This window comes from Coregonus clupeaformis, chromosome 12 (assembly GCF_020615455.1).
Source record: "Coregonus clupeaformis isolate EN_2021a chromosome 12, ASM2061545v1, whole genome shotgun sequence".
NCBI lineage: Eukaryota > Metazoa > Chordata > Actinopteri > Salmoniformes > Salmonidae > Coregonus > Coregonus clupeaformis.
In genome coordinates this window covers 7,471,844-7,590,251 of record NC_059203.1, presented here as the reverse complement: position 1 = coordinate 7,590,251, position 118,408 = coordinate 7,471,844, and the positions used below count along the sequence as shown (strand labels likewise).

The 118,408-nt window shown below is 43.5% G+C and overlaps 1 protein-coding gene across 1 annotated transcript; it reads right to left on the bottom strand.

Moving 5' to 3' along the window:
* Positions 1-7,536: 7,536 nt before the first annotated feature.
* LOC123492030 (A disintegrin and metalloproteinase with thrombospondin motifs 9-like) lies at positions 7,537-92,827 on the bottom strand. The gene is made up of 40 exons (XM_045223681.1): positions 92,509-92,827; positions 91,819-92,210; positions 87,211-87,373; positions 84,710-85,020; positions 84,082-84,165; positions 83,844-83,968; positions 83,402-83,442; positions 83,104-83,209; positions 82,242-82,388; positions 81,693-81,834; positions 81,191-81,295; positions 79,591-79,736; positions 79,239-79,420; positions 78,817-78,953; positions 78,519-78,636; positions 78,267-78,362; positions 77,150-77,316; positions 76,903-77,032; positions 70,792-70,918; positions 70,325-70,535; positions 70,078-70,245; positions 69,365-69,529; positions 67,894-68,013; positions 61,090-61,197; positions 60,813-60,980; positions 57,033-57,308; positions 56,026-56,187; positions 55,699-55,875; positions 48,874-49,041; positions 43,349-43,525; positions 22,325-22,495; positions 21,995-22,189; positions 21,753-21,882; positions 21,064-21,158; positions 20,506-20,600; positions 20,246-20,379; positions 19,590-19,681; positions 11,349-11,453; positions 8,747-8,855; positions 7,537-8,581 (listed from the first exon to the last, which is right to left on the bottom strand). The coding sequence occupies exons 1-39, from the start codon at positions 92,606-92,608 to the stop codon at positions 8,766-8,768; spliced, it is 5,826 nt and encodes a 1,941-aa protein (XP_045079616.1). The 5' UTR covers positions 92,609-92,827; the 3' UTR covers positions 7,537-8,581; positions 8,747-8,765.
* Between the last annotated feature and the right edge of the window lie 25,581 nt (positions 92,828-118,408).

The window sequence follows — 118,408 nt, the reverse complement described above, 5'->3', positions numbered from 1 at the left end:
GGAGTGGACTGGTCCCGCGCTGTCAGCCTGGCTACTGATGGTGCGCCCTCAATGATCGGGAAAAAAAGCAGGCGTTGTGACAAAGTTCAGAGAGAAAGTGCAATCTGCAAATGGAGGACGTGATTTTTTGACTTTTCACTGTATTTTGCACCAGGAGGCTTTGTGTTGCAAGTCATTAAAGATGGATAACGTCATGAAGGTGGTCATCCAAACTGTTAATTTCATCCGATCCAGAAGCCTGAATCACCGTCAGTTTGACAGCCTTCTCAGAGAGAAAGACCACATATATGGCCTGCCATACCACACTGAGGTAAGATGGTTAAGCCGAGGTGCTGTGCTGAGGCGTTTCTTTGATTTACGAGAAGAAATTGAACAGTTCATGGAAGAAAAGGGCAAACCAGTGTTAGAATTTCATTCCGCAGAATGGATGCAGGACCTTGCATTTATGGTGGATGTTACAGAGCACCTGAATAACTTGAACAAACAGCTGCAAGGGCGCAACAAAGTTGTCACGCAGTATTATGACAGCATACGTTCTTTCAAGTTGAAGCTGTCATTGTGGGAGACGCAACTTGCCGGTGGTGATGCAGCTCACTTCCCCTGTCTGAAAAATGTGTGCGCGACCCAACATGTGGCAGACATGAAGCGGTTCAAAGATAAAATAACGGGACTGTTACGGGAGTTTGAGCAACGCTTTCAGATTTATGTTTATATGTTTTTATGTTGATGTGCTATTGTTTTTAATTGTTTTTATTGTATTTGTATATTTAACCTATTCTTGACTCTGTGGTTCTTGCACTTGTTTGGGGAACAGGATTTCATTATTTTTATCTACATTTCTGCCTGAGAAATGACACCCTGATATAGTTCTGTGATCTGTGATATACTTCTGTGAATCACTGAGGCATTGTGTGTTTGTGTGTTCTTTGTCCTCAGAACTTTCAAATAACTTGAGGTGTTTTATGATTAATAGTGATGTTGTGCTTTTGGACACTGTCCTCAGGCTCCAGCTTTATGTTTATATGTTTTTATGTTGATGTGCTATTGTTTTTAATTGATTTGATTTGATTTGTATATTTAACCTATTCTTGACTCTGTGGTTCTTGCACTTGTTTGGGGAACAGGATTTCATTATTTTTATCTACATTTCTGCCTGAGAAATGACACCCTGATATAGTTCTGTGATCTGTGAAAGAGTTCTGTTAATCACTGAGGCATTGTGTGTTTGTGTGTTCTTTTTCTTTAGAATTTTCAAATAAACTTGACGTGTTTTATGATTAATAGTGATGTTGTGCTTGTACTATTTTGGACTCACTGTCCTCAGGCTCCAGCTTTATGTTGTATGTTGATTGTATTAAAACAAAGGTAACAATCTGAAGTTGTTGTTTTTAAGTTATATATACCATGATTTTTCCGGTCCGGCCAACTTGGGAATAGATTTTCATCCATGTGGCCCCTGAGCTAAAATGAGTTTGACACCCCTGGCCTAAGGAGTGTCTGATAGTAGCCACCTTGACATGATAAAAAAAGACACATGGACAAGTATTACAAGAACACACCAAAGGAATCTCATATTTATTTTTCATACATAGACTTATTTCTAGTGCATGCCATAAATGTTTACCTCACATTTTCAGTGTTCAGAAATAGAATGCCCTTAGTGTGAAGGTCAGAGGTGTTGGGAAAGTACAGTAGAGACCCAGGACCTATAAGGACTGAGGTCACAACTTTAATCTGCGTGGGAAGGTCTGGGAATGTGTCTGAGAACAAACCATGGCTGGGTTTCTGTATAAGCACTTTGTGAAATCTGCTGATGTAAAAAGGGCTTTATAAATACATTTGATTGATTGATTGATTGGTATTTAGTGATTTAAGCACACACAGACACACAGGTACAGATAGAGACAAAGACACAGACAGACACGCACATGTGCTTGTGTGTGGGCATGCATGTGTGTCTATTGAGAGGCTGTGTTGTATTCCTACCCATCTGATTCCAAACAATGATATTAACTGCACTTCAAAATGTACAAACAAATATGGAATATGGAATAAAACCCAATGAAATTGATTTGAAATAGCCTCCAGAACAAGATGATGACCTGACACAGTGTAACCTACATAATACACACCACACATATTCCACAGTGACAGATTCTCCAACCACTCCCAGCATTAAATGTGCTCTGATAAATATGAGTATGCAGTCTGCACAGCTCCACAAGGTTAGCTGAAGAAGCAGCTACACTTGCTCTAATGCATAATTCAGAGGTTTCTTTCTCTGCACTGCTAAAGGGGGGCAATGCCAAAGCTTTGCAGATGGAACACTGCATACAAAGGTGATTTTAGCCCACAGAGGGGTAATCTGTCTCTGGCTGGTACCACTTAGAAGGCATGGCACAGGCCTTTGGTGGGTGATACTGGGTGCAGTGACGCTGAAAGAGCCCACAGGGCATGAGGCAATGGTCCAGGTGGGACACTGCAGATATTCTTACCCCAGGCTAAACACGTTACCTGGATAGCTCCCATAAAAACTAGATATATACACTCACTCAGCAGTCTGCTCCAGCTTGAGTATTGCCAGAGGGTGAGTGAGGAAGGGAAGAGAGGTCATGTATGAATTGTTGATAAGGTTAGATTGAGCTCAAGCCATAACATACAAGCACATCATATAACTACTTATGAAAACAGATAAAATGTGATAATGATCAAATAAAACAGTAGATAAATGTCCACTGAGAGATTCTAACTCATAAGCATATAAGAAAGTAATTACCGAAAGAAGTTAACCTATTAATAAAATAACTAATCTTACCTTGTAGGTTTTAGAGTAGTTGTTCGCTCTTCTTCTTTTGACAGCGATAAGTGGAATTGGAGTTGTGAATGATAGTGTGTGTTCCAAGCATCTGGGCTCTGCAGACATGTGTTTGTTGGGTTTAAAACAGAACACGCCTATGTGAGGGATCCATGGAGATGGTACAGTAACTAAATCAGGTGAGTTGGAGGGCACACACACACACACACATCAAGCAGACCACATTAGAGAAGCAACAAATTTACCACCATTTAAACCCCACTAGACAGTTCTACTGTCAAAGATGTCGTTCTAAGCGACCTTGAGGGTGTAGTTAATACATTACACAAAAGTGAACGCCATGCTTTTAAAACAATCAATATAATGCTCATAATAACCATTATATATATTTAGAGTTCAATGTGTCAAATCGGAGGGCCTGTTGTCTGGACCTCTGGCCGTCTCTATGGGGGTGCCACAGGGTTCAATTCTCGGGCTGACTCTATTCTCTGTGTATATCAATGATGTCGCTCTTGCTGCTGGTGACGCTCGGATCCACCTCTATGCGGACGACACCATTTTGTATACATCTGGCCCTTCATTGGACACTGTGTTAACAAACCTCCAAACGAGCTTCAATGCCATACAACACTCCTTCCGTAGTCTCCAACTGCTCTTAAACGCTAGTAAAACTAAATGCATGCTCTTCAACCGAACGCTGCATGCACCCGCCCACCCGACTAGAATCACTACTCTCGGCGGGTCTGACCTAGAGTATGTGGACAACTACAAATACCTAGGTGTCTGGTTAGACTGTAAACTCTCCTTCCAGACTCACATTAAGCATCTCCAATCAAAAGTTAGATCTAGAATCGGCTTCCTATTTCGCAACAAAGCCTCCTTCACTCATGCTGCCAAACATGCCCTCGTAAAACTGACTATCCTACCGATCCTTGACTTCGGCGATGTCATTTACAAAATAGCCTCCAACACTCTACTCAGCAAATCGGATGTAGTCTATCACAGTGCCATCCGTTTTGTCACCAAAGCCCCATACACTACCCACCATTGTGACCTGTACGCTCTTGTTGGCTGGCCCTCACTACATATTTGTCGCCAAACCCACTGGCTCCAGGTCATCTATAAATCACTGCTAGGCAAATCCCTGTCTTATCTTAGCTCACTGGTCACCATAGCAACACCCACCCGTAGTCTGCGCTCCAGCAGCTATATCTCACTGATCATCCCCAAAGCCAACACCCCCTTTGGCCGCCATTCCTTCCAGTTCTCTGCTGCCAATGACTGGAACGAACTGCAAAAATCTCTGAAGCTGGAGTCTCTTATCTCCCTCACTAACTTTAAGCGTCAGTTGTCAGAGCAGCTTACAGATCACTGCACCTGTACACAGCCATTCTGAAATTAGCCCAACCAACTACCTCATCCCCATATTGTTATTTATTTTGCTAATTTGCACCCCAGTATCTCTAATTGCACATCATCTTTTGCATATCTATCATTCCAGTGTTAATACGAAATTGTAACTATTTTGCACTATGGCCTATTTATTGCCTTACCTCCATAACGTACTACATTTGCACACACTGTATATATATTTTCTGTTGTATTTTTGACTTATGTTTTGTTTACCCCATATGTAACTCTGTGTTGTTGTTTTTATCGCACTGCTTTGCTTTATCTTGGCCAGGTCGCAGTTGTAAATGAGAACTTGTTCTCAACTGGCTTACCTGGTTAAATAAAGGTGAAATAAATAAATAAATAATAAATATGTAAAGATCTGTTTTTCTGGCATCTGATTAGTGCTGAACCAATGACCATGACATATTACAGAGGACCTACCTCTTACATTGGAAAACATTAGATTTAGTGGGCTGTATAATTTAACCTGAGATCTGGGGGAATTTCCATACATCTGGTCGATGTTGGCAGCCACAGTATATTTGATGTTATCTCTGTGATGAGGGATACTCTGCCAAACACCAGTGGTTTTATAAAGATAAAATCCTAACATGGTAAGTGAACTGTCCTTGTATGTTAGATCCCCAACATACCTACTGTAGGGGTACAACACAAACTGTCTAGACACTAATGGTTTCATTCTGTTATAATTTTTCTGAGGGGCAAGACCAACCTTATTACATTGAGGGTATACAGTGCAATATCTACTGTACTTACCAATAATAATTTCCTTGTGAGCATCAAAATATGTCATGTCATTTCCAGGAACAGCACTTTTGAAACATAAGGTATTCTGGCATGGCACTGTCAGATCCTTCGGCTTGGTAGAATGAAAACACTCTCCCTCTTTCTTTCTCTTTGTCTCTCTCGCTCCTCACTTATGCTATTGTAGAAACATTCTTGAGTTTAATAGTGCCCCCTGGATCTGTTGACAACTAACAGTCATTGCTAAAATAATTCCGCTAGCTCCCTACAATACACCTGAGAGTTGGCACAAAAATGTAATATAGATTAAAGGGCTTGTACAAACTAGCTGGAGCCTCAGCACTCTACTTATTTTAATGCATATTCATGGAGCCCCACAGTCATAACATTGGCTTTGTATTCCCATGACAGGAAGTCAAAAGTACAGGATGGACTAGACCATGGTCACAGTACTGCACATTTTAGAGAAACCTATCAACCAGTAATTACACCTGGAGGACCAGGTGAGTGTTGAGACCCTCATAGACAAACCAAAGACAGGAAGTGAAACAATAAAGAGTGTGGGGGGGAGGGGGTTAGATCCACAAAAACATCTGCACAGCGTAAATCAGTCCTTTATGGTATGGTGGGAAAGTGCAATAATGATAAAGTGACAGTAATGAAAGCAATGAGAGCTTTATGGCAGAGGCATGTCCTCTCATAGTTGGAACATAACAGGCATCATAGTGTGTTACATCAAGGTCAGGTTTGCGTATGAAAATGATGTATTAGCATAAGATGTGCTCATATGCATGGATGAGCTGTGTCAGTGACTTTATTTCCTCTGATCCTTCCCTTATCTCATCTCATTCATTAATCAGACATTTCATATCGTATAACTAATTATTTAACATATTATGCAGGTATGACATATACATATTAACATTTGCTGGGAGAAATGGCTTGCCTGGAGCATATAAAGAGGTATGATTTATTTAGGTCACAATTGCATTATAATTCATAATCATTTATGATTCAAACGTACAATAAGTACTTGCATATTACACAAAGCATGTATGATTTCTTATTATAATACTTGTTAAGATAATTTAAAAATAGAAAAAAATGAAAAAAATACATAGACTTATCAAAAGGTCAACAATGAGGGAAATGTAGAATAAGATATATAAATTGGTACATAAATATACTGCATATAATAATGTTCAAATAATCCCTTTATTTTAACACCTGAGAATACATATACAATCTCGATCATCAGATATTCACAATCAGACTAAAGCTTCAATCCCTTCTCACTGGAGGATTTGGACAATAAAATATTTAACATTAACATTGAACATTTTAATTTAATTTAATCTAAACTAATATGATTCAAAAAATAATTTCAGAATGGCTATCGGCTATAATGGAGGTGGAATTCCCTTTGAGCTGAAGGTTGGCTGGAACCATGACAAAGTAAGAGTTGCACCGTCATGAAAATATCCTGCTGATATTCTCAAGGCATCATTTATAAAAAGGCAAATGTAGCAAATATAGCTTTGTCCTCTGAATCTATCTAAGGTACCAATGTCCATCCACCCCACAAACCCTGTCAAACAAATAAATACACACGAGAATGTCCTCACGTGTACAGTAAGGTGATATACTTCCTCATAGCATCACCGCCACTTACATTATTCATTATGGGATAAGTATCTTATCATGACAAAAGAATCATACAGATTATTATTGTTTTTCTTATTTTTTGTCATTCATTTTCTATAAAAGTCAAATGAAGGGTTGCATACAGTATATACGGTAAAGAAAACACACATTCAAACAGAAAGTACCCTGATTTTGTCAAAACACTTACATCATACGCAAAAAAATGATGGACTGACTGTTGAAAGGCAATAAGATAAAGGCTGAGAAAAAAGCTAAGTTGTTTGAGTGGAGGTACAGTACAGTAAGCAGTTCTTAGAGGCAGAATTTGGACACCTAGACCTTTAAGGCATCAACCAATCTCTATGGAGCAGTGGTGTTGTTGTAGGCCTGAGGTAAACTCTGCTTGATTCATGTAGTTATAGCCATGGGAATACGGCCTCTCTCTAAAAACTAAGGAATAACAGCTATTCCCTGTCACAACACCTGAGAGATCCAGAACAAACAAAGCAAAAGGTGAGTCTTTCTAATGCTTTGAAGCACATCTCTCTGGATCTATTAGCCTGCGGGCCTCTCCTCCCTCTCCTCCTCTAGCTGTGTCTCTGCTCTGGTCTGGCCTTAAAGCCCCCAGGGGGCACTCCACTGTCTATTCCCCTGACACATTCCCTCTGGGTGGGTGACACCTTGGATTTCCACTGAAAAGTAGGAAACGTTAAGGTTCTGCATTACTACTTTCATGTCATTCACTCTTTTCTCTCTCAGCAAAAATATTCTACAATTAAGTATGCAATGGCCCCACCAAGGCACTCTCTCTCTCTCTCTCTCTCTCTCTCTCTCTCTCTCTCTCTCTCTCTCTCTCTCTCTCTCTCTCTCTCTCTCTCTCTCTCTCTCTCTCTCTCTCTCTCTCTCTCTCTCTCTCTCTCTCTCTCTCTCTCTCTCTCTCTCTCTGTCTGTCTCTGTCTCTCTAACCTTTCAATTTTCCTGCTACTGAATTCTTGAACACCTGCTACTGAATTCTTGAACACCTGCTACTGAATTCTTGAACACCTGCTACTGAATTCTTTAAAGCACTCGCTGTCATTCCTCTCTGCATATGGCCCATCTCTGTGGTAGTAACACCTGGCTGGGTCTGCCTCTGCAGCAGCTGCCTGTGTTAGCCTCTGCACCAGCTCTCCCCCTGGCTGTCCCAGATCGACCTGTACAGTGCGCTGCGCTACAGTTCACTACACCGCCTCTGTACCAGAGCCGTGCATGCTGTCTCTCCCATCTGCCTTAGAGAGCAAAAGCACCTGACTAATGTACCAGCCCACTGCTGGTGACTGTGTGTGCTGCTTTTAGACCAGGTAATTAGACCAGCCTAAACAGCCTTCACACTAAGACCCAGGTAGGAACATACAATTGCACTTACTACACTGGTCGATAAACACTCAGGTACTGAACAAACTTGGATAGTGACACCACACAGCATAAGAAAAACAGGGCTGAAGGATGCAGAGACTGTAACACAGCTAAGAGTGTAAAAGAGGAGGTACATACAGTGTGTACATCCGTACACACAAACGTGAAGCAAAACTGACAGTCTCCTTCTGCCTCATTAGACATAGAAGAGCCAGGCTGTAACACTGCCACAATATGAGAGAAACAACAATGCAAGAAACCCAAGCAACTACTGAATATGATACATATTTCTAAGGCACATTTTTATGTTCTAGTTAATGCAATGTGAATAGATGTCCATGGTGTTTGTTGCAGAGAAAGAAAACACAATCCTTAAATTATCTTACAATACAAAAATAAATGTTGAGTATATAGTATAATAAATAAGTCATTTACCATGTTATGTACAGTACTTACACCTGTTCTATTGACATATTTACACATAGGAGGGAATAGAGGTCATTTGGAGGATGGAATCCCGATTACTGTAGCACCACTAAGAGGTTGGACATATTGGCTTGAAGAGATCTGTGAAGAGAGAAAGGGATGCCAAAACCACATACTTTACTATACTATACAAACAGAATACAGGTGACATGTTTAGGAGGAGGAGGAGAATGGTGGTACATATAATAATAGACTGAAGCTATAAAACAGGATCTATTTCTAAAGAATAGTTAGTATTATACACACCTGGTTAAACACTGTAGATTTAGGCCACTGTGATGAGCAGGTAGGAGCCGGAGGACGGAGTGCATTTCCCACAGTAACCCCCACACATTCCTGTTACTCTGCTGCCATCCTGTGGACAAACAAGGAACAATATTTACTCTGCTGTAATACCGTTGTTTTTTTTTGTCTGTTTTTTTGCTTTGGTGCAATTTTCACAAGTATGTGGTACATTTTCACAACTCTTAGTACAAAACTCAAAACAGATAATCAAAAAGGCAGTTGTTTCAAAACTTTAAGCACATTTTATATTGGCTAAGTATAACACAAAATCATAGAGTCACTTTTTCTCCAAATGTAATCAGTGTTTCATCTAGAAATACGTTTCACATTGCAATACATATTCATATAATGTAATTGCCTTTCACAATGCAATGCTCACATTACTTTTGATATGATTCTCTTCTCTTTTATTAAAATACATTTTACTATTACTTAATCCAACGTCTCTTAATTGATGATCACCTAAACATTTGGTAAACCTATAGATTTTACATGTAAACTGGTTTGTCTACTACAGATTTTGAGAACTACACACTTCACACTGCTTTACTAAAATTGCAATGGCCAATACAGTACTGAAATACCGTAATATATGCCATTTACGTAGAAGACGCTTTTATCCAAAGTCACAACAGTCCACACATTAGGGTATGTGACCCCAGTGGGAATCGAACCCACAACTCTGGTGTTGCTAGAGCCATGCTCTTATGAACTGAGCCACGTACAGGACCACTACAATACACAGTGACTGTGTGTGCTGCTTTTAGACCAGGTAATTAGACCAGCCTAAACAGCCTTCACACTAAGACCCAGGTAGGCACTTACAATGAATATATTTACTGCGATTTCGATGAGAACCTATGGCCAAATGCTCAAGACAGGCTTGATGCAAACTAGTGCCTGCTAAACGTTATGTTTCTTTAATTTATTTCATTAGATTATATTGTGTAAGAAGTCTTCAATTATCACACCTTTGATCACACATGGCATAGACATTATGGAAATGTGATGTTCAGTCAATTTTTATTGGTAGTGCAAGTGTATTTCCTAATGTGAAAACAGTGAAATGTACTGTAATTTACAGCACTGTAGCATACTACATTCAAAGGGCAATTTTGAACCATGTATCTTACATTTTTTGTTATTGGATTTTAACTGGCTGTTAAAATAACTAAATTGAGAAGATATCATTATGTTGTGTTCTGGTGATTAAACCAATGTACTCATTATATTTCACAGTGAACTTGTATTTGGGATCAATTGTTGTGTGGTGAAAGATGTCTACAAACAAAATGAATGCACAATGAAAGGTTTTGAATGTAAGACTGGCTGCGTTACAAGTGTTACCAGTTTGGAGTTTTGTACTAAGAGTTTAGAAAATTCAACACATACTTGTGAAAATAGTACCAAAGCGATAAAACTATAACCAGGATACCACATGGTTTAGTAACAGTAACACAAATCACAATGTATCCACTCATATATCATGAACACTCTTTGAACTTTTGTTGAAGGTGGTTTTAGGGTCTGGTCTTTTTTTTTTTAGGTTCTCTGTGACTACATTGTAAAGGTATTACACACAAATGTAAAATGGGGCCTCTTAATGAATTACATAGAAATGCACAGTAATCAAATAGCATTAGCATAAGCACAGATGTGGAACACTCTCAGCTTAGAAACACACAGGGTAAAACATTGCCCCAGAAATCTATCCCACAGAATGAAAGGAGCGGCATTTCCTCTGAAGTTTGGCAACTCTCATCTTGAGTGCCCTCCACCGCACTTGACTTAAAACAACCAGTGTTCAGTTAACCTTGAGTCCAAAGCTTCACTGGCTTTGAGACAGATTCAACCTTTTTCTCCCTGCCAAAAAGGGTCTTCAGCCTGATCTCCATTACAAAACCAGGAGGGCCCACTTCACTGTGAAGCTGTCCAATAAGGCTGCTCTCTCACCAGGCACGTAACAGCACATTTCCATCCATGATTTACCCCAGTGTTTTACCCAAAAGGCTCAGACTTTTCTGTTTCCATCTACGCAGGCCAGCCCCCTTGTCTCATTGGGCCATTGTTCCAGCAGACCTGCTCTCACTTGGGGCCAAAGACAGGCCACAGGTACTTTTCATTTTTCATTTAATTAACAGTGGCTAACTGTGAACCTTAACACCTTCTCACCAAGCAACTGTTTTGATTAGCAGAGGTTGTTGATGCTGCTCTTCACAAGTCCTCAATGTCAGAACTAGCTATGGTAAATTGTCCCGAGGCTGAATCTAGTTGATGATCCCTGCACTAGTGTAACACTGGTGTTACAGTCGAAAAGCAGCATTAAGGCACCAGGGGAGTCTGAGATACAGAGCCCATTTGGACAAATGCCCAGAGCAGAGGCCCCTCTGAAGCCAAGAGGAACGGTGGGAGGGAGGGAAGGATGGAGAGAGGTAGGGTGGAAGGGAGAGAAGAAAGGAGGAAAGTGGAGAATGATGTTGTCTGAAACCAGGAATGTGAATATAAGACGCTAATCTAAATCACTCTGTCCATGTGGCTATGTGAATGTGCATCATATTGTTACCTGGGATTTGTGTATATCAGCAACTGCATAGTTTCCTTGGGAGATCCACTTGGTTTCCTCAGCTAGCTGGAAGCCTGTCCCTGAGAGGTTGATGCTGAATCGACCCTGAGGAAACAGAGAAGTAGGGAGGAGGGAGGGAAGAAGAGAAAGAGAAAATGAGAGAGAGAGAGGGGGAGAGATATCAGCACCTCCCACCACGCCAACAGCAGAGAGCAGTAGAGAGGAGTTCACTAACATGCAGCAGCTGCATTTACGTTTCATCAAAGCCCAGCTGATATAAGCCTGACAAAACCCAGCGACAAATACCAGACTCTTTACGGTACAAACAGCTATAAACAGAGGGGGGTAGATCATTTAGCCAGAGGTAAGCATCTAGAGTTGAGTGTCTCTTGAAACTCACGTATGGAAGCATAAATATATGTCAAGTTCACAGAGCATGGTGTAGTGTATCGCTAATCTAAATGCGTGGATAAGTGGTGTGTTGTGTTGATCGAAATGAAAACCATATTCAGTAACTCTTGGTGTACAGTGGAATGTCTCTTTACTAACTTATCAAAAACAACATGTTTTGGCAAATAGCTTTTATTGGGGTCTTTTTGGGTAATTGGAAACACATCTCCTGAAAAGTGTGGGGAAAGCGGGTGAAAGGGTGTCTTTGAAGGAAGTAGGGCTGCAGTCTGTGACACTCTGGAGACACATTATTCAGTGCCTTCAGAAAGTATTCATATCCCTTGATTTACTACATATTTTGTTGTGTTACAGCCTGAATTCAAAATTGATTAAATATATATTTTTTCTCAATCATCTACACACAATAGCCCATAATGACAAAATGAATTTGCAAATCTATTGAAAATGCAATAGAGAAATATTTCACTTAAATAAGTATTCACACCCCTGAGTCAATACATGCTAGAATCACCTTTGGCAGGGATTACAGCTGTGAGTCTTTCTGGGTAAATCTTGGATTATACAATATTTGCACATTATTCTTAAAAAAATTATTCAAGCTATTAAGTTGGTTGTTGATCATTGCTAGACAACCATATTCAAGTCTTGCTATAGATTTTCAAGCCAATTTAAGTCAAAACCTTAACTAGACCACTCAGCAACATTCAATGTCATCTTGGTAAGCAACTCCAGTGTATATTTGGCCTTGTGCTTTACGTTATTGTCCTGCTGAAAGGTGAATTAGTCTCCCAGTGATTTTGCCTGTGCTTAGCTGTATGCCATTTATTTTTATCCCAAAAAACTCCCTAGTCCTTGCCGATGACAAGCATACCCATAACATGATGCAGCCACCACCATGCTCTAAAATATGAAGACCGGTACTCTGGTGATGTGTTGTGTTGGATTTACACCAAACATAAAACTTTGTATTCAGGACATAAACTTAATTTCTTTGCCACATATTTTGCCGTTTTACTTTAGTGCCTTATTGCAAACAGGAGGCATGTTTTGGAATATTTATAATTCTGTACAGGCTTCCTTCTTTTCACTCTGTCATTTACAGTGGGGAAAAAAAGTATTTAGTCAGCAACCAATTGTGCAAGTTCTCCCACTTAAAAAGATGAGAGAGGCCTGTAATTTTCATCATAGGTACACGTCAACTATGACAGACAAAATGAGAAAAAAAATCCAGAAAATCACATTGTAGGATTTTTTATGATTTTATTTGCAAATTATGGTGGAAAAAAATAACACTTTGTTATATACCCTTTGTTGGCAATGACACAGGTCAAACGTTTTCTGTAAGTCTTCACAAGGTTTTCACACACTGTTGCTGGCATTTTGGCCCATTCTTCCATGCAGATCTCCTCTAGAGCAGTGATGTTTTGGGGCTGTCGCTGGGCAACACGGACTTTCAACTCCCTCCAAAGATTTTCTATGGGGTTGAGATCTGGAGACTGGCTAGGCCACTCCAGGACCTTGAAATGCTTCTTACGAAGCCACTCCTTCGTTGCCTGGCGGTGTGTTTGGGATCATTGTCATGCTGAAAGACCCAGCCACGTTTCATCTTCAATGCCCTTGCTGATGGAAGGAGGTTTTCACTCAAAATCTCACGATACATGGCCCCATTCATTCTTTCCTTTACACGGATCAGTCGTCCTGGTCCCTTTGCAGAAAAACAGCCCCAAAGCATGATGTTTCCACCCCCCATGCTTCACAGTAGGTATGGTGTTCTTTGGATGCAACTCAGCATTCTTTGTCCTCCAAACACGACGAGTTGAGTTTTTACCAAAAAGTTCTATTTTGGTTTCATCTGACCATATGACATTCTCCCAATCCTCTTCTGGATCATCCAAATGCACTCTAGCAAACTTCAGACGGGCCTGGACATGTACTGGCTTAAGCAGGGGGACACGTCTGGCACTGCAGGATTTGAGTCCCTGGCGGCGTAGTATGTTACTGATGGTAGGCTTTGTTACTTTGGTCCCAGCTCTCTGCAGGTCATTCACTAGGTCCCCCGTGTGGTTCTGGGATTTTTGCTCACCATTCTTGTGATCATTTTGACCCCACGGGGTGAGATCTTGCGTGGAGCCCCAGATCGAGGGAGATTATCAGTGGTCTTGTATGTCTTCCATTTCCTAATAATTGCTCCCACAGTTGATTTCTTCAAACCAAGCTGCTTACCTATTGCAGATTCAGTCTTCCCAGCCTGGTGCAGGTCTACAATTTTGTTTCTGGTGTCCTTTGACAGCTCTTTGGTCTTGGCCATAGTGGAGTTTGGAGTGTGACTGTTTGAGGTTGTGGACAGGTGTCTTTTATACTGATAACAAGTTCAAACAGGTGCCATTAATACAGGTAACGAGTGGCGGACAGAGGAGCCTCTTAAAGAAGAAGTTACAGGTCTGTGAGAGCCAGAAATCTTGCTTGTTTGCAGGTGACCAAATACTTATTTTCCACCATAATTTGCAAATAAATTCATTAAAAATCCTACAATGTGATTTTCTGGATTTTTGTTTCTCAATTTGTCTGTCATAGTTGACGTGTACCTATGATGAAAATTACAGGCCTCTCTCATCTTTTTAAGTGGGAGAACTTGCACAATTGGTGGCTGACTAAATATTTATTTTCCCCACTGTAGGTTAGTATTGTGGAGTAACTACAATGTTGATCCATCCTCAGTGTTCTCCTATCACAGTCATTCAACTCTGTAACTGTTTTAAAGTCACCATTGGTCTCACAGTGAAATCCCTGAGCTGTTTCCTTCCTGTCCGGCAACTGAGTTAGGAAGGTGGCCTGTATCTTTGTAGTGACAGGGTGTATTGATACACCATTCAAAGTGTAATGAATAACTTCACCATGCTCAAAGGGATATTCAATGTTTTTATTTTTTACCCATCTACCAATAGGTGCCTTTGCGAATCATTGGAAAACCTCCCTGGTCTTTGTGGTTAAATCTGTGTTTGAAATCCACTGCTCGACTGAGGGACCTTACAGATAATTGTATGTGTGGGGGTACCGAGATTAGGTAGTCATTCAAAAATCATGTTAAACACTATTATTGCACACAGAGCGAGTGCATGGAACTTGTGACTTGTTAAGACATTTTTTAAACCTGAACTTATTTAGGCTTGCCATAACAAAGGGGTTGAATACTTATTGACTCAAGACATTTCAGCTTATCATTTTTTATTAATTAACAAAAATGTCTCAAAACATAATTCAACTTTGACATTATGGGGTATTGCGTGTATGCCAGTGACACAAAATCTCAATTGAATCCATTTTAAATTCAGGCTGCAACACAACAAAATGTGGAAAAAGTCAAGGGGTGTGAATACTTTCTGAAGGCACTGTATTTGCTGCACATTGGGAGCTGGATGGGACTGTGGGAAAGGTGACATACACACACAGTAGAACCCCTTCTTCATACACTGTCTGGAGCTTGTGCTTGCATACACACGTGTACACATATACACATAAACGCATGGTAAGCACACACATCCACAGACACCCTCCACAGTCTTGTACCGGTGCACTCCCTCACACCACAGGATGTTGGTGGCACCTTAATTGGGGGTGACAGGCTCGTGGTAATGGCTGGAGCAGAATAAGTGGAATGGTATCAAATACATCAAACAAATCAAATCAAATCAAATCAAATCAAATCAAATTTTATTGGTCACATGCGCCGAATACAACAAGTGCAGACATTACAGTGAAATGCTTACTTACAGCCCTTAACCAACAGTGCGTTTATTTTAAACAAAAAAAGTAAGAATAAAACAACAACACAAAAAAAAAAAAAAAAGTGTTGAGAAAAACAAAGAGCAGAAGTAAAATAAAGTGACAGTAGGGAGGCTATATATACAGGGGGGTAACGGTGCAGAGTCAATGTGCGGGGGCACCGGCTAGTTGAGGTAGTTGAGGTAATATGTACATGTGGGTAGAGTTAAAGTGACTATGCATAAATACTTAACAGAGTAGCAGCAGCGTAAAAGGATGGGGTGGGGGGCAGTGCAAATAGTCCGGGTAGCCATGATTAGCTGTTCAGGAGTCTTATGGCTTGTGGGTAGAAGCTGTTGAGAAGTCTTTTGGACCTAGACTTGGCACTCCGGTACCGCTTGCCGTGCGGTAGCAGAGAGAACAGTCTATGACTAGGGTGGCTGGAGTCTTTGACAATTTTGAGGGCCTTCCTCTGACACCGCCTGGTATAGAGGTCTTGGATGGCAGGGAGCTTTGCCCCAGTGATGTACTGGGCCGTACGCACTACCCTCTGTAGTGCCTTGCGGTCAGAGGCCAAGCAGTTGCCATACCAGGCGGTGATGCAACCAGTCAGGATGCTCTCGATGGTGCAGCTGTAGAATTTTTTTGAGGATCTGAGGACCCATGCCAAATCTTTTTAGTCTCCTGAGGGGGAATAGGCTTTGTCGTGCCCTCTTCACGACTGTCTTGGTGTGCTTGGACCATGATAGTTCGTTGGTGATGTGGACACCAAGGAACTTGAAGCTCTCAACCTGTTCCACTACAGCCCCGTCGATGAGAATGGGGGCGTGCTCAGTCCTCTTTTTTTCCTGTAGTCCACAATCATCTCCTTTGTCTTGGTCACGTTGAGGGAGAGGTTGTTGTCCTGGCACCACACGGCCAGATCTCTGACCTCCTCCCTATAGGCTGTCTCATCGTTGTCGGTGATCAGGCCTACCACTGTTGTGTCGTCGGCAAACTTAATGATGGTGTTGGAGTCGTGCCTGGCCATGCAGTCATGGGTGAACAGAGAGTACAGGAGGGGACTGAGCACGCACCCCTGAGGGGCCCCCGTGTTGAGGATCAGTGTGGCAGATGTGTTGTTACCTACCCTTACCACCTGGGGGCGGCCCGTCAGGAAGTCCAGGATCCAGTTGCAGAGGGAGGTGTTTAGTCCCAGGATCCTTAGCTTAGTGATGAGCTTAGAGGGCACTATGGTGTTGAATGCTGAGCTGTAGTCAATGAATAGCATTCTCACGTAGGTGTTCCTCTTGTCCAGGTGGGAAAGGGCAGTGTGGAGTGCGATAGAGATTGCATCATCTGTGGATCTGTTGGGGCGGTATGCAAATTGGAGTGGGTCTAGGGTTTCTGGGATTATGCTGTTGATGTGAGCCATGACCAGTCTTTCAAAGCACTTCATGGCTACAGACGTCAGTGCCACGGGTCGGTAGTCATTTAGGCAGGTTATCTTAGAGTTCTTGGGCACGGGGACTATGGTGGTCTGCTTGAAACATGTTGGTATTACAGACTCGGTCAGGGACATGTTGAAAATGTCAGTGAAGACACTTGCCAGTTGGTCAGCACATGCTCGGAGTACACGCCCTGGTAATCCGTCTGGCCCAGCGGCCTTGTGAATGTTGACTTGCTTAAAAGTCTTACTCACATCGGCTACGGAGAGCGTGATCACATAGTCGTCCGGAACAGCTGGTGCTCTCATGCATGCTTCAGTGTTGCTTGCCTCGAAGCGAGCATAGAAGTGGTTTAGCTTCGTCTGGTAGGCTTGTGTCACTGGGCAGCTCGCGGCTGTGCTTCCCTTTGTAGTCTGTAATAGTTTTCAAGCCCTGCCACATCCGACGAGCGTCAGAGCCAGTGTAGTATGATTCAATCTTAGACCTGTATTGACTCTTTGCCTGTTTGATGGTTCGTCGGAGGTCATAGCGGGATTTCTTATAAGCTTCCGGGTTAGAGTCCCGTTCCTTGAAAGCGGCAGCTCTACCCTTTAGCTCAGTGCGGATGTTGCCTGTAATCCATGGCTTCTGGTTGGGGTATGTACGTACGGTCACTGTGGGGACGACATCATCGATGCACTTATTGATGAAGCCAGTGACTGATGTGGTGTACTCCTCAATGCTGTCTGAAGAATCCCGGAACATGTTCCAGTCTGTGCTAGCAAAACAGTCCTGTAGCTTGGCATCTGCGTCATCTGACCACTTTTTTATTAACCGAATCACTGGTGCTTCCTGCTTCAGTTTTTGCTTATAAGCAGGAATCAGGAGGATAGAGTTATGGTCAGATTTGCCAAATGGAGGGCGAGGGAGAGCTTTGTATGCGTCTCTGTGTGTGGAGTAAAGGTGGTCTAGAGTTTTTTTCCCTCTGGTTGCACATTTGACATGCTGGTAGAAATTAGGTAGAACGGATTTAAGTTTCCCTGCATTAAAGTCCCCGGCCACTAGGAGCGCTGCATCTGGATGAGCGTTTTCCTGTTGATTAATGGCCTTGTACAACTCATTCAGTGCAATCTTAATGCCAGCATTGGTTTGTGGTGGTAAATAGACAGCTATGAAAAATATAGCTGAAAACTCTCTTGGTAAATAGTGTGGTCTACAGCTTATCATAAGATACTCTACCTCAGGCGAGCAAAACCTCGAGACTTCCTTAGTATTTGATTTTGTACACCAGCTGTTGTTTACAAATATACAGAGACCGCCACCCTTTGTCTTACCGGAGCCAGCCGTTCTGTCCTGCCGATGTAGCGTGTAGCCTGCTAGCTGAATGGTATCATTGTTGTCGTTCAGCCACGACTCCGTGAAACATAAGATATTACAGTTTTTAATGTCCCGTTGGTAGGATAACCGTAATCTTAAATCGTCAATTTTATTCTCAAAAGATTGAACGTTGGCTAATAGTATTGATGGGAGAGGCAGTTTACTCGCTCGCCGTCGGATCCTTACAAGGCACCCCGACCTACGTCCCACGATATCTCCGTCTCTTCCTCAGGCGAATGACGGGGATCTGGGCCTTGCCGGGTGTCTGTAGAATATCCTTCGCGTCCGACTCGTTGAAGAAAAAGTCTTCGTCCAATGCGAGGTGAGTAATCGCTGTCCTGATATCCAGAAGCTCTTTTTGGTTATAAGAGACGATGGCATAAACATTATGTACAAAATAAATTACAAATAACGCGGAAAAACACACATAATAGTACAATTGGTTAGAGGGCTGTAAAACGGCAGCCATCTTCTCCGGCGCTGTTTATGTACACATGGTTTCCATGTGTTTGATGCCATTCCATTTGCTCCTGTGCCTCACACACTCCCCTGTCTCTGGTATGAGGGCAGACCCCAGATGAGGCAGACATTGCACAACACCAGAAAGACATGGGGCTAATACAGTCTCACATACAGCATCTGTGGTGAGGGGAGAGAGTGTAGAGGGACAGCACATGGTGTGTGTGTTTGCCAGCTGTAGACAGGGGGTATTGTGTGTGTTTGCCAGGGCTTGGTGTGTTTGCTTGTTTGAGTTTGTGTTTGAGTTTGTGTTTGTGTTTGTGTTTGTGTTTGTCTTTGTCTTTGTCTTTGTCTTTGTGTGTGTGTGTTTGTGTGTGTGTGTGTGTGTGTGTGTCAGTCGTCTCCTCTCACAGACTAACAGGATCTGATCTGCAGAAACTGGCACAGGCAGGGAGTGTGTCCAAATCTCCTCTCAGACAGACGGGCTTCTCTGTTCTCAGGCCATGTGTGTCTGCTCTGCTCGGTCCCCACTCACAGAACACACCGCTGCTCTCTTTGTTCACAATATCACCACACTCAGAATCTCACTAACCTCTTGAGCATTAGGTTCTGCTGGAACTAAGCACACATTGAACTCAACAGCACAATTAGATGGTCAGACACACTATCAAAGACACAGCTGGTAAACAAGATGAACCAAGACTAGTTAAGTCCATACAAGTCCTTAGTCCTAACCTCAGAACTCACACCTTAGTGAAGACTTGAGTCAAACCTTTTATTCTCCACTAGTTCTCTCCCAGTGGCTCCCTGGCCATGCAGTTCTTACCTGTGGACACCGGGAAGCGCTGTAGCAGTCTCCAGCAGTGGCAAAGGGAACTCTGTGGCCCTCGCGTGTGAAAGCAAACTGCCAGTCTATGGCTGAATGACAAGAGTGAGAAATAATGGCAGAGCACATTAGTAAACATGACAGAGGCTTGTTGAAAACTGAATCTGGAACATAGCTCGGTCTGTTTGACTGGTCAGCATCACTACGACAGCTCACATAACAGCAAAATAACAGCCTGCATCTTCCAAAATGAGTACACTTTCACATAACCTGAATCCAGTCTTGCTTTTAGGGGTCAGCATAATGGCAATATCAGTATAATTCCATCTACTTAGTGCAATTTAAACTAATCCCCTCAGGCCCTTTATTTGTGTGCTCCTAAAAGACATCTTGATCCCATTAACCCCACTATGCTTGGACTTACTGAAATGTCTCTGTGAGGATGGAGAGGAGTGGGGAGGAGGCTCTGACTTCACAGCATGTTGGGGGAGTCAAGCATGGTACTCTGACACTAGCTGGTTAGCGTTGACATTCAGGTTAGTGTAATGAACTCTGATGTAGTGTGTGTGTGTGTGTTGCAACAATTGACTGTAATTGGTAGGGTAGTCTATGTGGCCTTGCTGAATGTGTTCTGCAACTGGTTCTGGCCCACTCACTGATGATGTGCATCTTGCTGAGGTCCAGTCGTACTCTGGTGAAGGTGGAGAGGCCAGCAGCAGTGTAGTCTCTCCTACACTCACAGTCCTCTCTCCTGGTCCCGTTAGCAGGGCACTGTGTGGGGTCTATCAGTCTGGAGAGAAAAAGAGCAAACACACTGTCACAACCAAGTTCATATAAAATGTGTCCTCCACACTTTTGACAGTGCCCATTACATGATGATAAATGAAGTAATCCACAGCCCCATAGGTTGCTTTACCTGAAGCCAAAGACTTCAGAGTAGTTCTCTCCCTCTCCGGTCGTCAAGGTGATGTACTCCCGCGGCCTGTCAGTCTGCATTCCTGCACAGTAGACCTGAGGAGGAAGAGGAGGTGGAGAAGGAGGATGAGGGGGAGGATTTTGGAGAGGATGGGGAGAGGGAGGAAGGGGTGAGGAACCAGCCCAGAGATTAAAATCAAAACCTCTTCAGGACGACACACGCTATTTCTAAACTTGACCTGGGTTGGCCTGGTTCTCAAATGGACAGCCAGATAGCCAGACAGCCAGCCAACCAGACAGACAGACAGACAGAGTCTAAAGAACTTCCCTTCAGTTTCAGTCATTTTCTAATGTATTACATCTGTCAGTGAGACTACACCAGACTGTGAAACCAAGTATGATCACCGGCCAACAGGGTTTTTGTTGACTGACATTGGCATAGATACCCTCTCTATTCATTTACCATTTCCATTTTCAAAATAAGTCAGTAATCACTATATAAAATGTTATAAAATGGTGCACCATGCACTTAATAAGAAAGATGATACCATAGTCTTACTTTGAGTGCTTTTCCTTGTATGTTGAGAAACTGTTCACCATCAGGCTGGACGCCAGACAGACTCTGGACATCACTGCAGCTAGTGGGCAGATGGCCTAAGAGAGAGAACAAAGGACATATTTAGGAGAGATATAGCTATGTTACAGAGGTGTACCACACACATACTGTATCACAAGAGTTACAGAGGTGTATCACACATATACTGTATCACAGGAGTTACAGAGGTGTATCACACATATACTGTATCACAGGAGTTACAGAGGTGTATCACACATATACTGTATCACAGGAGTTACAGAGGTGTATCACACATATACTGTATCACAGGAGTTACAGAGGTGTATCACACATATACTGTATCACAGGAGTTACAGAGGTGTATCACACATATACTGTATCACAGGAGTTACAGAGGTGTATCACACATATACTGTATCACAGGAGTTACAGAGGTGTATCACACATATACTGTATCACAGGAGTTACAGAGGTGTATCACACATATACTGTATCACAGGAGTTACAGAGGTGTATCACACATATACTGTATCACAGGAGTTACAGAGGTGTATCACACATATACTGTATCACAGGAGTTACAGAGGTGTATCACACATATACTGTATCACAGGAGTTAGGTGAAGAAGAGGCTGTGGACGCTGAGGCTACTGTTCTGTATGTCTACTCACAGGCAGGGCTGCTGCAGACTTTGCTGGCTTCTGGTTTAGTGTCTGAGGGACAACTGTCACTGCCTTGTCCCTCAGTAGACACACACTGCACTGTCCTCTCCATCACTCCATCTCCACAGCTTACTGAACACTGAGGGGGAGAGAAGAGCAGGAGTAAGGGAGCCTGCCAGGATGAAAAAAGCACTACAATTTGAAAAACATACTGTAACACTGATAATACATAGAGACTGGAAACCACTCACAGGTCCCCAGACTCCAACTCGCCACTCCTGTGTTGGAGGACAGGGGCCTTGGCTACACGGCATGTAGCTCTCAGGGGGGGTCCCAGGGCAGTTGGATAAAGACTGATGCCCATACTCATAGTTATCATTCCCAGCATGCACCTCACTGCAGGAGACCAGGCGTCTGTTGTATCCCTGTCCACAGCTGGCCGAACACTGCCACGGGAGAGAGAAAATGCGATAAGATAACAACACTGCAATCAAGCACGATCAGATAGGACAGTAATGTTAGATAACATTATTAAAGTGACATGATTGCATTTTGAAACAGGCCCATTCAATGGCTCTCACCTCTGTCCAGTCCCCTGTGATCCATATGAACTCACAGACGTGGGTATTACAGCGCTCAGAATCATCTGGCCTTCTCTGATCCACACAGAACATCTCATGGACCTCCTCCCCTGTCTGGTCCATACACAGCAGTGCTCGACGCCGGTGGCCCGACCCACACGACTTACTACACTGGAATGGAAGCGGGAACATCACAAACAATGAGAAAAGCAATGTTAATGTTGTCGAAAACAATCCCAAGATCCTTCCCATAGCCCTTATCTGAGTCTTCAGATTTGAAAAGACTGAAGGGGTGGGGTTAGGGTTTGTTTTCAGCACCAGCAAAAGGTTGGTTCCAAATGTCAAGGCAATTTATGTACAGATTTATTTTATGTTTGATTTAAGACCCCTCCCTACATTGAATATGGATGTCAAAACAGGAGATAAGAGGTGGACATTTTTACTGAGCCTGACCACTAATGGTAATACTACAACACTAGGATTTGCACCATTTCACTGTAAGACTTCTTACAGTATGAGAACTTGTTGATCTGACACAGTCTTAGACAAATATGCTGGATGAAGAGTGAGAATTGACAAAATAACATGATGGCAGTGTGCTATGGACATAACAGCAGTGTGTTGTGATGTGTTTATAGTCCTGACTGACTGAAGCTGAGTGAAGTCTCAGGTCGTCACCCTGGTTCTCTACATCCAGATGTATGTAGTAACTCAAGTGTTGTGACGCTGTGGGACTGTGTTATGGTGGTAATCCAAGCTACAAGCTTTTTTTGGAAGGGCTTAGAGAGGCCTTGCCTTGCGTCAGAAACACTTCAGCTCTTATGAATGCACTCCAGCTGGTCTTCATCTACCGTATGCGTCCAACGCTGTCAAACAACTAAAATACCTGGAATTGTTGTTGGGAGCTGAGAAGCCATGGTGTGCCTTAGTGGAATGTAGCCTGCCATAGCACGCTGTTGAGTTTGGGCTAATATAAAACCATTCTACATATGTTATTATAACATTATAACTTTAACAGCTCCAAGTAACCTATACCTACAATGAACTATATTGGACAGTAACATAGCCTAGCTCATAGAATGATATATTATATCTCCTATTTATTAGAATGAGTGGCATAGCCTATGTTATTACAATATATTTTGAGCAAAATAAAGAACAGTTTTCCACTAAACCCTTTCCTCAAGCTCTCAGGTTAACCGGCAAAGGAGGAAGGCCATATCGGCTGGTCCAGAAACTAGGTCTTACCCATAGCCCACTTAAGCACTAGGCCTAAAAAGGACAGGATATGGCGGAAATTAAAATGCGTCTAGCTCTCAGAGCACATGTTTGAGCTATTGCTTGCTGTAGGCCCCCTACCTGTCAAATTATTTGAGGTCTGCATGAAGCGTATTGAGGTATAGCAGCGGCTAAACAGACTAGAAAGGCACAAGGAGTTCCCGCATCTGGAACTTTAGGTGAGGCAACTTGAACTAGTCTCGAAAACCTGACCCTAGGCAACAGTGACTGCTTAGGGTCGAGTTTTCGAGACTAAACTTGACCCGCCAAACGTCCCACAGCAGCATGAGGTGAACTGCCATAACTACCTCCAGCTGTTTGCAGCATGAGGGGGTGCCGAGGCGGTATTTTCTAAGCAGAGCTCTCTCGACTAATTAGGCTACACTCTCCTCTAAGTGCAGTGATTTCATGCTGTTTGTTGACCTAGATTTAAGGCTTCCTGAACAAAAATACTACTTTGTTTAATGCACCCTTTAAAACCAAAAAGTCTGAAAACCCCCAACCAACATAGTCTGAGAACAGTGTTTGATAGCCTGCTGATCATGGGCCTATCTTACACAAATAAAATTAGTTGATGAGATCAGATTGGGTTGAGGTACTATGTTCAATAAAAATTTTCTTGAGAAGTTGAATCACAGTACGCCTCTGAAGCTCGTATCCAGTATGTTTTCAGATCTATAGGCCTACCGTATTTGTAAAGGAGGTGAATCCTGCAGGGGAAATATGAGAGAAAGATTTTTATCACAGGCACTGCTCTCACACATATGGAATTACTTTTGTGCCTTTAATATCAAACAAAACTTTTGAATTTGTGAACAAAATTCTTATTATTGCAAACAAAAATTATGATATTGAAAGCAAAACATTAACACAAAAATTTTGAGAGTAAAATTAATAATATTGCAAGGAAATAATTTTGAAAGGCAAGAACAAATGAATTGTCAATGAATGCAAAAAAACATTTTCAGTGAAACACTTTCAATGATAACCTGATTGCGATGAAACGCTTCCCTCTTTGCCTGCAATTTTTTTAAATCTTTGGTTACGTTACCTTGACATTTGCTTTCCCTGCCTTTTTTTGCATTTGAAAAGTTTTGGCACATTAATTCCATGTAGCTGGGGTTTAGAGGGAGGCATAGATGATGAGTATCTGTTGGTCAACCTGTTTTGGAGTGAGAGTTCATCCTCATTTTATTTATCCCAGCTAACGTTAGCAGCTTAAAACAATGGCCAGTACAGCTATGTTAGATAGCTAGCTAGCTAGCTGGCAATGATGAGAGACAACAGTGTTTTCTGCTAACTAGCCAGCTAGTGTATGAAAAAGCTTGATTGTTTTTTATTTATTTCCATTTTGGATAAAAAGGGCTCAGTGGCTACTAGCTAGTCACTGGGACTGACTAGCCTAGCTAGCTAGCGTTACCTTTACATCAATGAGGACATCGGGAAACACCCTTAGGTGTCTTTTGTGTTTCACAATTTCACATTTAGAAAATGTATTGAAACAATTCGCAAGCTAGCTAACTAGCATGGTTATATAATTTCTATCACAGCCAGCAAGCAAGATATGATGCACTGAAGTTACTCTAGTGGCATATGGCTATTCAAGAACAAGAGCACTACTAGGGGACTCCAGTGCTGTATGGCCATGGGTTTTCGAGAGCCAGGCTACTATCTGAAAGCTTTTACAGTGTGCATGTACTATAGACAATTTTGTTTAGCATTTGTTAATTTTTTTGTGGCCTGGCTTTCATACTGTCTCTCCTGTCTGCTTGCCTGACTGCCTGTCTGTCTGTTTAGGAGTTCCAGATGTGGCTGGAAGAAAGTGGTGGCGGACAACAGTGGAGGGCATCTTCACTCAGTAGTGAGCACATGTAGGAGCTAATCCTCATGGAGTTCATCTATACCAGCTGATAGTAGGTATCCTATATTAAGTAGGCCTACTACTACTTGGATTGATAGGAGGTAGAGGTTGCAAGCATAGAGGTAGACAGTATTTTACTCTATGGTTGCAAGTCATTACAAGTAATTACTTGGCACTGATTCTCCTCATAGGCAGTACCAATTTGGTTTGACCTAAAAGTAATGTTACTGTGTGAGTTGCATCCCGATTCTTCACCCTTCTCCCAAAGTGTGCACTTGCACACTTTCTTGCATGGATTTAGCAATGCTGGAAAATCCCTCCTGCCAATGCTTGAACACCTATCCTATGCTATTAAATCCATGACGAGGAGTGTGCAAGTGCACACTTCAAGAGAAATGTGGAGAAGTGTGCACTTTAAATAAAAAAATAAAAATCAAGCTGTTTTATACACTAGCTGGCTAGTTAGCAGAAAACACGTTTGTTTCCTCAAGGTCTCAGGTTAACTGGCAAAGGAGGAAGGCCATATTGGTGGGTCCAGAAATGAGGCCCTACCCATAGCCCACTTAGGCACTAGGCCTAAAAAGGACAGGATATGGCGGATATTAACATGCGTCTACACTTACGTCATTTAGCAGACGCTCTTATCCAGAGCGACTTACAGTTAGTGAGCACATACGTTTTTTATACTGGCGCCCCGTGGGAACCAAACCCACAACCCTGGCATTGCAAACGCCATACTCTACCAACTGAGCTACATCCCTGCCGGCTATTCCCTCCCCTACCCAGGACAACTGTGCGCCACCCCATGGGTCTCCCGGTCGGCTACAACAAAGCCTGGATTCGAACCAGGATCTCTAGTAGCACAGCTAGCACTGCAATGCAGTGCCTTAGACCACTGCGCCACTTGGGAGATGTCAACTGTCAGAGCACATATTTGAGCTTTTGCTTGCTGTAGGCCCCCTACCTATCAAATTTAGATCTGCAGGAAGCATACTGAGGTATATATATATATATAGATCTGCATGAGTGGCGCAGTGGTCTAAGGCACTGCATTGCATTTGTTCAAGCAAAAGCTCAAATATGTGCTCTGACAGTTGACATCTCCCAAGTGGCGCAGTGCTAGCTGTGCCACTAGAGATTCTGGTTCGAATCCAGGCATTGATGTTGCTGGCCGCGACCGGGAGACCCATGGGGTGGCGCACAGTTGTCCTGGGTAGGGGAGGGAATAGCTGGCAGGGTTGTAGCTCAGTTGGTAGAGCATGGCGTTTGCAATGCCAGGGTTGTGGGTTTGTTTCCCACGGGGCGCCAGTATAAATAAAATGTATGCACTCACTAACTGTAAGTCGCTCTGGATAAGAGCGTCTGCTAAATGACTAAAATGTAAAATGCATGAAGCATACTGAGATATATATTTATTTAACCAGGTAAGCCAGTTGAGAACAAGTTCTCATTTACAACTGCGACCTGGCCAAGGTAAAGCAAAGCAGTGCGTAAAAACAACAACAACACAGAATTACAAATGGAATAAACAAAACGTACAGTCAATAACACAATAGAAAATCTATATACAGTGTGTTCAAATGTAGTAAGTTATGGAGGTAAGGCAATAAATAGGCCATAGTGCAAAATAATTACAATTATAATTTAGTATTACCACTGGAGTGATAGATGTGCAAAAGATGATGTGCAAATAGAGATACTGGGGTGCAAATTAGCAACATAATTAACAATGTAAATAACAATATGGGGATGCGGTAGTTGGGTGGGCTAATTACAGATGGGCTGTGTACAGGTGCAGTGATCGGTAAGCTGCTCTGACAACTGATGCTTAAAGATAGTGAGGGAGATAAGTGTCTCCAGCTTCAGAGATTTTTGCAGTTCGTTCCAGTCATTTGCAGCAGAGAACTAGAAGGAATGGCGACCAAAGGAGGTGTTGGCTTTGGGGATGACCAGTGAGATATACCTGCTGGAACGCATACTACGGGTGGGTGTTGCTATGGTGACCAATGAGCTAAGATAAGGCGGGGATTTACCTAGAAGTGATTTATAGATGACCTGGAGCCAGTGGGTTTGGCGACGAATATGTAGTGAGGGCCAGCCAACGAGAGCGTACAGGTCACAATGGTGGGTAGTATATGGGGCTTTGGTGACAAAACGGATGGCACTGTGATCCAATTTGCTGAGTAGAGTGTTGGAAGCTATTTTGTAAATGACATCGCCGAAGTCAAGGATCGGTAGGATAGTCAGTTTTACGAGGGCATGTTTAGCAGCATGAGTGAAGGAGGCTTTGTTGCGAAATAGGAAGCCGATTCTAGATCTAACTTTTGATTGGAGATGCTTAATGTGAGTCTGGGAGGAGAGTTTACCGTCTAACCAGACACCTAGGTATTTGTAGTTGTCCACATATTCTAAGTCAGACCCGCCAAGAGTAGTGATTCTAGTCGGGCAGGCGGGTGCATGCAGCGTTCGATTGAAGAGCATGCATTTAGTTTTACTAGCGTTTAAGAGCAGTTGGAGGCCACGGAAGGAGTGTTGTATGGCATTGAAGCTCGTTTGGAGGTTTGTTAACACAGTGTCCAATGAAGGGCCGGATGTATACAAAATGGTGTCGTCTGCGTAGAGGTGGATCTGAGAGTCACCAGCAGCAAGAGCGACATCATTGATATACACAGATAATAGAGTCGGCCTGAGAATTGAACCCTGTGGCACCCCCATAGAGACTGCCAGAGGTCCAGACAACAGGCCCTCCGATTTGACACATTGAACTCTATCTGAGAAGTAGTTGGTGAACCAGGCGAGGCAGTCATTTGAGAAACCAAGGCTATTTAGTCTGACAATAAGAATGCAGTGATTGACAGAGTCAAAAGCCTTGGCCAGGTCAATGAAGACGGCTGCACAGTACTGTCTTTTATCGATCGCGGTTATTATGACGTTATCGTTTAGGACCTTGAGCGTGACTGAGGTATACCCATGACCAGCTCGGAAACCAGATTGCATAGCGGAGAAGGTACAGTGGGATTCGAAATGGTCGGTGATCTTTTTGTTAACTTGGCTTTCAAATACTTTCGAAAGGCAGGGCAGGATGGATATAGGTCTGTAACAGTTTGGATCTAGAGTGTCACCCCCTTTGAAGAGGGTGAATTTGGGTGAAGAAGAAGTGTGTGTGGGGGGCATGGGCAAGTTGCAGCAGGGTGCAGAGCTGGTGGCCGGGGTAGGGGTAGACAGGTGGAAAGCATGGCCAGCTGTAGCAAAATGCTTGTTGAAATTGTATCATAGATTTATCGGTAGTGACAGTGTTTCCTAGCCTCAGTGCAGTGGGCAGCTGGGAGGAGGTGCTCTTATTCTCCATGGACTTTACAGTGTCCCAAAACTTTTTAGAGTTAGTGCTACAGGATGCACATTTTTCTTTGAAAAAGTTAGCCTTTGCTTTCCTAACTGATTGCGTATATTGGTTCCTGACTTCCCTGAAAAGTTGCATATCGCGGGGGTTGTTCGATGCTAATGGTCCTCTGTAGCTCAGCTGGTAGAGCACGGCTCTTGTAACGCCAAGATAGTGGGTTCGATCCCCGGGACCACCCATACACAAAAATGTATGCACGCATGACTGTAAGTCGCTTTGGATAAAAGCGTCTGCTAAATGGCATATTATTATATTATTATTATTTTATTATAATGCAGTACGCCACAGGATGTTTTTGTGCTGGTCAAGGGCAGTCAAGTCTGGGGTGAACCAGGGGCTATATCTATTCTTAGTTCTGAATTTTTTGAATGGGGCATGCTGATTTAAGATGGAGAGGAAAGCACTTTTAAAGAACAACCAGACATCCTCTACTGATGGAATGAGGTCAATATCCATCCAGGATACCCGGGCCAGGTCAATTAGAAAGGCCTGCTCGCTGAAGTGTATTAGGGAGCGTTTGACAGTGATGAGGGGTGGTCGTTTGACTGCGGACCCATTACGGACGCAGGCAATGAGGCAGTGATCGCTGAGATCCTGGTTGAAGACAGCAGAGGTGTATTTAGAGGGTAAATTAGTCAGGATGATATCTATGAGGGTGCCCATGTTAACGGATTTAGGGTTGTACCTGGTAGGTTCCTTTATAATTTGTGTGAGATTGAGGGCATCTAGTTTAGATTGTATAGCAGTGGCTAAACAGACTAGAAAGGCACGAGGAGTTCCCACATCTGGAACTAGCTGGCTAGGTAGCAGAAAACACTGTTGCCTCTCAGCATTGCCAGCTGGGTCATTCCTACAATACCATTTGGACCTCAAAACATTTGGGGAAAAAAAGTATATACTGTATATATATATTTTTTGTAGTATTCTTTCAGGAAAATATGGTGCCCAAAAACACAGGATGCACTCCACATCCTGTCCCAGCCTGACTTTGGCACACCAGGCCACATTACTATTCACACCGGCACAACAACCTGTGAGAGGAGCAGGAGAGATAGGCAGCCTGGTCAACAGAGTAGCAGAGAGGGCCTCTGAGTGGTTCCCCATCTCCCAAATCACCATCTCCACTCTGCTGCCCCGCAAAGACTTTCATCCCATACCATTCAGAAAGTCAATGCTGACATCACCAGAGGGTGTGGCCTACTCCCGAACGTGCACGTTGCTCACCACCCAAGAATCACCCCAGAGCATCTCCACGACCACTCCCATCTGAGGAAGCAGACAGTAGGGATGTTTGAAAAGTCTCTAAAGGACGTGGCACTTGGAAGAGAAACACCCCATGCCGCACTGGACAGAGGACCACCCAGAGACCCCTACCAGACCACTGCACCACCAAGGAGCCCCAGGCCCCCTCAACGCCCCACCAGACCCAGCGCACCCCACAGGCCCCAGCCACCTCCAGAACATCACCACTTCCATCGGCTTAGCCAGACTGGACCGGGCCCAGCCTACTACCCCGCACCAGACCACCACCTCTACCAGACCAGAGAGGAAGCCCCCCGGCCCAGACCTGGCTCCCCTCCACTTCACAGGGCAGCAGGACCAGCGCAGCTACGCGGAGGTCCTCAGAGGACAGGAAAACCCTGTAGGATTGAGTGAGATTAAACAGCTCCTCCAATACATCTGCACTAAACTGCACTAAACACGCACACACACACGCACACACGCACACACACACACACGCACAAACACACACACACACCTATTGTACTAAAAGTTGCTGTTATCCTGTTTATCTCACTCTTAGTAGTTAGTAGTTACTGTTTTTGACTGTGCTGTTCTTTCTTTTTGCAACATGAAATCACTATCAGTTACCATGTGGAACATTCAGGGCCTAAACTCATCAACCTTTGGACTGAAGAGTTTAGCACTGGAGTTTTAAAAAAATCTTAAAGATGATGACGTCATCATTATGCAGGAGACATGGTGTAAGGCAGACATTGTCACTCACTGTCCCACACAGGCTACAGAGAGGTAATTGTGCCGTCACAGAAACACAGCTCTGTCAATAGAGGCAGAGACTCTGGAGGATTGATCATTTGGTACAAATCCGAACTACAAAACTAATTGATCCCCTCAAAATTGGTAAATATTACATTTGGTTAAAACTGAAAAAAGAACTTGTACTGACAGAAAAATATGTGTTCCTTTGCGCAATATATATCCCCCCCTCAGAATCCCCATATTACTCAGAGGAGACATTCCCCAGCTTTGAGGAAGAGACGTGCCATTTCCAGGCCCAGGGAAATGTGCTCATCTGAGGGAACACAAATGCGCGCACAGGAACACTACCTGATCTAACGACCACACGAGGGGACAACTTTATTACAGGCCATACTGTTTCTAACTGTCTTAATCTCCCCCATAGAAACAACAGGGACAGCACAATCAACAAAAACAGAAGGGATCTGTTGCAGCTCTGTCGAAGCCTGGGTTTGTACTTTGTCAATGGTAGGTTATGGGGGGACTCTTTGGGGAGATTCACCTATGCTCACCTCTTGGCCACAGCACAGTAGACTATATGATTACAGACATTGACCCTTTCTCTCTCAGCACATTCACCGTCAAGCCACTAACACCTCTGTCTGATCACAGCCAAATGATGTTGTTCCTCAAAAGAACAGACATGGAAACAACCACACATTCACAGCCCAGTAAGCTGTACAATATCAGAAATTCATACAGATGTGCCCAAAACAGCACAGAAGAATACCAGAAAGCAACCAGTAACCAAAATATCCAAACACTCTTAGATACCTTTCTGGATACCACATTCACTCACAGTAAAGAAGGCATGAATCTAGCAATAAAGAACATAAACTATATATTCAGGAAAACGGCAAAAGAAGCACAACTGAAATTGATGAAAAACTAAACTAAAAAGACCAACTAGTTTGATGCAGATTACAAAATTATAAGGATAAAACTTAGAACACTATCAAACCAAAAGCACAGAGACCCAAATAATGGTGAATTAAGTCTTCATTACTGTGAGACTTTAAAACTCTATAAACGTACACTCAGAACCAAAAAAGCAGTGTACAACAGCAAGCAGCTGACACTAATTGAGGAGTCCATAAACACAAACAACTTCTGGCAAAATTGGAAAAAACTAAAAGATTCTAAACAAGAGGAATTAGCGATACAAAATGATGACATATGGACAACCCATTTTAAAATACTCTAGAACACCGTTCAAATTGACACAAATGCAGAACAATGACAAATTCATGAGAAGTTGAATGGATTAGAAAAAGCTATAAAGGACAATCCAAATCCATTGGACTCCCCAATTACTGACCAGGAGCTCTATAAGAAACTTCAGGCCCTCAAATTTAAAAAAGCATGCGGACCTGATGGCATCCTAAATAAGATACTCAAATTCACTAGTGCAAAATGTCAATTGGCTATATTAAAACTGTTTAATTTGATCCTGAGTGTAGGCTATTTCCCTGACATCTGTAATCAAGGACTCATAACCCCAATCTTTAAGAACGGAGACAAATTTGACCCTAACAATTACAGAGGCATTTGTGTGAACAGTAACCTGGGGAAGGTTTTCTGTAGTATTATAAATGTAAGAGTTCTAAATTTCCTTCATAAGCACAATGTCTTGAGTAAAAGCCAAATTGGATTTATACCAAAACATCGCACAACCGATCATATTTACACCCTACACACCCTGATAGATAAACATGTCCACCAAAATAATACCAAAATGTATGCTTGCTTTATCGACATCCAAAAAGCATTTGATTCTATTTGGCATACAGGACTGTTCTACAAAGTTATTGAAAGTGGTATAGGGGTAAAACATATTACATAATTAAATCAATGTATACTGGCAATACGTGCAGCATCAAAATTGGCAAGAAAATAACAGAATTCTTTAACCATGGGCGGGGCCTTCGCCAGGGTTGCAATCTGAGCCCTGCACTCTTCAATATTTACATCAACGAATTGTCCACTATTCTAGAAAAATCCCCAGCCCCTGGTGTTAGTCTCCACAATTCAGAGGTTAAATGCCTTCTCTTCGCAGATGACATATGCCTGCTGTCACCCACAGCACATGGCCTACAGCAGAGCCTGGACCTGCTAGAGCAGTACTGCCAGACCTGGGCCCTGGCAGTAAACTCCAAAAATACTAAAATAATGATTTTCCAGAGAAGATCCAGATCTCAGGGAATTAGACCAAAGTTCTCAATTGGTACAAAATACACTGCTCAAAAAAATAAAGGGAACACTAAAATAACACATCCTAGATCTGAATGAATGAAATAATCTTATTAAATACTTTTTTCTTTACATAGTTGAATGTGCTGACAACAAAATCACACAAAAATTATCAATGGAAATCAAATGTATCAACCCATGGAGGTCTGGATTTGGAGTCACCCTCAAAATTAAAGTGGAAAACCACACTACAGGCTGATCCAACTTTGATGTAATGTCCTTAAAACAAGTCAAAATGAGGCTCAGTAGTGTGTGTGGCCTCCACATGCCTGTATGACCTCCCTACAACGCCTGGGCATGCTCCTGATGAGGTGGCGGATGGTCTCCTGAGGGATCTCCTCCCAGACCTGGACTAAAGCATCCGCCAACTCCTGGACAGTCTGTGGTGCAACGTGGCGTTGGTGGATGGAGCGAGACATGATGTCCCAGATGTGCTCAGTTGGATTCAGGTCTGGGGAACGGGCGGGCCAGTCCATAGCATCAATGCCTTCCTCTTGCAGGAACTGCTGACACATTCCAGCCACATGAGGTCTAGCATTGTCTTGCATTAGGAGGAACCCAGGGCCAACCGCACCAGCATATGGTCTCACAAGGGGTCTGAGGATCTCATCTCGGTACCTAATGGCAGTCAGGCTACCTCTGGCAAGCACATGGAGGGCTGTGCGGCCCCCCAAAGAAATGCCACCCCACACCATGACTGACCCACCGCCAAACCGGTCATGCTGGAGGATGTTGCAGGCAGCAGAACGTTCTCCACGGCGTCTCCAGACTCTGTCACGTCTGTCACATGTGTTCAGTGTGAACCTGCTTTCATCTGTGAAGAGCACAGGGCGCCAGTGGCGAATTTGCCAATCTTGGTGTTCTCTGACAAATGCCAAACGTTCTGCACGGTGTTGGGCTGTAAGCACAACCCCCACCTGTGGACGTCGGGCCCTCATACCACCCTCATGGAGTCTGTTTCTGACCGTTTGAGCAGACACATGCACATTTGTGGCCTCCTGGAGGTCATTTTGTAGGGCTCTGGCAAAGGCGGAGGTAGCAGTCCTGACACAGCAAACCTTCTTGCCACAGCTCGCATTGATGTGCCATCCTGGATGAGCTGCACTACCTGAGCCACTTGTGTGGGTTGTAGACTTTGTCTCACGCTACCACTAGAGTGAAAGCACCGCCAGCATTCAAAAGTGACCAAAACATCAGCCAGGAAGCATAGGAACTGAGAAGTGGTCTGTGGTCACCACCTGCAAAACCAGTCCTTTATTGGGGGTGTCTTGCTAATTGCCTATAATTTCCACCTGTTGTCTATTCCATTTGCACAACAGCATGTGAAATTTATTGTCAATCAGTGTTGCTTCCTAAGTGGACAGTTTGATTTCACAGAAGTGTGATTGACTTGGAGTTACATTGTGTTGTTTAAGTGTTCCCTTTATTTTTTTGAGCAGTGTATATAGAATACTGCACACACTACAATTACTTAGGTTTAAAAATAACCTAAACTGGACACCTTAATGATGCAGTGAGAGAAAGCATGCAGGGCATTCTACGCCATTAAAAAACAAATTCAAATTGAAATACCTATTAAAATGTGTCTAAAACGAATTGAATGTGTCATTGAACCAATTGCACTTTATGGCAGCGAGGTGTGGGGTCCACTTGCACAACAAGAGTTCACCAAATGGGACAAACAACGCATTGAAACCCTACATGTCCATAGGAAAACTACAAACAATGCATGCAGGGCAGAACTAGACCAATATCCACTAATAATAAACACTCAAAAAATAGCAATTAAGTTTGGAAACATCTAAAATACAGTGACCCCCTCTCATATCATTACCAAGCCCTGCAATGCCAAGAGCTGAGCAAAGAAAAGAGTTCCCTCATCCAGCTGGTCCTGGGGCTGAGTTCACAAACCTGTTCTACTAACACACTGAAGCCTCAGGACCAGAACATCCAATCAATCAGAATAAACCAAATTACAACACAGTCAAAACAAAACTACATTGCTTATTGGGAAACACAAAGTACAAATGCAGTGCTATCTGGCCATAAATTGACAGTACACCGTGGCTAACTATTTGACCATGGTTACTGATCAAAATCTTTAAAAAACCTTGACAAAGTACAGGCTCAGTGAGCACAGCCTTGAAATTGAGAAGGGTAGACACAGGAAAACCTGTCTCCCTGTAGAGGAAAGGCTGTGCAACACAGCAGAACCTGAGACAGAGCTGCATTTCCTGAAAAAATGTCAAAAATATAAAACAATTAGAGAGTGTCATTTCCCCAAATTTGAAACAGTTTTTCAAGATTTCAAAGACCTCTCTGGTGAGAATAGGCTACCCGTCCTGTTGGGAGAGGACGCAGAGAGCTGTGGGTTGGCAGCGCACTACATTGCTGCTTGCCATAAGATGAGGGACAGTGTCTGACAGACCAACCAACCTGCACATGTCCTCTATACTGTTATTGTTCAATGGTTATTTTGACCCTTGGTTACTGTTACTGTTGTCCCATTGACAATATTGATGATTATTATTTTAATTATGTTAATAGTGTAAATATCCAAAGTAAGCTTTGGCAATATGTACATTGTTACGTCATGCCAATAAAGCAAATTGAATTGAATTGAATTGATAGATATCTTAAGAAGAAGATATGTGGAAGGATAAAATAGTACAAATAAATTAATAAAAATAATGTTTTTAATGAAAATATGTAAATCATTATTTTAATATGTTGGTAACCCATTTTATAAAAGTGATAATGCCCTCAAATCTGGTGTTTGTTGGATATATTGCCACAGTTTGTCGGCCCTCGACTTCGTCTCGGGTCTAACAACACCCATGCCAATATATCCAACAAACACCGGCTTCTCGGGCATTATCACTTAATTAACTTTGCACCATAGTTTTCCCACCAAATAAATTATGACACTTCCTGAATGTGGTGTCATTCTAGGAAGGGGTTGTTTTCTTAAATGTAGAATTACAACAAAATAACAGGGTGGAAAGTGATATCAGGGACACACAGAAAATCTTAAATAAAATACAGTGGGGAAAAAAAGTATTTAGTCAGCCACCAATTGTGCAAGTTCTCCCACTTAAAAAGATGAGAGAGGCCTGTAATTTTCATCATAGGTACACGTCAACTATGACAGACAAAATGAGGAGAAGAAAATCCAGAAAATCACATAGTAGGATTTTTAATGAATTTATTTGCAAATTATGGTGGAAAATAAGTATTTGGTCAATAACAAAAGTTTCTCAATACTTTGTTATATACAGTGGGGAAAACAAGTATTTAGTCAGCCACCAATTGTGCAAGTTCTTCCACTTAAAAAGATGAGAGAGGCCTGTAATTTTCATCATATGTACACGTCAAATATGACAGACAAATTGAGGAAAAAAAATCCAGAAAATCACATTGTAGGATTTTTAATGAATTTATTTGCAAATTATGGTGGAAAATAAGTATTTGGTCACCTACAAACAAGCAAGATTTCTGGCTCTCACAGACCTGTAACTTATTCTTTAAGAGGCTCCTCTGTCCTCCACTCGTTACCTGTATTAATGGCACCTGTTTGAACTTGTTATCAGTATAAAAGACACCTGTCCACAACCTCAAACAGTCACACTCCAAACTCCACTATGGCCAAGACCAAAGAGCTGTCAAAGGACACCAGAAACAAAATTGTAGACCTGCACCAGGCTGGTAAGACTGAATCTGCAATAGGTAAGCAGCTTGGTTTGAAGAAATCAACTTTGGGAGCAATTATTAGGAAATGGAAGACATACAAGACCACTGATAATCTCCCTCGATCTGGGGCTCCATGCAAGATCTCACCCCGTGGGGTCAAAATGATCACAAGAACGGTGAGCAAAAATCCCAGAACCACACGGGGGGACCTAGTGAATGACCTGCAGAGAGCTGGGACCAAAGTAACAAAGCCTACCATCAGTAACACACTACGCCGCCAGGGACTCAAATCCTGCAGTGCCAGACGTGTCCCCCTGCTTAAGCCAGTACATGTCCAGGCCCGTCTGAAGTTTGCTAGAGTGCATTTGGATGATCCAGAAGAGGATTGGGAGAATGTCATATGGTCAGATGAAACCAAAATATAACTTTTGGTAAAAACTCAACTCGTCGTGTTTGGAGGACAAAGAATGCTGAGTTGCATCCAAATAACACCATACCTACTGTGAAGCATGGGGGTGGAAACATCATGCTTTGGGGCTGTTTTTCTGCAAAGGGACCAGGACGACTGATCCGTGTAAAGGAAAGAATGAATGGAGCCATGTATCGTGAGATTTTGAGGGAAAACCTCCTTCCATCAGCAAGGGCATTGAAGATGAAACGTGGCTGGGTCTTTCAGCATGACAATGATCCCAAACACACCGCCCGGGCAACGAAGGAGTGGCTTCGTAAGAAGCATTTCAAGGTCCTGGAGTGGCCTAGCCAGTCTCCAGATCTCCAGACCCATAGAAAATCTTTGGAGGGAGTTGAAAGTCTGTGTTGCCCAGCGACAGCCCCAAAACATCACTGCTCTAGAGGAGATCTGCATGGAGGAATGGGCCAAAATACCAGCAACAGTGTGTGAAAACCTTGTGAAGACTTACAGAAAACGTTTGACCTGTGTCATTGCCAACAAAGGGTATATAACAAAGTATTGAGAAACTTTTGTTATTGACCAAATACTTATTTTCCACCATAATTTGCAAATAAATTCATTAAAAATCCTACAATGTGATTTTCTGGATTTTTTTCCCTCATTTTGTCTGTCATAGTTGACGTGTACCTATGATGAAAATTACAGGCCTCTCTCATCTTTTTAAGTGGGAGAACTTGCACTATTGGTGGCTGACTAAATACTTTTTTTCCCCACTGTACCCTTTGTTGGCAATGACACAGGTCAAACGTTTTCTGTAAGTCTTCACAAGGTTTTCACACACTGTTGCTGGTATTTTGGCCCATTCCTCCATGCATATCTCCTCTAGAGCAGTGATGTTTTGGGGCTGTCGCTGGGCAACACGGACTTTCAACTCCCTCCAAAGATTTTCTATGGGGTTGAGATCTGGAGACTGGCTAGGCCACTCCAGGACCTTGAAATGCTTCTTACGAAGCCACTCCTTCGTTGCCTGGCGGTGTGTTTGGGATCATTGTCATGCTGAAAGACCCAGCCACGTTTCATCTTCAATGCCCTTGCAGATGGAAGGAGGTTTTCACTCAAAATCTCACGATACATGGCCCCATTCATTCTTTCCTTTACACGGATCAGTCGTCCTGGTCCCTTTGCAGAAAAACAGCCCCAAAGCATGATGTTTCCACCCCCATGCTTCACAGTAGGTATGGCGTTCTTTGGATGCAACCTATCATTCTTTGTCCTCCAAACACGACGAGTTGAGTTTTTACCAAAAAGTTATATTTTGGTTTCATCTGACCATATGACATTCTCCCAATCCTCTTCTGGATCATCCAAATGCACTCTAGCAAACTTCAGACGGGCCTGGACATGTACTGGCTTAAGCAGGGCGACACGTCTGCACTGCAGGATTTGAGTCCCTGGCGGCGTAGTGTGTTACTGATGGTAGGCTTTGTTACTTTGGTCCCAGCTCTCTGCAGGTCATTCACTAGGTCCCCCCGTGTGGTTCTGGGATTTTTGCTCACTGTTCTTGTGATCATTTTGACCCCACGGGGTGAGATCTTGCGTGGAGCCCCAGATCGAGGGAGATTATCAGTGGTCTTGTATGTCTTCCATTTCCTAATAATTGCTCCCACAGTTGATTTCTTCAAACCAAGCTGCTTACCTATTGCAGATTCAGTCTTCCCAGCCTGGTGCAGGTCTACAATTTTGTTTCTGGTGTCCTTTGACAGCTCTTTGGTCTTGGCCATTGTGGAGTTTGGAGTGTGACTGTTTGAGGTTGTGGACAGGTGTCTTTTATACTGATAACAAGTTCAAACAGGTGCCATTAATACAGGTAACGAGTGGAGGACAGAGGAGCCTCTTAAAGAAGAAGTTACAGGTCTGTGAGAGCCAGAAATCTAGCTTGTTTGTAGGTGACCAAATACTTATTTTCCACCATAATTTGCAAATAAATTCATTAGAAATCCTACAATGTGATTTTCTGGAGAAAAAAAATCTCAATTTGTCTGTCATAGTTGACGTGTACCTATGATGAAAATTACAGGCCTCTCTAATCTTTTTAAGTGGGAGAACTTGCACAATTGGTGGCTGACTAAATACTTTTTTTCCCCACTGTAATAATAAATACAATAATCATGAAAAAAAGTTATTGATGAAAGAGACTTTAACTAGGACTATAAAATAATGATGAAAGATTTTCAAGATGTTATTATTTTATGGCTTATATTTCTTGTGGATGTTGATAAATAACACCTGGGGACATGGCAAAAACGCCTACATCCACTATTATATTTAAAGCCTTTTGGAATCCACATTTTACACTAAATAAGAACTGATATTTCCTGGGCTTTTTCAAGCTGCTAAGGTTAACTGGGATTTTAAAAAATACCTTATGTACATAAGTATTCAGACCCTTTGCTATGAGACTCGAAATTGAGCTCAGGTGCATCCTGTTTCCATTGGTCATCATTGAGAAGTTTCTACAACTTGATTGGAGTCCACCTGTGGTAAATTCAATTGATCGGATATGATTTGGAAAGGCACACACCTGTCTATATAAGTCACACAGTTGACAGTGCATGTCAGAGCAAAAACCAAGCCATGAGGTCGAAGGAATTGTCCGTACAGCTCAGAGACAGGATTGTGTAGAGGCACAGATCTGGGGAAGGGTACCAAAACAATTCTACAGCATTGAAGGTCCCGACCTTTTTTTCTCCCCAATTTCGTGGTATCCAATTGGTAGTTACAGTCCTGTCCCATCGCTGCAACTCCCATACGGACACGGGAGAGGCGAAGGTCGAGAGCCGTGCGTCCTCCGAAACACAACACAACCGAGCCGTACTGCTTCTTGACATAATGCTCGCTTAACCCGGAAGCCAGCTGCACGGCCTCCATCATTCTTAAATGGAAGAAGTTTGGAACCACCAAGACTCTTCCTAGTGCTGGCTGTATAGCCAAACTGAGCAATCGGGGGAGAAGGGCCTTGGTCAGGGAGGTGACCAAGAACCCGATGGTCACTCTGACAGAGCTCCAGAGTTCCTCTGTGGAGATGGAAGAACCTTCCAGAAGGACAACCATCTCTGCAGCACTCCACCAATCAGGCCTTTATGGTAGAGTGGCCAGACGGAAGCCACTCCTCATTAAAAGGCACATGACAGCCCACTTGGAGTATGCCAAAGGGCACCTAAAGGATTCTCAGACCATGAAAAACAATATTCTCTGGTCTGATGAAACCAAGATTGAACTCTTTTGCCTGAATGCCAAGCGTCATGCCTGGAGGAAACCTGGCACCATGCCTACGGTGAAGCATGGTGGTGGCAGCATCATGCTGTGGGGATGTTTTTGAGCGGCAGGGACTGGGAGACTAGTCAGGATCGAGGGAAAGATGAACGGAGCAAAGTACAGAGCGATCCTTGATGAAAACCTGCTCCAGAGCACTCAGGACCTCAGACTGGGGCCAAGGTTCACCGTCCAACAGGACAATGACCCTAAGCACACAGCCAAGACAACGCAGGAGTGGCTTCGAGACAAGTCTCTGAATGTCCTTGAGTGGTCCAGCCAGAGGCCGGACTCGAACCCGATCATACATCTCTGGAGAGTCCTGAAAGTAGCTGTGCAGCGACGCTCCCTATCCTACCTGACAGAGCTTGAGAGGATCTGCAGAGAACAATGGGAGAAACTCCCCAAATACAGGTGTGCCAAGCTTGTAGTGTCATACCCAAGAAGACTTGGGGCTGTAATCGCTGCCAAAGGCGCGTCAACAAAATACTGAGTAAAGGGTCTGAATATGTTATATTTCAGTTTATTATTATTTTAAATAAATTTGCAAATAAATCTAAAAACCTTTTTTTGCTTTGTGATTTTGGGTATTGTGTGTAGATGGGGGGGGGGGGGACAATTTAATCCATTTTAAAATAAGGCTGTAACGTAACAAAATGTGGAAAATATCAAGGGGTCTGAATACTTTCTTAATTCACTGTAGCATGCTTCTGTCTATAATGTAAGCTGCTCAGTATGTGTTGATAGTCCATTCTACTGCACCATTTTTGAAAGATATAATGTTAGCCATTGAGAACTACAAAAGTTTTGCTACATTTCCCAACAACATTGATTCCCTGAATTTAGCAGGCGCCATTGACAGATCAGTTGGAAAAAGTGATGGGCTACTTTCTACACACACCATGGTCAGTGTGAACCGGAGTGACTTGACACAACGCTGGCCAAACAAGATGTAGCTACAAACAAAACTGAGTTAAATGCTTCCAGTCTGCCATGAAGCATTCATCCATGTATACATGTAAGAGGCTAGCTACATTTTCAGATATTATACACTGAACTAAAATATAAACGCAACATGTCAAGTGTTGGTCCCATGTTTCAGGAGCTAAAATAAAGATCCCAGAAACATTCCATCAGCACAAAAAGCTTATTTCTCTCAAATGTTGTGCACAAAATTGTTTATATCCCTGTTAGTGAGCATTTCTCCTTAGCCAAGATATTCCATCCACCTGACATGTGTGGTATATCAAGAAGCTGAATAAACAGCATGATCATTACACTGGTGCACCTTGTGCTGGGGACAATAAAAGTATACTTTAAAATGTGCAGTTATGTCACACAACACAATTGCTGAGGAGTATTTCTGTCTGTAATAAAGCCCTTTTGTGGAGAAAAGCTCATTCTGATTGGCTGGGCCTGGCTCCCCAGTGGGTGGGCCTGGCTGCCAACTCACCCATGGCTGCACCCCTGCCTAGTGATTAGGGCAAAATGAATGTATTTCAATTGACTGATTTCCTTATATGAACTGCAACTCAGTAAAACCTTTCAAATTGATGCATGTTGCATTTATATTTTTTCAGTATAAGTATTCTAATTTTGTCAGAAAGTCGTTTTCATTGCAAGTTAAAGCGTACTGTTCGAAAGCTAGCGAACGTTAGCTTGCTGGGTCGCTTGTTAACATTGCGTGTATGATCTGTGTAGTAATATTATTTGAATCAGAAAGCTAGCTAACATTGAACCTAGTTGGTTAGCTCTTTATCTACCTGCAGATTCATACTACAGTTATGACAATGTTTGCATTGGTAGTCGTATGAGTTGGGATTATACCGGTTCATTGTTTAGCTAGCTAGCTAGCTACAATGTCTAAACAAAAGACTCCATGACCAACCAAGTTAGCCAGGTGTGTCTGGGGGTGATTATAGCCATCTATTGTATTTCATGAACATGTGTTCATGTCTAGACAATAGTGACCCATTCACTTAGCTAGGGGGGTTATAACATTTATTTCACATGACCCATCAATTTAGACAAGTGTATTGGGTAAGCATCATCTAATAATTATAAAATATTCATAAAATATTTATATCTGGACACTTTTTGTTTTTGATATTGCTACTTTTCAAGTAACCATTTCACTGTACCATTTAAACCATTTCGTTATCCAGTGCATGTGACAAATAAACTGATTTAATTTGATATAGTGTGTGTTTACCAGAGATGGTAATGTGAAGAAGAACATGACCTGCACCAAAGTTAGATTAGGATATAGGCCAAGAATGAGATAAAGTGTATTTTTATCTGGAGTTTTTCCTTATTGTAGGCTACTACTTTTACCACTTTTAGTCTTGAAATCTTTATTGTAGGCTACTACTTTTACCACTTTTTTTTCAAAATTATTTCCTTGCAATATTATTTATTTTGCTGTCAATACTTTTGGTTAATGTTTTGTTTTCAATATCATATTTTTTTTTTGCAATACTAAGAATGTTGTTCTCCAATTCAAAAGGTTTTCTTGATATTTAAGGCACAAAAGTAATTCGATACACACGCGCCTTTGCGCGCTCTGGAGCTCCCTCAGCCCCCTCCGGACAGCGAATGTCTCTGGGATGAGCGTGAGGTCCCACTCTGTCTGTCAGCTGCGCTACACCTCGCTTGAAACAGCAGTGCGCGAAATACCCACGCGCCAACTGAATGGACACGCCGACGCGCACGCTGTTTGTTTATTTATTTCGGAGAACACGCGAATGGTGTTATCCCGAGAGGCGTCAAGGTTGCACTTACCGATTGCCACTCTCCCTTGCTCCACCGGTACCGAGAGGGGCAGTCAGTGACCCGGCAGGTCTGGCTGGAAGCCGGACGGGAGGATGGGGGGCATTCAGTCTCCTCCGGGTTGCGCCGGTTTCCAACCTCACAGAAAACTTCCCGCTCTTGTATTCCATTGCCACATGACGCTGAGCACTGAAACAGAACAGGACAGAAGGTAAGATGCATTACAAACGTTTCTCTACACGTCTGATATTTGCTTGATTGTGATGTCATTCCTCTACACCTATTTTTTTTCCATCATTACCAAGTTATTTGAGTACAAATTAACTGTAAAAATGAAATCAATGTGTGATATTTTTTTATATATGAACTATTATTTTTCGGAATTTGAATAGACTATAAAAAGCACAGGAAGCAGAATTTCAATGAATCATGTATTATTGAATTCAATGCAATTCAAACAAAAATGAAGTAGCCTAGATATTTTTGAAAAAATTAGATGCACTGTTATTTTTATCTCTGCAATTGATAACCTCATTTACATTTCAGTCATTTAGCAGACGCTCTTATCCAGAGCGACTTACAGTTAGTGAGTGCATACATTTTTCATACTGGCCCCCCTTGGGAGTCGAACCCACAACCCTGGCGTTGCAAGCGCCATGCTCTACCAACTGAGCTACAGGAGGCCTAATGATTGGCTCAAACTCATTAAGAAGGAAAGAAATTCCACAAATTAACTTTTAAGAAGGCACACCTGTTAACCTCAAAGGATCATGAATGGCAATACAAGTGTAACATCTCTCTCTTTAGTTTGAATTATATCTTCTAATCACCTGTTCCAGTGGAACAACTAGTCTAGCCAACTACTTCCTACATTAAAATTGTGCACTTGTTGAAACCAAATATGCAAATTCGGTACTCTTGAACATACAGGTGTAGGATCTTAATTTGATCACCCTGCAATGCAGGATTTCTTTTATTTGCTGTGTATGTAAAAGGTTTAAAAAGTATTCTGAAGTTTGTAATTTCCACTTTGAAATTTCAGACTTGTTTTTCCCTTATGAAAAATGTATCAACCCCTACAAAAATCTCCTTTAATTATAATCCACATAATAATTCATATTTCCTGTTGCTGCAGGATTCTTGTCCTGCTCTAGCAAACTGGCTCATATTAAGATGCTACATCTGTAGCGTTTCATTATTAATTTCTATGTTCATTACCCTCATTTTAGACCTGTGTGGAATTCTATTTAATTTAATTCAGGAACCACTTGCAGGGACGGTGGCTACGCTACACCCACCTGCCTTACTTTCCACAGCAAATATTTCAGTCACACACGCTGGTTTAACTTACCGGGGGTTAAACCTCAGTTAGCTAGCATAAGTCTTTAGGTCTTCAATAAGGTTATGTCCCTGCACGAGACTACACTAACAAGCAAACCACTTCGGTTACATGTGCCTGTGAAACTAATGTTTTGAAAGATACAAGTAGAAATGTAGTTAAATGGCATAAATGGTTTGTCATTTTGTTTGTTGACTCACACCAGACCCCTCTGTGGTTTGTATGTAATACAACTTGACTTAGAATTAAATGCTGGCTTCAGGTTGAAGGACACAGCTTATTATTAAGCCTTTGACTGCTATATCACTACAATTTTAATTCAATATCATTCAATACAATTTGCCTCAATATCAACAGCAATACTTCTAAGTAGAGCTAACACGTCATATTCATTGCATAACATGATATTGTATTATTCCAAAAAGTATGGGTCTAGAGCTTTCATTCAAAAGATCTAACCACAGGATTTTGTGTACAAGAAACATTTAAGCTTGAATCAAGGTTGTGTTTGCAGTCTTAAAAAGTGGGGCATTCTGTCAAACAGAGTGTAACTACAGTGAAAATCCTCAAGACGGATGGGGTTCTTTACAGACGTGTGTTCCGGCTCCTCCATGTTAAGAAAGAGCAGATTTCAACCCTCTGTGAAGAGCTCGAGAGAGAGGGAGAGAGGAGAGGGAGTGGGGGAGGGGGGTTCTCTCCACTAGACAGTCAAGCTTGAACCCCTGCCTTGAGGACATTGCATATTTTGAATGTTTAATGTTTTGCTGATTTGACACAGTTTATCTTAAGAAATGCAAGAAATGTAAAAAATGTAATCAATTTCATCTACAGCTGCACAAAACAGAAATACATCTGGAGGGAAATCTCAACATGTAAGTAGAAAGAATGATATTGGTTGGTGGGTACACTCAGAAAAAAAGGCGCTATCTAGAACCAAAAAGGGTTATTCGGCTGTCCCCATAGGATAACCCTTTAAAGAACCCCTTTTAGTTCCAGGTAGAACCCTTTTGGTTCCAGGTAAAACCTTTTAGGTGTCATGTTGAACCCTTTCTACAGAGGGTTCTACATGGAACCCAAAATAGTTGTACCTGGAACCAAAAAGGGTTCTACCTGAAACCAAAACGTGTTCTCCTATGGGGACAGCCGCAGAACCCTTTTGGAACCCTTTTTTAAAAGTGTGTAATGTTCACTACTACCTTGCTTTCCTCACACTTGTGCATGTACAGCAGGCCTATCTAGGTCTTTTAAAAATACTGTATTAGAAACATAAAATGACATTAATAAGGCAAATCTAATAATGTTTATATGTTTAATGTGTATGCTTATTGTCTTCAAAGAGAAAGAGCCACTTTCAATACTGTTAATCCTGATAGTGTTTGTACTTACATTTTAATTGGTTTTGTGAACCAACATTAATGGCTAACTGTGCATTTTCCTAAGGGAGCATTTACGTGCTAAAGGCACATGAAGACCATTATTACACATGCCTTAATAGATTATAAAGTGTCTTAATTGATTATAAAGTGTCTTAATTGATTATAAAGTGCATTTATTGGTGTGTTTTTGAGTGAGTATTTGTGTGTTTGAGTTTGTCTATCTGTTAATGTGTATATTATTGTGTGTGTATGTGTATACATGTTATTACCACCCACTCGACTGTGTATGCTCTTAAAGGTTAGAGGACTGTGTGTGTGTTTGGATCAGTAAACACATCCAGATGTCCATGCCCTCCTGAGGCTCACAGAGCGAGAGGTGAGAAATCACCGTGTTAAATTAGCACATGTTAACCATTAAAAGCCCCAAGAATCCCATCTCTTTATGCTACCGATCCTCTCCATATTTCAACAATTTGTATTAATTTAATTCTCAAAACAAGAAAAACAAAATGTGATGACTGAAAAAGCTGTCATCAGATTTATTTTCTATTAGGTTCACCTGCTTGAAGGAGGAACATTTCCAGTCTGAAATGCCATAATTTTGATAAGATTAGGAGTATTTAAAGGTAGACTCAGCTGAATGACATTGCCACGAGCAGAACCGGAGATATTGAGATGAGCAAGATGCAAGACTTCACTCTCACACAGTCACACACAGTCTGGACAAGTGCACGGGTTCGCTTCACGCTGTTCACGGCGTGGTAGCCAGGGCACCAAAACAGGGGAGAAGTTTAGCCTCGCGCTTCAACGCTCTTAGTTGTTGCGGAAATTGACCCACAAAAGTGTTTACTTTCTGCATCTACATCATATAACTGAGTCTACCTTTAAGACTATATTTCGAATGACTAATGATTTCTTGAATATCATATTTCATAGTCACGTTCAAAATAAAGCTTATTGTTTGTGAAGGTACTACTCACTATGGCTTAAAGGAAAATACCACTCAAAAACAGTCAAAATACAGAAAGTGTCACAGTATGATGCATTTTGTATGCCACTTTCTGTATTTTGAAAGTTCTATATCTTGAAAACTTGATTGCTTACATGCAAAACATTTTGGGACTATCAACAGTGGACTAAGATAGTGTTTGAGTGGTATTTTCCTTTAACAAGTGGGTACATGCGTGAATGCAGGTTGTCAGGTGTTAAAAAGTGGAGTGTTTTATTTCTTTATCTGCCAATTTTGGATGTCATTTTTTGTGTGCATTTTTTACATTTTGTAAAATGGTCCATGGCTACCATAGAGTGTCTGTTAAATGATTATGGTACAGTACATTCAGTGAAATCAGCTGTTACCTGGTTATATTAATACGATTGTTAGGGAGCTGTATGCACTAGAGCGGTCTGAGACAGCCAACAAGTCCTCTGAGGTATTGAGGGCAGATGTGTGTCTCTTCTGGGCCCCTGATCAGTGGAGGGAGAGGAAGAGAAAGAGACAGAGAGGAATAGAGGGGGAAAGAGCACCAGGCTCTCCAGCTGGTGAGGTGCATTTTGGGAATGTGTCTGGCCTGCTGTGGTAAGTGGATTGTCTCGCTGGCCAACCTGGACTCAGGGGTAGACATAACATACTAAACTAAAATCCGGGACACTCAAATTAGTATGATATGTTATGTTTGGTATAGTATGTATTATTTAGTGGATGTCCATCATCCATTTGAAATGATATGTTACGAATTACAATTCGCATGATATGTTACGAATTGCAATTCGTACAATATGTTTTACGAATTTGAAATACGTATGATATGTTACGAATTCCAATTTGTTATGACTAACATTAGCTAGGTGGCTAGGTGGTTAACACTAACGTATTTTTCTTTGTGTTGAACCCCAGTAAGACTAGCTGTCGCCATTGGCATCTGCTAATGGAGATCCTTATAAAATAAATAAAAGCTAGGTGGCTAATGTTAGCTAGGCTAGGGGTTAGTGTTAGGGTTAGGAGTTAGGTTAGCTAACATGCTAAGTAGTTAGCAAAGTTGTAAGTAGTTGCAAAGTTGTTAATTAACTGAAATGCTAAAGTTGTCCGTGATGAGATTTGAACATGCAACCTTAGGGTTGCTAGACATTCGTGCTATACGTCGACCCAACCACCCCGTCCAACCACACTCCTTTTGTTTTTGCATTAAGTAACCTTCTGTCTTATGTACCCATACCAAACGTAACATCCAGGTCGCAGTTGTAAATGAGAACTTGTTCTCAACTGGCCTACCTGGTTAAATAAAGGTAAAATAAATAAAAATAAAAACATATCATACTAATTTGAGCGTCATGGATTTTTGTTTACTATGTTACTTCTAGTCTATGAGACCAGACTGCTCTGGCTGGGTAGAGGGAGAGGAGCCTCTGACACATGTTTCCAATTGGGGAGGGATAGGATAAGAGGGCGGGCGGGAGGGAGGCAGGGAGCGTGGCGTGGGGAGCTTCATGTTGGCTAAAGTCAACCTCAGCCAGGCCCAGATGAAAGTGGAGGTATGGATATCCCTCCCTCCCACTGCCCCTGATAGTAGCCCATTATGGGATCCTCTCAAACTGCCAGAGGGATGAACCACAACCCAGAAGGCAGACCACAGTTTGATGTGCCACAGAACACGTATTACTGAATAGTCATGCATGGTAGAAAAAATGCCAACTCAGACAGCTACCTCACAGTGCACCAGTGAATCAGCAAGTTAATGAGCATTAAAAGGAAAAGAATGAGTGCTGAACTGGGAGCGTGATTGGTGGTAGTAGCATGTAGTGTTTATTTCAGGTTTAAAGAGTACCTCTCCCCAGCTCCCTGTCTTCCATTTGGGGCAGCGGCGCCCCCGGCAGCTCCTCTCCTTGCTGGGCTGGGTCAGGTGTTTACAGTTGTCCTCTGGAACAGGTCGACCGGACCGGGTCACACAGCTCGCCTTACGGTTCTTCCATCCTTTACCACAGGCGGCAGAGCACTGCAAGAGGAGGTCAAATTTGAGAAATAGTTAATAGATAGGGGGTGTACAGAGATCAAATACCAGAACAATGTCAAATACTGGATGACTTCAATGAGTATAGTATAGAACCCTTTTATCATTCACTTGAATAGTTTTTCAATCTACTTCTTCTTGAGAACAAGATCACATGTACAGGGCTTCAGAGTACACAACAGGTTAGTGACATTTTCATTAGCAAATACGGTATGTAACATGAGTTGGGACATAACATCATGTGAATTGGTTTGAGACAAAATAAACATGGATTTGGACATACATTTAGCACTTTGACATCCCATAACTTGAGATATTAATGCACTGCCATTTACACACAAAGCAGTCTCTACAGTACAGCATTTCTAGATTTTAGTGAATGCAAGCTGAGCGTACAGAAATGTGCAACGGAAGCGGAGGCCCCTCAGTTAAACGGATTAAGTCCACAGAAGGTAGAGTTATGAGAGCCAAGCAGCACACAGTCACCAGCCACATTCACATCCAGGTTCATTGAGCTGGCCCAGGTCTAACTCTGTCTGACAGGCAGGCACCCCACACACCAGCACCCCCCAGCACAGTCAGGCGCTCCAGGCCTGTGAGTTCAGTGGGGCTGTTGGGTTGGGGTTGGGTAATCAAAGCGTCTCAGAGTGTGAGGACAGATAGGATGCGACAGGCCCTGGGTTGAACGAGTGCGTAGCCCAGCATGACGCACTGCGCTGCCCAGCGAGGGATCGCGCCGGACAGGAACCCACAACGACCTTTCACCTCATTTAGGAGAGGGAGGGCGGGGCTAAATGTCACCAGAGCCCAGAGGACAACGAATGGCTCAATAAGGAGGAAGTTACTCCCACCCCGGAAATGACTGTAGAGAGGTGAGCGCCTTGTGAATGGATTTGCTTATTATACATTATAGGCATTTCATGTTATATTAACAAATAAAAACAAAAGTACAAAATGAAAAGGAATGACAAATATGATGTTACTAAAATCATTTAATTTAAGGGATTGATAATGTACAGTGAGGAATCACAAATTATTTTAGATGTATAACCACATAGACACCAATTTCACACAATAAACTTGATTGAAAATTACACCTTCCATCGAATGTTAGTTTGTTCCATGATCAAATAAAAAATGAAGCCAAAACACCAACAATGTGTGATTACTTGCTGTATTTTTTGCTCTAATGAATTTCAATACACATAAGGGATAACATTTAAATGTGAGTACTGTACTGTATGTGTCTTTTTGTGAGGAGCCCCATTACATTTAGGTGATTTGACTTAGTCGCCCAGATGTTCCCCACATGCATACATCTGGGCGAGGCTGTTATTGGGCCAAGCCGTGTGAGAGTCTGACACCAGTTACAGTTGCCCCTCCTTTATAATAACCACTTGAGGCCAGATATCAGTCTGCATGAGAACTTGAGGCTGTGTTTACACAGGCAACACAATTCTAATATTTTGCCCAATTATTGGCAAAACAGCTGATCTGATTGGTCAAAAGACCAATTAATGGAAAAAAGATCAGAATTGGTCTGCCTGTGTAAACACAGCCTCAGAGCATGCAGGACACTTCTACTTTTAAGGTGCTGTTATTGTCCATCCATGGTGTTTTAGTTACCATAAGAAATGTGCTACTATTGATTCACCCATTGGCCTATGAGCAGACGTTCCAGTGGTGTTTGGAATTTGGAGTGAGGTAGACACGGAGAGTACACACACAGGCTATGATCATGGTCATGGAGGGCCATTTAGGATAAATAACATTTTACAAAGGTTTAAATCATTGAATAAAAGGCATTTACAATGAGGGGCAGGCAGCCAGACTGCTGCTTTTTAAATGTCAGACCATTCCTCAAAGTTTTATATACTCTTTAAATGAGCTTTCCAGCCATAGTTCTCTGCTCCAATAACTTTCTATTACCTTGGGAATCATTAAAACACTGGGGAAGTAAATCACCTTCCAATTCTCTATATCCACAAATTCTGTGGGTATCCACTAGACATCTTTATTATATGTAGTTAGTTCATGTGTGTGTTCCATGCTGAAATTAACCCTTCAACCTACCAAGTGTCAACCATTTCATAAACTACACTATATTTTAGCATACTCTGAGTGAAATTGATATTTTTATGTCAATGTGTAAACTGGAATCATCACAAAACTACCTGTTATCTATAACACTATTTCCAACTATCACACTACTTTCAACTATCATGCATTCAGACACAATTTTATTGTATCATTCAAATCAGATGCTTTTATTTACAGTGCCAAATAAAACAGTGCCTCTGACAGACCACTACTTGTGCCTAAAATACACCACATTCCGATGCCTGCATTCCGTCCTGGAATTCTAAAGAACCGAGGCAACTGGGCCTTTCGGGCCCCCACAGACAACAGGGCTTTCCCAGCTTTTTTTCCTGGGATCACAGCCCTTTCCCAGAAGTCCATCCATGCTGATTAGATGTACAAGGAAGGGGCCCCTCCCAGATCAAACGTGACCCTTGACCCCCAATGCACTCCTGCATTGTCTTTCTGACAGGCTTTCATTTGAGTCACTGTCACTGGCCCCCCACCATCGGAACAATGTCATCAACCCGCCAGAGGAAAGGGGCAAGGGGGGGACTGAGGGGGCGACGTAGTTGAAGAGAACGTGTCGTCAGGCACACAAAAAAACCATGTCAGCCATTAGGAGTGAATGAGCACAGTAAATGGAGGTCCTTCTAGCCAGTGTCACAGAGAATAAAGATTGATCTTAGTACGAATGGCTTTGAACTCTGGCAGAGACAGAAAAATCATAATTGCTCAAAGAGATCACTGTGGCCCTGACCTCATAAGACAACAGAGATATTGCTCAGTGATTTGTACATTTTCATTTACTGAAAACGGCCCTTTCAAAAAAACAGTTAGAGAGCTCGAGTAATGCTCTCTGCAGAGATAATTTGCAGAGAATTTCCTATCTAATCCATAGGTGATTTGGTTAATTATATAGACCATTTCCACTTCCATGTTCCTACTGTAATTAGTGTAAAGCCAAAACCGTTAATCTAAAGGTAATCTTCTTAATTGAAGCACAGACATGTTGATGAGATTTTTAACAGGACTACAAGGTTGCCTGTGGTATTATAAGTGAATGTGTTCACTTCACCGTTAGTGGTTCTTCATGGCAATTACCTCATTTAATGAAACTCTTTTTTAGAAAACAGTGTTCCAGAGTGTAGATTTATCAGTTTTTCCCCTAAGCACTAGTCCTCCTGTAACTAAGGTAAGCTCAAGAGTGCAGATGTTTTGTTTCTCTTCTCTCATATGACCTACATTTTTCACTTTTGATATCCATACAATACAGTATTCCTGCACACTAAATAAACTAGCTAGAGGATTGACTAGAAAGGAAATCAGTATAAATTGATGTTTTGGAATTTAATTTGAGCATACGCACTTGTTCGTGATGGTTCGTGAATCGTGAACATGATCTTTTACGGTAAATAATATACATGAAAGAAACAGTGCCTTTTAATAGTACCTCTACTTCACTTTAATAGTTACCTTTCTGTGAGCGAACATAAATATTGACATGACATTATAATGAAGTAGAAATAAATACAGATAATTACATAAATATGCACAAATGTCCTTGAAACCCAGACTAATACTGCCATATGGAATGAGAGGCATAGAGTACTTTATTTCAAGAGCCTGTTCATATCATCAAACACATTGTAAATGCATCACGCTGTACTGCTAAAATATGCACCCTAAACTCCAACAAGGAGCCAAGCTGTGATTTGTGGCTCTAGATAAAAATAATATAACTGTGTTTTATTCTACACATCAAATGATCGACAATTCCACAGTGCAATGAGACTTAATGCATGTGGAGTTGTTTCAAGTAGGGTAAAAGTTACACACTCTTATTGGATTCGTCATAATCAACCCAACCTTATGCTACCTTGTCATTACTCATATGGAGATTATTAGAAATGATCGTTTTTCTTTAGTGAACAAGGTGTGGTGAGAAATACACTCACTGCCTGCTTGAGAGCTGTGTTAACAGGCCCTTAAAATAAGGTGTGATGTCTGCAACTTATGCACACACATTAATTACCAGGAGGTTACAGTTAGCCTTAGGAATGACTGGGTGGGCTCCAGGCAGAGGTTGCGCCTAACCACAGGTCCAAGATCAGCTTTCACTACCCCGATTCCACTCGTAACTATTAAGAGGTAGAACAAAACACAGACCCTGGATCTGTGGTTAGGGCCAACATCCTTGGATGGGCTTAACATCATGATGAATTTGAATGAGAATGCAGCCCTCCAGCAGAAGACCAAGGTGGGTGGGGGGGTGGTGTTAATAGAGAATGAGGTAGACACATACGACTGGCTCAGAGGATGAGCTCCAGGTATATAGAACACTATAAACTCTCCCTGTGGTCGCAGGTACTGACTGTGTGTTCACAATGCTAGGACAAGGGGCATTCTCTTTCAGCTACAACAGAAACAGGTTTGGTGGTGAATAAATGGAACACACTTCAAAAATTATCTTTACCTTTAAAAAAAATTATAACACATTTTCACCTAACATAACTACATTTTTTTGGACATAATCAATAATCAACATCATGAAAAGAAAAAAATAGGCAAAAAATGGAATATGAAAAACTACTCAAAACACCAGGTGTTTACATACGTACATATCTCTACATCACAATAGACAGTTTGTGACCTTAAGTTTTTATTATTTAATTTTTTATGTTTATATCTAATTTCTCCCTTATTTAGCAAAAGCACCATTGTAAGTATCATAAGTTAATGGCTAGTTGAGTTGTGTTTGTTCCAAGTGAGGTATGGTTGAGCATAGCATATTTTCACATGTGTATTGAGCACTGGTGAACACACCAAAATAAACTATTTACAAAGCGAGTATATAGACATATCTAACAAGACATAAATACACTCATATCAAGCACCTTTTGAGCGGTGGGCCTTTAAACCTACTGGTTTGGCTGGGTGCTTATGTCTGTGCTAGTAAAAAGGAGGGAATCTGGGTCAGGACTTCAAGCTGTGGTAAAATGACTATTACCTCGAAGAATCACATAATTTATCAAATAACACAGCTATCACTTTATTCTACAGTCCTATTTCAGATGGTGTTTACCTGTTCTTTATTGAGAAACCCTATTGTTTCTTTTAAAGAATTTAGCATAATTGGTAACTACCCGGCACGTACATGACTAAAAAGTAATTATTAGTTCATTACCATGTAATTACCATTTTACAACGTCATTTCTGAGTAAATACTAGTGGACTGTAAAATAAGGCAGAAACATAAGATAATTTGTAACTTCTCTATAATTAATCAAGGGCAATCTGCTATTGCAGACGCTCTTATCCAGAGTGAATTACAGGAGCAATTAGGGTTAAGTGCCTTGCTCAAGGGCACATCGACAGATTTTTCACCTAGTCGGCTCAGGGATTAGACCAAGCGACCTTTCGGTTACTGGCACAACGCTCTTAACCACTAAGCTACCTGCTGCCCCCGGATGTATTGCTACATCCATTTTTGGACTATTAAATATGTAAGCTTGTTTTACTCCTTTGTTGGTAAACAATGTAATTGTAAACAAAACACTGTATTAAAACATGGTTAAAACATGGATGGTCAATCGATGCATCCATAGATATGTCTATGAATTTGACAGTGGTTACATTTCTCCAGCCCCATCCCTCAGCTGTTTACTGAAACAGTGGTGAGGTGTGGCTTTGTTATTGTTTGAACTGCAGATTGCCCCATTAAGACCAATTGAATTCTTACAGTTATGATGGTCAATATAGCTTTAGCATCAGAATGATATATATATATTTCTAGAGTACCCAAACATTATTTATAGTCCCAATGTGGTTGGTGCATTCACTTGGACTCTTTCCAGGTCATTTTCTTTGCCACGTGTAAAAAAAACTATGAATAGCACCAACACTCGAGTATACTGTATGTCCATTCTTTGGGTGTTAAAAAAAACAAAAACAAGGCATCTTAAATTCCTGATATACAGAAACATTCATCAATATTTGCATATGAACAATGATTGACTGTGTGCGAATACAAAGAGGTATGACAGAAACTTTGGAGGTTAATGCTACTGTATATACAAAGGAAACCAAGAAGAAAATCTCTTAAGTAATAAATTATCTTTTAAAACAATATCTTACAAACTAGCTTTGATTCTGAAATACCAACTGATCCTGAATTTTGAACACTGACTAAGACTGACAACAGAGAAAGTGTTCTTATGGTCACAGCTGTCAATGAAGCATTTCATATGTTGTACTTTTTGGTGTGTTGTGTGTATTGTGTGTTTATCTTTTCTCTTAAGTGCAACATAAATCAATTCCCAACTGTCTCTAGAAGGATGACCAGTCTCAGGCACCAAGGGAAAGGGTAAAGGTGAGGTGGAGGTGAAAAGTTTCCAGCATGTACGCTCTACAGAACCATCCTGCTCCCTCAAGTTTAATTATTTGTTTGTTTGGCTTTGTCATGCTACACAGTTTAGTGGTGAAACTCTGTGTGTGGTGAAATGAGAGGACTGTTAAAAAAAGAGGGGGAAGAAAACAAAAGGCATATATTTACGAGCGTACCGAGCTCCATGGGTCTGTGCTCCAGTGGGGGTTAGACGGGCACGACTGAGTATTGCACTGCTCACGGTCGGGCGGTTTGTCAAGAATCTCACAGCTCAGATCGTTAAAGCGCTCTCCGTTGGGCCTCTGACACGCCACCAGCCGCGTCTTTATTCCTCCCCCACACGGCTTGGTGCACTGCAGGACAGAGCAGAGGAAAGAAGGAGTGTGTAGACAAAGTCAGGACAGTTGATTCCCGCCAATGTTTATGCAACGTACAGTATGTCATCAAAGTGCAACTAAACCCTGCAGTGTATCAGTGCTGTAGGGCGGCTTGTGTTCTCTCACCTCTCCCCAGTTCCCATAGACCCACTGTGGACAGGGTCCGGACTCACAGGAGCGCTGCTCGATGGGTTCGGAGCGCTCCTCACAGTTGCTGACAGCATAACCATTCTCATCCTGGCACACCACCACGCGCCTCTGGAAGCCGCCTGCACATGTGCTCGAGCACTGACGTCACAGGGAGGAGAACACCATTTGAGACAGATGGTTCACACACTCTCACATGTACAGGTATGTATGCACTAACTCAGAGACACGCAAGTAGACATTCAAACACTAATACATGTACCATGCACACAATGACAAAATCATGCAAATGTTCAAACTCATCCATGCAAATGTATAGTGCTCATCTATGCACACAAGAATCATTTACCAAGAAACACACTGTCACATACTGTAGACTTTTGCATATACACACACCAGCTACAATGAAACAAGTGCACACACAAACACCAACACACAATTTAAAAATACAAACGATAACAAACCAACATATGGCACCCATTGACAGACAAGTATACAAAAGCACACATACATCACTCTGGCAAGGGCCAGATTGACCTCAGAGACTATGTGCTTTAGGAAACTGGATGGATAATTTACTGCTATATTAAAACACATACTCAGGAAAAGGAAGGAAGAGATCCCGAAAATAGCCCTTGCTATTTCCCATGATCCTATAAATAACAACAGCTATTTGGGGACACAGATTGTTGTGCAACTAACTGTAATAACCCAGTTTTGAATAACAGCTGTACAATAGGCTACTAACTGCCAAAACCATCAGCAAAAACAAATTGACTTCTTGGGTCACGATACATGACGTTGTTACATCACAGACAGACAGCCTCATAAATGTCAACATCAACACAAGACTGAGATAGTGCTCAGCTGTGCTGCCTTCCAATTTATACGATTGAAATGGAAGACGATATAGGTTGTATGCATTCATTTAATGTTAAGGAACCTAGGACTGCAAGATGCTTGTAAATGGTGTATAAGAAACTCACCGCTCCCCAGGGTCCCGTTCTCCATTGGTGGGCCTGGGCTCGCCCTCCACTGCGCCCGTCGGCAGCTGTGGGCAGGTTGTTGCGGGGGCCGCCGCTGGGTGAGGGGAGGGGCCGAGGGTCACTGGAGCGGGCAGCAGGGCACTGGGACATGGCACACTCCTGCTCTGTGGCCGGACGGTCATCAGCGTCACACTCCACTACGTCCACTATCTGATCACTGAAGTTCACACACACCACCTGGCGTGTGGTCTTCCCCTGCCCGCAGGATACAGAGCACTGCGCACACACGCACACACAGGCACACACACAGAGTAAGAAACACAGCATACAAACACAAACAAAACTTGCTGTAGCAGCTTAGGTCAGTGTCTTGTCTCTTTAAACATGGCTGACCCAAACATATCTTCCTTAAGGAAAATGAAACAGAGTAGAGCTTCTGCCAAAGACTCATGCTGCTCCAATTAGGTCTGGCCAAGTGGAGTAAACTGGACTGTATCTGTGTTGCATAAGACCTGGCATTATGCAACAACTGTCCACTCTACAGTACTGTACTGTGCTACTGAGCCAGGGATTACACTGGCCAAGGGTTTACTGACTAGGACTCAACAATGCTGCCTATTTCAAATAGGTGTGGATATTGCACAAGCATCTCCCAATCCGAAAAATAGTGTAGTTACTGTACTTTAACAGGCCCTGTATAGGCCTATGCACAAGCTAAAACTACAACACTGAGGCTGCTTTTACAGTTGGATCTCATAATAACAGTCATTAAACTTAAAGAACTAACTGGGACATCCGCCATACTCTAGCTATCACTCCATCAGGGTTCATTTCCGGTTCCATTCCATATCAAGAGTGTGCAAAGTGAACGTTTAGAGTCAGATCGGTCTCTCTCTGTGGTTCTGTTTGCTGTGGCCTTGGGCTGAGCTGCTTCCTGCCTGCCTGGAGCCCACTGAGTTGCTCTGGAATAAATAAGCAGTCAGAGAGACCCTCCCTCCCACAGCCTGTATCTAGCTATCTGTGTGTGTGTGTGTGTCTATGTGTGTGTGAATGTTTGTATGTGTGCATGCGTGCGTGTGTGTGTGTGTGTTTGTGCGTGCATGTGTCTACAGTATGTGTGTGTGCGTGTGCGTGTGTGTGTGCGCGTGTGCATGGTGGCCATAACTGCAGCATGGTGGGAGTATGACTAGTGGTCTCTGTCTGATGAGAAACATCTGTAAACAAGGATCCTAGCCCCTCTCTCCAGCCCCTTGTTCCTCACGCCTCCCTCCATCCCCTTGCCAACCCTCCAAACACACCAAAGCCTGTTTCATCTCCTCCTCCCCTTGGAACAGAGAAACACACAATCACACAAAGTGATTATGAACAGTAGTCTGAAAGGTTCAAACCCCAGCTAAACAAACATTTACATTTACATTTACATCATTTTAGCAGACGCTCTTATCCAGAGCGACTTACAGTTAGTGCACACATATTTTTTTTATTTTTTATTTTATTTTATTTTTATACTGGCCCCCCGTGGGAATCGAACCCACAACCCTGGCGTTGCAAACGCCATGCTCTAACAACTGAGCTACCTCCCTGCCGGCCATTCCCTCCCCTACCCTAGACAACGCTGGGCCAATTGTGCGCCACCCCATTGGTCTCCCGGTTGCGGCCGGCTACGACAGAGCCTGGATTCGAACCAGGATCTCTAGTGGCACAGCTAGCACTGAGATGCAGTGCCTTAGACCACTGCCTTAGACCAAACCTCAGATATTATAATCCACTGAGCTGGCTAGAGATTTCATTGTGAAATACAACTTAATGAACAGTGCCGACAGAGCGTATAATGGTAGTCAGATTTCCCTTTAGAAGAACTGTTCACAATGGAATTGTTAACAAACGTTAAAGGCCCAGTGCAGTCAAAAACTTGATTTTCCTGTGTTTTATATATATTTCTACACTATGAGGTTGGAATGATTAGTTAACAGACCAATAAGAACGAGAGTTCCAAACCTCTCTGCCAATAACAGCTAGTTTTCAGTTTTCCCCTCCCCACTTACACTACATTACCAAAAGTATGTGGACACGTGCTTGTCGAACATCTCATTCCAAAATCAAGGGCATTATTATGAAGGTGTTCGATGGGGTTGAGGTCAGGGATCTGTGCAGGCCAGTCAAGTTCTTCCACACCGATATCGACAAACCATTTATGTATGGACCTTGCTTTGGGCATGGGGGCATTGTCATGCTGAAACAGGAAAGGTCCTTACATAAAAGACATAAAGTTGGAAGAATGTCATTGTGTGCTGTAGCGTTAAGATTTCCCTTCACCAGAACTAAGGGGCCTAGCCGGAACCATGAAAAACAGCCCCAGATCATTATTCCTTCTCCACCAAACTTTATAGTTGGTAGGTAGTGTTCTCCTGGCATCCGCCAAACCCAGATTCGTCCGTCAGACTGCCAGATGGTGAAGTGTGATTCATCACTCCAGAGAACACGTTTCCACTGCTCCACAGTCCAATGGCGGCAAGCTTTACACCACTCCAGCCGATGCTTGGCATTGCGCATGGTGATCTTAGGCTTGTGTGCGGCTGCTCGGCCATGGAAACCCATTTCATGAAGCTCCCGACAAACAGTTATTGTGCTGACATTGCTTCCAGAGACAGTTTGGAACTCGGTAGTGAGTGTTGCAACCGAGGACAGATGATTTTTACGCAGTACGTGCTTCAGCACTCGGCGGTCCCATTCTGTGAGCTTGTGTGGCCTATCACTTTGCGGCTGAGCCGTTGTTGCTCCTAGACGTTTCCACTTCACAATAACAGCACTTACAGTTGACCGGGGCAGCTCTAGCATGGCTGAAATTTGACTAACTGACTTGTTGGAAAAGATTGCATGGCCGTGTGCTCGAATGAGTGAAATATCCAAATCCACTAATTTGAAGGGGTGTCCAAATACTTTTGTATATATAGTGTAGACCACTCCCAGACAGTCCTAGCAGAATTCTTGCTTGAGAAATTGCTCTTTGCTAAGAAGCAATTCTTGTTTCTTTTTGACCATTTTAATCACAGTAAGGTACCGTAATTTTCGGACTATAAGCCGCGCCTTTTTTCCCATTTTTCGACCCTGCGGCTTATATAACGGTGCGGCTAATCTATGGATTTTTACAGCTAACGGCCACTAGAAGACCTCCTAAATCTATGGATTTGACAGGTTACAGTCCACCAACTTTAACTCTATGGGCTCTATGACCGGTCTGCGCCCCCCACCTTTAAGCGGCGGGCTCCAGCAGGAAAAGCTGGAGGCTGGAAAAGAGTGAGACAGGTAGCGCGCAAAAGTAAAAGTGGAACCGAGAGTGGTACGAGAGACAGAACGAGAGACAGAACGAGAGCAAGACAGACAGACATTACGAGAGCGAGACAGTTTGTCTCTTTCCCGACAATCCCCTCTGTGCACGAACCCTTACATATGGTAATTAAACATTAAAACACCTGCGGCTTATAGTCCAGTGCGGCTTATATATGTACACATCATTCAATATCATTCAATTTAGCTGCTGCGGCTTATACTCCGGTGCGCCTTATAGTGCGGAAAATACGGTACTTAATTGTTACCCAGATATTGATATTGATATAAAAACAGCTGCATTGGAACTTTAAAGACATTAGCAATGTATATAATGGATATATGGATATAATATCCTTAACCACAAGACCCTGTAGTAATGTCAAATATTTTAAGTGTAAATGGTAAATGCATTAAACATTGGTGGTTGATTGAACAAAAGTAGTTACTTACAGATGTCCATTCCAGGACCTTCCACTGTCCGCAGGCCACTACAGAGCACACCTCCCTGGCTGGGGGCTTGGCCAGGTGGGAGCAGGCAGAATCCTCCGCAACCCCACCCTGGTTGTCACGGCAACTGACATAGCGCATCCGGGTCCCTTTGCCGCAGGTGGCGCTACACTGTGGTGGAGATGGAGGCAATCAGTACAGTTACAGTACAATACAGTACAGCACACACAGTATGTAATTGCTGCATTGAGTGGTGGAGTAAGTAACCGATAGAACCAACCTGTGTCCAGGAGCCGAACCTCCACTGGGTTTTGTGTGGGAGGTGGGAGGGCACTTTGGTCCCCGGGGGAACCGGGTGGCTGACGGGACACTGGGCAAGTTCACAGTCCTACAGACACAAACATACACATCCATTAAACCAATTACAGTGACAGAAACACAGCATACAATACTGTCATCTACTTACTGTACATCTCTGACAGAAGTGTACCCATCATCAGACTCATCAGACTAAAAGTAACAGTGTTACTCTGACGGATCCCAGAAATACACAGCGTTAAGCCCCTCCACATAAGGCCAACCATCTGAATAACCTGATGCCTGTCATAACGGGACACAGTGGAGAGGTATCCCAGTCTCCAATGCCAACACTGGCGTGTTACTGGGCTCCTCCTTCTTCCGCCGTGCTCTCCTCCCCAGAGCCCTCTCATGACCTTTGACCCCCTAGTTCTGGGTTGAGCAGAGAGGTGAACAGAGAGGGGTCTAACTCAGGTATAGCTGTGTTATAGAGGGCTCCACGTTCCACACTCATCCTCTGAGTGGAAACAAAGCGGACACTGGCAGCCAGGCAGGCTGGAGAACACAGCCTCCACAGCGTTACACTAACACAGTAAAATACATTGTAAAACATGGTGGTGGTGGTGGTGGTGGTGGGAATAATAAGAGAAAGAATGAAGGAGGCAACCAAGACCTGTCTTTGACTCTGTGGGTGTGTGTTGATGTATGTGGGTCTTTATATAAATAAAAGGGGCCAATGTGTGACATCAGGGTCAACATTTCTAAATGGTTTAATATACATTTAAATATGATTTTCTTGCAGCTTCACATGTGTAGTTACAGGAATAAAAGTCTAGATAGGCACAATGAGACCATAACTCCACCTAGAAACAACAAAACATCTACATGTCATTCAAAATGTCACAAGAAACATGGACACCTCATGTTTCTTTGTCATGCCTAGTTGCCAGGTCTTTTTGTGCATTGGTCAAATTCTCTATCATTTAAAGCCATGCTAAACATTACTGAAGATTGAAAAAGATAAACAACAGCATTTATATATGTTTTAATAGTTGATATAATAATATAATATAATGAAATAATAATAATACAATGGGTTCTGTCAACAAAATCATTGACAATAATAATAACCAATAATGAAATCATTATAATCAGTAAACTCTTCAAGCATTGTGTGTGTGAGTCTGTGTCTGAAAACTAGCAGTCAAATTCTTTCTTCCTCTGTCCTTGTTTCCTCCACTCCTTGCCTCTCCTTGAAAGTGCATTGCAGCCTGAGGGGAGGAACCTTAACTCCTCTCCCCCAATGTGCTTTGAGAGGGAGGTGAGGAATGGGGGAAAGGGGAGAATCGCAATTACATTTCCTTGAGTTAAGGTTCCTTCCCTCAGACTGGAATGCACTTTCAAGGAGAGGCAAGAAGTGGAGGAAACAGGTCCTCAACTGGCAGCTTCATTAAATAGTACCTGCAAAACACTAGTCTCAACGTCAACGGCTCTTTCGTAGCCGGCCACGACCGGGAGACCCATGGGGCGGCGCACAATTGGCCCAGCGTCGTCCAGGGTAGGGGAGGGAATGGCCGGCAGGGATGTAGCTCAGTTGGTAGAGCATGGCGTTTGCAACGCCTGGGTTGTGGGTTCGATTCTCACGGGGGGCCAGTATGAAAAAAATATATATTAAAAAATAATGTATGCACTCACTAACTGTAAGTTGCTCTGGATAAGAGCGTCTGCTAAATGATGTAAATTTAAAATGTAAAAGGCGACTCCGGGATGCTGACCTAGGCAGAGTTGCAAAGAAAAAGCCATATCTCAGACTGGCCAATAAAAATAAAAGATTAAGATGGGCAAAAGAACACAGACACAGGACTTTTTCTTTGCAACTCTGCCTAGGTCAGCATCCTGGAGTTGCCTCTTCACTGTTGACGTTGAGACTGGTGTTTTGCGGGTACTATTTAATGAAGCTGCCAGTTGAGGACCTGTGAGGTGTCTGTTTCTCAAACTAGACATTCTAATGTATTTGTCCTCTTGCTCAGTTGTGCACCGGTGCCTCCCACTCCTCTTTCTATTCTGATTAGAGCCAGTTTGCACTGTTCTGTGAAGGGAGTAGTACACAGCGTTGTACAAGATCTTCAGTTTCTTGGCAATTTCTCGCATGGAATAGCCTTCATTTCTCAGAACAAGAATAGACTGACAAGTTTCAGAAGAAAGTTATTTGTTTCTGGCCATTTTGAGCATGTAATCGAACCCACAATTGCTGATGCTCCAGATACTCAACTAGTCTCAAGAAGGCCAGTTTTATTGCTTCTTTAATCAGCACAACAGTTTTCAGCAGTTCTAACATAATTGCAAAAGGGTTTTCTAATGATCAATTAGCCTTTTAAAATGATAAACTTGGATTAGCAAACACAACGTGCCATTGGAACACAGGACTGATAGTTGCTGATAATGGGCCTCTGTACGCCTATGTAGATATTCCATAAAAAATCAGCCGTTTCCAGCTACAATAGCCATTTACAACATTAACAATGTCTACACTGTATTTCTGATCAATTTGATGTTATTTTAATGGACAAAAAAAATTGCTTTTCTTTCGAAAACGGTAGTGTATATATTACTAACATGTTGTAGCTTTTGGGGGAGAAATGTTTTTCCTTCACAAAAGTAGTGCACTGGGACTTTACTAGTCCTGTATTAGCAGACAGATCTAGCTGTCTGTAGCGCAGGCAATTATTATTTTATTTCTTACATAATTTTTTTTCACAAAAGTAGTGCACTGGGCCTTTACTAGTCCTTTATTAGCGGACCAATATAGCCTTCTGTAGCACGGGCAAAACAGTTAGAAGGGTGAAGTCCTACTTTGAAAGGACAGGAAGTATTGGCTGTGCACTTAACCAATGACAGGCATTCCATACTTAACCCCATCCACATGCGAACATCGAAATATCAAATACTTTTTGGGGTTTCATATGCAAAACTGAAAAACAAGCCGTTTTTTATTTCCCGATTGCGTCATTTTAACTCGGAAAACAAACGATCAAATAGTGGCGTGTATTCATGGCTGCCAAGGGAAGCCAGGCTTCCCCAAAAAATTTACCAAGAAAAAAAGAAACAAAATAATTTCATCTCTGTGTTTCCAAAATGTACTTCAATTTGCAAGAGGCTGAATGTATCTCACCGGAGAAAGCATCCAAGTGAACAAAACAGTGCCCCTCTGTCACAGTACGTGTAACCCATCTATCTAAGGTAAGCCAGTGAGCATTTGGCCTCCCTTGAAATGTTGTTAAAATAAATAATAGCCAATCAGCGTTGCGCTAAACTGAATGAGTTCAGCTGTGAATGGCCCTGGCACACCAAAGAAAAAATGTCAAGGGAAGCCAGTTTGGATTTGGTTTCACACCAATCATATCATAAGCCAAACGTCATTGAATTGTTGCATCTCATTGTGTTATTGTCCTCCGGTGGCTAGCTAGCTTGCTAAAATCGTCCCGTTCCTAAATTAGCCATGGATGGAGATAGGGCTTTGGACTTAATACTTTTTAATACATTTTACTTAATTATCTGTACTGGCCAATGATTATAACAGTGATTGTGATCCAACCATAAATTAATACATTGTGCGCATGGCCTAAGAGGATAGAAGTTCAACATGTAGCTAGATGTAGTAGGCTAATGTTAACTAGCTGGCCTGGCGCAAGTTAGGCTAGTGAGCAAGCATTTTAGCCAGGTAGCCTAGGACAACAAAAACTTAAAGCGTGTACTGTATGACAGACTCATAGACATTTTGGGTAACTTGAAAGAGGAGGATGGCATTGGCGTTTGTCTACAAGAGTGAGTTAACATGTTTTTTCTACTTGCAAGCATGCACGCACGCACGCACACAAACACACACACACACAGAAATCAGTACCATGTAAAGCCACATAATATTTAGCTTGCGTTTATTGGACTAAATCGTTTTTGGTATCTTTTAGTTGTCACTGTATTAAACTAAGCATAGGAGATTAGATAATGTTGAAATGTTAAAGATGAAATGGTGCTGGATTAGTGGAGGCAGCGCCTGTTTTCTTTGCGACTTGTGGTAACTCTCCGAGGTTCTAAATCAATAGTTGTTTAGTGGTCCGAAAATGTCGGGAACATTAACTTGCTTGACCATGCTGTATGCAATATGCTTTGTAGACTCCACCGGACAGATGTTGCTCTCCGGTTTTGTGATGAAACAAAGGTGTGGTTGAATTTATTCAGCCACTGCCTTCTTATTGTTTCGGCCTTAGGCCTTTATATCACGGTGTCAAGGCATGTGTTTATAGAGCAAACAACGCAACTATCACAAAACATAGGTTGTAATATGGCTTTTATTTGGTTGGGCTTGGGTTCACCGGTGATTTTACACACACACTGCTACTGCGATCAAAAAGTACACGGACCGTACGTAATCTTACCTCAGGAATCTTGACATAATGTTGTCCACGACATAGGCTAATTAACTTGACCGCCACAACAATACAGACACCAAAATGTTCTGTCAATTCTCCAGATCAACATTAATTGTTCAATCACATGCTGTATCACACCAGCTTTTAATCACTTCACAATCCTTTCCTGAATCAGCTGATGTTGCACGATAATTTCCCCACTTAACTAAACAGCTAAACATCAAATGCTCATCAAACAACTATAATTATTGAAGAACCCCGTTAATGACAGTATCGATTTTTGTTTTATTAATCTTGTTAAAGTTGCTCTTTCTGTTAGAAGCATTCGATTTTGCAATCCATTCATTATTTTAGATATGTGTGCCTATGAAAACTGTTTTCACACCATAACATAGGGAAATACGAAATGTTACGAGGTTACAGTGCACTTCCGAGATCTCCATACAAAAAATAGCCTATTTCCAGAAATGTTACAGGATCAATTTCGATGTGTAATTCAATTGTTAAATTCTTAGTATATGATATAATGACAAACAGCAGTATCATAAATGTAAGGAAAGAATGGTAATATTTTATGTCACGAGATTTTTGCCAAATCTGTGAAGAGTTTAAACAAAGGTTTTCATTCGACTTGTGAATTATATTGAATGTATCTATGTTCCCCCTTTATATCTTAATGTATTCACATTAAAAAGAGGCAAATTATTATTAATGACTTTGCAACAGCTCCAAACAGTTGTCCACGACAAGAAATGCTCACTGGTACCCTAGTTTATAGAAAGACCCATGTTGTGTTCCCGTCTGTGGGTAGGTGTGTAGGAGGCAAGTGTTCAGTCATCGTTGTGTATTTTTTGGTTTTCTCTCCTCCTACTCACTGGTCAACTGAGGTAGAGACAGGCGTCCTGAAACATAAGCTCCATTCTGTCTTCTTTCCCCCTTTTCCAGCCCCGGAGTGGTTTAGGGTGGGCGGCCTCAGAGCCGACTTCACGGATGACTGGCTGGAATCACAGGGAGATGAAGTGACTGGTTCAGGGTCACTGGGCCTGATGGCTGAGTCGGGAATTAAGGCCTGGACCAGGGGGGCCTCCCTGTGACCGGAGTCTCAGCCTGTGTTTATGGCTCACCCCTCCACACCCAACCCCTCCACACCCCACTCAACCACGACCCGCTCGCCATGCCCCGGAAAAACGGTCCATCCTGCCTTCCCACTATTAGCATGAAGAAGAAAGAAGCAAGCCCTAATAAACTAAACTGATGCATGGAGAGGTTCATAAAAGTAGAGGCTAGTGAAATGTGGGCAAATTAGTCCAGAACTGTTTGTGTTCACTGTCTATGTCTTGGTCATGACACTTCAACAGAGCAGGAATTGTCTTACTGAAGAGGTTTTAAAGATAGGTTCACATAAAGTGGGGAGAACCAGCCTATGAAACTCCAATACAAGACTGTTAACAGACAGACATTAAGGTGGGAAACTAGACTATTACACTATACTACAATACTTTTTTTTACATACAAATGATACCCATAGCAGACTGTAGGTGTGACTTACATAACCAAGGTGAGGACATTTTCCACAAATAATCCAGGAATGTTTTGCCCCGTCACCAGCCCTGCCCCGTGGCCTACTGTTACCGCAAAATCTTTCTGTTTCTGGGGTTAGAGCCAGCTCCCCCTCGATCACCCACCCCCAGACCCCCTCCTGCTCCTTGACAGGAGCTGTTGTGCGCACCTGCCATGGACAGGCCCTCTTTCCTGCTCCCTCATGCTTGGTAAGGGGACGGACTGCTGGAGGGAGACAATCCCAGCTATGTGTCTCCGTCTGGGGGTAAGAGCGGCCCAGCACAGCCCCCCTCCAACCCCCCTCTAGACAAGAAGGCCTTATTGAGTCCAGGTTGTAATGGACTGGGTGTGGGACTTCCTTCCTACCTCACAGTGTGCCATTGACTGTACCTGTGTCTCAGCCTGCACGGGGAACCCCCCTTTCCTCACTATAGTATTAAACAACATTCTACAACTTGAGGGGATAGGGCAAGTCACATGGTCAGCTCACAACCAAGCATTCAAGTGTCAGGAGCAGGTTAGGGTCTTGTGTGTCCTACTGAGTCTGACAGTCAAGCCCTGGGTGGCCTAATATTGAGAAAATTGCATGTAGGCCTCCCTAGAAGTTATATTCTCACAAATATCACTTGAAAACTGAGTAGTATCCAAGGGCAGTATATAAAAGCATTTTCACAAAATGTGAAGGCATCCACTACATTGCTTTCACTTATCCCATGTCAATTGTCCAGATCAGTGCAGAGGAGATGAGGGGAAGTTATAGAGATGTTGAGATGGGTCTTAGTGGACTGTGTCCTTACCTGAGTGTCAGTGGGCCGCGTGGCAGCGTTACATTCAGTGTCGTCCATGACGGACCCGTATGACCCCACAACGCACTTCACCGCTCGCATCTGGTAGCCGGGTCCACACGAGGTAGTGCACTGAGTTCACCAAAGAGAGAGTAAGAGAAAAGAGAGATATAAAGAAAGAGAGTGATGGAGAGAAAGATAGAGAGAAAGAGAGGGAGAGAGAGATAGTCAGAGAGGGACAAAAACAAGCCAACATAGCAAATCTTCCCAAAAATGAGTAACTAAAAGGAAAAGAAGGGCTCTCCCTGACTAGCATGGTCAGACTAGTGCCAGCAGATAACAGCCTTGAGGATCATAATGCATGAGTAATTAATCTACTTTCTACTTCTTTTTTTCCACTGTAGCCAAGTCAGTGGGTACACACCACACTCTCTTCTACCTCACTGACTCCAATGAAACGAGGTCAAACTTGTGTGACAGCAACTTCAGCTAAGATTCCACGCGCTTCATTAAACGGCTTCAAATATACATTTAGCATGATTGCGTATTCCATGGTATAGGAACACCATCTCTGTCACACGTTTAGGCTTATAGGCAGTTTGCACACACAAGCTGTGTTAAGATGAAGTGCCCAGTTTTGATTTGCAAAACGTTGCGATCCCTTTTAAAGTCTATAGCCTAAGAATTGCTACAGAGAAGGTTTTTTTTCCGTTCTGAGAGATATAAACTGGTGATGCATTAGCAAGCATAAGCATAGGGGAGTATGTCTACACAGATTGTGTACAGATTGTGTATGCTTATTTTGGCATGGTCAGCAATGTGCCTAAACAGCAGAGTAAATGGGGGATAGACTAAATGAGTGGCTTAGCTTATCTTTCTCCTGTCATTGTTCTACATCTGGAGCAGTGGAGGCTGCTGAGGGGAGGACGGCTCATAATAATGGCTGGAACGGAGCGAATGGAATGGCATCAAATACATGGAAACCATGTGTTTGATGTACTGTATTTGATACCATTCCACTGATTCTGCTCCAGCCATTACCACAAGCCTGTCCTCCCCATTTAAGGTGCCACCAACCTCCTGTGATCTAGAGAAAGTTCATATGAGATAATTTTTTTAAATCACATTAGCCTCTGTATAGCCTCATGGACAGAGTTCCACATAGCTAAAACTCTGAAGCAAAATGGGTTTATTATGATAGATTGTTTAAATAGCTGCTTCATTGGGTCATATTCTAATATTAGAAACCTTTGGACACAGTTGGAATGACACATAATATGTTCACATAATCGTTAGCTGTTACAAGACACAACACTATTGTCTTTGAGGAACAGGGGGTGACTGTAAGCCACAGATGTCACCTGGAACATAGTGTGTGCCACTTGGCAAACAGATCATAATATTACCTGTCACAAAGCCATGTCACCACTCTCATAAACATGTCACTGTACTGTATGTCAACTTTCCAACAGGCGTGACTCACCTGTCCCCAAGGTCCGACCTGCCACGAAGCACAATCCTGCTGCTGACACGTCTGGACTGACTCAGGCTTGGACATAGAGTCACAGAAGCGGTCGTCCAGTCGGTCCTCCGCAAACTGGCACCATGTCTGCCGATGCTTGTACCCTTTCCCACACGTCACCAGGCACTGCAACAACAGTCAACGGGCACAATGAGAAACAGGGGCACATAGATTGACATGTACAGTAGGCTAGCTATGTGTGTACAGTATGTGTTTGTTTGTGTAGGCGCACTCAAAGCCTTTTGAGCTGCTTGGACAGAATGTGTAAACTATACAATAAAGCTAGTTATTACCCCACAAACACTGGTACAGTTATGCACCGTACATGACAAGACATACCAAGGACACTTATTATCAACATTAGGATTTCCTTTGACCCACTTCACTGGCGCTCAGTCATTTTTACATTTTTAATACTTCCTCTTTATATCAGGAGTAGAATTCCTTAGTCAAAAAAATTTAAGATTATTCCCATAATTCTGTCCTGCAAATGTTATTTTTACACTACGTCAGCTGTCAGGTGTAGAATCAGAACCCTGATTTGGCTGCAAACTGGTCGTAGTGTAAAAAGGCCATCTGGGTTCAAAATTCTAACATTTCAAAATTCCTCAATTAACTTCAAATGATAAGTAACATTCCCAAAGCGTAGTCCAAACATTCTCCATATAACTGACCTCAGACCAGTCTCCGGTCTTCCACATGGGACATAGGAACTCATTGCAGTTCTGGACGGTGGTCAGCTTGTCTCTCTGACTGCACTTGCTCTCATCACTTCCCGCCTCAGAAGACTTTCCACACACAGCCGCACGACGCCGGGACCCTCCGCCACAGCTTTTGGAACACTGCAACACCCGCACACACATATTAAGCCTTTTCCTTCTCTTTTTCTAAACCCCCCAAAACCATGACAGGCGGTCTCACCTCTGACCAAGATGAGTACTCCCATCCGCCTGGGTTGCAGTCTCCTTGGCAACTCTCCTTGTCTTCAGGTTTGCGTTGACTGCTGCAGTAACGCTCGTCCACCTTCTGGGTCTTTCCATCGGCACGGCTGAGTTTGGCGCAGTAGATCTCCAGCGTACGATATCCCACTCCACATGGGACTGTACACTCGCTCTTCCTCGCCACATGCCACCTACACAGACAGGAAAGGTCAAAGGTGAAAGACGCTGACAGGATAAAACTGAACTTTGTATCAAACAAATTAAAATAAAATAAAATAAAATAACATTTTATTTGTCACATGCGCCGAATACAACAGGTGTAGACCTTACCGTGAAATGCTTACTTACAAGCCCTTAACCAATAATTCAGCATACATATCAGAGATATAAAGAAAAAAAATCTGCGATACGGACAGGTAAAGCGATTGAGAGTGGTTTAGGTAGTACCTGATTTCACACTCTGCGTTGCAGGGTTCTGTGACCATGGCTGGTCTGGCGACCCCATGGCACCTCTGGTCTGAGACCACCACACGGTCTGACTCTCTACTACACAGGATCTTCCTCTTACGCTCTCCTGATGGGGTGGGAGAGAGGGTTTAGTTCCTTGGTCATGGTCCTGCTGCTTTTAGTTCCTCCAAGTCACTGGCATTGAATTGATAAATTGATTAGCTAGAAAGTTCATGCAAGCTTGTATTCCTTGGGAGTCTAAATCAGCAGGAGTGTGTGCCTCCAGGAGTCGCGTTTGATGTCCCCATTGTTTAAATCATAGCAAAATCAGTTTTTTTCAAAAAGCGTTCTAAGAAACATCACTCTTCCATCTATACCTTCTGTTCTCAATTTTTATAACCAAGCATTATAAGCTGTAAATCAGTAAAACTGGCAGTAAATCCCCATAGATAAATAGAAATGTATTAGTGAAGAAAGACACTACAGGCTCTATTGTCAGCCAGGTGTCAAACGTTAGGTTCCGCAAATTTACCTGTCTAACATCAGCTTACTTGCCCTGAGGTGGGAAGGGTGGGAATATTTGAGGTGTGTCCTTAAAACTAGCGCAAAAGTGACCATTTCATTCAGCGCAAATAGGGAGATTTAAGACTCACCAAAAGCAGGTCTTAGCGGTAACACGGTTGATTATGTCATGGATTTTGACAGCGGAAGCCAGCCTATCCAGCCGTGACGCACAGTGCCCATATGCTCATGGAACAAGAGATATGTGCTTTTTGTGCCTGTGAACCTTGTATTTAGAAACATGAAAAAACAATGTTTTTTCCATTTTGTTTAATTTAATTAGAAACCAAGCATAGCCTTGGGTCTGTTTATTTCTTCTCCTGCCATATCCATTCGCCAAGTAACCAAGACTATCATTAAAGGGTTTGGCTCATGAGACAGCTTTTTAATAAATCTTTATCACCAAAGTGTTATTAAAAGATCAAGTTGGGAGCAGTAAAACAGTAAGCGGACATCCCCTTTTAATCTATGTATTGTAGGCAACTTTATTTTAGCCAGCTCTTAGAATGAGAGATGATGCCAGTGACCCTCGTATTTAGAAACATTTAAGTTATTTTCCTGTAACAATTGCTTGTTTTTCGTTTCATTAGATTAAAAACCAAGTCCTCAGTAGGCTACCCTTACACTACTATAATGAAAGGTGGTTCAGCAGCAATAAGTCAGGTATCTTTCTTATCCTGGCCATGCATAAGCCAAGTAGCCCATCCATAAAAGGTTTCTAAATGGTCTACTAGCGAGGCTTTTGCCGTTTTGCTTTTGCATTATTTACAATTAACATAGTCCTACCTGCATATTCCATTTCGCTGATATCATCCCCATTTCCAGAGTGCCTGTTGTCCGGTTACCAAAAACACAGTCCTCCTTTCTTATTCAAATTATTCAGTCCTATAATGCCATATCAATGATGGATAGGCCTATATTTTGCTTATTGCAAATGTGCCTCACACATAGCCTACAAACATTTTAAAGGGAGCGTAGTATTCTTTATTTCAGGAGAAGAGCGATGCGTAAAGACATGCATGTATGGGTCGTTCCACGAAATGAGTGCCTTTTGAGTCCCTTTCATATTTTCAGTAGAAATTGTGCACCAATATTGTATTTTCAAAGCCTGTTATATTAAATAAATTGCCCTTTAATATACACCACATGGAAAATTTAATAAATCTAACGTGCCACAATTCAGCATTTTGACATGTCCCTCTGTGCACCCTCTGTGACTTAACCCCAACATTTCTCAAAGTTTTCACAATCATTGTAAAGCCTTAGTTATTATGTTGCTTTGACGAAGTCATTTCTGGTGATTGTTATTTATTTATTTAATGTGATTAGTGATCCATAAAAATAAACTGTCCCTCATTTTGAGGTCAACCCTGTTATGTGAACTGAACTCTCATTTTAATATGGTGAAACTATTCCTTTTTAAATATTTTTTTCTAAATAAACATTATAGTCAAACCCTAGTGTAAAAGCAGGTGAGCTGGTTCTAATCTTTTATGCAATTTTCTGGTGTTTTGTGGTGGAAAATTGAGTATATTATGTCAACCCTGTTACCCATAGATAGACAGACTAGAAATGTTTTAACAATTTTAATAGTTTTTGTCAAGCTTTAATTTAATCGCCCCCCTCTCTGTTGCACAGCGGTATTTATGGCTGATTTAAGATTAAATCATCAACCCTGTTATGGACAACCCTGTTACTTTACTTGGCACTTAATAGGCACTTACTATCATCATTTTGTTTATTTAACCTCTTGAGATGGCAAAACATGTTTTTTATTAAGATGAACAGGTGCTCCTTATGACAGAACGTTAAAATTAGGTTAATAAATCACCAAGTTACTCTACTCAAAAGGCACCCAATTGGTGGAACGACCTGTATAGGTGAAGCAAGTACAACAATGTTGACTGCCAAAACTCCAAACATATTTAGTAAAAATGTGATGTATTTTGCTGTTGCTATTATTCGTTACTGTAGCCTATGCTATTTAATAAACGGACTAGGAGGAGAATATTCTGTGCCCCCCAGCCGAATTGGAGTTGATGGCAAAGCAAAAAACGTCAATAAATCAAATCAAATGTTATTTGTCACATGCGCCGAATACAAGCCCTTAACCAACAATGCAGTTTTAAGAAAAATAAGTGTTAAGTTAAAAAAAACATAAGTAAAAATAAAAAAGGAAGAAAAATATAACAAATCTTTGTAGAGCAGCAGTAAAATAACAGTAGTGAGGCTATATACAGGGGGTACCGGTACAGAGTCAATGTGCGGGGGCACAGGTTAGTCGAGGTAATATGTACATGTAGGTAGAGGTAAAGTGAATATGCATAGATAATAATCAGAGAGCAGCAGCAGCGTAAAAAGATGCAAATAGTCCGGGTAGCCATTTGATTAGCTGTTCAGGAGTCTTATGGCTGGGTGTAGAAGCTGTTAAGAAGCCTTTTGGACCTAGACTTGGCGCTCCGATACCGCTTGCCGTGCGGTAGCAGAGAGAACAGTCTATGACTAGGGTGGCTGGAGTCTTTGGCAATTTTTTGTGCCTTCCTCTGACACCGCCTTGTATAGAGGTCCTGGATGGCAGGAAGCTTGGCCCCAGTGATGTACTGGGCCGTACGCACTACCCTCTGTAGTACCTTGCGGTCGGAGGCCGAGCAGTTGCCATACCAGGCGGTGATGCAACCAGTCAGGATGCTCTCGATAGTGCAGCTGTATAACTTTTTGAGGATCTGATGACCCATGCCAAATCCTTTCAGTCTCCTGAGGGGGAGTAGGCTTTGTCGTGCCCTCTTCACGACTGTCTTGGTGTGTCTGGACCATGATAGCTGGTGGGTGATGTGGACACCAAGGAACTTGAAGCTCTCATCCTGCTCCACTACAGCCCCGTTGATGAGAATGGGGGTGTGCTCGGTCCTCCTTTTCCTGTAGTCCACAATCATCTCCTTTGTCTTGATCACGTTGAGGGAGAGGTTGTTATCCTGGCCCCACACGGCCAGGTCTCTGACCTCCTCCCTATAGGCTGTCATTGTTGTCAGTGATCAGTCCTACCACTGTTCTGTCGTTGGCAAACTTAATGATGGTGTTGGAGTCGTGCTTGGCCATGCAGTCATGGGTGAACAGGGAGTACAGGAGGGGACTGACCACGCACCCCTGATGGGCCCCGGTGTTGAGGACCAGCGTGGCAGATGTGTTGTTACCTACCCTTACCACCTGGGGGCGGCCCGTCAGGAAGTCCAGGATCCAGGTGCAGAGGGAGATGTTTAGTCCCAGGGTCCTTAGCTTAGTGATGAGCTTTGAGGGCAGTATGGTGATGAACACTGAGCTGAAGTCAATCAATAGCATTCTCACGTAGGTGTTCCTTTTGTCCAGGTGTGAAAGGGCAGTTTGGAGTGCAATAGAGATTGCATCATCTGTGGATCTGTTGGGGCGGTATGCAAATTGGAGTGGGTTCAGGGTTTCTGGGATAATGGTGTTGATGTGAGCTATGACCAGCCTTTCAAAGCACTTTGTGGCTACAGACGTGAGAGCTACGGGTCGGTAGTCATTTAGGCAGGTTACCTTAGTGTTCTTGGGCACAGGGACTATGGTGGTCTGCTTGAAACATGTTGGTATTACAGACTCAGTCAGGGACAGGTTGAAAATGTCAGTGAAGAAACTTGCCAGTTGTCAGCGCATGCTCGGAATACACGTCCTGGTAATCCGTCTGATTGTTGACCTGTTTAAAGGTCTTACTCACATCGGCTATGGAGAGCATGATCACACAGTCATCCGGAACAACTGATGCTCTCATGCATGTTTCAGTGTTGCTTGCCTCGAAGCGAGCATAGAAGTAATTTAGCTCGTCTGGTAGGCTCGTCACTGGGCAGCTCGCGGCTGTGCTTCCCTTTGTAGTCCATGCTTCCCTGTATTAAAGTCCCTGGCCACTAGCAGCGCCGCCTCTGTATGAGCATTTTCTTGTTTGCTTATGGCCTTATACAGCTCGTTGAGTGTGGTCTTAGTGCCAGCATCGGTTTGTGGTGGTAAAAGGAGCGCGCGTTGTGCCTCACCAGAATCAAGGAGAAAGAGGTGACTACCTTCGATTTTCGGAGCAGGGCACCAATCAAGGGCGTGAATGAAAAGAAGGTAGAGAGTACGTCTGTGTTACTGTTTTTTGATGGGGAGTCGCTCCCTATACATGTCAAGATGGCATATGTGAGTTACACTGTGAGGGCATTTGTCCCCAGGTTACTGCAGTGTTCCAACTGCAAAGCGTTTGGACATGTGTCAAGTGTTTCCAGAGAGTATGACTTGAGTGATTGTTTTGCTGTGGAAGATGATGACGTTGCATGTCGCAATTGTGGTGGGAAGCATGAGTTCCCTGAATGTCCTGTAAAGTTGAAGGAGGCAGAGATCGCTAGGATAAGAGCTGTTCAGCGTGTCTCCTATGCAGAGGCAGAGACACCGAAGTTCAGTGCTGTGGGTTCCGTTCGCAAGGTGCAGGATCCAGATATCCTTGTCGTGAAGAAAGTCAATTTTTTGTAATTTATTGCTATGGTGATAAACTGCACTGCAGGAGTGGATAAGAACTCAAGAAAGATCGATATCATCTTATCTGCAGCTGAACGCTTCTTGGGAATGAAGGATGAAACAGGTGAGGAGCTGCATGGCGTACTGAATGGAGCAGCAGTTCTGTCCCCTCAGGTCACCAGATCTGAGTAGGGCTCTGAGTGTATTTTGAAGGACTGAGGGGTTTTTGTTTGGGATTTCCTCCCTTTTTTATTTCCCACATCCAGTAGTGGGCGGCAATACAACGTTTCAGGTGTAGTCTGCCCTAAAACACTACCGAAGAGGAATAATTTTCAAGAGCGCATAGGCTGGAGTGACATGTTGTCCCAGACTCTGCTAAACTCAGCTATGTGAGGAATTATTGACGCTATGTCAAAGTTAAAGGTGCTCTGTCTTGTTTGAAAGTGGTCCTTTGTAGCTCAGTTGGTAAAGCATGGCGCTTGTTATGCCAGAGTAGTGGGTTTGATTTCAAGGAACACCCATACGTAAAATGTAAGTTGCTTTGGATAAAAGCGTCTGCTAAATGGCATATATTATTATTACTCTGTCTTAGAAGGCAAATGTAGATTCAGTATATTGGCCCTTTAGATTATCTGTTTATTATTTTGACTCTATAAGTCTTTAAGTCAGTGTCCATCAACATCCTGTCAATATTAATAGATCCAATTTTGCACCTGAATTCCATCTGACTCCTGATGCTTCACACCGCACTGACAGCACTGTATGATCCACTGTTCTCCACTATTTCATGAGAAATTCTTAGTACATCATAGAAAACCCTTGGTTGCAGGAGCCTTGGCGACTATAGAGGACTTAATAGTGGTCAGATACAGCCACCTACAGCCTCACCTCCTCTCTCCCTCAACCTTTCACCTTCCTCCACACCTCCTTACCCACACCCCATCACCTTTCACACACTCCTCCACCACCTCAACTCTCCACCAACATCCCCTCATCTTCTCTTTATCCCCCTAACCCATACACCCCTTACGTTCCCTTCCCATCCCTCACCTTGGCAGGGCCTGCTGCAGTCCTGCCAGGGCCCATAGGCGTCCCAGACGAACTGCTGGGGTTTATCCTCGATGGGGATGTTATAGGAGTACCGGACGTCTGGGTTGTACAAGTTACCTACAGAAAGCACCTGAGGAGTGAGAGGAGGGCAGAGGAACAGAACAATCAGTACAGTTCCACTGTTCCATTTGTATCATAACCAAATTAACTGTGTCACCTTCTCAACGGTCAGGTAAGAAGTTGTTACCTGGACAATAATCTCTTCCTCGATGCGGTCAGTGCAGTTGATTCTCTCGATGACGTGGTCGGATCCGCTGTACTCGATGACAGCATTGCCCACTTTGATTTCCCTTTTAAACATGCTGACCACAAACTCGCCATTGAGCAGGAAGTCACCACGACTGTTTGAAACAGCTGCAGAAAAGAGAGAGGAGGTGACACTTACATGGATAAATAAGATGGCAAAAGATTTTGAAAGTACAGTACGGGACAGGGTGAAAAACCACAAGTGTCTTTAATGAGTTCCCTAAACTCCTTTTTCCTTCTCTTGAGGAAATCGAGCAGAGTGTTTGCATGGGCATACTGTAGAGTTGGTTTGAAAAGAGAGTCGGTCAACTGTAAACAAACTTTCACTTAACACAGTGATAAAAACATAGAGCAGCATAACAGCTGATGTTTTCATTTACAGTAAGGCCTGCAACAGAGAGCAGATAAACCTAATTGGGGTAAAATAATCCTACATTCCTACTGGAGGAATCTCAGTCCTCCTGTTCTGTTCATCAGTCAGTCTGCTGCACACATTCACACTAATGCGATTATGGAGCTAATTTCCTGAGTTACTTTCCTCGCCATTTCACACATCACAGTAATGTGGCCACAGAGACCAGCCCACTTCCCACAAGCCCCCTTACCCCCTGTTCCCTCCCTGTTCCCTTTAGGCCCCAGCACACCCGCAGAGAGTCACGCACGCACGCACACGCACATGCACACGCAAACAAAGAAACACCAAGAAACACAAGCATAGTAGCTTTTACGAGCAGCACAGAGAGAATGAAATTACACCCAGAGGGCTATGTGAGTTCTGGGTAATTAACGCGTTAGCATGTGTGCCCCAAACTCTCCAACATGCCAGGTTCAACGGGCCCTCCAAAGCTCTCAGCTGAGGACAGGCAGAACACTACAGTAGCACCACCAACCAGACATAACATATCTGCTCAAGAAGAGAATACTGTTGACACCTCTGAATGTTAGACATACTGAACTTTGACATGACAGACAGTGACAAATCAAATGCTCCAGCTAATGTTAAAATTCCACAGCCAACAAGACCCTAAAAGTGTTTTGATAGTGAGTTTGAGTCTTACCAAGGTAGTTATCGTCCTCTGGTTTCCCTGAGTAGCTGTGTTGACGCACATCAATATTTGTAGCACCACTGGGTATTCTCACCACTTCGTTGTATCCTGCAGCACAACAAGCAGAGGAGAACTCAACGTCTCTGAGTGGACATGACTAGGTCAGTGTTCAGTATATAATGGGATAGTGAAAAGGTTTCAATGACACTTTTTAGTCATTGTGATGACACACAGTTTGAACACCATGACTGGCACTGGGCTCACCATAGCGCACTATGTTGAAGGTGCCTGCCACGGTCTTGCACGAGGAGTTATCACCGCCACACACACCACACTTATCTCTCCTCGCCTTGGAATTCAACACATGGTCACATCCCGCTTGCTGCACAGGGATGAGAAGGAGAAAGGAGAGGAGGATAATGAGGAGAAGGAAGTGGAGGAGAAGAAAGTGTGTGTGGGGGGGGGGGGGGAAGTCAGATGATGAGAGGGAGGGATAAATATCAGTTAGTACTACAGCATGAGTGTCAGGCTGAGGTCGTTAAAGGCTGTGTGTCAGTCTCACCCTGCACAGGCCCTGCACACAGATGTCGTTGGTGTCAGGGCCACATGGCGTGCCGTCGATGACCCGGTCCCTGAGCTGGTAGTAGGCCGTGCTGCCAGCCACCCTGCAGAACAGCTTACAGCGATCCTTCATCTGAACTACAGGACAGAAGAGGAAGGGGGAATGGTGAAAACAGTCCACTGACCACATTAAAGGGGCTAATGAAAATTCAGCTATTTGGATGTTCCAACAAGTTCACATGACTCCTCATGCTATATCACATTGATTCACAGAGCACTCAGAATGCTTTTTGCACTTCTACAGAAAATCTTAGTTAGCTTACAATGGCACTCTTTCTAAAGGCCCAACAGTCCAGTCTATTTTTCTCTGTGTTAGTAAGATGCAAAACCAAGAAGGCTTAAAGAGAGAGGAGATTTTCTTACTTCCGCTGTACTTGGGTACCCAGCGCACGTTAGGAGGTAGACCGTTGATGTTGAAGTGCCGGCCATCGAAGGCAGCACACTGCTCCTCTCTGAAGTCTTTCTTCTGCTTGGAGCAGGGCTCTGAGTTACACGAGCGGAACTTCATCCTGCGCCCCACACAGTACTTCCCCCCGTTCTTGGGCCTGGAGGAAGGTGGTAGATAGACACATCGTCAAATCTGCTGTGACTGTACTTTAGGATTGCTATGGAAAGAATTCATTTAAGGAGGCTTGATGGTATGGTACGTTGACCACGGCAGCTCGTAGGGAGACACAGTCCAGTAGATGTGCATGACTACAAAGACTGTGCTTACACAGGTTGGTTGCACTCGCGCACGGCAATCTTGATGCCCCCGCCACACGTCCGCGAGCAGGAGCCAAATGGAGACCAGCCTCCCCACGCCCCCTCCACAGGGGTGGCGTCGTGCTCCTTGGGAATGCACTGGCCATGTTTACAGTGCTGTGGAGAGAAAGAGAGAGACAGAGACAAAGAGCGAGCAAGAGAGAGAGAGAGAGAGAGAGAGAGAGAGAGAGAGAGAGAGAGAGAGAGAGAGAGAGAGAGAGAGAGAGAGAAAAGAGAGAGGGAGAGAGGGAGAGAGAGAGAGAGGGAGAGAGGGAGAGAGAGAGAGAGAGAGAGAGAGAGAGAGAGAGAGAGAGAGAGAGAGAGAGAGAGAGAGAGAGAGAGAGAGAGAGAGAGAGAGAGAGAGAGAGGAGAGAGGCGGGAGAGAGGCGGGAGAGAGAGAGAGAGAGAGAGAGAGAGAGAGAGAGAGAGAGAGAGAGAGAGAGAGAGAGAGAGAGAGAGAGAGAGAGAGAGAGAGAGAGAGAGAGAGAGAGAGAGAGAGAGAGAGAGAGAGAGAGGGAGAGAAGGAGCATGATAGTATGAAACTTTAGTCTGCACACTGGCAACACATCTAACTGAAAGAACTTCACAACCTCCTTTGACGTTAATCTGGAAATAATTACAAAACGACTGGAAAAAGACGGAACCCAAAAAGAGCCCCATTACAAATGTGTCTGTCTGAGAGGAAGTTATATGTTTCAGGTTATAGCGGAGGATCCATTTCCCTTGGCGACAACGACTGCATTCTAAACAGCGGCAACCTCGGTGTTGAAGGGTTGAGCATAGCATAGGCTTGGCATGAGGTTGGTTTGTGTGCAGGAATACAATGTGTAAACAGAGCAGGCTCTGAACATATGTGCTATGGGACATCAGCAGCCCTTTTATATCAGACAGACAGGCAGGAAGTGAAGGGTTTGGTGCAGGGCCTAATTAGAAGCTACACTAAACCAGGAATGGAGAGGGAAATCTCCACAAGCCTCCATTCACAGTTCCACCATAAGCCTATTATTGCCTAATAATAATACCGTCTCTGAAGCAAACAAACCCATGTTTAAACAAATGGAGGAATTTGGAGCAACTGCCACATACGTCCCACTCATGTTCAATTACGAGTTTATATCGAGTCTTTATTGGTGAATTGATTTCTTGGCAGGTTTCTGTGAACTTGTTATTTTCTTTTGTCATTTGGGCTTTTGAAAAAATACATTTTATAGTTGTGAGTCATTTAAATAGCAGCAGGAACAAAGAAAGTTACAATCTAAGTTTCCTTTGTGGTTATTTATGGGGTGTATTTTGACAGTTCATAACATTGAATGTTTCCAGTATGCTCCAGCAAAGTGATAAAGCTGGCTTGGGGTATATGTGAGTGTGTTTGTGTGTTCATACACAGATATGTATGAAACTATTTTAGTCTCTCTCTCTCTCTGTGTGTGTACACACTACATAAGTATCTGGTGCTAGTCTCACTCTATCTTTCTCTTCATCTCACCCGTTCTATTTATCCCCATCTGTCCATTTCCTTCCCTCTCCCTATCAGATCCTTTCATCTTGCGGTACATCTCTCTGGTACTTGCCTTTCCTGGAGAGCACTCGGTCCCGTCGGCCCAAGGCATGTGTTGGGTCCTGCAGCCCCTCTGGGCCCCCTCTGGGCTGGTGCACCACAGTCTGCGGCACTGGACCTGGAGAACATTCACACACACAACACAACACACACACACACACACACACACAACACAACACACAGTTACCATTCCCTTGCCTAAGCCCCATCCACAAACACAGACACAGTGCTATATACTCTTCCATGTCTTACAAGGCATGTGCCCTTTAAACAAAGCCTGGAGCTTAGCCCTGAGAAACATCAAGCCCAGCGGTTTGCAGGGCACATTCAATCACAGCAGGAGTAGCATGTAAACAAATGCTTTAACACATACTGTACAGAAGGCCTAGCTGAGAGATAGCCAACTGAGACAGAATAAGGTGACTCTAGTATAGAATGTCTGGAGCCATCGACTATAGTAATGTAGGACTAGACAGTGAACTGTCATTTGAATTCTGCGTGGTCCATTCTCTTACCATATATGGGCACACCTGTGTCCCCGGCCCAAATATCAATTCACATTGTTTATTGACATTGTATATCCGTCCAGGCAGCTGCTGCGACAGACTGTATGGCCTAGAAATGGGCTCATCAAGTAAGCACTCGCCATACCCTGTGCTATTAAGAAATAAAAATAAATTGACTTAAAGAAAAAAGGAAAAAAAACAAAGACACAAACAGACAGAAAACACACTCAGTACAGATGGAGAGGTAGTATTCTGTACAATAACAGAACCCCTACTGTACGTAATACAAGGCTATTCCTATGAAAACAAGAGCTGGAGCTCTATTCAATCAAAAACTATATATGGAAGTAATAAACATTCCAAATATACACTAAAAACACAGAAGTTATGTTGTTTTCCTTTAACGCAGAAATGTTCAGATATCAGTTTTGATTGAATAGCTGACCGGTCATTTAACCCTTACTGCAATAAGTGTGCGGTGCTACTAATGCTAACGACAATAACACTTCTCCATAATGACATGCATGTATAAAATAGAAAACAATGGCTGTTACATACTCAAGGAACTCTGTGATGTATTTCCTGCTACACTTGGACCACATCCAGGGGTTAGTGTAGTAGTTGAGTGTGGGCGCCATCACATGCTGCTGCATTTTAACCCCCTCCTCTTTGCACTTGTTGCTGTCATCATGGGGCATGTTGAATCTGTCAGGGGGCCAAACCACAAGTGAGAACATATATTTACCACAACACACAGGTCTAACCCACCATCAATAGACCTACATGTTGGGCTGATTGCTAAACTAACCACTAAATGACCAGTTTTGGGAGATTTGTTTGACTGTGGTAAATAAATCATCATCCTTTAGGCATCCAGGGTTAACTGACTGGGCTGGTTGGGGTTAACATTAGCAGCAGGTCTGTGCAGGGGCCAGTGTCTGGGAGAGTAGGGTCACAGAGGATAGGTATTATATAGTATGGTACCTCTCTCCTATGGTACTGTAATGTACCATATGGTACCTCTATGGTACAATATGACAGGTAGGTACTGTATTCCACCAAGCTTTGTCGCTAAGCAGACTTGACGGCGCTTGATGCCAATAAGAATGGATTTCAACAATCCCACCTTTTGTGTGTGGCAAGAAATATTATTTGTCTAAGACACGAGGGTTGTTAAAGTCTGTAACAGTCTCCAATGTAGCAGCCTGGGGTTGTATTGCCAAGCTGGATGAAGGCTGGCTGGCTGGTGCATGCTGACTTGGGATGTTGCACATGCAGACTTAGGTATTAAAGCTTGGGGACATTTTAAGAGGAAAACCAGGGCCACATAAGACACCTGCCTGAGATAGCATGACTAATACAGCTTTAAAATTGTGATTACATGAAATCAATCAAAGAATAAAGAGCATGCAGTACTCACACATGGCCTAGTTCATGGGCGATAGTGAATGCAGTGCTGAGCCCATTATCCTCACTAATACTGCAGCTTCTGTATGGATCACACACTGTGCCTAGCTCTGCAAGCCCTGCAAACCAAGAGTATCACCATCTCATCATCATATTTGTTATGAGAGCATCGTCATCATCATCATTATATTGTCATCAGCACCATCAAAACCAGAATCATTATAAGTACATCAATATGATTATGAAACTGTCATCAATCAAACGTTATGTTGTACAGTCTGTATTGCATGTTTATTGAGAGCTCCTCTTACCTAAAGTGTCACACTTGTCCCGCGCTCGGCAGATGTCTTGCCTGTTAAGAACACACATATGGAAGTTATGTCACTGGTTTCACATCCCAAAACTGGGACACCAGAGACGCCTTATGTCAACTAGTGTATTCTTTTATATCAACAAAAGACAACATATTGCAGCGAATTCAGGGGGTAGCGACAGTGACTGTCAACCCAACACTTTAGCCATTACCCCAAGAGATGGTGATGAAAATGTCTGTGTCGTGGTGGGAGTGACAGTGTACCTGGTGATGAGAATGGCTGTGTCGTGGTGGGAGTGACAGTGTACCTGGTGATGAGAATGGCTGTGTCGTGGTGGGAGTGACAGTGTACCTGGTGATGAAAATGTCTGTGTCGTGGTGGGAGTGACAGTGTACCTGGTGATGAGAATGGCTGTGTCGTGATGGGAGTGACAGTGTACCTGGTGATGAGAATGGCTGTGTCGTGGTGGGAGTGATGGTTCTCATCTTGGTGATTTTGCCTCTGTTGCCAGATACAGAAGTTCTTTAAAGTGGTCTGTGCATTGAAGGAAATGGTTGGGCCATCCTACAGCAGAGAGTACAAGGGAGAGGTTTACAGTACTGTTATGTGCTGCTGGAACTGATGAATGAATGCAATGCTTTGATCTTCTCTGAAATGGATTAGAGTTGTAATCTTACCAGCTCATTGTTTATTATGACTAACTTCACAATCACAATATTAATAAGATTTCCGATGCTGGGATCCTTGTAGATGGAAGACACCTGAAGGGTAAGATTATAGACACACAAATGTTTTTACATCAATACATTTCAGTATCCAGCATACATTAAACCCCTTAGGAGTCTACTCAATCAGTGGTTCAGATATTCTATATCAACATGCAGTTTTAAGGGAAGAAAAACCTGGACTCATAGTCCTATTTGAGAGGTTGATTATGGCTGCAGTCAGATCCTGTGGAGAATGCAGACGGCCAGGATCAGAATATAGGCTAGTTTAGCTACCCCCTAGGCACTCAGCCACAGACGCCTGAGGAAGCATTTATTGAAGTGGACAGGAGGATGCCATCTATGCGACATACCTGAGCTTATTTTTACACATTCATCAAAGCTCTCAGGCAGGTCCACCTCATGCTGCCCCTCTCCTGACCGTTAGACAATTTTTGTTTAGTCCTTCCCTGGGCTGCCCTTTCCCTCTGAGCCCTCTGCCTGCCTCCCAATGTCCCGGGACAGAAAAGAAGACAGCCCCTTTCCCCTACAATCAAAGCTGGCTGGCTGGCTTGCGGTCGGTTAACTGAGCAGAACTTACGATAGACATTAACGTGAGTATGTAGTGCTGAAGGTTGCTCCCGTGATGTTCCACCATTTTGCTGTCTGCTACCACCATGACTTCTACAAAGCGGGGATAGGAGAGGAAGCGCTTTGATCTCCTGTGAGGTCCTGAGTCACCGCTGCTGTCATTAGCTGGCCGTCTGCTGCTCTCTCTCTCTGTTCTGGAGAAGGGATCGGCAGTCAGGCCTGCAGACAGGCTGTCCAGGTCATTCAGCATGCTGCTGCTGCTGCTGGACAGCAGACGTCTCTTCACCTTGTCGCTGTTCCTCTTGTGTCTGTGTTTATGTCCTGGAAAAGAGATGGTCCAATATAAACCACAAGCTTATACTGCAAGCTTGCATCACAGGCTATTGCATTTATCATACAATCAACTCACATTCTCTTCCTTGAAAGCACTGTTTTTACTACTAGGGAATGCTTGTGAATGCATACAAAGTAAATATGCTGCTGCTCTTCTTTAATATTATTGCTGAAGGAATTAGTCAAAATGAATGAGTTGAGGTCCAAGGGCCTGGAGAGAGAAGGAGTGAAGAGGAGGAGAGATGAGGGGGTGGGGGGGGTTCACTTTAGGTAAGCCTGGCACTCGGCCACACACTAAAGATGGAGCAAAACCCCAACACATTAAGGAGGAGCGCCAGGGACTGGATGCCAGACTACACTGACTTTTAGTTTTTCAGGGGTTGAAGGGTGACTTCTGAGTCTGATTTTAATCTTGAGATGACAACCAAACGCAATGGAGTAGCACCAGTACCTCTTCACTCTTGTTTTCTTAGAAGAAAGATCACTAAATCTACACCAATTGCAATGCAACACCAGTCATAGAAAAAGGACTCTGTCTCCAGCACAAAGGTTGAACTGTTTCTGTTAACCATGATTCTTATCAGAATTAAACATATTCCCTCATTGAAAATCCAGAGCTACAAAGGGCCTTTGTAAAAGCCTACACAATGTCTTATATTCATCCCCACTTGTTAAAAACATACTCAAATGTATTTCTAAGACTTAATATTCATGTACAAGTCATACAATCTGAAATGTAACACACACAAGCAAACACACACTCAGGGGGTTCTCAGGGCCGAGGAGTTATCAAACACCACCTTCCTCTCAAAGGAACCCAAACACTCATCCTCAGCTCCTAATCGCCACAATCATACACAACCCTGCCATTTCAACTTCAAATCCTTCTATGTACACACTACACACACACGCACACGCACTCACACACACACACACACACATGCACACACGCACACACATGCGCACACACACACACACCCTATCACAAAGACCTTTCTTAGATGTGGAAAACAACTACGTGCAGTGACATTTCTTGCATATTACTCTAAACCAATATAATTCAGATTTATTTTCATAGTAATGAATACTTAAATGTTTGAAGTTGGCATCACTTTCATACAATACAATTTACAGTGTCTTCATGGCAGTGGGCCTATCGTGTTTTCTTACCAAAGGACTACAGGAAGTGCTAGAGTCAACAGGAACTTGTGGCAATAAACTGAGATTTGGCGATACTAGGAAGAACTTCCAAAATGGTCTTCCTGTGCCTGAGCTGAAAAAGCACCTAGTTACAGTAGAATTGCTTGGTAAATTAGAGGTGAGATGCATCCATATCCTGCCCTTTTCACTTGAAAACATGAATAACCTCTGACCTTTTGCACATGCATTGTAGTGTGCATTCCATCTGGATACAACTCTCTGTCATCAGTTGTTCATGTGAGGTTGCTGTGCAACAATTTGTTTGACTGAATGATGGTGGGATCATACGAATGAATCCATACAGTTACATTGTCTATCAGATATGTCAGTCACTAAGAACCACTCATAACTTGTTATACTGTATCTGCCTTACAACATTCATTTACAACTTTGAACTAGTTCTTACTGTATTTCCTCAGTTTTATGAGCCAAATGATGCCACTGCTTTACACCAAAGTCTAAACATGACATCACAGTAGTATGGTCATGCCTGTAATATTAAAATGACTATAAAAAGTTCCTATCGCAAATTATATACTGAAGTTTTAGGATATATTACTGTATATGAGAGACAACGATTCTCCTTCCTTGCTTACGTCTGTTGGAACTCATTAAAGGCCAGGTAACAAGTAATTTTTTTTATCAGGGAGAATGAGACACACACACACACACACAGTTGACTCACTGGCTTACTCAATGAAACTGACTCACCTAGCTCTAGCTCTCTCTTTCTCTGTGTGTGTGTGTGTGTGTGTGTGTGTGTGTGTGTGTGTGTGTGTGTGTGTGTGTGTGTGTGTGTGTGTGTGTGTGTGTGTGTGTGTGTGTGTGTGTGTGTGTGTGTGTGTGTGTGTGTGTGTGTGTGTGCGTGTGTGGATGAGTGTGTGTGCGTGTCCAAAATCCTCCTGACAAACTCTATAACACACAAAAAAAACAAATATCCGACCAAACATCTCCATTACTCTCATAATTTCAATGTACCTGATGTGTCACAAGCAGTGTCCTCCCCAGCTGCCTCTTTCTCAGAGGCGTTCTTCCTGTACACAATATGAGGTTTGGTATGTTCTTCTTCATAGTGTTCTCCATTGTAGCTGTGAAGGGGCTCCACAAAATATTCCCCTTCCGGTGACCTGAAAGTGCCAAGCTGAGGGGGAGAAAAAAGGAATGGTTTGAAATAAGTGCAGTAACATTGGAGCGTACTGCATTGACACACTCCACAGAGTAGTGGGAATGGTCCTTGTCAGGGCCCCCACTGGCTAGGCTTTCATTCACAGCTATTCATTTTATGATTATGTGGTGAAATACATGTATTTGCATGCATATTAGTAAAATGGTCCCTGAAAAAGAGAGGAAAAAGGAGAAGAATGAGGCCTATGATGCCTATCAGAAAACAGTGTGACTCTTATTGTTTGTTTCTTGGCACTGTTTGCAGACTCGATGGAAGCCTTGTTATATTTCACAGGCAGTGCTACTAGTTAACTTGGAGGTCAAAGATACACCAGACATGCGAAGTGCCAAGCTAAGCAATGTGGAAATAGCACTTATTTCTAATCTAGATTGAATTGGACAATGCTGCACTGGGCAATGCTACAGACCAATAGGGTGGCCCACAGTGAGCATAATTCGCCATGAAAATATATTTCATTGTTTATGTATGATGAAAAGATTGAAACCACCTCAAAGTAGTGAAAAGGGAATCTCACAAATATACTGTAGGTCTGCTGTATGCAAAATGTAATGACTATTAGGAATATTCACAATTGTGCTCAAATGCACACAAGATATAATGACCAACTATTGATTTAGTTGTGGGAGCCACTCACATTATTATGGAGGATGACTCATCTAATATTAAAATGCAAAGTGGAATTGAAATGAGATTTCTCTCTTTGCCCCACGGCAGCTAACTTCGTGCATTTTACATTTTAGTCATTTAGCAGACGTTCTTATCCAGAGCGACTTACAGTTAGTGAGTGCATACATTTTCATACTGGCCCCCCGTGGGAATCGAACCCACAACCCTGGCATTGCAAATGCCATGCTCTACCAACTGAGCTATGGAGCAAAGAGAGAAATGGGCAGTTCTATAGCTAATCACATGCTATTCTACACATTTTGCCATGAGGCTGAGAATGTTTTTGTTGCTGTTTTAAAGCTAATGGCCTGCAATTCTACACATTTTGCCATGCACACAAACAAATGTGGGTTCCTCAAAGGTTCTTTGGGAAGGGTGATGGTTCTATGTGGAACCATAATGACTCAAATTCTTTGCTCTTTTAGTGATATTTAAAATGTAGGGAGGGGGAATATATGGGGGATTGGAAGTGATGCAGACAATTACATTGATGGAAGCTACAATCTATCTGCATATTAAAGCTGCTCTACCCCCAATTTATATATATATATATATATATATATATATATATATATATATATATATATATATATATATATATAATTGTAGGGTAGGCGGCCCATTCAAATATTTTGGGGCGTGGTTTGCGCGCAGCTCTTTTTGTGCAACCGTGAGTGAGAGAGTCATTCCAGTTTATCTCATGTGTTGTGTTATGCCATTGCATATTATAAATTACTATGGCCAATGACACTGGCTTGTGAGACCCTCCTGTATGGCCTTGTGCCAATTGAGAACAGTTGACTAAATCAGTGAATGGTTCTCAATTATTTTCTCAGATACTCCCAGCTTTTCCAGAGGTGGTGCACTTGATTCAACTTGTCAATTAGCACAATAATAACACCAATGGAATTTTAACAGTATAATATGGGTGACCAAAATTAAAAACCATGTATGGTTCTCCAAAAGGATTTACAGGTTCTTTATAGAACCATTCTCCATAAAGGTTATACAAAGAACCATAAAAAAAGGTTCTATATAGCCTCAAAAAGTATTGTAACCATAGCAGAACCCTTTTTTGGTGCTATATAGAACCATTTTAATGGCACCATACAGGTTCCATTTAGTACCTTATGAGCATGTTTCTTTATTGAACCTTCAACAAAGGGTTCTATATAGCACCAAAAAGGGTTCCGCTATGGTTACAAGCCAAAGAACCCCTATCTGGTACTATTTAGAACCATCATGTTTTTGTGTGTGGGGCAGAGAGGACAATTAGCTCAATTTGTTTTATAGCTCATCTCATGCTATTCTACACATTTAGCATTTTTAAAGCTAATTAAAGCTAAAATAGAGGCGTGTTGACTAGGCTTGGGCGGTATACCGTATATACCGTATATACCGTATGCCGGGGTATTTGGAAATAGAAAAGGGATGTTTTTTTAATACCGTCAATACCATTGAAACCATTTCTTTGAAGTTGTTTTATTTATTATTTAAATATTTGTAGCTAATTTTTAAGTAAATACCTGCAGTCTTGTGTAATATGTTAGGTGATAAAGAAGATTGCACTCTTAATTTCACCTGTCACATAATTTTTCATTACGAAGCTTACCGGTAGTACCCAGTCACATGGTGTTTGTTTACAAGCACACAACGACGAGAGACCCGGAGCCTTGTGTGTCACTCACTGTTGTGCAGCACGCGCCAGGTGATCTAGTGACAGTATGGAATTCACAACTAAATGTTGGATAAAGTTGTGTGTGTCAACTGTAGGGGTGCCCATGTTACTGGGGATCGGAAGTGTCCGGTGCGAGAAAGGCAGTTTGAGGTGGCAAGAGTCAGAGTAGTGCAGAAAGTGTTGTATGCTGAGGCAGTGAAGAAAGTAGAGGATGGGTTAAGGGATCCCTGTGAGTAGTAGATCTGTGCCAGTACAGATGGATAGGCCAACGAGTGACATACTTTTCAGTAAGATTGGCTTATAAGCGTTCATAGCAATGGTTATTAACTGTACTGCAGAAATGGAACGTAAATCACAGAAAATTGATGTTGTGGTTGCAGCTGCAGAGAAGTACTTGGGTGTACGAAATTTGACATCAGAAGAGTTACAGGGTGTGTTTAGTGGTGGTGTCCTTTCCTCTGCAGGAGCAGATAGGGACAAAGTAGTGGGTTTTTAAATGAGTGTAGGGTTAGTTGGAAGGTTGTTTTATTATTTGTTTTTATTTTTATTTTCCCCATTTCCAATTTTGTATCACAAAGTATAATGGATTTATACTATCGTCCAGTTGGGGGCGGTAATGCAAAATATTGGATGCCAACCGCCGTTAAACCCCACAGAAGAAGAAGAAGACCACTAACCGTTTGCCAGCTTTACATTTTATAACTATTCCAAATGAAATCAATTTTTATTTGTCACATGTGCCGAATACTACATGTGTAGACCTTACCGTGAAATGCTTACTTTCAAGCCCTTACAAGCTTATTGGGGTTGTGGCTTTCAGTAAGTTATTTTTGGCAACCCAGAGTGAATGTCATTCCAGTTAATCTGTTCTGTTATATTTAATCAAATCTGACTAACCCGGTGCAACGCTCGCTATGAATTACAGTATATCTGATGGTGTTTGCATGTTTAGGTAAAAAGACAAATAATGTCCCGTTTGGAACACTGACAAGTAAAGAGCATTATTATTATATATTTTTTTGCTCAATCTGATTGGGTGGGGCTGGCTCCCCTGAGTGGATATAATTCATAATGTATCAGTGGTCATATACCTGCTTCCGACTGTTTCCCTGTGAATAGGTCCAGAGCAAGTAAAAGTCCTTAGATGTATATGAATTAATAGCCTATACATGCTTGAATCATTTAAACTTTCTAATAGTACATTTTATTGGCCTGAACCACACCCATAGACCAACATTAACTTTGTTTTATTTTAATGTCAAATGATCTCCCCAATCTATCTAGGCTTATGGTGCAGGCAAGTCCCATTTGTTTAATTTGTGATGACCTCAATGATATTCACATGGGGAATTTAACTGTTATTATTACAATCTGTAAGTATCAATCGTGTAACTCAGTTGGTAGAGCATGGCGCTTGCAACGCCAGGTTTGTGGGTTCGATTCCCACGGGGGACCAGTATGAAAAAAATAAAAATGTATGCACTCACTAGCTGTAAGTCGCTCTGGATAAGAGCGTCTGCTAAATGACTTAAATGTTTAAAAAAAATCAACTCCACACAACGTCATGCATGCATGGAGATAATGTCCCTGTCTGAGACTCAATCGTGATGACGTCAGCACCACTGGCGCGCCCTCTGCACTGATGTGCGTAGCGTAGGACGTCACCGGCTACCAGAGAAGCGTGCATGCAGAGTATGATGGCTGAAGTTGAGGAGCAGAATGAGACTACTAGGCTCAAAGTTATTTATGTGAGCAGCTCATTTTAAGATACAAGAGCTAACATAATGGCTCTCTCTCACTAACAGTCACCACTTTTAAGTTGAACACAAATGCACAAGGCTGGAAAAACGCGCTTTGTGCAGAGGTAGAAATGCACTCCATTACCAGGGTAAGGTTCCCCTAATGTTCTCATGTTGTCATAGTATTACAACAGCTGTATAAACTATTAGTGTTACAGTTTCATATCTGGTCAGATAACAGGTGCGCCTATCGTAGTGCAGAGAGACGTTGTATCACACTGTATCAAGGGAGGGCTACTCAAAGTGCTTGGACTCACCAATCCAGAGCAGAGACTGATGACTGCGGTGTGCTCCGTTTGAGCATTCACATGTCCTTTATAGAAGCAGTGCTGATACTCCGTATCCTCCTCTGCCTCCTCCGGGGTGAAATCCGTTATGTTACCTATAGGTGCTCCAAGTACTGTCACAGTGTATAGCGGAGCGATAAATCCTGACTCGAGTGTCAGGTTGAGGTGATAGTGCTGTCCAAACGCAGATATTTTGTAATGGATTGATGGCGAGACCCAATGAACAGAGGAGTTGCCTGGGCTATCCTCCACACTCCGCTTTTTCCGTTTGAAGTGCACGCTCGTGGGAAAGTTGTCACCGGCTTCATTCACACGCGCCGGAGTTACAATCTCATATGCGCCAAGCTGCTCGGAAACTTTAGCTGGTGAAGAAAGCCATGGTACAACGGGTATAGAATTAGCAATGGTAATAATAGGCTTATAATAATAATAATAATAATAATAATAATAATAATAATAATAACAATAATGTTATATGAGTTAATTACGTTTGCCTCTGTGAAGTGAAGTCATTCAAGAAACATAAGATCATTATAAATGCATTGCAAGTCATGTGCTTTGCTGATCCTGAAAAAAGTCATTCATTCTCTGTCTGCCGGTTAGCCTACAAAATAGCACATCACATGGTCATTTTTTTGTTGGTAAATCGAAATACGTTACCTTTTCTTGAACTCAATAGCGATCTCCCCGTGGATGCCACTACATTCAAAAAGTCAGGGAGAAATAGCAAAAACCCTAGTCCCCAAAACAGCATATGCATGATTGTCCACGTTAAGTAGAGAGCGCCACCCCGAATATAGTATTTCTCCTTCACTGCCCGTGCTCCGGTCACTCGGTCTTACCACCGTATTCAAACTCTCAAGTGCGCGCCACATCCAAATCGATTATCCTTGACTCTTGGGTGGGGGGTTTCTCACCTGTAACGTGTGTTGGGTCGTGAGCGGTTCGCAGATACCCTGGCGAACATGCTTACTGCAGAGAGACGGGTCGGAGAGACAACTGTGGTGGGCTACACTGCACACACCACAGACTGCTGATTTCGGGGCGGGATTAGTGAAAGGTACATTACTGGAGCACGCCCTTATAAACAAGCCACAACCCATTTCTGTGACATACATACAGAATTCACTTAGGCCTACAGTATGATTGTGGTATCACTGAAATTACTCGAGTTAAACATGTTCAATTATGATTGCTGGCGGTGGTGGAGCTGTTCTTTAACTGGAAACCATGAAGGAAGTATAGGTCAATAAGCCATGAGACATTACATCATTTGATGTATAAAGGCATCACTTACTTTTTACTGATGGCTTTATTAAGCTACATCTTCCTCCTGACATTAGCCTACATGGGGTCCTTTGTATAGACACTGAGATCTAAGGGTTCTACTCCACATCCAGCCTTCTACTGAATCTACCTCATTCACTGTCTTTACAAATAAGGAGTTGCTTGGATCTTTACATTTAGAATTTAAAGTAATTGAGTTCCTCTAAATGTCTCCCCCCAACTCGCCGGGAAGGCTCTGTCAGCTCAGCTCTGTCAGCCCAGGACATGAAGAAATACGTTTTACCAGGCAGACATGTTCTTGAGATTAAAACTAGTCTAAATATCCTTGTTACAACACCGACCAGGGCTAGAATAGTTGAACCTGTGACATAGATGCCTCAAAGCACTGCTTAAACACTCCCTAAGTTTGATCAGTGTGTCACCACTGCACCACAACACTAGATTCCTGGTCACCTCCCAGCGCACGTAGTGATAAATGTTAGCAGATGGGACGTTACAACTAATTTCTTTGGTACGATCAACACACATGACCATTAGAACTGTTAATATGGTTCGCAGGTGCACACCTAAAACAATAGCCTCATAGGAAATGCCTGTGGTGTGCTCAGAAAAAAGCCTATAGGGAGGAGGGCCAAGCACGCCCCCATTCACATCGACGGGGCTGTAGTGGAGTTGGTCAAAAGCTTCAATTTCCTCGGTGTCCACATCACTAAGGATCAATCATGGTCCACACACACCAACACAGTCGTGAAGAGGGCACGACAACGCCTCTTCCTCCTCAGGAGGCTGAAAAGATTTGGCATGGGCCCTCAGATCCTCAAAAAATTTGTAGTGCGTACGGCCTAGTAAATCAGTGGGGCCGAGCTCCCTGCCATCCAGGACCTCTATACCAGGCGGTGTCAGAGGAAGGCCCTAAAAATTGTCAAAGACTCCAGCCATCTAAGTCATAGACTGTTCTCTCTACTACTGCACGGCAAGCGGTACCGATGCACCAGGTCAGAAACCAACAGGACCCTGAACAGCTTTCACGCCTTAGCCATAAGACTGCTAAATAGTTAACCAAATAGCTACCCAGACTATCTGCATTGACCCTTTTTGCACTCACTTTTTGTGATTCATCACATACACTGCTGCTTCTGTTTATTATCTATCCTGTTGCCTAGTCACTTTATTCCTAGTTATATGTACATACAGTGAGGGAAAAAAGTATTTGATCCCCTGCTGATTTTGTACGTTTGCCCACTGACAAAGAAATGATCAGTCTATAATTTTAATGGTAGGTTTATTTGAACAGTGAGAGACAGAATAACAACAAAAAAATCCAGAAAAACGCATTTCAAAAATGTTATGAATTGATTTGCATTTTAATGAGGGAAATAAGTATTTGACCCCTCTGCTAAACATGACTTAGTACTTGGTGGCAAAACCCTTGTTGGCAATCACAGAGGTCAGACGTTTCTTGTAGTTGGCCACCAGGTTTGCACACATCTCAGGAGGGATTTTGTCCCATTCCTCTTTGCAGATCTTCTCCAAGTCATTAAGGTTTCGAGGCTGATGTTTGGCAACTCGAACCTTAAGCTCCCTCCACAGATGTTCTATGGGATTAAGGTCTGGAGACTGGCTAGGCCACTCCAGGACCTTAATGTGCTTCTTCTTGAGCCACTCCTTTGTTGCCTTGGCCGTGTGTTATGGGTCATTGTCATGCTGGAATACCCATCCACGACCCATTTTCAATGCCCTGGCTGAGGGAAGGAGGTTCTCACCCAAGATTTGACAGTACATGGCCCCATCCATCGTCCCTTTGATGCGGTGAAGTTGTCCTGTCCCCTTAGCAGAAAAACACCCCCAAAGCATAATGTTTCCACCTCCATGTTTGACGGTGGGGATGGTGTTCTTGGGGTCATAGGCAGCATTCCTCCTCCTCCAAACACGGCAAGTTGAGTTGATGCCAAAGAGCTCGATTTTGGTCTCATCTGACCACAACACTTTCACCCAGTTCTCCTCTGAATCATTCAGATGTTCATTGGCAAACTTCAGACGGGCCTGTATATGTGCTTTCTTGATCAGGGGGACATTGCGGGTGCTGCAGGATTTCAGTCCTTCACGGCGTAGTGTGTTACCAATTGTTTTCTTGGTGACTATGGTCCCAGCTGCCTTGAGATCATTGACAAGATCCTCCCGTGTAGTTCTGGGCTGATTCCTCACCGTTCTCTTGATCATTGCAACTCCACGAGGTGAGATCTTGCATGGAGCCCCAGGCCGAGGGAGATTGACAGTTATTTTGTGTTTCTTCCATTTGCAAATAATCGCACCAACTGTTGTCACCTTCTCACCAAGCTGCTTGGCGATGGTCTTGTAGCCCATTCCAGCCTTGTGTAGGTCTACAATCTTGTCCCTGACATCCTTGGAGAGCTCTTTGGTCTTGGCCATACTGGAGAGTTTGGAATCTGATTGATTGATTGCTTCTGTGGACAGGTGTCTTTTATACAGGTAACAAGCTGAGATTAGGAGCACTCCCTTTAAGAGTGTGCTCCTAATCTCAGCTCGTTACCTGTATAAAAGACACCTGGGAGCCAGAAATCTTTCTGATTGAGAGGGGGTCAAATACTTATTTCCCTCATTAAAATGCTAGCCAATTTATAACATTTTTGACATGCGTTTTTCTGGATTTTTTTGTTGTTATTCTGTCTCTCACTGTTCAAATAAACCTACCATAAAAATTATAGACTGATAATTTCTTTGTCAGTGGGCAAACGTACAAAATCAGCAGGGGATCAAATACTTTTTTCCCTCACTGTATCTACCTCAATTACCTCATAGCCCTGCACATCGACTCGCTACTGGTACCCTGTGTATATAGTCAAGTTATTGTTACTCAATGTGTGTTTATTATTACTTTTATTATTACTTTTCTATTATTTCTGTATTTTCTTTCTCTCTGCATTGATGGGAAGGGCCTGTAAGTAAGCATTTCACTGTTAGTCTACACCTGTTGTTTACGAAGCATGTGACAAATAACATTTGATTTGATTTGATAGTATAGCTGGATAAGCCATGAGAAATGGAATCATTTGATGTATAAAGGCATTATAAAGACATCGCTTACTGTTTACTGATGGCTTTGTTAGGATACATCTTCCTCCTGACATTAGCCTACATGGGATCCTTTGTATAGACACTGTGATCTAAGGGTTCTACTCCACATCCAGCCTTCTACTGAATCTACCTCATTCATTGTCTTTACAAATGAGGACTTGCTGGGATCATTACATATAAAATTGAAAGTCATTGAGTTCCTCTAAATGTCTCCAGCCATTTCTCTCTCTCTCTCTCTCTCTCTCTCTCTCTCTCTCTCTCTCTCTCTCTCTCTCTCTCTCTCTCTCTCTCTCTCTCTCTCTCACAAACATTTTACATTTTACATTTACACACCACACACACACACACACACACACACACACACACTCATATGCAAAGAAGACACCGTTTATTCTTCAATATGTATGAGTGTGCTTATCATACATGCAAGATAAGTAGCCTGGAAGGCTCTGTCAGCCCAGGACATGAAGAAATACGTTTTCACGAGGCAGTCATGTTCTTGAGATTAAAACTAGTCTAAATATCCTTGTTACAACACCGACCAGGGCTAGAATAGTTTAACCTGTGACATAGATGCCACAAAGCACTGCTTAAACACTCCCTTGGTTTGATCAGTGTGTCACCACTGCAACAAGTGCACCACAACACTAGATTCCTGCTCTCCTCCTAGAGTACGTAGCGATAAATGTTAGCAAATGGGACGTTACAGCTCATTTCTTTGGTACGATCAACACACATGACCATTAGAACCGTTAACATGGTTTGCAGGTGCATACCTAAAACAATAGCCTCATAGGAAATGCCTGTGGTGGGCTCAGAAAATGAATAACAGTATAGCCTAACCACAAGAGCTTTTTTGATGGATAACAGACAAACAAAATTGTGATAGCCAACCAGCTTGTACAAAATGTATATTGGTTAACATATGAAGTTCAAACCTCTATTGATTCATTTTATATATAAATCATGACTTATTTTTTGTATTTTAAATTATGATAAAATCAGTTTTGATAATCTGACTCAGCAGATCATTAGATACATTAGATACACGTCATGCTTTGTTAAACCAATCTGGGACCAAACTCAAAGGCATACTGTATACATAGACTACATGGCCAAATGTATGTGGACATCTGCTTGCCAAACATCTCATTCTAAAATCATGGGCATTAATATGGAGTTGGTCCCCCCTTTGCTGCTATAACAGCCTCCACTCTTCTGGGAAGGCTTTCCACTAGATGTTGGAACATTGCTGCGTGGACTTGCTTCCATTCAGCCACAAGAGCATTAGTGAGGTTGGGCACTAATGTTGGGCGATTAGGCCTGGCTCACAGCTCACCAATTCATCCCAAAGGTGTTCGATGGGATTGTGCAGGCCAGTCAAGTTCTTCCACACCGATCTTGACAAACCATTTCTGTATGACCTCGCTTTGTGCATGGGGGCATTGTCATGCTGAAACACGAAAGGGCCCACAAAGTCGGAAGCACAGAATCGTCTAGAATGTCATTGTATGCTGTATCGTTAAGATTTCCCTTCACTGGAATTAAGGGTCCTAGATCTAACCATGAAAAAAGCCCCAGACCATTATTCCTCCTCCACCAAACGTTACAGTTGGCACTATGTATTCGGACAGGTAGCGTGCTCCTGGCATCCACCAAACCCAGATTCGTCCGTAGGACTGCCAGATGGTGAAGTGTGATTCATCACTCCAGAGAAAGCGTTTCCACTGCTCCAGAGGCCAATGGCGGCGAACTTTACACCACTCCAGCCGATGCTTGGCATTGTGCATGATGATCTTAGGCTTGTGTGCGGCTGCTCGGCCATGTAAACCCATTTCATGAAGCTCCCGACGAACAGTTCTTGTGCTGACATTGCTTCCAGAGGCAGTTTGGAACACGTTAGTGAGTGTTGCAACCGAGGACAGACAATTTTTACGTGCTAAGCGCTTCAGCACTCAGCGGTCCCGTTCTGTAAGCTTGTGTGGTTTACCACTTCACGGCTGATCCGTTGTTGCTCCTAGATGTTTCCACTTCACAATAACAACACTTACAGTTGACTGGGGCAGCTCTAGCAAGGCCGAAATTTGACAAACTGACTTGTTAGAAAGGTGGCATCCTATGACGGTGCCACGTTGAAAGTCACTGAGCTCTTCAGTACGAGCCATTCTACTGCTAATGTTTGTCTATGGAGATTGCATGGCTGTGTGTTCGATTTTATACAGCTGTCAGCAACGGGGTGTGTGGCTGAAATAGCCGAATCCACTAATTTGAAGGGGTGTCCACATACCTTTGGCCATGTAGTGTATATTATCTTACCCCTAAACACAACAGTCAAGACTTTTTCTTCAATTGCTTGTTTTCCACAGTATCAATAACATCACATGGAATTATTTAAATACATTATTATTGCAAACTAGTCAGAAAGCTCAGTAAAGGCCAATGTAAGAATTTCAGTATTCTATCCACTACCTTGCCATTGTAAAATTAACTGTTGTTAACTTCAGAGTCATTTAAAGTACCTACAATCGTGGCCTAGGGTGGTCTAGCAGTGTAAGTTCTGAACAGGTTGTTTGGCTACTGTTGGCCTCACTCAACAGGCTGGTGGCAGGCAGTCATGGACCCCATGGTTATTCTCAATGGACAGTTACTGAGGTCAATGGAGCCGCCTAGCTTGGCTGGCCTGGTAAGGAACAGTAACAGGCAGCATACTGAGGGCAGCCTCCTCATGACAGTGTAAACTTCACTTCCCCTCCAGTTCCGATGACGGCCGATAAGGTTTGGAAAGCTTGAATGGAGGCTGAATCCTGTCTTGGGGGTTCAAAGAGAGAAACCTAATTGCTTTTAACATCCCCCTCCCTCCCCTCATGACTAACTTCCTTGCCGTACTGAACGTGTGTTGATTATTGGGTGAGGTCCATGTGTGCTGTGTTGGGACACCAGCAGGATGTGTGCAATTTCATTCCACTACCTCTGCACATTCTTGCATATTACATTTACATTTACATTTTAGTCATTTAGCAGACGCTCTTATCCAGAGCGACTTACAGTTAGTGAATACATATTTTTTTATACTGGCCCCCCGTGGGAATTGAACCCACAACCCTGGCGTTGCAAACGCCATGCTCTATCAACTGAGCTACATCCCTGCCGGCCATTCCCTCCCCTACCCTGGATGACGCTGGGCATATATGCACCTTCCTTTTTAAACTCTGCACTAAATGACGACATATAGGTCCGCTCCATTGCACATCATCCATTGGAAATTGTTTATACATCCATACCATGCATAATTATTCAGATTTAGCTATTTATAGTGTATTCATAAATTCTTTATTGATATATTATGTCTATGTATTATGTTTATCATCTATATTCTGTCTGTTTATTCTGTTTACTGTGGCAACACCATTTCACCAAATCAAATTATGGGTATATGTAAATGTACTAGGCTAATACAGGTGATTCTGATTGGCTATCCATAGTTTTCAGCGCTCATCAGTTCTTCTGTGCTTTGGTTCTATATAAATAGGGCTGATACAGCATTGACAGGTGGCTATATGCTGCTGCCTACATTACTTGTTTGTCTGAGGCACTCAAGGCTCCTAACCTCAGTTGTCTCATTGTCCTTTCCAGCTGGGATCCTGTCAGGGGATAGTTGTTGAGAAATACCCTGGTCTCTCTTCACCACTGTGACACACCAAGGTACTTTTCCCAATGATATTCCCTGTGAGAAAATGCTCAATTGCCTTTCCTCTGAAAAAATAAATAAATGCAACTCTTGATAGTAGTTAGTAGGGCATAAGGTGCACATACAGTTATGCTTTTTGTTTTACATTTCTTGTTCTGATTCTGTTGATTTTCCTTGAGCACAGTGAGGAGGATCCTCCTTGGCCACAGGGAAGAAACTATTTTGAAGAAGGGACATGTGTGTGTAGTGTGTACAGCAAAGGATTTGAAGTTGAAATGGCAGGGACGTGTATGATTGTGGCGATTAGGAGCTGAGGATGAGTGTTTGGGTTCCTGTGAGAGGAAGGTGGTATTTGATAACTCCTCGGCCCTGAGAACCCTCTTACACTTATTACTTCCTGCAGGATGGGACCATTTGCACTTCCACCAGTAATTGGGTAAACATCGAGAGACTACAGCTCCCTAGGACATGCAGACAGACACCCACATGCAGACACAGGCACACACACCCACACGCGCACGTGCGCACACACACACACACACACAGGTACACACAGGCACACACACACAGACACACTCACGTGTACATTTACATTCTTATGTAAAGACGCATACACTGTCACACACAAACATAACAAGCTGTGTCACATAACTGTAACAATGCCGCAATTGTACATTTGAAATTTGTAATGAAAATATATTGGGAAAAAATAGATATACAAAGCTCTTAAAAGGACAAAAGAGTGAATCATGTCCTCGACAACTGTTCATGAATATTTAAGAAATATGTAAACATACTGGCAGAAAAAAATGGCTTTGCAATTAGACTGAAAATGAAAAACTTTGACACAGTAATAAAAAATAAATAAAGCTGTGTCACATGTCCCTAGCCTTTTAAGTTGTGCCGCAGACAGTTCTACAAGCATTGAGGGCTTTACCAGGGAGAGGCTGAAAATGCAACCTGGTCCCAGAGCATTTTGTATTATTCTGTTCTTAAATCCGAGACACTCCATTTAGCATCATATGTTACGTTTCATATGGTACATATTAATTTGTGGATGTCCATCATCCATTTTGTATGATCTCTTACGAATGACAATTCATATGATATGTTATGAATTTCAAAAACGTACAATATATTATGAATTAGCAAAATGTATATTATGTACCGAATTTGCCAAACGTATGATATGTTACGAATTCTAATTTGTTGTGGCTAATGTTAGCTAGGTGGCTAGGTGGCTAACTCTAAGGTTAGCTAGTTGGCTAACATTAGCTAGGCTAGGGGTTAGGTTTAGGGTTAGGGAAGGGTTAGCTAACATGCTTCCCCTAACATGCTAAGTAGTTGCAAAGTAGCTAAAAAGTAGTAAGTAGTTGAAAAGTTGCTAATTAGTTAAACCTGTCCGTGATGAGATTCGAACACGCAAGCTTTGGGTTGCTAGACGTTCTCATTATATGCCCATCCATCCAACCAGACCAACCACCCTCCTTTCATTTGCATTATACACTCATCCATCCACCCTCCTTTTTTTTACCTTAAGTAACCTTCTGTCTTCTGTAACCATACCAAAAGTAACATATCATACTAATTTCAGTGTCCCGGATTCACATATGTTAGGTCTAGTCTGAGACCATGCTGGTAAGTGGGCTTGTAGGATGTTCCTGGGCTAGTTTACTTTGGGAAAGCATACCAAAAACAAGGCAGAACTTCTGAAATGCAATTAGGTCCATTTTGAGCTTTCACAGACCGTGAGCTAGAGGTCTGGACACTGCCCAAGTGGTAGTGCAGCTGTCAGGCGGTCTTTCCCCAAATTTGAATGCTTCCCAGATATCCAAGCTATCCACGGAATGGCAACATAGATTTATCAGGGTTTGAGACCATAGATTAGAGAAACGAGGGCTAGTAAAGAATTTATAGAAATTGCAAAGTCTAGCCGTACCATTGGATGTGCCACACACTAAGAAAGCCTCCAGCTGTGTAGTCTCCAACTTCCAAAAACCTCTCAGCACTTCCACCAAATCCTCTGTTTACATGCCAAATGAATATGTAGTGAGTCATTCTTCCCCTGCTGAAGGTTTTGGAGGGCATGTATTCGTTCATAACATCATTACATGGACACAGTGGACTGTAGAGCCGTGGTGTGGTGGTGGTGGTGGTGGTGGTAGTGGTGACAGGGGGCGGGAGGGGTGTAACACTGCAGTTGGGAGACAGACACCCAAGCACCCTGTTTGACTTGAAATGGATGTGACAGACCATTTTGGAGAAAGTAGTAATATCAGTTCTCTGAGTCCGTATGTCATCACTTAGCAGCACTGGGCCTGTTCCCCCCTCTCACTTGTCATCCCGTGCTTAACAAAAGGACAACATGATGACCTAATCACTGTCAGCTGTGAGAGAAATTGAAAAGATAACCCAACACCCTTTCCAGCCCAAGCCAGTGTATTGATATGAGGCAGCTGGAGAAGGAGTGTGAGTAGGAGAAAAGAGAGGCAGTAGGGAGCCATGGGGTTAACACCACCTCTCCTCTCGCTCAAAAACAGCTTTTATTTTTCATTCCTTACTCCAAAAACGCAGAATGTCATGAGGAGAAAAGGGAATACAGCAAACACAATGTTATTTTCTCTGATCCTTTGATTGGGCGCCAAACAGAGACGTTCCGTAGTTACACGGGTGTCTCCAGAAATACAGTGTGATAATTTGCCATAAATTAATTATCGTTGTGAGCACAGTATTCTGTTTCTCATTCCAGGTCACCTAAATAAGGTTGTTTATAAGACCACTTTATTAATATCCTTCTTATCCTCATTCATTTAACTTCATAATACAGAAGCAATGCTTTTACACTGTAAACATGCATTGTAGTGTCTAACACATTCTAATTCCAGGTCTCTTAAATCACCTTAATGAGATGAAAACAGCACGGAGTGTCTAACACATCATTCTAAGTCCAGGGTGTCTTTAATGACCTTAACGAGATGAAGACAGCACAGCACAGACCTGAACTGAACATCACAGTAAACAGGATGTGTACAGTACAGGAGGGATTGGAGGGGTACATGGTTATCTTAAAACCCACAAATGGCTACTAGATTTGTTTCCCCTATGCTCTAGCTGCCTGGGTACTGCTCCTTTTGTCGTATTAGATATAGTTTAGTGTTCTGGGTCAGGAACTCTATTCTGTAGCTGTCAGGGCCTGGAGAATAGGCTGGCCCGGGTCCCGCTGGCAGCCCCACTGTGTCAGGGGCCGACAGGGACTGACAGGGACCGCCAGGCTCACTGCAGATGACAGGAGCACAGCAGTGTGCACAGGACCCCCGCTGGATGGGAGGGGACAAAACAACATAGAAATGACGATCCCCTTCAAGACCAAACAACGCTCCTGTCACACTAAGAGTGTTTACTTAAAAGTAGGAAGATAAAACTTTTCCGGTATGTAGTATAGCTGCACATAAACCATTTTCAATGGTGATGAAGGCTTGAACACTTTTGACTTTGTACAAGGATTTTACAAATCATGCAGTTGTATGAAAACGTTGAGTTCAATAGTATGCCCTTTTCCCTTCCTATGAGAAAAGTGCCCTTTCAGATTGGTGGTGTTTTTTTAACTAATACTTTTAGTGTCTCTTTTTACTCGTTATTTTGAATATGAATTACAAAATGATTGGTTTCCTTACCCTATAAGCAGTCTAAGGACAAGGTGTGACAGCAATCCTTGCTTTGGTTTAGTTTCCCTGGCACTGTTTCCACGTGCTAACGTTCTAGCATTTGTGGCACAAATGAAATGCAAGTCATGGGACTGATATTAGTATTTTTCACGCATCATGTTCCAATCATCTATAAGTTACTTTGTTGAGCTTCACAATACATTTTAGATACTTTTGGATAATTTGGACATGATGCACAACAATTCTAATATCGGTCCCATGACTTGAATGGGATTGTCAAGGGGTGCTGAAGGTGGGTGTGGTGCATGAATCAAGCGCAGGACGCAGAAGCTCAGTCCAAAAGACTTTAGTGCAATATTCACGTAGAAAATAAGCACAATAAGCCCGAAGGCGAAATAACGGCGCACACAGGCGTCAAACAAACGGCGCACTAACATGTGCGAAAAACCTCTCCAAAACACTGGAGGGAAGTACGTAGCTCCAACACAAAACAGAAGAGCAATCACACACAAAGACAAACACACACAACGAGAACTAAATAGGACACTAACGAGGACTAACAAGACACAGGTGTACAACATCAAGACAAAACCAAACGAACATGAAACATAGATCGGTGGCAGCTAGTACTCCGGGGACGACGACCGCCGAAGCCTGCCCGAACCAGGAGGAGGAGGAGCAGCCTCGGCCGAAACCGTGACAGTACCCCCCCCTTGACGCGCGGCTCCAGCCGTGCGCCGACCCCGGCCTCGGGGACGACCAGGAGGCCGCGGAGCAGGGCGCGCGGGATGGTCCCGGTGGAACTCCGACAGGAGAGATGGGTCTAGGATGTCCCTCCGCGGCACCCAGCACCGCTCATCCGGGCCGTACCCCTCCCACTCCACGAGATACTGGAGACCCCCCATCCGGCGTCTTGAGTCCAAGATGGACCGAACGGTGTACGCCGGAGCCCCCTCGATGTCCAGTGGAGGCGGAGGAGTCTCCCCTATCTCATTGTCCTGGAGTGGACCAGCTACCACCGGCCTGAGAAGAGACACATGGAACGAGGGGTTAATATTCTTATACTCAACAGGTAGATGTAACCTATAATACACCTCGTTCAATCTTCTCAGGACTTTAAAGGGCCCCACAAACCGCCGACCCAGCTTCCGGCAGGGCAGGCGGAGGGGTAGGTTTCTGGTAGAGAGCCAGACTCGATCTCCGGGTGCGTACACCGGCCCCTCACTGCGGTGGAGATCGGCGCTAGCCTTGTGACGAAGGACGGCCCGCTGCAGGTGGACGTGGGCAGCGTTCCACGTCTCTTCCGAGCGCCTCATCCAATCATCCACCGCAGGGGCCTCGATCTGGCTCTGCTGCCAAGGTGCCAGAACCGGCTGGTAACCTAACACACATTGGAAGGGGGTTAGGTTGGTAGAGGAGTGGCGGAGAGAGTTCTGGGCCATCTCGGCCCAGGGAATGTACCGTGCCCACTCCTCCGGCCGGCCCTGGCAATATTACCTCAGAAACCTACCCACATCCTGGTTGACACGTTCTACCTGCCCGTTACTCTCCGGGTGGTACCCTGAGGTAAGGCTAACCGAGACCCCCAAACGCTCCATGAACGCTCTCCAAACACGGGAGGTAAACTGGGGGCCTCGATCAGACACTATATCCTCGGGTACCCCGTAATGCCGGAAGACGTGGGTAAATAGGGCCTCAGCGGTCTGTAGGGCAGTAGGAAGACCCGACATAGGGAGAAGACGACAGGCCTTAGAGAACCGGTCCACAACGACCAGGATGGTGGTATTCCCCTGAGAGAGGGGAAGGTCTGTCACAAAATCCACCGAGAGGTGGGACCATGGTCGTTGTGGAACGGGCAGGGGTTGTAACTTACCCCTGGGCAGATGTCGGGCGCCTTACACTGGGCGCACACCGAGCAGGAGGAGACATAAACCCTCACATCCCTAGCCAAAGTGGGCCACCAGTATTTAGTGCTAAGGCAATGCACTGTCCGGCCAATACCCGGATGTCCAGAGGAGGGTGACGTGTGAGCCCAGTAAATGAGTTGATCCCGAATCTCGAGCGGAACGTACTTCCGACCCTCAGGACACTGTGGAGGGCTGGGGTCGGTACGCAACGCTCGCTCGATTTCGGCATCGACCTCCCACACCACCGGTGCCACAAGGCAAGACTCCGGTAGTATGGGAGTAGGCTCAACGGACCTCTCCTCCATGTCATACCGCCGGGACAGCGCATCTGCCTTACCATTCTGGGACCCAGGGATGTACGTGATTTTAAATACGAACCTGGTGAGAAACATACTCCATCGAGCCTGGCGAGGGTTCAGTCTCCTCGCTGCCCGGATGTACTCCAGGTTCCGATGGTCAGTCAAAATGAGGAAAGGGTGTTGAGCCCCCTCAAGCCAATGCCTCCACACCTTAAGGGCTTGAACTACAGCTAACAGCTCCCTGTCCCCAACGTCATAGTTCCGCTCCGCCGGGCTGAGCTTTTTTGAGTAAAAAGCACAGGGGCGGAGTTTAGGTGGCGTGCCGGACCGTTGAGAGAGAACGGCCCCTATACCAGCCTCAGACTCGTCTACCTCAACCTGAAAGGGTAATGCGGGATCCGGATGCGCCAGCACCGGAGCCGACGTAAACAGGTCCTTCAGTCTCCTAAAGGCCCTGTCCGCATCAGCTGACCACTGCAGGCGCACCGGACCCCCCTTTCAGAAGGGACGTGATGGGAGCTGCCACCTGTCCAAAACCCCCGGATAAACCTCCGGTAGTAATTCGCAAAGCCCAAGAACTGCTGCACCTCTTTTACAGTGGTTGGAGTTTGCCAATTACGCACAGCGGACACACGATCCACCTCCATTCCCACCCCTGACGCGGACAACCGATAACCCAAAAAGGAGACCGACTCCTGGAAAAACAGACATTTCTCTGCCTTGACATATAGGTCGTGCTCCAACAGCCTCCTCAATACACGACGCACCAGGGTTATATGCTCGGCTCGGGTAGACGAGTACACCAGAATGTCATCAATGTACACGACCACCCCTTGTCCCTGCATATCCCGGAAAATGTCATCTACGAAGGATTGGAAGACTGATGGAGCATTCATCAACCCATATGGCATGACGAGATATTCGAAATGACCTGACGTGGTACTAAACGCTGTCTTCCATTCGTCGCCCTCCCTAATGCGCACCAAGTTATACGCGCTCCTGAGATCCAATTTTGTGAAAAACCACGCTCCATGCAATGACTCTGTCATGGTCGCAATCAGAGGGAGTGGATAACTGTATTTCACAGTAATCTGATTGAGACCACGGTAATCAATGCACGGGCGCAACCCTCCATCTTTCTTCTTCACAAAAAAGAAACTCGAGGAGGCGGGAGAAGTGGAGGGCCGAATGTATCCCTGTCTCAAAGATTCGGCTATGTAAGTCTCCATGGCTTTTCTCTCCTCTTGAGACAAAGGATACACGTGGCTCCGTGGGAGCGCTGCTCCTGCCTGGAGATCAATCGCACAATCCCCCTGTCTATGAGGAGGCAACTGCGTCGCCCTAGTTTTACTAAACACGAGAGCTAAATCCCCATATTCAGGCGGAATGTGCAGTGCGGGCACTTGGTTTGGACTTTCCACCGAAGTCGCCCCCACGGAAACAACCAGACATCGCCCCTCGCACTGAGCAGACCACCCATCGAGAGCCCTCTGTTGCCACGAAATAGCAGGGTTATGGGTGCTTAACCAGGGAATTCCCAGCACCACTGGGTACGCAGGAGAGTCGATCAGATACAGCTGTATAGTCTCTTCATGACCCCCTGCGCACACATCCTAAGTGGTGCTGTGATCTCCCTAATCAACCCCGACCCCAACGGGCGGCTATCTAAGGCATGAACGGGAAAAGGTTTGTCAACAGGTAGGAGAGGGATCCCTAAATCTAAACAAAACTTCCGATCAACAAAATTCCCAGCTGCGCCTGAATCTACTAGCGCCTTATGCTGGGAATGAGGTGCAACCTGTGGAAAAAACACAGGTATACAAAAGTGCGCAACAGAAAGCTCTGGGTAAGTGGGACGTCTACTCACCTGGGAGGCCCCCCCAGTGCGTGGCCTGTTGTCTTCTCCCCCGGAGAACCCTCCTCAGCACCTGGCCGCAGTGGGCCCTCCACGACCGCACTTGGTGCAGGAGACAGGCCCCCTCGGGCTCCTCCTCCTCCTTTCTCTAGCGCCGGCACCCCCGAGCTCCATAGGGCTTGGCTCGGAGGTGCCGGAGGGCGGAATGGACGGACCCCCCTCGGGACGTCCACGGGTGGCCAGCAGGGTGTCCAGACGGACGGACATATCGACCAACTGGTCGAAGGTGAGATGGGTATCCCTGCAGGCCAACTCACATTGAACGTCCTCCCGTAGGCTACATCGAAAATGGTTGATGAGGGCCCGTTCATTCCACCCTGCGTCCGCCGCTAGAGTCCGGAACTCTAGAGCAAACGCCTGTGCGCTCCTCCTCCCCTGTCTTAGGTGGACTAGACGCTCCCCGCCCGCTTTGCCCTCAGGTGGATGGTCGAACACGGCCTTGAAGCGGCGGGAGAACTCGGCGTAGGAGATGGTGTTGGCGTCCATCTTCCTCCACTCGGCGTTAGCCCACTCCAACGCCTTGCCCGTGAGACAGGAGATGAGGGCGGAAACGCTCTCGTGTCCCGAGGGCACCGGGTGTACAGTGGCCAGGTAAAGCTCCACCTGCAGGAGGAACCCCTGACACCCGGCAGCTGTTCCGTCATACGCCCTCGGGAGCGAGAGCCGAATCCCCCTGGGTTCCGGACCTGGGACTGGTGGACCGGCCGATGGGGTTGGCAGGGTAGGTGGAGGTGTGGGTACCCCGCTGGCCTCCCATCGGTGCAGGGTGTTGATGACGTCCTGTAGAGCGGTCCCCAGTTGTCGTATCTGGTCATCTTGGCCGCGAACACGCTCCTCGACCGACTCAGGCGTAACTGCAGATCCTGCTGATTCCATTTTGGTGTGTGATTCTGTCAAGGGGTGCTGAAGGTGGGTGTGGTGCATGAATCAAGCGCAGGACGCAGAAGCTCAGTCCAAAAGACTTTAGTGCAATATTCACGTAGAAAATAAGCACAATAAGCCCGAAGGCGAAATAACGGCGCACACAGGCGTCAAACAAACGGCGCACTAACATGTGCGAAAAACCTCTCCAAAACACTGGAGGGAAGTACGTAGCTCCAACACAAAACAGAAGAGCAATCACACACAAAGACAAACACACACAACGAGAACTAAATAGAACACTAACGAGGACTAACAAGACACAGGTGTACAACATCAAGACAAAACCAAATGAACATGAAACATAGATCGGTGGCAGCTAGTACTCCGGGGACGACGACCGCCGAAGCCTGCCCGAACCAGGAGGAGGAGCAGCCTCGGCCGAAACCGTGACAGGGATTTGTGCCACAAACATCCACATAGCATGTGGAAACAGTGCCAGTGTCTTTTAAGAAATGCCATACAAACTAGCTAGCTAGTTTCTCATGTTTGAATCTTGGAAAATTCCCCCTGCCCGCTCCTCTTCCCCGACGCGTGCGCGTACTCTACTCGTCCTTCCACTGACCGTTAGTTTGAGTAGTGGCTATTTTTTGAGTGGCATGTTATCCCATGAAGGGTTCAATTTGACTGTTTCTTAGGAGGCCTAAGAGGTAGATGTCAGCAGCAGAACAAACTTCAATGACAGTTATCTTAGAATTTAAAAGATAAATCTAACATTCCCGCACCTAAATAACATTGTTGCCGAAAGGGCCTGCAAAGGAGGGCATTCTCACACCGCTGAAGTGTTCGGTTATTCCCTGACAACGCACGGTCGGTTGTGTGTTAATGCTTTCATATTGTCTCTTTGCATGGTGCAGTGCAGTGAGTCACCTCTATAATCACTTCAGGCTGAACTGAAACAAAGACAACACATCTGAAGTACAGTACAGTACAGTATCCTGCCTCAGCCTCTGTACTGTAGCCCTCATAGACCTTCACTCAATTTATACTCAATGAGAAATTACCTTGAGCATCACACAGCAAAACATCAAAGAACTCCGTCCTAAAGCATTGTAACATATGTTCTTTTTTTTTACATCATCCATGCCAAGATACACAACAATAAAACTACTATAGAGAGAAAGGCCAGTCATGCAGTACTATATGTATGAATTGGAGGCAGAAGCCCAGACCTTGCTGAGGTATTGACTCGTGTGGATTTATGTTGAAAACACAGCTGTGAGGAGGAAGAATGTCTGCGTTGGTGCTGTGCTCTCATTCCCCCCTCACTCCCAGAAGCATTGATTTTCTGACCACAGCTCCTCTTCTGTGTACATTTCTGTTTACGAATGGATGGCTTCGGCGGTACAGGAAATATCCCATGTCAAACGGCTAAGTGTGATAAGGTGGTGTTGAAGGTGTCAGGCGCAGGAGGGTAAATCACAGAAACAGGCTTTAATCCCCAAAAAATACAGGTTTACGCAGAAATGCATCAAACACACTCCAGGGCACAAAACAAGTGCACTGGAAAATACAAGGCACACAGAAAAATACTCCCGTCGATACCAAATACCAGAGCTCCACCGAGCTACTAACCTCCACAACAAACAATCACCCCCAAGGACAAGGGGACAGAGGGAACACTTATATATGGACTAATTAGGGGAATAGAACCAGGTGTGTGTGATTGACATGATGATTGGGGCGGCAGTGGTTAGTACTCCGGTGACGATGAACGCCGAAGCCCCCCCCCCACCCTTGATGCGCGACTCCAGCCGCGCGCCGACCCCGACCACAGGGACGGCCAGGAGGACGCGGAGCAGGTCGAGCCGGATGGCGACGGTGGAAATCCCGTAACATGGAGGGATCGAGGATATCCTTCACCGGTACCCAGCACCGTTCCTCCGGACCGTACCCCTCCCACTCCACAACAAATCCAGGATGGCATGGACAGAGTATGCCGGGGACCCCTCGATGTCCAGAGGAGGTGGAGGAACCTCCCGCACCTCAGACTCCTGGAGCAGTCCAACCACCACCGGCCTGAGGAGAGACACATGAAACGAAGGGTTAATACGGTAATCAGGGGGAAGTAACAACCAATACGTAACCTTGTTGATTCTCCTCAGGACTTTGAACGGCCCCACAAACCACAGGCTCAGCTTCCGGCAGGGCAGGCGGAGGGGCAGATTCCGGGTCGAGAGCCAGACCCTATCCCCCGGTACGAAGACTGGGACCTCCCTGCGGTGACGGTCAGCGTTGGCCTTCTGACGACGCACGGCGCGCTGGAGGTGAACGTGGGCAGCGTCCCACGTCTCCTACGCGTGCCGAAACCAGTCATCCACTGCAGGAGCCTCGGTCTGGCTCTGGTGCCACAACCGGTTGGTAACCTAAAACACATTGGAATGGTGTTAGGTTAGTAGAGGAGTGGCGGAGAGAGTTCTGGGCATATTCTGCCCATGGCAAGAACACCGACCACTCCCCCGGCCGGTCCTGGCAGTAGTACCGCAGGAACCTCCCCACATCCTGATTTACTCGTTCCACCTGCCCATTTGACTCGGGGTGGAACCCAGAGGTCAGGCTGACCGAGACCCCCAGACGTTCCATGAACGCCTTCCAAACCTTGGATGTGAACTGGGGACCTCGGTCGGACACTATATCCTCTGGCAACCCGTAGTGCCGGAAGACGTGAGTAAACAGGGCCCCCGCAGTCTGCAGGGCCGTGGGGAGACCGGGCAGAGGAAGGAGGCGGTAGGACTTGGAGAAGCAGTCCACAATGACCAGGATGGTGGTATTACCTTGGGAGACGGGAAGATCAGTCAGAAAATCAATACTCAGATGGACCAGTTGCTCACCCACCTCTCTACCCTCGGGCGGGTGATCAAAGACCGCCCGAAAGAGGCGAGCGAACTCCCTGTAGTCCTCCAACGCGGCTCCTCCTTCGTTCCACACCGCGTTGGCCCACGTCAGGGCTTTTCCACAGAGGCAGGAAACGAGGACGGACACCTTCTCCCGCTCCGAGGGTTCCAGCCTGATGCTGGCGAAGTAAAGCTCCAATTGGAGGAGGAATCCCTGGCACAGCGCCGTCGTCCCATCAAATGCCTGGGGTCGGGATATCTGGATCCCTCCGGGTGCTGGGGTGTAGGTGGCTGGATCCGGTTGGCCAGCTGGTCTCGACAGATCGGGTCCTCTCCTCTCCAGGCGTTGGACGACCTGAAGAACCCGATCCATCGCTTCCCCCAAGCTGGCCAGCATCGTGGAATGCTCCTGGACCCGTGCCACGACTCCAGGCATGCGCTCTTCTCCCGCTGACTCCATATTCGGGTGGGTGATTCTGTGATAAGGTGGGGTTGAAGGAGTCAGGCGCAGGAGGGTAAATTACAGAAACAGGCTTTAATCCAAAAAATACAGGTTTACGCAGAAATGCGTCAAACACACTCCAGGGCACAAAACAAGTGCACTGGAAAATAAAAGGCACACAGAAAAATACTCCTGTCGATAACAGTACTCCGGTGATGACGAACGCCGAAGCCTGCCCGGACAAGGAGGGGAGGCAGCCTCGGCGGAAGTTGTGACACTAGGATTCCTTTGAAATATATACCATGAAACACTCATTCTTCTTTAGTGGACAGGATGGTGGGGCACGAGTACGTCCTTTATTAAGGTCTCTTTGTTTTCCAGGGAAAAAATAAAACAAACCCAAATGAGCAATACTCTTTTAGCAATGAGCCCTATATCCAAAACTAACTTATGAAACAGAATAGGACTTATTCAGTTATGGTGTCTCCCATAAGTTGAAAAGTTAGAAAAATTGCTACGATAACATAATGTAGAATGACTTCATCCTATTGTAGGATATCCATTCATCATTCAAAGAAGGAAATGGAGACCTCTCCTAGCAAACCCTTAAAAGTTGGATCAGTGTAGAGCGGCGTTGACCTGAGCAGAGGTCATAGTGTGTTCACTGAGTGCTCATGTGAATGTTTTAGACAGTGGTGTGCCAAGGGAAGCCAGGCTTCCCCAAGAAATTGACCAATAATTTTTGTAATCTTTCATCTCTCTGTGTTTTCATAATCTCACTGGAGAAAGCATCCGAGCGAGCGAAACAGTGCCCCTCTGTCTCTGTATTTGTAGGCCAGTTATCTGATGCTGTCTGGTCATAAAGAGTATGACATTGTTGCAGCCCATAGCATTGAATGCAAGGGAAGCCAGCGAGCATTTGGCCTCCCTTGATAAAATAATAAATAAAATAATAGCCAATCAGTGTTGCGCTAAACTGAGTGAGCTCAACTGTGAATGGTCCTGGCGCACCCAATTATCTTTTCAAGGGAAGCCAGTTTGGATTTGGCTTCTCTCCTATCACATCACATCAAGATAAATACGTAATTGACAGAAACAACATTGAATTATTGCATCTCGTTGTGTTGTTGTCCTCCTGTGGCTAGCTAGCTAGCTAAAACTGTCCCTTTCCTAAATTAGCCATGGATGGAGATAGGATTTGGACTTGTGGTTGTACTTAATTCTCCGTACTGGCTAATGTTTATAATGGTGATTCTGATCCAACCATAAATGCATACATTGTGCTCCTGGACTAAGAGGATTTGATGTTCAATATGTAGCTAGATGTAGAAGGCTAATGTTAACTGGCTAACGTTGCCCATGAAAGGAAGTTAGGCTAGCGAGCATGTTGAAATGTTGAAGTTGAAATGGTACTGGAACAGCTCCTGTTCTTTTCTCTCCGTGGTTCTGAATCAATAGTTGTTTAGTAGTCTGAACATTTCGAAAACATTAACTTGCTTGACCATGCCGTTTGTTACATGCAATATGCTTTTTGTGGACATCAATGGACAGAGGTTGCTCTCCGGTTTTGTGATGAAATGAGTGGCGCAGTGGTCTAAGGCACTGCATCGCAGTGCTAGCTGTGCCACTAGAGATCCTGGTTCAAGTCCAGGCTCTGTCGCAGCCGGCCACAACCGGGAGACCCATGGGCGGCGCACAATTGGTCCAAGGTAGGGGAGGGTTTGGCCGGCAGGGATGTGGGTTTGTTTCCCAAGGGGGGCCAGTATGAAACAAAATTTAAAAAAATAAAACGTATGCATTCACTAACTGTAAGTCGCTCTGGATAAGAGTGTCTGCTAAATGACTAAAATGTAAATGTAAACGGTGTGGTTGAATTTATTCTGGCACTGTGTCTTCTTATTGTCTCGGCCTTAGGCCTATATATCATGGTCACAAGGCATATGAACTAACAGGTTATAGAGCAATTATCACAACACATAGGTTGTAATAAATTAAGTTTTTTTTTCTGGCTTGGCCTTTTTCTTGCTTGGCCCAGTGATTTTACCGACGCACCACTACTGGTTTTAGACCAGAGACAAGGGCGTGGTCACTCCACTACTACAGAGTGCCCGGCTTGGTCCGGCCTCTGAATGGTCAGTTCAGCTGTGACCAGCGGTTTGGGGAAAAGCCCAGCTTGTGTAACCAATACGGCTAGAGTTTCATGCCGGCTTATTCAGTTCCCCTCCTGGCCCAAGGGGAAGGCATGGGAAGCACCCTGAAGCAGTGACATTAGCTCTCTGCAGCCCTGGCTGTCATGTTTTTCACATTTTCTCCCCCGTCCTTAGGTCACCACAGGATTCAGTTTCACATTGAAGTCCCATCGTGAGGGTCTATCTATCCACACCTCACATTGTTTCCCCTACAGTTTATCTTTGAGTTATTCTCCCTGTGGCATTTGGTACTCTGCTTTGTCACTGTTGTGGTTGATGTTATGGTAAGGGTGATTTAACCTTGGTCAGAGTATGGTTTGGAAATCCCTGTTGTTTTTGTAGTTTGAGCTCAGTGAGAAGACAGAACCTACTGCAGGTTGGATTTAATCAAATCCAGCCATTGTGCATGCCTCCCTAGGCAGGCAGGTTGCCTCCCACATTAACAATGTTCCGACATACACGTCTGCACAGGTACAAGCATCAGCTGGGATAGGCAGAAATAGACATGCAGAAAATTTGTCCGGAACCTTACCCATTAGTGCCCAGGTGTAAAAATTGGAAGCTCCTGGAGGAGATTTTCAATGAGAGTATTTTGTATGTGAGCAGTTTGCATGTGCCATGACAGCTAACATTAGCACTACAATATTTCAACCATTGACTGGCTGTATAATCAGCCTAACTATCTGCGTCCGCATTGTGTCTGTCTCTTTCATGTTTCTGAGGGGATTCTTTATCAAGAGTACAATTCTCACTCACATTTTGAGCCCCGCCTATGCAAACTTATGATTTGTTGGGAGAGTTGTCTGTCTGAAGAGCACCCTCCCCGTAATATTTGTTTCTCCCCTTTCAAAGTGGCCCATAAGATCTACAATGTTACCCAGACCTAGTGCCGTTGCCCTAGGTCTCAGATTGCCCTAGGTCTCAGGTCTTAATTTTCACACATAATATATCAGTATCACAACATAACAGATGCATTTCAACAGAAACAACATTTGTAAAGGGCACAATCTTGAATTGCAGTGGCATTTGTGCATGGCATTGTGGAAAACATGTACTTAATTTTTCTAAATGTGTATTTATTTAAATGTATTTGGGTACATTTTCACATTCATTCTAAATCCACTAATATGGCATCTTAATTACTTTAAAATATTTTTTACTATTATTATATACATTATGATACCATTATGATAATGTGGTGCCACCAGTAGGAGTAAACACCAATGATAGTAACACCAATGAGGTTACTGAGGATTGTCTTAAATGGAGGCCAAAGATTCTCAAATCTAAGGTCATTAACCCTTTACAAAATAATTTACTGAAGTGATATGATTAATCATTTTGCTTCAAATGAAATTTCCCTTCATTTAAATTGAGTAACAACAATGGCACTTTGTATTTAGACACACCAAAGGATCAATGGAATACTCATATTTATGAGGGTGGGATTAATATAGACCCCTCCCCTGATAACAGTTTGCCACTGGAGGGAATGCTTAAGGTCCTTGTATATCTTTGTAATGAGAGATTTTCAAGGCGGCAACACCAATGACATAAAACTTGGGGACACATTAAAAAAAGGTTTTTATAGGTTTTCATAAATTGTATTAATAGGTATTAATTGTTTATTAAACACTTTTATTTACTTTCTAGCATTCTAAATAATAGATAAATATCTCTAAATCCCCAAGACATGTCACTACTCACTACTCACTACTCTACTGTGTCACTACTGGGAAAAGCGCATTTGCTTGCCCCTTTGTACTTTAAACAATGCATAAACATAACATTTTGCAGTATAAAGGACTTACATTATGTTTCATCATTGATAAACAGTTCAATATAGACAAAAACATGTTTGTCACAATAATTGTTTTTCATGGTTGCAAAAGCGAGGAACGCAAATGCCACTGCAATTCAAGAACCACCCAAAGGCATCAACTGTGTGTTGATCCAAACATTGACACTGATACGTTAGTTCTGTAGCCCTTTCCTGCAGTCAAAGGACTAGTGGCCTCATGGGTGGAATGTTATCAATATTTTTCATAATTTCAATAATTAATCAACGTAATGTCAAAAAGAATTATATGTCAACGGGTTTTGTTATATTTCAGTCTTGAGGGATGTATATACAGTGTACTATTGGGATGCAAACTCAAAATGTAAACATTTCAACTCTATATCTGACATGGTACAGGTGTCTTCTTTTTTTAAGCCCATAACCATGTGTGTGAGATGTATACTTTGGTTTCAAAGTAGATTTGTTTAAGACTACCAAGAATCACTCTATGACCCTGATTTAGCCCACTGCAGTTAAAGGTTAATGAGCAGTGTTTCTAGGAAAAGTCCATGCCAGGTCAGTGGTGTGCTGTTATGGCATGGCATGGGCAGAAGCTCCAGGGAATGAAGCGCAACATAATACTTGGCATTCTGACATGTGGAGGAGTGATCATTCTCTCATACTTAACGCGCCTAATGACAGAAAACACATTCATCATGATCGTCTCTGGTGGCACATCGTTGTTAATGATATCCATTCAGTTTTATGGTGGAGAATGGGTCCTGTTCAACAAGAATGTTTAATTTGACAGGAATGCCAACCATGACACAATAACAACGCCTGGCATTTTAAATGGCAGATGATTGGAGTGAATTAGGAGTGGTGGAAAATGGCACTAACAGCTATTGCCAGGGTGGGATGTACACCATTTTATATGTGACTTCTTACATACAGACTTCATTCCAGAAAATAAATGTAATTCAGAGGGGTAATTATCAAAGATTAGACCAGGGAGAAATACCACAATCAACTAATGGTGGTCAAACGTTGATTGGCTTGTAATCAGGGTGGAATGGCAAGTCTGTGATCCACAGCTGGTTTCCCACCATGCCTAGCTCTGAGAATGGAAATCCGGGCCTTCGTTGGCGGATAATCAACAACATCCAGTCTAACCCTATGAACTGATAACTGTTATCTATTGTAAAAACAATACAAATATTATAGAAACAAATCAATACTTTTTCTCCTTCCTTTCCATGTTTGTTGCATACGTTTCCCTCTTCTTGCTTGGAGTCTATTGGACATCCTGTAGTGCTCACACTTTATTTTTGCTCATTTCACGAGGGTGCCTGCCTTTGTAGTTTGTGTACCAAACGCACGGTTGAAAGCAGGCTGAGAGGGATCCCTTTTGACCCTGTGGTTTCCTGAAACTCTCCATCTGCATCTGCTCTGTTCTCAACATGCTCTGGAAAAAAGGCAAAAGAATGGATTCATACATTCTTCAACAATGCATTTTGTCATCCTGGATTGTATTATTTCAACAAAAGTGTTATTTTTCAATACATCCAATTTATCGTCTCTTTAGAATATTTAAAACCTGGAAAATTTTCTTTCATCTAAATGATTGCTGTCCCAGTGGTCAGTCTGGGTTTTGAGACCCTGGGTAGACGAGAATAAGTATTATAATAATTCATACTTAACAAGTTTCAAAGGCTTTGCAAAGCTTCTCTTCTCCTCCACCATTCCCCCATCCTCTAAACCTAATGACCTGATTATCTAGATGAGGAGGGGAGGGGGTAAGGGGGGAAGCTGCAGCAACATTAGATGAGGTAGTGACCTCAACGGAAGCTATTGCAGCTGATAAAGGAGTAAAAAAAATGTCTGTCTTATATTACACACTGCTATCGAGTGTTCAGTGTGTCCTTCTGGGACTCCATGGCAAAGGACAATGGCCAACCAGGGTGTTCCTAATCTCCATCTGTGATACTAACCACTGGCAGGGAGGTTGGCCCACAGAGCAGGCAGAAAAGGACAGGGGAACGAAGGAAGGGAGGGAGGAAGAGGGAGGGAGAGGGGATAGAAGAGAGGGAGAGTGGGGGTGAACAGAGAGAACCTCTGCTGTTTTGCTGGACTTGTGGCTGCCATATCTTTTTATTTCCAAAGTGTCCTAATGCAATAGGATGCAATTAGAAACCGTATTCTTCAAAACCAATATCAACTGCAATCTGTACATTCTCATGATTATGAAAGTACAGTGGGGAAAAAAAGTATTTAGTCAAATCAAATCAAATCAAATCAAATTTTATTGGTCACATGCGCCGAATACAACAGGTGCAGACATTACAGTGAAATGCTTACTTACAGCCCTTAACCAACAGTGCATTTATTTTTAACAAAAAATGTAAAAATAAAACAACAACAAAAAAAGTGTTGAGAAAAAAAGAGCAGAAGTAAAATAAAATAACAGTAGGGAGGCTATATATACAGGGGGGTACCAGTGCAGAGTCAATGTGCGGGGGCACCGGCTAGTTGAGATA

Coding starts and splice junctions, on each gene's coding strand:
- LOC123492030 (XM_045223681.1), bottom strand. CDS start 92,608: ATGCATATGCTGTTTTGGGGACTAGGGTTTTTGCTATTTCTCCCTGAC. Junction 84,166..84,709: donor TACTCACGTTAATGTCTATC/GTAAGTTCTGCT, acceptor CTTACCCTTCAG/GTGTCTTCCATCTACAAGGA. Junction 82,389..83,103: donor GCCCATGAACTAGGCCATGT/GTGAGTACTGCA, acceptor GCCCCCTGACAG/ATTCAACATGCCCCATGATG.